This window comes from Ctenopharyngodon idella, chromosome 13 (genome assembly GCF_019924925.1).
Source record: "Ctenopharyngodon idella isolate HZGC_01 chromosome 13, HZGC01, whole genome shotgun sequence".
In the NCBI taxonomy this organism is placed as follows: Eukaryota; Metazoa; Chordata; class Actinopteri; order Cypriniformes; family Xenocyprididae; genus Ctenopharyngodon; species Ctenopharyngodon idella.
The window spans coordinates 24635854-24763838 of NC_067232.1; the positions used below are offsets into that span (position 1 = coordinate 24635854).

Consider the following 127985-nt stretch of genomic DNA (forward strand, 5'->3'; position numbering starts at 1 on the left):
CGTTTAAAAGGCTGGAATGATGTTAGAATAAAGGCCAGTGCTCTGTTTCAGACCCTCTTCATGCTGAAGTATTTTGTATTCAGATGTGCTCTGATTCTCTGAATGGAAGAAATCTCTATTATTATGTCAGCCGTTAACATTCTGAGACAAAATGATGTGGACCTGAGACGTGCCTGAGATTTTCTCTGCTGGACTACACACACGCATGTATGCACACACACACACGCGCACGCACGCACGCACGCACGCACACACACACACACACACAAAAGCACATTTAAATAATAGTATGAAGAAGAGACCTTCTACAAACACAATAACCTAATCAGGATCTATAGCAGGGTTCCTCAGATCTTTCCCTGGAGGGCCAATGCCCTGCAGAGTTTAGCTCAAACCCTGATCAAACTCACCTACCTGTGATTTTCTAGTAATCCTGAAGATCTTGAGTAGCTTGCTTAGGTGTGTTTGATCAGGTATGGAGCTAAACTCTGCAGGACATTGGCCCTCCAGGGCAAGATTCGAGGAACCCTGATCTATAGCTTAATAATACTCATTTATCATCAGAGCCTAAAATTAACTTTTTGCCACATCTACCAATGGCTGTTGACTTAATAATATTTACCAGCCATAAATATTTTTACCAGCCATGAAACATAGATTAATTATAAAGTCACAAATGTTATTCAGTCAAGAGCAATGAGTGATTGTTCTTTGTCTTTTGTTGTCTGATTAACATTAAAAACACAGACAGCAGCACTTTAAGAGCTAATACACAGACCCAATATAGTGTTACACATGCATTTTATTTCTCAGCTGGTTCAGTTAAAGGGTTAGTTCACCCAAAAATGAAATTTGTGTCATTAATTACTCACCCTCATGTTGTTCCACACCCGTAAGACTTTCATCATCTTCTGAACACAAATTAAGATATTTAGATTTTTTTTATCCTCCATTGAAAGCAATGAAATTACCACATTCAAGGTCCAGAAAAGTAGTAAAAACAATGTTTCTACTACTTAAAACTACTCTGGACCTTGAATGATGGTAATGTCGTTGCTTTCAACGGAGGTTTAAAAAAACCTCTCGGATTTCATCAAAAATTTCTTAATTTGTGTTCCGAAGATGAACGAAGGTCTCACGGGTGTAGAACGACATGAGGGTGAGTAATTAATGACAGAAATTTCATTTTTTTTTATGTGAACTAACCCTTTAAGACATAACTGACTATTTTTACAAGGATAATTGCCAAGACGGGCATTTTGGCATAATTTAGTTTGAATTTATCTGTTCAAGCTCAAGAAGACATGAAAGAGAGCTTAATTCAGTATTTGTGGCAATTTCTGGGCGCACGTTTCGGATGTTTGTTCACACGAATTGAGTTCCCTTTCGCGTCTTCTTGAGCTTGTATATTTAAATTGGCAAAGCTTAAACTTTCGTGACGATGCAACACTGCTCCGTCAACTCTCCCGAGTGTTGTTCATGTTTGTTCTCATTCATGTTCTCACAATTTTGCATTGTTAGAATTAATAAAAATGTTACCGGCCAACTGGCGATTGACACCGTTTCATATGCTCACCAACACCGATTTTTACTCGAGTGTTAATTTTAGGCCCTGTCCCTTTACTGTCCATTCCACTTGAGTGTGTGTAGTCCCTTTAATATTTGTAGTGTTATAAAGTTTTGATATATGTTAAAACTGATAAATCCAACAGCCCTTTTCTGCTGATTTAGCAAGGCCACGCTGCTACTAACATATACTGACAACCACTATATTAACACTGGTGGTAAAGAGAAGGCCAGATGATGAATCAAAGTTCATCAAAAGTAGCTTTTCAACAGTCTGTGGTAAATATTACAGTTTTTCACAATTGCTAGAGCCCTTTTCTCAAAACGGAAATCACTTTTTCAAAACTCTTCTTCACATAGTGATCACAACAGCAGTCTATGTGGGCAAAACTGTAGATTATTTATCATTGCTTTGACACAAAATGCATTCAACGACGACATCTTTTAAATGACATGATTTCATTTCTCACTCAGACACAAAAACCACCAAAACTCTCTGTATATACAGGACAATTTGCACATACATAGGCCTACTCTTTTCTGTTAAACTTAAAGGGGACATATCATGAAAATCTGACTTTTTCCATGTTTAAGTGCTATAATTGGGTCCCTGGTGCATCTACCAACCCAGAAAACGTGAAAAAGGACAACCCAGTAACTTTGTTTTGGTAAGCCTTTCTCTGCAAGCATGTGAAAAACACGAGCCGCTCAGATTTCGCTCCCCTTGGAAGGGGATCTTATTATAATATTACAGCCCCTTAATCTGCACGTTTCCACCCACAGTGCTGCCATTTTGTTTGTACCAGTTCTAATGCCTTGGCAAAAGTTTGAGCAAAGCATGCTAACCGTTCTGTCGTTGGCTGCACAGATGAGCACAGAACACTATTTATGCCATGTTGGACTGCTTTAGAGAAGAGGAAGAGTTGTTTTAGTAGTGTTGTTGCCGTCATTTTACGCTGGACTGCTTCACAAACGAGGGTCAATTCAACGCTGGATTTGCACTAAAGATTAACATGACGGCACATGCTAGTCGATGAGTTGAATCAACTCCACAACAACTACATAAATTTATCCACTAACCATTCAGAAACGTCCAGATTCATTCTAAAAGTTGTAACTTCTTCCTGAGTCTCTCCATCAGTGTCGACTCCGGTTTGAACAATGTAAGGCTGAACACTGTTACTGACAATCCTCATTTTGGCTGCGTGAGATTCTCCAGCTTTGTTGTTGTTGAGCAACCGAAGCGCGAGCTGTTAAAGCTCCGCCCTCTTCTGGAAAGGGGGCCGGGAGCAGCAGCTCATTTGCATTTAAAGGGACACACACAAAAACGGTGTGTTTTTGCTCACACCCAAATAGGGGCAAATTTGACAAGCTATAATAAATGATCTGTGGGGTATTTTGAACTGAAACTTCACAGACACCAGAGACTCATATTACATCTTGTGAAAAGGGGCGTATTAGGTCCCCTTTCAGTTCAAAACCAAGCATAATCAAAACTGAATAAGACGGCAATTTGCTTCTCTAAGGGATGTGCCCGAAGCTGAATATTATGGCTGCGTCTCCCAAGCTCGTGAATCAGTATATCGCATACACGAATCCAGGCACTGGTTAGGATCCTGGTTCACTACACATTGGGACAGTTATCAAAATTCGGCAACATGACTTTGTACATTGTTGTAGAACGTTACCGCTGATATTAATCGATCATTTCTTTTTGATATTATTTTTTATTCTGTTAAACACATTGTTCTGTTACATATCCTTATAACATTTCAGCAGAATATTAATTTTAAATGTTAAGTTGTTAACTGATCTGTTCACTACCTTTCTAGCGATGTGTATTTATGCTGACATATAATAAAAAACAACAGCAGGACCGTCCTTTGGGCGGTTCAACCTGTGCGATCACGCTTTGGGGGGGCCCTGCGGCGAACGGACAGAGTCGCCCCCCCCCCCACACCCACCCATATATACTATATATAGTACACACATACTACGTAAACACAGAGAACAAACAGTCAAGTTCTGTCACACACTTTAAGCATCAAAGCCCTGTGCATGTCCCCTCAGTTGCCAGGCAACTCAACCAAATCCTTATTCATGCTTGGCTGGTTTCTCTGTGGAGGAATCCCAACCCCATTCCCCCTTCCGATTTCACCTATTTTTTATCTGCAATCTAGCCACCTTTTATATTTTTTTTCATCTCACACATAAACATGGGCACAGATCGCTAGGATTGCTCCTATGGTAACCTCATATGCATTATACTGTCCCATAGTGTCGTATAGGACACATGATTTTTTTTTTTTATATATTTCTATTTAGCTTTCATTTATTTTATTTCAGTTTCAATTTTAGCATTTTCAACAAACAATGATTAGACACTGACGATTATAGTAAAGTACTGTAAGAGAATATGTGCATGTGCTAAAGAAAATAACAGCTGCAATATATTCCTATTGAATCGCCATTGTCGAACATGAATGTCACCGAGTTATTTGTTCTCTCTGATTGTTAATTTATCACAAGCGACAACAAATCAAATCTTGAAAGGAAAGTGCTGTGACAATGTCAGTCTGTTTGAGAGGAGGGAATTGGGAAACAATGAAATACATTCTCATTAAACAAACAATTACAATTTGCAGCTGCAGCTCTGCCTACATATCAGAGATGTTCAAACATTCTTGACAGGCTCCAGAGGTGAAGTAAATATCATATTAGTTCCCATTATGTGCAAATGTAGAAGAATAAATGATTTAGTTTTGTTCTCGTTGTTTTTTCATTGTTAGCTGAGGGATCCGTTGTAAACATTAGGCAGTGTTTGTGAAGGCTTTAAATGGCTTCAGCCTGTTCCCAGACACAAGCAAACACACACTTCTTCGGATTCTATGCCTCTGTGATCTTTCACATCTGATAAACCCTCACAACATCCTCACAGACGTTGCTTAAGGCAGAACGCTTTGTTAATGCCACCTGACAGGAGGATCGGCATCAGTTCCACCTTAAAAGGGGCCAATAAATGAAATCCAACTTAGTTTTTGAGTCTCCCCCCGGTCAAGTCTGTGTGCGTAATGATTGTACGCACAAGTGGACACATCTGTTCTGACAGATGCTTGCTTGTACCCAAAGATATGCTTTTCCAGAAGGTGCAAAGGAGTGAGGGGAGGTTAATAGAGTACTGTCTTTCCCCGTTTAGCCTCGTGTGGGCATTGATAGCTATATCTCATACAGGCAGATACTGCTTCCATAACCATAAGAGATGAGCTGGGAGCGATGCTGTTATGTTATTAAAGGAAGATCTTAGATAAATGCACACAGGCTGCCGTTTCTCTATTCAACGCTGCTAATCTCAAATTCTGCTGGTTAGTCAAAGCGGAGTCAGCTATACAAAAAGCTCTCAGGCAGAATAGAGAGACGGATGAAAAAGGGAATGAAATGCAGAAAAGACAATGTGGATTGGGGGGGCTAGTGAATTTGACCAGAGATGCAGGCTTTTAAAGGCAGGCAAATAAAAGAAGCAGCTGGAACACAGTGAACTTATCAATGTGTATCGACTAGTGCCACGTCAGCTCAAAATGCCATTCCACTGAGTGAGACTGCAGTTAGGTTTGTGCCAGAGTGGTTATAGGCTGGTTAACTAAAACTAAATCATAAAAGGGATTTTATTACTTGATATAAAATAAGTGTCAAATAAAACAAATATGTGTGTATATATATATATATTTATTTATATTTTATTTATTTTTCTAATAAAAAAATTCGCAAAGACCCGCCCCCTTAATTACGGTTGCTTTGTCGGAGAAGCCATGGCGCTCTCATGCCACACATCATGTTCTCACAGAGTGAAAAAATAGCTACATCGCAGAGCAAAGAGGACAAGAAGACAGAACAGGTTACTTTTAGTATGAAACAAAGTCTCAGCTTTCAAATTTTGTAATTTCTTAAAAAATGTAAACAATAAATACCGTTTTGTGGCTCTTTAATGTGTCGTGACAGATCGCTGTAGCGTCTCAGTACAAGAGGCACGTGAACCGATCATCTCTTCCTACTAGTAATAAACATGAATTAACATTAGAAGGTACTGTATGTTGTTTCAACCGCTGAAAGACATCAATACACACCATTTTTAAGTTAACGTTCCCCGACGTTATTTTATTAGCTCTCCTGTCTGGTTTGTTTGTCGGACAAAATGGCGGAATCAGCGTCATGATTGGTCATATCGCCTGTCAATCAAACTGGTCAACTCCGATGACATTGTCAAATCTCCCTCGACGTGACAAGTGTGTGTGTGTGTGTGTGTGTGTGTGTGTGTGTGTGTGTGTGTGTGGTGCGTTCAAAGATGATCGTGTTCCAGCAAATCAGACAGTTATAGTCCATTGTTAAGAATGAAGGACTTTTCAAGGACTTTCAAATACTTCACACAACCTTTTCCAGTACTTCAAAGCTCAAAAGATTGAATATTATACAATTTAAATGGTATTTTTTAAAAACGTTTTTTGTTCATCTTTCAAAGATTGTCCCCATTTGTAGAACTAAAAGTTTCACGATGTACAGTAGTCAACATTTGAAGTGGATCATAACCTTTCATCAAAGTTGTCTTAAAACCTTCTTCTTAGGACAACTTTTATTAACTTTTTTGATCCACTTCAAATGTTGACTACTATAGTTAAACTAATATTTGGTGAAAAACAAACTTATTTTAAAAATGTAAAAAAAGACATAAAATTACCACTTTAACCATGTAGATCGCAGCAGAGGAGCACTTATTGGCTCATTAGCCATTTCCACTGCTTAATATGTTTTCACACATTTTGCTTTTTAATTTATTTTTTATAGATGATCAAATCACTATTATAACATTAAAAATCTATTTTTGTCACTTTTTGTAATGAAGTATATTTGTAGGAAAGGTCACAAATTATCATGAAAAACATAAACTTCTTCAAATTGTGAATGAAATTTCACAGTGCAAACTCTGAGTGCATTTTAATCAATGAATTTGACTAAATTTCACAATAAATCTTTTATTTAAATCGTGTCTCTGCTTTGTGTTATAATGAGAGGATTTGTGAGCGTTTAAAGCTTAGTAAACTTGCGCCAAACAAACTCATACAGTGTTTTGAGAAAAAATGAGCAGATTCTCACTACTGGCAACTTAAACACCTCTGATTGGTCATTATTTTCAACAGAAATGCCTGTGATTGGTTATAATACTCAATGCTGCAAAAGCACGTTGTAAGAGACACATTTGCAGTGCTGTTAAACTTACGTGACATGATGAATATTTAATTTACTTGCTTTTCTCTTTTATTAAATAATTACAAATTATATGTTACACATAGTAATAAAATAAAAATATATTACTTTGCATTGACCTGACCATGCAGCCAAGGTATGGCAGCCACCATACCCACCTGACGCCCCTGATAGGATCTCAATGATAGTGAAGTAACACTGGTTTGTGGTGTTCGGTTGTGTGTCTTTGTGCATAGCAGAGAGATTTTGTTTTTTGTTTTTACAAAAAAGGACTTTGACATTTGAGTCGCACAGTGCAAAAAGATCACCCACACAAAAGGAGAGTAACTGAGCCACGTTGGCTTTGACAACACTTTATTTCAGTCAACAGGGGAGCTGTGTTTTTGCCCAGGCAGAAAACCGAGAACAGTATGGCAAACTGAAAAGCTGTTAAAAATAAGCCCACAGTAGTTCATTCAAGCGTTTTACACTTGTCAGGATTGTTGATGTTAGTAATGAAAACTCGCAAACTCTTTGACACATGATATATTGAGCGAACAGTACATTTTGATTCCCATTTTCATGGCATCATTAGGCATATATATCATACTGAGAAGCCCATTACAACCTTTATCTGCATTAATCCTGAAGCTACAATAGACATATACTGACAATACCATATGAACAACATCATGTCACTGCTGCAACATTAAGCTAATATGAGTATCAGTGGTCACAATTTGAGTAACATAACAGCAAGACCAACATATTGCTCTCATTTTAACCTAATGACAAGCAAAATTAAAAATTTAAATCAGCCAAAACTATTTGGGAAAAACCCAGCAGCAGTTTCCACTCAATGTGGACCAAAGAAACAGAAATGGCTCAAACGCAGCGCTAATTCCACTTGAAACCGAGCTCACGGATCAAAGAATCCACAACAATACAGAGCGCAGAGGTGCTTCAGACAAAATCAATGAATTATTTAGCTTTAAACCACATGTGGGTGTATGCTGCTTTCATTGATAAATTGCTCACGGCTGAGAATTAGATGCACAGGTGCGTGGTGTGTGTGAAAAGCTAATATGCAATCAAATTTGATGCAAACAAAAAATAATTAAAGTGCCATATTTAATTGACTTGAAATGCTACATCAGTCAATATAAAAGTGCAGTGATCTGTTTCACAGATACTGTAGTGCAGCTCTAACAAAACAACACAGCAATCACTTTCATTTTAAACACTATGTCTTTGATGCACCATATCTTGTGAGCTTAATTCATAATTTAGCCAAAATACTGACACAGACATAAACACTTTGTTTAAATGGAGGTTGATATATTATAAATACAGAATACACGTTAAAAAAAAAAAAAAAAAACACATATGAGGTCTGTATGAAAATGCCAGTAAACACTGCATAAAAAGGCAAGGAAAAACGATCAGTTAAATTCTCAGAAATCACACAATAACATACAAAAATAAAGCTGTGAAAAAAAGGTCCCATTAAAGCATGCTAAGATGCTCTCTTGAAATTGTCCTGGCAGTGGCAAGATTGTAAGCAAACATCAGAAACATCAAAAGTACACTGAAGAATATGTACAAAATTTTGGTTCTTGAATACCACTATTTTTCTAGATTGATGGATAGATATGGTTAGTTTAGGACAGTTTGGACATTTTTTTCCCCAGTCATCTCAATGACAAAAAGTGTCCCAATTTACCTGAATTCACCATATACAGTATATATACATATATATATATATATATATTAGTGCTGTCAATCGATTAAAAAAAATTAACTCGATTAATCACATTTTTTCTGTGATTAATCGCAATTAGAAACACTTACGTTTTTAATATATTTTATAATGTAATAATTTCACAGTTAATCTCCAAATTAAAACAACATAAAGAAACAACATAAAGACAGAATATTTTAAATACTTGTTTAATGGCATATTTTTATCAATGAAGGCCAGTATCACTGATACTAATACTGCTACTGATGTCTCGATGAAATTGATTTTTTTCCCCAATTTAAACATGAATTATAGCCATTCAACATTACAGTGTAATTGAAAGCTATCTTTTTTTTTTACATTTATTCAGCTTCAAAAATATACTTAAAACAATCCTCACATAAACCCTTAATAAATGTCATATTTAGCCTACCCGTGCCCTTCCTACTTGTCCAACAGATAGCAAAAATACAGAAATTGAATAAAGTTACCAAACAGTCTGCACTGCATCATTTATAGCCTAAATTAACTATAGATTAATCATTATTAAAGCTACAAAATTCTTTAGTCAAGAGCAGTGAGTAATTTTATCTGCTATTGTCTCAATTATTTTGGTTGCTGTTGCTGTTGCACATGACGCGGATCCACTTTCTCACAACTTTCGTTTAAGACTTTAACTCATTCAAGGCTGCTCTAATGAGGATACTCGACAAAACGGACTACTCTATTAATTTTGTTCGTTTAAGCGTGACAGAAAACTCGATACTGGTGCGCCGTCCATGCGCATGATACTGCTGCACGTCTTTCCGTGCGTCGTGTGTGAGACAGGACATTCACAGACAGCAGCACGTTCCCTTTTTCTCTTTTGGTGTGCTTAAATGGTTTACAATATTGTAATGTTAGCCAAATTATGTTGGAAAAAACTGATGAATTGTGTTAAATATTTTTAACGCGTTAAACTGGAAAAACTTAATCGCATGCGTTAACGCGCTAACGTTGACAGCACTAATTTTATATATAAATATATATATACTGTGAAAAATAGCTAATGGCTCACTGGGAGGGCACCATGTTCTTAATAACAGGTTCTCTGTTGAGATATGTGGCCCAATAAACCAAGTTAAAGCTGCCAAAAAGCACTGGAAAGATGATGCGGGACATACGGTCAATCTTGCTGACGCTGTTGAAGGTCTTCTTTGCCTCTTTAGCCACCGGTTGAGGTTTACTGGGCTCCGCTGTGGCGCTCTTAGAGACGGTGGGCAGGGCTGAGTCCTTCGCAATGTGGGGCGCGTAGTTTGCCACAGCGACTGCATATGCGTTATTCTTTTTCATAACGGACGTATCCTTTTTCTGAAGTCAGAAGAAATTAGTTAACACATTGCTACATATTTAATCAATGATATCAAGTTAAATGTTATTTTAATTTGAAGTCATTCATGTACAAAAAAGAGACATAATGTCAGACAATGTTCAATCAGGAAAAATAGTGAGAGATTAAAGTCCCCCTGTAGTCAATAATTTTATCCCTTAAAACACAGCTTTGATCACCAAAATGATATAAATGTTTTTTTTTTCCTGTGAAAAAAAATGTATTCATGCCTTAAAATAATGTAACTCGACACCCTTGCTTCATTTAGTATACACTGATCTATGAATATGCTAATTAGCCCCGCCTTCACTCATACAGGCTCAGAGATCCACTCGGTCAACTTTACTGTAGTAAACGCTGCACAATGGCAAGTGGAAACACTGGTTTAATTCAGCCATATATGTTTGAACCAGAAACTGATTCAGAAGAAGAGGAGTGAATTATACAGGGTCATGTATCAGAAAGGTAATGTGTTTTATGTATCGCTCACTACAACGTCAGACACAACAGTAATTAATATGATTAGTGTTTTGCTTGACTACGTTATCAAACAGCTAATAATGTGTTGCTAACGTTACACAAACCATGTTCCCGTTCGCCATCTCAGAGTCAGACAGCTGCCTTCTGAAAATTAGCATCCTTACAAATGCTTTGAACAACTCAGAACGTCATTGGAGAAAGGCATATAGCTCATCATAACATTGTAATGGACATCATATGCATAATTCACCCGCTATATTGCTAAATATAACCGATTTTTCATATCAACAGAAGAATATACCGGGATAACCTGGCTTCTCTTGAGACTCCCTGCTTCAGAGCGGTCATAGTTAATGTAAAGCCCGCCGGCAAGTTGACGTGATTGTTTACAAGGTAGTTTGTGACGTAAGAATTTCAAACCGCATTTCTGAGACTGTCTTTAGATCACTGCAGGTTTAAGGAGAAAATACTCAGCAATGGTGCTGACTTATAAATTTGCACATGGTTTGTCTTAAAGCATATTAAAAACACCATATAGACATTTAAACAACATTAAAAACTTGATTTTCACCACAGGGTGTCTTTAACTGTACTGAATTAACAGTATTGGTTTCCCTCATCTAAATAACACTCCTCTTCACAATGATAATAATCAAAGCCACCTGATGTGCTCTACTCTAAAATCAAAGCGCTCTGTGTCGTCATGGTTACCTTATCATTGACAATGCTCTTGCCATCCCAGGCCCAGCCACGCTTGGTGAAGTAGTTTACAGTGGCAAACTCGATGAGAGCAGAGAAAACAAACGCGTAGCACACAGCTATGAACCAGTCCATGGCTGTGGCGTAGGCCACCTTTGGTAAAGAGTTTCGAGCGCTGATACTCAGAGTGGTCATCGTTAGCACTGTAGTCACACCTGGAACAGAATAACAACACAAAAAAAGCTCAGGGTGTGCCGTATATATAGATACCGCATTAGCACGGCATGCCTCGCAGCAGATAATTACCAGCATTTATGCCGTTCGCTCATTTGTGGAAGAGACAGCACAGATGTACACGTGTAATCACAAGTGCCCTGGGCTAATGAAATTTTATTCATTTCAGCAGTCAGTCATATGCCCTGAGTGGACCTCCTGTCCTCATTTTATATAGATGGTCTTCTGTTTCTTTGTGAGCAATTTTAATTATTTTTTGCAGCCTCCGGGAAGAAAAAAAAAATCAATCTAAATATATTCATCATCATAACAGAAATTATGGAGACAAAATAGGAAACTGCAAAAATTTCCTTCTCTAATTTATCTAGCAAAACTCACTGTAAAGAACTAATTTCTTTCGACTGGGATATTGCAAAAAACAGACATTTGGCACCGATAGCCTCGTGGGCAGCGCAACGTCATATAGCGCGGTTGCGCTTCGGGTGACCCGAGTCACTCCCACTTCGCTTTCTGTCTGCTCACTGTCCTATCATAATTCAAATTATATATTAATATATTTATATATCAAAAAATTAAAAAAAAACACGAACATTTTGTTTTTCTGTGATATACATTGCGATATGAAAAAATCCAATTTTCACCAGATGACTTGAATAGCTCTGTTTAGAAAAATAAACAGGTAATTTCATTAGGGAGTGCGTCTGCAGAGAAAATAAAAATCCCTGAAAAATGACTTTTTACTCTAAAGACTTTCTGAGTGTGAACCATCCTATGGAAGCTTGTTTCTGTCACTAAATAAAAAATAAAAAAGGTAACCATGACTTTTTATCTCACAATTCTGACTTATTTTATAAAAATTGCAAGATATAAACTCGCAATTGCGAGTTATAACGTTAGAATTGCAAAAGTTATATACTAACAATTTTGCAATTCTGACTTTTTTCTCGCAATCGTGAGTTATAAAGTCCAATTCTGAGGAAAAAAAGTCAGGGTTTTTTTCCTCAGAATTGGACTTTATAACTCACGATTGCGAGAAAAAAGTCAGAATTGTGAGAAAAAAGTCAGAATTGCGAGAAAGTCAGAATTGTGAGATATAAAGTCACAAATGTGAGTTATAAAGTCCAATTCTGAGGAAAAAAAACAGACTTTTTTCTCAGAATCGCTAGTTAATATCTCACAATTCTGACTTTATAACTCACAATTGCGAGTTTATATCACGCAATTCTGAGAAAAAAGTCAGAATTGCAAGTTTATATCTCACAATTGCAAGAAAAAAAGTCAGAATTGCGAGAAAGTCAGAATTGTAAAGAGATATAAAGTTGCAATTGTGAGTTATAAAGTCCAATTCTGCGAGATATTAACTCACAATTGTGTGTTATAAAATCAGAATTGCGAGATATAAACAATTCTGAGAAAAAAAGTCATAATTGCGAGTTTATATCACATTTGCAAGAAAAAAGTCAGAAATGCGAGATGTAAATTCGCAATTGCGAGAAAGTCAGAATTGTGAGATAAAAAGTTGCAATTATACTTTATTTTTATTTTTTATTCAGTGGTGGAAACAAGCTTCTATACCATGACGAAACGATTTGGGGGAAAAATTGAAATTTAAAATGTTAAACCATCATGCTTTAATTTTGCCTGGTTTTCAAATCAATAAATGCGCTGTGATTTTCAGAGTGAAGCGCAGCACTAGCAAACACCTGCAATCCAGCTGAGCTATCTGCTATCTGCACTGCACAATACATAATTCAGTTTTGCCATTTATAATTTTTTTATTTCTTAAAATAGATTGCACCTTATTCACAAAACTTAACACAACAAACACTACACTAACTTAAGAGGGATGTTTTTTGGGTTTTTTTAGCGATCATGGCAGCATTGATTAATGAAATGATGATCAAATGATGGAAAAGATGGTAGAACCAGCATTTCATAAAAGCCAATTTAGGTGCCTGGATCACAGTGGTGGAGTGACGCTGTACAGTCCCAGTAAATTGTGTCATATTGTAGTAGTTCGCCGCATCACAATTGAGCACTCAGAAAATCCAAGATGTAGAATTGTGGTTCAGCAATTCATGAGTGTTTACCTAATCTTGATAATTCCTTTAGTGAACTGAGCACTAAAACAACGAAGCGTGTGAATAAATGCCGCTATCAGCATTTTATTCTCAGTGAATTTCCCCCCCTGTGAGTTTGTGTTTAATTTAAACGTGTCTTTTGGATGCTATGGCTTCCTCCCACTGAATGAACAAAAATACACACAACTCCATGGACAAATCTTTCACATACAAAAACACATGGAGACCAATTTTACAGCTATTTGCCTCTGCTTCATCCCTGGAGTTCAGATAGAAATTGAAACTGCTAGAGAGAAAATAAAAAACATTACATACCCGACATCAGCTCTACCCATGACTGCATCAATAATTTAATCAGAACAACAAAATCAGCATGCCAAATTCATCTTATATTGAAAAGACTTACACAGCCAACAAATAAATATGTTGAACATAATAAACTGAATTAAAAACCTTTCCACATTATGTTCTGATTACACACAACACATGCTCACCCACCAAAAACCGTGCGTGCAGGGACGGACTCTCGGTTGAGCCAAAAAGAGACTTGGGATAGGATGACGGTCATTATGCAAGGCAGGTACGTCTGGATCACAAAGTATCCAATCTTCCTCTTCAGATGGAAATGGGCAGTCATCACTGTATATTCACCTACACGGTAGAAGAGAAATATAAGAGACTAGATGGATCCAGATGGTTTTGTGACTGCTTGCGAACATCTTACCAGTACTGGACTTGATGGTTTCTTTTCCAACAGTCTGTCCCATCAGGTCATACTGGTTAAGTCTAGATCCATCTGGAGCTACTTCCACCGATAAGGTGGCATTGCGTGTCCAAACATACGTCACCTCTGTCAGAGTGTAAGCATCTAAACACAGATGAAATATATATTAAAATAAAACCATGAATAAAATAAGGGCCCTATCACACACCCAGCACAATGCGACGCCAGCAGTTATCATTTTCATGTCCAGTGCCCACGTTGTTTAAATAGCAAATGCACTCACGCCCATCTTTTTCGCCCATGGGCGTGCTGGTCTGACAATGAAGTGTGTTCAGGCGCATTGTTGGCGTGTTGCTATTTTGACGACTGCGCCATTGACCAACAAAAACCTGGTCTAAAGTCAATGACGGAGTATTTTTTTTGTTATTTAAAGGGTTCATTAGTAATATGAGCCTATAGGCAGCTGCACAACGCGCGTACACTCTGCTTGTTACACACACAGGGATGCGCAACAGCACACAAACATGCCAAATATTAAAAATAAAAGGATTACAATGTAAAAGATTATTACTGTGTACATAAAGATAAAAATGCCTACATGCCATAATGGATAGTCATTGCATGTATCAGAATTACCTATTTGCATTATTTGACTAATTATTTGACCAATCGTGGCAACACACACATGTATTTAAACTGACTCGTCAGGTTGAGGGTGTCTTTATTCCACCATGTAAACAGCAAATTCGCCATGGTGCAAGCGCACCTGGCTTTTACAGGGAATGGGAGATGAGACTCTGATTGGTTTATTGCACGTTACACTCAAAACACACCCATAACTGATTAAGAGACTAGGTACAACTCTTTTGGACCATGCGACTGGCGCGCCGACCAGTTTTTCCATTGTTAAACTAGTAAATGTGAATTTGGACGCGCCATAAGTGCACCTGTGCCATGTGCTTCAGACCATGTGCTTAGATCGTTAAAATAGGGCTCTGAATGTTTAACATTGTCACTCACAGCTGCCAAATTTCAGCGGGCAGGAATGGAAATCCATTGGAAAGTCCTCGAGATGCATTGGGCATTCGGCTTGCACTGTCAACCTGCACAAATATACGCAGACATTATACAACAGTCACCCCCAAAGTATTGTGTTATGACTAAGGCTGTCAGTTAAATACATTAATTTAGTATATTTAATTATAAAAATGATAAATTGTATGAAATGGATTTTTCCCACCATTAGAGCAATTCAAGCTTGAAATACTGTTAAATTAACACTACTGTTCAAATGTTTGAGGTCAGTAAGATTTTTTTGTTATTATTATTTGAAAGAAATAATACTTTTTTTAGAGCAAGGACATATTAAATTGATCAAAAGTGTCATTAAAGACATTTATAATGTTACAAAAGATTTCTATTTCAAATAAATGCTGTTCTTTTGAAATTTCTGAGGCCCTTCATTTTTGGGTCACGCTTGGTACCTTCGTGGTAAAAAGTGTTTTTTCCAGGAAAATCAGTGTAATATTTTTTATTATTATTATTTAGAATATTGGGGGGATTTTATGATACTATGCAATATTTATACAATTTTTATGAGCTATTTTTTCCATTAAAATTAGTATTTTCTTTTCCATAAATGCAATATTTCAAATTAAAATACAGTGAAGGCCTTTAACATATCCGAATCATGTCCATGATTTTTTTGCGTGTTTACATAGCTAATGAGACAAAATTCACCAAGTGTCTTCCCATTCAGATGAAGCAAAATAATTTAAAAATTCAAAACGTACATTTTTAAACGTACATACAATGTTTGGTCAGAAGAGGCCCAGAGGGTTAGGAATACTCAAAAAATGTGTCACGGTTACCTCAAAAACATTAACATAAACATTAACAACTGATCGGATCATGTGACACTGAAGAATATGGCTGCTGTATATTCTGCTTTGCCATCACAGAAATGAATTACATTTTAAAATATATTTAAAATAAATAAAATAATATTTCTCAATATTACTGATTTATTGTATTTTTGAATAAATATATTCATGGTGAGCATAAGAGACTTCTTTCAAAAACATTTTAAAAATCTTACTGACCTCTATACGGCAGTGTATAGCTGATTTTTTTATCTCAAGATGTGTTTTTAATGATATGCATTTAATGTAATCACTAGTCATTCATATACCGCAATAATCTCTTTCAATTATCTTGATTTGGGGGGCTTTCTTTAGCAAATATTCATTTATGCGATGAATTAAACAGCATATCATGTAATTATTTTGATTCACTGATAACCATGGTACATGTGGTAATCTATGGGCACCTCATGGTGTACAGTAGAGTGCCGTTCTCCATGATGCGCAGCAGTTTATTAGGCATGGTCATGTTGTGAGCCACAGATTTCTTGCCGTTGTGAAAGAAAGTGTCTGGGGTCCAGATTTTACTGGCCATCAGGTTGTTGAGACGCAGGATGTTCATCGGCCCGTGAAACTTTAGCCGCTCGTCTGTCCAGCGCTGACGGAAAAACACATCCACTGTGTATTCCTGAGGACAGAGAGTGACATACCAGAGATCAGGAGCTCAGAGTGCAACAGTGCAAGACATTTTTCACTGCTGATGTGCATCAGGCAATACCTGACACAGAAAATGTGTTTAGATTCAAAGTCTAAATCCACTAGTGAAAATGCTGCTGTTTTGTTTTTTTTCTAATTCAATACTGTTTTATTATAAAATATACTATGAGGATAACAAAGCTGATTAGATTTATTTTTTTTAAATTAAAGGTGCAATATGTAACATTTTCTGTCCGCTAGAGGCCTATTCAAAACAAAGGCGTAGTTTGATGACGCCAAGTTCGAGCGCGGAATCTTGGGACATGTGGTCTTCACCTCAACGGACGGTGCAAAAGAATTGGGATAGGACTCAGGAAGCAATCATGTTCATGGATGCGATTATTAACGTTACTGTAGTATGAAGCAGAGCAGGACTGAGTGTTGTGGGAGCTGAACGAGGCCGCTGGAGCGATTGCACAACACACGCCGCGAGCAGTGGAACTTTTATTATGCCACAGTCGCCAGCGCCACTTCCGCTTTTCCGGTCATGAGTATGAGGTAACACAGCTCTGATTATCATATTAGATACATTTGAGTGTGTTGAAAATTATGTTATAACGTTACTCTGTGCGTTCGCTGTGTTTGAGACACACTGCAGTAAGATAGATCGATTTTAGAATATCATATTAAATGCTGAATGGCTTGTGTTGATAAATGGCATGCAATTCATTTTAAAACGTACTGTATGATGGAGAAAATGCTGTATTACTGTTACTAAAAATGATTATGCGATGTTAACTACTTCACAAAATAGTGTTTTTCTCGGAGGCATGGTAAAGCATGTTACTCGCAAAAAATCAAGAAAATTAGATTTAAACAATAAGACTAAACGTGTTGAGCTATATAACAATAATTAGTTTTCTGTCTATAAATATATCAAAACAGTTACCTTGTCTATGAAAACGTGTATTATATTAAAGCGTCTTTGGTGTTTCCATGGTTTCTACAAAATAAAACCGGAAACCGAGGCAGACTGAGGGTAACGCGGGTATGACGCAATTGACAGGCGACTCCTCACACGTCCTGGAGTCTTGGTTAAAATTGCAATTTTCTCACGATTTACAAATAGTTGGAAACATTTGGGATATTGTAAGTACTCAAGTGAACAAAATATATAACACTGGCCTAGTGGTTTTTGGATATTTTACTGCAAAAATATTACATATTGCACCTTTAATACTTTTATTCATCAAGGGTGCATGTAATTAATCAAAAGTGACAGTAAAGACATTTATAATTTTACAAAAAAATTCAATTTCAAAAGAACTGCTGTTTTTTAAAACTTTCCATTTATCTACAAAAAGTCACATTTCCACAAAAATATTAAGCAGCACAACTGTTTTCAACATTGATAATAATCCGAAATGTTTCTTGAGCACCAAATCAGCATATTAGAATGATTTCTGAAGGATCATGTGACACTGAAGACTGGAGTAATGATGCTGAAAATTCAACTTTGCTATCATAGGAATAAATTGTATTTTAAAGTATGTTAAAATAGAAAACCATTATTTTAAATTGTAATAATATTTCACAATATTACTGTTTTTACTGTATTTTGATCAAATGAATGCAGGCTTGATGAGCATAAAAGACTTCTTTTAAAAACAATAAAAATGTCCTACTTTTGCTTTAATGTCATCTTGCTTATTTCTAGATTTTAAATTTGACTTTCACATTTTCAATGTGGTCTCAGACTTTGAATGCCACTGTAAATCTTTCAAAAACAAAACAAAAAAAGTATAAAAGTAAGACTGAATGAGCTCCCTCAGCAAGTGCCAGTGACTTTTCAGTTCACTCAATATGTTCATTGTCTGTGTGTTTCATCTTCCTCTCTATAGTACTAGAAAGTGGCAAAGTGTCAGAAGAGCTTCACATCACTGCATTATATCCTAATCCCTCAGGCACTATGATGCCATGCACCGACCCCCGGGGTGATGGCGGGCATCCAGTTTCCATGGCAGCACAGAGACAGAAAAACACAATGTTATGTACGTAAAAAGATAATACTTATGCACTCCCACACTCATACAAGAAAGATAACATTGTGTGACAGTCACTGGAGCGCCAGAGCTCCGCAACACTCACAGAACCCATCTGTAAAGCTTCATTTCCTTCTCCTTCTTCCATCTATCCTCTATCAGCTTTCACAAATTCACAATCATACTGGAACATACCTATTATGGGTCCATACTAAGTTAATTCCAGTACCGTTATAAAATCTAAAACCTTCATCTCGTGCAAAGTTTGAGGAAAGCTTGCCTGGTCATTTGATATTCTTGCTAACGTCTTGCAACATTACCCTCTATTATGCAGGAGTCCCACTGAACTCCTCAAGCAAACCGACAATACTTGTCACTTTCCATTCTGTCATATCATAACCACACGGCCTGAAGGGAGTGGGCACAGTTAGACTATTAAAAATACCCTGCTTTTTTGTTCCTCCATAGTATATGTCTATTTTAAGGCATTATAATGTATGGTACTGTGGAACACTAAAACTAAGGTCTAATCATTTGTAAAGACGTTTAGGAAGTTGTCTGTCAGAACGCAAGATTTATGTCACACATACACCGATCAGGCATAACATTATGACCACCTTCATAATATTGTGTTGGTCCCGCTTTTGCTGCCAAAACAGCGAGGTGGAGCCTCCATGGATCGGAGTTGTTTGTTCAGCACATCCCACAGACGCTCGATTGGATTCCTGAACCACTTTTGCTTTGTGGCAGGGCGCATTATCCTGCTGAAAGAGGCCACAGCCACCAGGGAATACCGTTTCCATGAAAGGGTGTACATGGTCTGCAACAATGCTTTGGTAGGTGGTACATGTCAAAGTAACATCCACATGGATGGCAGGACCCAAGGTTTCCCAGCAGAACATTGCCCAAAGCATCACACTGCCTCCGCAGGCTTGCCTTCTTCCCATAGTGCATCCTGGTGCCATGTAAGCCCAGGTAAGCGACGCACACGCACCCGGCCATCCATGTGATGTAAAAGAAAACGTGATTCATCAGACCAGGCCACCTTCTTCTATTGCTCCGTGGTCCAGTTCTGATGCTCACGTACCCACTGTTGGAGCTTTCGGCGGTGGACAGGGGTCAGCATGGGCACCCTGACTGGTCTGCAGCTATGCAGCTCCATACGCAACAAACTGTGATGCACTGTGTATTCTGACACCTTTCTATCAGAACCAGCATTAACTTCTTGAGCAATTTGAGCTACAGTAGCTCGTCTGTTGGATCGGACCACACGGGCCAGCCTTCGCTCCCCACGTGCATCAATGAGCCTTGGCTGCCCATGACCCTGTCGCCGGTTCACCACTGTTCCTTCCTTGGACCACTTTTGATAGATACTGACCACTGCAGACTGGGAACAACCCACAAGAGCTGCAGTTTTGGAGATGCTCTGTCCCAGTCATCTAGCTATCACAATTTGGCCCTTGTCAAACTTGTTGCAGCCTTGGTGAGCATAAGCGATTTCTTTCAAAATCGGTAAAAAATCATACCAACCCCAAACTTTTGAATGGCAGCATATATATATACATCATGCACAACTTTCACATGTGGAAATCTGTGCCATTACATAGAAGAGTTACATTAGGGCTGAACTGTGGGACATGCTTGATATTAAACAGTGTTATTAAAAGCGCATTAAGCCGCGAAAGAAATACTGTTCCCAAAGCGGCTTTCTGTGGGCACGCTCCGAGACGGAGCCAAATGCGCATAAGCAAAGTATACTGTGGGCTTTGGATACACACCTAAACAGTCAAATAGCCGACACAAAAATGTCGAAATGTCGTTTTGGTAAGTATCTTCGTAAACACAGTCACTTTGGCACTTTCAAACACTTTGGCAGTTTGATACTCGCTCCGAACCACTGATTCAAAACAAAAGATTCATAAAGCTTTTCATTAAGCAGTGTTTTGAAATCGCCCATCACTAGATATTGTTGAATAAAGTCTTTTTTTTTGGTGCACAAAAAGTATTTTCATCGCTTCATAACATTAAGATTGAACCACTGAACTCACATGAACTTTTAAATATGTCTTTAGTGGCTTTCTTGAAAGTGTTAATTATCTTGCTGGCAATGCAGGCCTCACTGAGCCCTCAGTTTTTATCTAAAAAATTCCTTAATTTGTGTTCCAAAGTTAATGAAGGTCTTGCGGGTGTGGAACGACATGAGGGTGAGTAATTAATGACAGTATTTGAAATTTCATTTCAAAATTACTCATATCATGAAATAAGACTTTGATCATATCCCCCACCAATAACCGTGTTAATCAGGATTTCAATATTGACCAAAATAATTGTGATTATGTTTTTTGCCATAATCGAGCAGCCCTAAATTACATAGTGCAGGGTTATGTTTAATACAATTTACAAGATAATGAAAATATCTCTAGAATCTGATATTACTCAACAGGATAGTGAATTGCTGTACTACAGTGATGACTGAGGAACTGGGGAGACATGCAATTCAAAAAATGTATTCAGGAAAATCGTGATTTCCCAAGAGCACCCAGAAAAAAAAAAAATAACACGACAGAAATATCTAGTGTGATGATCGTCCTGACATAATATGGTCTTTACGAACAGAGATTTTCCTACTACAGGATAGTGGGAGTATTCAGTGGGGTTTAGAAAACACTCAACTGGACAGTAAAAGGCGATAAATAAAAAATGAATGAACGAAAAATCCTTTTTCTTCCATCTGACCATTTTTTTCCCTCTCTATATTTTAAATATTTGAGAGCAGACAGTGTGAAGTGGGGAAAAGAGGAGTACTGAGAAAAGCTTTTAGCCAGCAGCAGGTACCAAATGCTATGAATAGACAACAGATGGAAAACAAGGGAGAGAGATAGTGGGGTAAGAATGGAGAAAAAGTGAATAAGATAACCAACAGGACAATATCAAATATTTTTGATAAATATGATTTGATTCGCACTATAAACAAATCATCTGATGTGAGAAGAGGAATGTCTTACCATGTCTGTGTCTGATACTGGCCCAAAACTGGTCACATAGATATCAGTCTTCACCTCTGTCACTCGATCTATGTCACACAGCAAAAAGAAAGTCCAAATTACGTTATCAACCAGATATAACTCAATATACCAAAATTTTCATGACTCTCTTTACATGTATCATGCGTTATATTCGGTCACCGTGATTTTGCCAAGTAAGACATGTTCCTGGATCAACATATTTTGTACAACATTCCTGTCTGAAAATTTAGTCCTAACTCTATCCCTACCCCTACCCATAACTTGTCCCTAAAATCAGAGGGAAATGATAGGTGGATAACACTGAAGTAGAAGCACCGAACCCTGGTTGTAAGCCTAAACTTGACATAAACCATAAACGTGTCCCTCAAATCTGATTGGTTGATTGGAATGTTGTTCCAGGATCAACAAAGTTGATTTGGTGAAATCACGTTCACTCTTATATTCAAAGTTCACTGAAACCACACACACTTTGTAGCTTTGTATCAGTGAACAACAATTTCAATTTCAGCCTGCTCCTCATATAAAACTTGTATGGCCTGAGCAGATGAGTCATGTAGATTACTTTTATGATGGTGTTTTTTGAAGTTTGATAAATCGTCATTCACTTTAATGATCAGATATTCTACCTAAGATCTCCTTTGTGTTTCACAGATGAAGGAAAATAATTCAGTGTTCAAATGATATGGAGGTGAAAAAAAGATGTAAAATGTTTCATTTCTGAGCTAACTATTACTTTAAAGGGTTAGTTCACCCAAAAATTTAATTTCTGTCATTAATTATTCACCCTCGTGTCGTTCCAAACCCGTAAGACCTTCCTTCATCTTCGAAACACAAATTAAGATATTTTTGATGAAATCCAAGGGTTTTTTTTTTTTATCCCCCATAGAAAGCAACGAAATGACCATATTCAATGTCCAGAAAGGTATTAAAGACATTGTTAAAATAGTCAACGTGACTACAGTGGTTCAACCTTAATGTTATGAAGCGACGAGAATATTTTTTGTGTGCAAAAGCAAAAATAACGACTTTATTCAACAATTTCTTCTCTACCTTGTCAGCCTCCTACGCTGTTCACATTGTAAACAAAGAGCTTCCGTGTTCACCGTCAGAACGCCGGCTCATTATTGGCTGGCTCCTGCGTCATACATCGTGCTGCTCACATGACCAGCGTCGGCCAATACTGAGTCGGCATTTGGACATAAACATGGAAGCCTGCACTGTGTCTAAAACATGAACAGTGTAAGAGGATAACAGGATAGAGAAGAAATTGTTGAATAAAGTTGTTATTTTTGTTTTTGTGCACAAAAAGTATTCTCGTCGCTTTATAACATTAAGGTTGAACCACTGTAGTCATGTTGACTATTTTAACGACGTCTTTAGTACCTTTCTGGGCCTTGAAAGTGGTAATTACATTGCTTTTTTATGCGAGATTTTTAAAAAACTTCTCAGATTTAATCAAAAATATCTTAATTTGTGTTCTAAAGATGAATGAAGGTCTTACGATTTTGGAATGACATGAGGGTGAGTAATTAGTGACAGAAATTTCATTTTTGGGTGAACTAACCCTTTAACTTATCATTAGTGAAACCATGGCAACACTTCATCCTGGCTCTTAGCTCGACTGCATGTCCACTGACTCCAGTGTGTGCGTATGTGTGTGCTAGTCTCTGTAAATCGCAAAAGGAAACACTCACAAGAAATCTATTTGCCTCATGGTGGGTGTTGCTTGATCCACGGTGTCTTTCATGTTTCCAAGCTCAGAGTATACAAACAATGGCAAGGGTCACATAAATATATATTAACACTGACAGACTACTACACAAACAGGGTTTGTTGACTGTCAAGTAGAGCTGAGATTGCTGGTTTTGTTTTTCTTCTCCTTCAGTCAGTGTTCTCGGGTAATCAACACCTCATTATAATTAGTTTAACAGTGGTAAAATCAGGTCATAAACATTTAATCACTTTAAAGGTAGGGTAGGTCATTTTACGGAGACGCTAGCAATAGCGAGCTAGCTTTGAAAGCATAAGATCCCACCCTCCCCTTCAGCACGTCTCCAAAGCCACGCCTCCTCCAAAACACATGAACGCGCACAGCAGGGAGCAAACAAAAGCGTCACGAGAGATGGCGTTAAACTACCTCGTGTCTCGAAGCACATAACATTACACTAATAATGAATGTAAACAACTTAAAGAGCACTGACCTGTACCACCTGACTGCTGCAGATTAATTTCGACGTTGATAGTTTTGCCATTGAAATGCATAAATTCCAGTCACGAACCGATCCGAGTATAACGTCACAGGTTTCCATCTCTTCCAAACTGGCGTCTGTCTTAAAATGCGCACGATGTCTGCGCGAACAGGGTGCGCGAGGGTATGTTAAACATATGTTGACACGCAGGTAGGACATACCTGCGTGTCTTATCCCTCCGATCGAGGGATATGCTTGGACAAACATTTTATGGTCCTACGCTTTCCACAGACGATATAAGTACATTTATACAACAGTTCGTTCTGGTTCTCGAATCTGATTGGCTGAAAGGTCTTTCCAGCCATGCGATATTCTACCAGTTTCGCCACGGGAACCGTTTCACCATTTGAATCACTCCGCTGTCAGCATTCTCACAGCGAGTGTCATGGCGGACGAGCAAACCCACCATATTTTTATAGATACTACTGTTATTTTGTAATGGAATGTTATTTTAAGATTTTTAGGTCAGAATATAGTTGTTTAGACCTCAGATATGCAATTTATATGTAAACATAACGCCTATTTGAAAATTTGTTAGACACTTTCGGAGATGTGAGCTCCAGGCCGTCAGCGACCGTCCAGAGCTTGTGTACCCGCAGAGAACAGCTTCTTCTCCGCCAGTCCTTAGGGAATTTGTCGCTGGCTCTTATGTAGATATTGTTTAAACATGAGGTATAATTCGTTTTGGGTATATCAAACGGGCAATCTTTGGTCTTATTAATATATTATTTGTTCCAGAGCTAATAGATTTGGCTTAAGGGCTATATTAAATTTCATAACTTTATTTACATTGGAATTAAATTCTGTACTAACTAGAGCACTGCTTTTGTACGTTTGACTGAACTGTTTGCTTGTGTTTATTTCCTATTTTACTACTTATACTGTTATAATGGCTATTGTTGTTAATTTAAATATTATTGTTCAATAAATAATATTTTATATAAATAACATGCCGTTTTTTTTTGGTATTGAGAGAGTCCATTAGTGATTTAGACTTCAGAGAAAGTTACATTAATGCGCCATTAGATGGCGGCAAAGACTGTCTTTATGAGTGAGTCAGTCAGTCACAAAGACTTTTATATTGAAATTGACTGAAACAAGGAAACAAGGACATTGTTTTTACTTTAAACAACATCTTACAAGACGCAACTGACAAATGCATTGACTAGCGCTGTCATGGAAATGTCGTAAATGTTAAAAGGACAAAGATAGATGCAGGTAATACACTCGCTCCGGCGATCTCTCTCTCATAATACCATGATCTACTCTACATATTACAATAAGCTTCAATGAAGCGTCTCAACGTTCCTACACTACTAGTTCTAAAGTGACGTTTTAGAGTTAGTAACGGAGGCTTGGGCTCAACTGTTAAACTTGAGATTTGAATCCATGGCGGAAGGAAGTAGTTCCTCACAAAAGAGGGTTTTTAAAGACAATCCGTTGTTGTTTCTTATTTATTTACACACTCATGCCGTCGAACTGTTGTATAAACGCAATATCACACTCGTAGCCATGCTATATGGTTGTATATCAGCACGCTGCGATTACCTACGGACGAATCACAGCCGTGCACGGCTACGAGTGTGATATTGCTCATATAAATACATTTTATTTGACTGCTATTGGGATGTGAAGAGACTTTCAACCAGCATAACAAAAAAATATTTTCAATGCAAATCACCTACCCTGCCTTTAATGTTTCTTAACACATAATGTTACATTTTACTGAATCCAGCTACTGATCCCCCCCCCCCGTTGTGCTAAATCCATTGGACTGTATAAGTACCACAAGAGTATATAAAATTCCTAAATAGAAAAAAACAAAACAATCACTGTCATTTGCTTATTAGTACATCAAGTGCATATAATTGTAAAAAAACAACAAATAAAACTTTGCACAGGCTTAATGAACAACCTCATTTCTCAGAGTAAAATGACACAGCTCTAATTCCTCAATCATCACACACTTTCTTACCTCCCAGACCAGGTCTCAGCCTGTTGTCGTAGCCATCGAGTAGCCGGTCCAAAATCCGTGTGAAGAGGGTTATGTTGTTTTTAAAGGCATCTGAGCCAGATACATCTGCCTCAGAACTACACAAGATACATTTGGCATCACAAAAGTCTGTTACATAAACGTACTTATACAGAGTTGCACACAGAAAAAGCTTTGCTCTAGTCCAATAAAGTTATGAGAGGATGATGACCATCTGGCAAAAGCACAAACATGGCAGCTGTAGCAAAACACCTGAGACTTCATCTTAGGAAACTTATCTCCGAATAGCCAATCTTCTAACATACCCCCATTCCCTGTAGGTGTGTGCATATTTACATACTAATTTATATAATTAGCTAGCTTCTTCTTTTTTTCCCTTTTTTTTTTAATTATTCATTTTGTGAGCAAGTTTTTATGAAAATACCGGCTTCTCCTAAAAATGTAGAAATTTGGACTGTCATAATTTAGTTGCAAACACTGCCTAGGAATGTTTGAGTTCAGTCTAAGTGAAGGTCAGTCATTAGTAGAATAACTTCAATTACCACAGAAAATTAAATTAAGGTAATATTTAAATCATTAAAATAACTTAATACCTCAGGGTTAGTGTAAGACACTTACAACGCAAGTAAGTAGTGCTAGCATGCAGAAATATTTTGCTCATATTTCTCTTAAAGCACTTTCATTAACTCTTACATTAAAATATTTAAACCACCATTCTTGCAGTCAGACTACTGTACTATGCAGATTTGTACGTTATGCACCTGGTGTGTCAGGTAAAGACAGCAGAAAGCTTTTTCTAGATAATTTTCAGCAGTGAATGTTATGAACATTTAAACATCAGGTAGGCTAGTAGAGAAGTTTATGTTCTTCTTTACATCACCTTTCTTATTGGTTTTCTTGCACAAACATTGTGTGAAAGTTACCAGGTTTACAGGCATTACTGGCGGTATGACAACAAAATTGGATATAACAAAGTTAATAAGTGATTTTATCACACTAATATTATGTTATGTATAACAATAAACGGTGTGTATTTTAATGTTTATTACCGCCATTCTTGTTTACTCGTGACCCTGTAGAGGATAAGTAGTTTGGAGAATGAATGGATGGATGGAGTCTCGTTTACTTTTATTTCAAGCTGCCTTGATGATTTTTGCTTAAAAATATTATCTGTGGTAATCACCATGCTGTCCATTGAGATGAACTTTGATTGAACCAGGAACATTCCTTTAAATGATTATTAATTTATGTATATTTCCCAAATATGTATGTGTATGACTTTTTGGATTAAACTTTCTGTATGACTTTCTTTTTTTCTGTGGAACATAAAAGAAGATATTTTGAGAAATGTCTTGAGAAAGAAATGTTTTTCTCTCCATACAATGGAAGTCAAAACTATTACCAACTGTTACCAACATTTCTTCTATTATGTTCAGCAGAAGAAAGAAATTTTGATAACCAAACGGTTTTGGTCACCATTGACTTCCACTGTATGGACAAAAAAACAGACATTTTCCAAAATATATTCTTTTATGTTCCACAAAGAAAGAAAAACAGGGTTGGAACGACACATGGGTGAGTGAAAAATGACAGAAATTTCATTTTTTGAGTTAACTATCTCGCACAAATTATTTTTTGTCAATTTCAAAACTTTAAGTATATACTGTAGGCTACACGCTTGCGCGCTCCTCTGAGATAAGTCTTTTGTTTTGCTTACCATTCACGCCATAAAACCAGCAGAGACAGGTAGATTAGAAATCCATTCGAACGACCCCATCGCTGATTCATTGTTGAATATTCCCTGCCAAAGAAGTTATTTCAATCTAAAACATCAGTTAAAACGATTTATATAACAAAGAATCAACACAAAACTTCCAGTAACGTTTATTTTAGCGTTGTTTTAGCGTCCAGTAAAGTGGACACGCGCATCTCCAGAGCGCGCACTAATGTCAATGAGCTCGAGCGAGGAGCGAGCCTCTGGGTTTCAAAAGTTTTACATCGTGAAACTGTTGCAAATATAACAGCCAGACTTACAGTGCTTCTACGTTGTAACAGAGATTGATTAAAACAGAAGGAAAATAGCCTATAAAACTAGCACGGTCTCTTTAGCTAAGTTTGGATGGTCAGCATTTCTACAGCTTTAGAAACTGATGGATTATTTACCAAACAAAAGACATACAAAAAATAAAGACAAATTACCTTCGTTTTTACCAGTGCAGCTCCTCTGAGACAAAGAAATAAGAAAAGTACCCCTGAAGCTCGTGCTCCCAGCGGTGTCTCATCCGTAAGATTCACGGAAACTCTCAGGGCGCGCGCAAATGCATACAGACTGGCACTGTGAGAGTGCAGATACGTGGAATACGACTTCTTCTGTCAATATTTACGGAAACATGATCAACAGGAGTCCCTTGGTCACCCAGACACACAATCCTTCTATATATCCTGAGCTGTTCATCTGAGGGCTGGATCTGCTTGTATGAAATCCATATAGGCGTAAGCCCGGAGAGCATCAAGTAGCCAAAAGACGCAAGAGGGGACACCGGGTCCTAGAGCGAGCACAGCTCACACTTCTGCCCACCGGAGAGCGCGTGGACATCATACACATCAATCACATTTATTCTATCAATTGTGTGTTGAATAAATAGTAGGCTACTAATACCCAAATACCCCCCAAAAATAAAATTCTGTTATTTATTCACCCTCATGTCCTTCCAAACCTGTAGGCCCGATGACTTTCTTTCTATTGTGGAACATAAAATAAGATATTTTGAGTGTTTATTTTGTCCCCCCAATGGAAGTCAGTAGTCAGCAAAACTGTTTGGTTACCAACATTCTTCAAAATATCTTATACTCAAACTTCATATTATTAGGTCTACTATATATTTCTTATGTGTACACTACCGTTCAAAAGTTTGTGGTCCGCAAGATTTTGTTTTGTTCTGTTTTTAAAAGAAATCTCTTACAATCACTAAAAGACTGCAAAAAAACCCAAAAACAAAACGAAACAAACAAATTAAAAAACACACACAATATTGTGAAATGTTATTACAACCTAAAATAACTGATTTCTATTTTAACATATTTTAAAATGTAAGTTATGTAAAGCCGAATTTTCAGCATCATTACTCCAGTCTTCACTGTCACATGATCCTTCAGAAATTATTCTAATATGCTGATTTGATGCTCAAGAAACATTTATTATTATTATCAATGTTAAAAAAAGTTGTGCTGCTTCATTTTTTTTTTTTTTTTTGTGCGTGTGTGTGTGTGTGTGTGTGTGAGAAAACAACCAGTGAGATGTGTTATTCAACATATATGCATTTTTGGTTCTGAAAACAATTAAATAATATGTGTATATGACTTATTTTATTTATGTAGAGTTAATCATAATCTGATGTCAGGTGTACCAATCCGAGCACTGTAAAAAGTAATACGCTATTTCTACTCGATAAAATTGGCAACAGATTACAAGCAATATTATTAATTAAATTCAAAATATAAGATTTGAGTTAGAATTAAACTAATAAAGTCAACCATTTAAAATGAGTAACATTTAAACAAAAAATATCAGACGTCAACAAATTATGTGCTGTTACAAAAACCACAAACTTACGGAGCCCTGCACATGACATGCAAGAAAAAAAATTAAATTGTGCGCACGATTTACTAAATCGTGCGCACGATTTACTAAAACATGAGCACGATTTACTATTTTGTTCGAAATAGTAAATCGTGCGCATGTTTTAGTAAATCAAGGGAACGAAATAGTAAATAGTGTGCACGGTTTAGTAAATCGAGGGAATGATTTAGCCTACTATTTTTTTCCTGCATGTCATGTCTGGGGCTCCGTACAAACTGACATAAAAAGCATGAGTCAAACTGCCCAACCTAATGAAACACTTATCACCATAATGGTGACCAGACATTTTCAATAACACATCAACATCTAAGCCTCTGTTAATGCTCAAAAAGAACTGTAGAAGAATGCCAGTCTGGTTAGTAATAAGAGAGATATAGGCCCGGTTTCACAGACTAAGACAGGATTAGGCCTTAGTTCAATTAGGATATTTAAGTAGCTTTTATAAACGTGCCCTAGAAAAAAACATCACTGGTGTGCATCTTGAGACAAAACAATAGAAGTGACATAATTTAAGATATGTCGGTGCAAGTTGCTTTCAGTTAAAACAGCTCAAACATGCATTTTAGTCTAGGACTAGCTTAAGCCTTGTCTGTGAAACCTGGGGTTAATGTCTTTTCAGTTGATTTCATCTAAGGCGGTGGCTGAAGTCAGTTGTAGTTCTTGTGTTTCTCTTTCCTTCAGTGATTCTGCTTGTTATCATCAGGTTTCTTCAATGTTGTCAATAAAAAATAAAGAGTTCTTAATTCATCTTTGACGTCTGTCTGTTATTCAGATATTTTTGTTTGAATTTTACTTAAATTTCACTCATTTTAAATGGTTGATTTTTAAGGAATTAATTTGATTAATTCTAACTCAATTCTTATATGTTGAATTTAATTAATAATATTGCTTGTAATCTGTTGCCACAATTTTATTTAGTAGATATAGTGTATTACTTGTACCAATCCAATATCAAAGCATTCACATGCAATGTAGACAGGTGTACAGGTAGGACCATTTGTTGTGAACATGCAGCCAACTCCTATAAGACAACCATTACAAGTATTAATTTAATATGATATATATGCATATAAAACTTTATTATATAGATGTATTTTTCCAAGTTTGTTTAAACACATGAACAGCTTTATTTAACATTTCTTTGTGTCTGTTGTTGTGGATAATAGTCCAGGAAGATACAATTTCAAGCTTATTTATGCTGACATTTGTTGACATTTTCTGACATATAAGATTTATGGCCAGAGGAGCTCTGCAGGCGGAACGTACAGAAAGCTAAAACATTGACAGGGCACATAAGCAATATGTCAAGACCCGGATAAAACGAATAGGTACGACGACATAGACTAAGCATGTGGACGCACACTCTCTGGCTCACACACATGCATCATGTCGAAGTCTTCATTAATTATAGATAACAAAATACTTTGTTGGAGAAAATCACTGATTACTGAGAAAAATCTATGCGATTTTGTGCTATTGTCCACACAGTGATTAGTCAGTGTCTTCATAAAAATCCAGCTCATGAACAATTATAGTTCTCAAGACTATTGATAGACAGACGGACAGATAGAGAGAGAGAGAGAGAGAGAGAGAGAGAGAGAGAGATGATGATGATGATGATGATAGACAGCTGGACAGACAGAAAAATAGATAGATATTAACTAGAAGAGAGGGCTGTAGCACTGCATGTGCTCTTTAGTTTAACCTCAGGATATTGCAGGGAAGCTGTCTCTGTAATAAAGCACTGTGAGACACCTACTAATTGCTGCAGTAAAATGGCCGTTCAAGAGTAAATCATTTTCTGAAGCCAATGGCCTGTTGTTACATCAAGTGCCTATTCTATCCAAGACAAAATAAAAATGGTTGAAATATACTGCAATATTTATATCATGAATTTTAAATTCTCTAAAGAGAATGAAATTGTTCATATGTGACTTTTACAAAGGCCCATATACACAGAATGATCATTAAAAAAACAAAACAAGTGTTTCATTTTAATTTCACACTCACGGATAAACAGGCAAAAGTATAATAAGCTGCATGTATTTTTTTTTTTCTGTATGTCAGTTTGACACACATAGGATTCAAGATTCAAGCTTTTTCAATGCCATTTTGCAGGTACTACAAGATTACTTCCACGAGTGAACCATATTGATGACTAATGTTTTGAAACCCTAGAAATTATAAGTGATGTTATACTGCCTCCTGCTGTCATGGACAGAAAGTGCTTCTGCGGTAATAGAATTAAAGGGTTAGTTCACCCAAAAATGAAAATTCTGTCATTAATTACTTACCCTCATGTCGTTTCACACCCGTAAGACCTTCGTTCATCCTCAGAACGCATATTAAGATATTTTTGATAAAATCCAATGGCTCAGTGATTCCTCCATTTACAGCAAGTTAATTTACATTCAAACGCCCAGAAAGCTACTAAAGACGTATTTAAAACAGTTCATGTGACTACAGTGGTTCAACCTTAATGTTATGAAGCGACGAGAATACATTTTGTGCGCCAAAAAAACAAAATAACGACTTTATTCAACAATATCTAGTGATGTGCGATTTCAAAACACTGCTTCATGAAGCTTTACGAAGCTTTTGTTTCGAATCAGCGGTTCAGAGCGCGAATCAAACTGCCAAAGTCACGTGATTTCAGTAAACGAGGCTTCGTTACGTCATAAGTGTTTCGAAATTTCAATAGTTCACGTGACTTTGGCAGTTTGATACACGCTCCGAACCACTGATTCGACTCGTAAAGCTTCGAAGATTTGTAGACTCGTAACCCTTTATAACCAGAATCAGAATTCTTTTGTTGCTCTAAAGAAGGATTCTTCAATAGATAAGTCACAAGACATTAATTAATTAAATAGATAAATAAATAAAGGGAAAAAATTTACATTTGTACAAAGTCACATTTTTATACTGAAGATACTTTGAATTGAAATACATACATAGGCTTACATACGTACAAAATCTCTAGAGGTGGTTGAGTGTTTCATGGTACATGGCTACATTGTTTCATGTAAGTAAAAATTAATCCTAGTAATCATATTTATTTTACTTACTGCACAAATATCACTCCCGTGAGTGTGATTTTGGCGCACACTGAGAAACAATCGCTTGGACATTTGATCCTATTTGTGTAGAACGGAAGTGAGTCTCTTATGTGTTAGCAGATGTCGTCAGTGCGGTTTCCATAGCAATACATCACACTCTGTGAGATGCCTTCGCAGGAAGCTGACGCGATGAGTTTGTTATTTCCTTAAAATGAGTCATATTGTTTATGTATGTGTCTGGGTCAGGCTCTGAGTCACCGTGTCAATGGATCTGTCTGATGACTGATTAAATAGATGCGTTAATAAATACAGAGCGATGAAATATGAGTAAAAGAAGGGAACAGGGAATTTTTAGATTGGGGTGTGCGTTTGTCAACCTGTTTTAGGCTATATTTATTTAGGGTTTTTTTTTCTTCCAATGTGTATTTATTTATGTATTTGCATAATATTTATTTATATTGAAAAGTTATCATGCTGCTACTTTGAATATATATATATATACACACACACACACACACACACACACACTGGCCGCTTTATATATATACATATATACACACACAGACTGTTAACGTAAATATCTAATCAAACAATCAAATGGCAGCAACTGCATGTAGACATGATCAAGATGATCTGCTGAAGCTCAAACTGAGCATCAGAATGGGCAAGAAAGGTGATTTAAGTGACTTTGAATGTGTCATGGTTGTTGGTGCCAGACGGGCTGGTCTGAGTATTTCAGAAACTGCTGATCTACTGGGATTTTCACGCACAACCGTCTCTAGGGTTTACAGAGAATGGTCTGAAAAAGAGAAAATATCCAGTGAGCGGCAGTTCTGTGAGCGAAAATGCCTTGTTGAAGCCAGAGGTCAGAGGAGAATGGCCAGACTGGTTGGAACTAATAGAAAGGCAACAATAACTCAAATAACCACTTGTTACAACCGAAGACTGCAGAAGAGCATCTCTCAACACACAACATGTCCAACCTTGAAGCAGATGATATACAGCAGCAGACACACCGGCGCCACTCCTGTCATAGCAAACTGAGGCTACAATTCACACGGGCTCACCAAACTGGGCTAAAGAAGACTGGAAAACGTTGCCTGCTCTGATGAGTCTCGATTTCTGCTGCGACATTCAGATGGGAGGGTCAGAATTTAGCATAGACGACATGAAATCATGGATCCATCCTGTCTTGTATCAGCAGTCCAGGCTGCTGGTGGTGTAATGGTGTGAGGGATATTTTCTTGGCACACTTTGGGCCCTTTGTACCATCTGAGCTTCTATTAAACACCACAGCCTACCTGAGTATTGTTGCTGACCGTGTCCATCCCTTTATGACCACAGTGTACCCTTCTTCTGATGGCTACTTCCAGCAGGATAACTCGCCATGTCGCAAAGCTCCAATCATCTTAAACTGGTTTCTTGAACATGAAAATGAGTTCACTAAGTCTTTGCTATCACTTTTTTTTAATCAATTTTATACATCCGTGCTGAATAAAAGTGTTAATTGCTTTCAAAAAAAGAAAGAAAAAAATTACTGACCCCAAACTTTTGAACGGTAGTTTATATTGTCACAGATTTCTATTTTAAATAAACGCTGTTTTTTAACTTTATTCATCAAAGAATCCTAAAAAAAGTATCACAGGTTATAAAAAATATTAAGCAGCAAAACTGTTTTCAACATTGATAATAACTGAGTATCAAATCAGCATATTAAAATTATTTCTGAAGGATCATGTGACACGGAAGACTGGAGTAATGATGCTGAAAATTCAGCTTTACATCACAGAAATAAATTATATTTTAAAGTATATTAAATAGAAAACCAGAAAGAAGTAAATAGAAAACCATTATTTTAAATTGTAATAATATTTCACAATATTACTGTTTTTTTCTGTATTTTTGATCAAATAAATGCAGGCTTTGTGATATGGTTTAGTAACCAAGCTATGCAGAATCTGTTTTTAATGGAAGACAGGGATCTATATAGCTGTTGAAATGTATGGTTTAAGAAAAGAGTGTAGTTAAAATATTTATTATGATTTGTGGTAACCATTTGAAAGAAAAAAGACGGCACTTTGTCAGGCTTCATGCAGTTATTATTGATATCACCACAAATATTCAAAACATATAGCACAACACACTTGCTAACATTTTTGTACAAAGAGTAAAAAGAGAACTATGCTCAAGACCCAACCAAAAAAGAAAGAAAATCAGTTTGCTGTACGACAAATAAGTTTTATCAGCATCTAAAAGATAGGTATTTCATTTTAAGAATATCTGTCCAAGCATTAGAAAATTACACTAAACTGTCATTCTTTAAATTAAAAAAGAAAAGTTTTGCTGTACCCACAAATGGCTACAGAACGCTACCTAAATGGTAGGCATATCGCACTTCCATCTGGAGAAAAAAAAGGTAATTGAAAATAAAATAAAGCAATAACACAGCAACTTTAGTAATCCATGGGTTCTAAGATCAGTGATCAGATTAACGATCACAGCCCACTAAAAATCAATAAAGAAAAAATTTTAATACCTCATCAGAACCACAGAAACCTTTGAATACTTGAATATTTTCACAACACATCCTGGCTGATCTGCTACAATGACAGTCACTTGTGTTTTTTTTGCTGTGCTCCCTCACGAATTTCAACAGATTCTTGTAACCATGCTCAGCTTTGGATCTCAAGGCCACTAGGTGGAGTCAGTGGCTTTAATGGAGGCTCACAGAGAGCTGGGAGAATTTAAGGGTTCTCCACTGCATCTCTCCAGCCCTTTTAAAAGATCAACATGTTTTATGTCCATGAGTGTGTCCCAGAGGGAGCAGGTGAGTCCATGGATGGGCAGCGCTGGTTACAGGATGGCACAGAAGAACTTCTTCTCCCTGAAGGGGTTCTCGGACGCAGGCACGGGGGACAGCAGAGGATCCTCTTTAGCATGGGCTTCGCAGTATGATGTCAGATCTGCTGCTGCTTTGGAGACCTGATGTTGATGCATATAAACACATACGGTCACCAAACAGTGCTCACTGTATTTTCACTCCTAATGAAGTTTTGGGTGAAATAATATGTTCATATTCTTCTCACCTTTATCCTGTCAATATTGGCCTCCATCTTGAGCTGCTCCACCAGTCTGCGAGCCTGAGCAATGCTAGCAGTGTTGTTGGTGGCCATGAGGCTTCCGGTTCAGGCCTGTTGCTCTGGAACACAGATAGAAGAATACATTCAGTGAATTTGACATATGGATGAAAGATGATAAAAAAAACAGGGAAATTGATACAGAGTGTTTAGTTATGTGTCAGTGTGCATTAACTGTCACTAAACACTGGTCATAAATTAATTATTGACAAATTATTTTATTTTATTGACAGATAAAAAATAAGATGGACCTATAATACCCCATTTACAAGATGCAATATAAGTCTCTGGTGTCCCCAGAATGTGTCTGTGAAGTTTCAGCTCAAAATACCCCACCGATCATTTATTATAGCTTGTCAAATTTGCCCCTATTTGGGTGTGAGCAAAAACACACGGTTTTTGTGTGTGTCCCTTTAAATGCAAATGAGCTGCTGCTCCCGGCCCCCTTTCCAAAAGAAGGCGGAGCTTTAACAGCTCGCGCATCGGTTGCTCAACAACAACAAAGCTGGAGAATCTCACGCAGCCAAAATGAGGATTGTCAGTAACGGTGTTCAGCCTTACATTGTTCAAACCGGAGTCGACACTGATGGAGAGACTCAGGAAGAAGTTACAACTTTTAGAATGAAACTGGACGTTTCTGAATGGTTAGTGGATACATTTATGTAGTTTCTGTGGAGTTGATTCAACTCATCGACTAGCATGTGCCGTCATGATAATCTTTTGTGCAAATCCAGCGTTGAATTGACCCTCGTTTGTGAAGCAGTCCAGCGTAAAATGACGGCAACAACACTCTACTACAACAACTCTACCTCTTCTCTAAAGCAGACCAACATGGCCTCACCCCCTTTGTTGTGTGTTCTCGGGGGCGGGGTTTATGTAAATTTTAGGGTTAGTGATGTCACTAACCCGGGAAGAAGCTCGTTGTAGTCCCTACCAGCTGTTTGTTGTAGTCCTTAAACAGCAAATTCTGTAAAAGAAAATATCTCCCTTTGCATTGAACTTTGAGCATCATAACTTTGCAGATGTTGTTTATGCTCAAACAGCAACATTATACTAACTAAAGATATTTTCCAGATAATATTTTTCACACACATACCATTCAAAAGTTTGGGATCAGTAAGATTTTTTTTTTTAAATGCATTAAATTAATCAAAAGTGACAGTAAAGACATTTTTTTTATGTTACAAAATACGGTTACACTTTATTTTAAGGTTACATTATACTTACTCAAAAAAGTATTGAGTAATATTAATCAACTACACAAACTTACTATAGAGTTACGGTTTGGGTTAAGGATTGGTTTAGGGTTAATTACTTGAAATTATGCATAATTTACTGTTATTACTATAGTAAGTACATGTAGTAACGTGTAACTACATCACTTTAAAATAAAGTGTTTCCCAAAAGATTTATATTTGAAATGTGACTTGAACTTTCTAAAAATCCTAAAAAAGTATCAGTTTCTTTTATATATAAAAGATAGTTATCTATATCTTAAAAATATATTTAAATAGAAAGGATATTTTTAATTGTAATATTTCACAATATCTGTTTTTTACTGTATTTTTGATCAAATAAATGCAAGCTATTTTAAACATAGTGTATTCATATTTATAATAGTTTTTTCACAGTATATTTACTATATTCTTAGAAGGTAGATTATCGTGTTTGGTGGTCAATACCATAATTATTATTATTATTATTATTTTTTTTAGAAATCCTTGCTCTAAAGCAGTGTTTCCTAACTACTGTGCTGTGGAAAATTATCAAATTCCAAAAAATAAATGCTACAAATAAGAATATATCATGGCGCTGTCGGTCCGAAACTCTATATTTCGTCATTGTTTTATAAAATTAATGCTATTGGTCATCCTTACGTTTCTATGTGGGTTTTACAAATATTTAACCAATAAAAAGCATTTAAAAGAGGTTGTGACTAAACCATTGGCTCCTCAAACTGTCAGTCAAACCTCATAACTCCACCCCGCCTCCATTTTGAATGTGCCGGGCCTGCGCACAGTTTGGAGATCTTTGCTTGTTTGCAATGCAAGGAAGGTAAACAAAGAATCGATGTTTGCGTAAGTACAGCGTTTTCTTTACTCAAGAAACACTACGTAAAGCCACAATACCAACTTCGACGATAGTGTTTAATTAAATACGAGGTTTCGACGATATGTAAATTTGTTGTTTTACCATCACCAACAACAAAATACTGTGACCTTATTGTGTTCCTACCTGACTTAAGCTCAAGTTTCACATTAAATGCGTGTACTACTTTTAATATAATATTTAGTTTGTAGTTAAAATATTAGCTTAATATAACAGTGATAGAAGTCAATGGATAGTCCCCACAGCGATAGAAAAAGCAAACGCATGTGTGTGCTTCTTACATATTGATGTAGCTCTGCCATATGGGTATTGATAGCACACTGTGACACACCTGTCATGACTGTGAGCTCAAAGGTCTGTGCTGTATTTGAGTTTTTAATCTCAGTCGGCTCTCCTGCAGTGAGGTTAAACACAAAGGCCTGCTGCTGAGAGCAAACAGCAGGGGGCGCTAGACTATCAGCTGTCACACTGACCTCATTCTAGGTAATGAGCCCAACCCAAACTTCCTATCCATAAACAACACATATTTACTCCTCTATTACCACTACACAAGACACACCTTCCCTTGAGTGTTTATAATGTGAATGTAATTCAATATACAAGGTTTAGTCATTAATGAAGTTGAAAATGAGAGGAAACTCTAACTTGGCCTTAAGGAAACGAGTTCATCATGGCCTATTAACTTTCCACTTGTAAACCAATAATGCTCACAGATGTAGTCAGTATCTTGACATCCAAATGTTTATGGGTAATGTCCTGATTTTTATCACATTATCTACAATTATATTTCCTGATATTATTACATTATGATTCAACAGTTAATGCATCATTTTGTATGCCAATATTATCAGATAAACAAGGCAATAAGTAACTGTAAACACAGTTATGTTTAGTTAAAGACAAAGGGTTCTGCCTTTATTCCGCAAAATAATGAGAGTGAGACTCCAGTAAAAAACAATTTTCTAAGAAGGGCAGCATCTTCATCCTCAGCTCCTGGTAATCCGTTGTAAAGACTGTTTCATTAAACCTAGTGACCATCCCATGCATCTTTGCAATGGACCTCAGTTGCTAGGCAACTGAGATACAGAGCGAACTGACAGCAATAAAATGTTCCACTCCTAAAATCAAGGATGGAGCTCACCAAAGGCAACTTTAGACTGGGGACCCCATACATATGAAGAGTTCAGAGAGGGGACAGCTTCAGCACACTGCCTACCTCTGTAAATCAGGCCTAAAGAGACATTTACAGCCAGACAAGGAACATCAACACAAATCCAGGGTGGAGCCTATGTTTAAAAGCCATTTTAGATTGCAGTCCCTGTTCGTCTACCTTGAGCTCAAAACTTGACCTTATAGGGGGTCAGAGAGAGGAGGGGATTAGAACACAGGAGGCAGAAGGAGAATGTCAGTGATAGGAAAGAGAACAGTGCCAGTAACTTGAAGAGTGTGTAGCCTGCTGATATACATACAGTCTGTGCTGTATGTGATGAACTAGAGGCTCAGAGATGTGCTAGAGACATCTACCGCCAGTTAACCCTTTACTATCAATGTAGTCTAACCCCGAGGGCTTTCAAACGAGTCTGTAGAGGTCCATTAAAAATGTGAGTAAAAAATATATTTATACTACGGGGCTGTTAAATACACAAATCTGATTGGTTGACCAACGTTCTAAGGTGTGCAATTGAAGAGTTCATTTGCAAAAACCGATAAACGCCACTTTTTAAAAAAAAAAAAAAAAATGAACTGACTGCTGTGCGTTATTCTCCACATGTAGCACGTTCTGAAACTTAAAAACGTTTTATCATAAAAAACGGTATTGTCCACTGTCAAAGCATTGCAAGTTTACGTTTTACAGCAGAAACCGTCAAGCTCCCTTGTTGTTTGTGTACAGAAACTGATAAGTCTGTTTTAGCGAATCAGCACGCAGTATTCAAGTCAGGTGACAAGGCTGCTAGTCACTTCAAAAAGACGCGCTAGCTGAGGGGAGTTTTGTCAAAACTGACTAAAAGTGATTGAGGATTTATAATTTTGACTCCTGCAAGTCCTTGTACACCATACACATCTTACATGATGAACCCTTGGTTGTCCTTTTGCGTTTGTGTGTGTGTGTGTGTGCGTGCGCATGTGTGTGTGTCTGCGTTTGTGTGCACGCGTCTGTTTGAGTGTGTTTTAAATGCAATTACCTGGTTTGGTTTAACTCTGAAACATGAAATGTGGAGTTATCTGCTTTTGCCAAATAACGACTGTTGGGGTTATCTGCTTTTACTAAAAAAACAAACTTTTAATATATAAAAAAACATACTTTCAAAGAACTTTAATTTTGTAAGTTACCTGTATTTTTTTGGAGTTATTATTACTTAATCAAAACAACCCAACTGCAGTTTGATTGATATTACTTGGAATGCACAGTTTTTGCAAATGAACTCTTCAATTATTTTCAGGGAAACGCACGGCTAAAGTAGTTCCAGGCAGGTCTTGACCGCATTGCAGTTCCATATCACTTCGCCAAATGATTTCAGTTATCTCAATAGGTCCTACAACCGCAAAAGAACCAAAACCCACAACGACACAGACAAAGCAAATAAATATAGTAAACAATAGGATGAAAATGACAAATTATTGTCATGGTTTTTGCCACAAAATACGTTTTATTGTCTCCTGAAAGCGCTTACTTTTCCTGCTCTCTCTCTCTCTTTCAAACGTACACACATACTGTATAGTACAGACACACACTCACACAGAAACATTTTGTCAGCGCTGCTCTGATGAATTAATCAGTAAAGCAGTTTAGCCACTTAAAAGCTACATGACATTTCTCACCAGCGAGGTAATAACTGTGTGGTTCTTGAGGTAGATAAACTTATAGTTTCGTTATTAGTAGAGACACTGCTGCCGTGAGAGATTAACAGACTTGGGTAGGCTAATTCACATATGCTTATTCTCTCTCTCTCTCTCTCTCTCTCTCTCTCATCTGCGTTAATAACTTTATCAATGGTATTATTCTGCTATTAAGCTAGTTCTGAAATGACGTTTTGGAATTAGCAATGAAGGCTTGGGATGAGATGCGTAAGAAATTAGTCCCACACACAAGAGTGTTTTAAGGACAAAACCTGACAAATGTCTTGAAATACAACATCTGAGCAATGTCTCAGCAATGGTGTGTACACGCATTATACAAATGCGTGTTTTTCTAGTTTACACGGAGACAATAATGGTATCGTTAAATTTTATGGATAAAACTCTCCATAAAATTCTATGTTCTCTATAAAATTCCATAAAAATGAAATGGATTGTTTATTTTCAACTCTAAAAACAAGTTTAGATAATTTACTACAATATAAAAATATGAAAGTACAATAATGTCATGGTTTCATTGTGTTTTGGTTTGGTTTAGTTGTAGTTCCTGTTTCCGTTGTTCTCATTTTCCACCATTAGTTAGTTTCCATGGTTTCTAATTAGTTCACACCTATCCCCGTTCTGTTGATTATCTTCCCTTGTGTATTTATGCTGCCTTCACATGCTCTTTGAATTATCGTAAATACGAGTTTCCTAACGCTCTCTCATGTCAAAACTTGAATGCGATAAGCTGACTTCAGAAGTGGGAGTTATCAAATTTCCTATAGCACATGAAGGCAGCATTAAGCCCTTGGTATTCCTCAGTTCCTTGTTTAGTGGTAATGTTGCGTTTTAGCACTTTGTTTCCCTCTGTGTTTATTAAAAGTCAGCTTAATCATCTTCCTGCCTGCTCTCTTGGATTGCTGCAGCTTAACTGTTACAGTGAAAGGTAATTATCAGAATCAGAAATTTAAATTATATAATTGCATGTCAACTTTTCTTTATAAAAACATGTTTAAATTTTGTTCACACAGTATAAATAGCTGCCTTGCAACTTTAGGAAGAGTCCCTCACAAGGGGTGTCCTTGGAATTGAAAATGTAGTATATTTAGTGGGCCAATCACAAGCTATGCAATAGCCAGTTTTCACTGTAACTTCAGCACTCACTTTGACTTCAAAAAATGCAAATAAGTTGATTTCTATTGATTTGTTCATCAGAAGACAGTTAGGGGTCTATAAAGCGGCATGTATATATTTGAAGGGGTACAGTGGGAGCTCATTTAATTTGTATCCCCAGAGAGTGGGCCATATGTGTGCCATTTACCCAAGCCGCATTTCTACAGGAAGGCCAGCAGGGAAATGGAAGTGCCACTGCAGGGGGCGTTTGAAGAGGCTGTTATAATGTAACACAACAAGAATAATCAAGGTGTAATATCGAGTCTCCCTGGGCTGAAAAGGTTCTTCTTAATGGAACAGTCTAGAAGAAGAATGGCAACAGAGCAAACGTGTGAAAATGGATGCCCTCGGCGCTATGAAATTTGAAAAATGGCGTGAACATTGATAAACCCAATAATGGTTCACCCTCAAACTTTTATCAGCGCAGGTGTTTGAAAGCAAATATCACTCTTTTAAGGTCCGTTCACACCAAAAACCATAACTATAATGATAACTATATTTGCGTCAACACCAACGAACGATAACGGTCTGTTTATTTTAAGCTCACGCGCTGCAGTTTCAAAGTGTGTACAACATGTTTTTGCTGTTCTTGTTGCATTTACACGGCTTTAACCAGCAGATGTCCTCAGCATGCTATGTTTCGAGTGAATAGCTAGTGTAATCGATCTAATCTAACAGTGAATTTAGCTGACGAAGTCAATATAGTGGAATAAAAACAACACCTTTTCTTTTTATTACTGCAACTTCAAAGGAAGCAAGACAATGTTGTTGAAACTAGCTCTGGATACCTGAGGTAATTTTATATTACACTGTTTGCTAGCCTGGCATAATGATCTCATCGTTAATACTTCTCACCATTTATTCCGAGGGTATGACTGATCCATTTTCTTGACAAGTCAAACCCTTGTGGCTTTTTCTGGATCTTAGCAATTAACTTCTCCGCAATATCATCTGCCATTTTAAATGCACAAGCCTTTAAATTAGAATGGATTCTGATTGGCTGTCAGTGTTTTATCATTCAACAGCTGGAAAAAAAATATTGTTATGAAAGTGATCCCAATGATATTGATGTCGTTATACTCTTTTATATTTAGAACGATTTTTAGAACTATATTTTTATTGTTATCTTTATAGTTATCGTCCTTGGTGTGAACGGGCCTCTTCACTAGTAGACTATCACATATCTTTTAGTACTGCTTACAGATGTGTGTTTCACCTATTTCTTTCTGGCTCTCACCTTATTTTTGACTCTTTTCGCCTTCTGCCAGTTTTTGTTTATCTTCAAAAGTGAGTTCACCTCCTGTGGTGTGTCTTCAGCCTCTGTTGAGAAAGGAAGCCATGCAGTTAGAGTCCATATGTTCAATATCTCGGTTGCAGCTCAAGGCCTTTTGCAAGCGTTTGTGTGCATGTGCGAGTGTGTGTGCATGTGCTGGTTGAAGGGTTTAGAATGTCACACCTTTCCCAGACTGTTTGCAGTGAGAAACATTCCAGACCTGACTGAAGTTTATCTTATGTGCCTATACAAAAGCCCAGCTTGCACTATCGAAACAAAAACAACTGAACGACTGACTTAAGCGTGATGATAACACATGCAGTTGATATGACTGATATGATTCTTTTTGTAAAAATATAGCAGGGTTAAGTAGAACTTTTCAGAGTACAGATTGGCCTTCCTGTATTTCCACCCCACCTTCCTTCTTTCTCTTCCTCTGTCTGTCTCTGTCAATGTGATAAATGGGCCAATTACTCTGCTGGAGAAGCTCTGCAGCAGCAGGGAATTCCACTATTGTGAATCACTTCCACACAGAATGTTCCAGCAACATTTAATCTCTCCACGTCTCCTCTGTCTCAGTGGATACAGCACCACCAAAACATTTAAACAACATTAGGGTCCGCCGCAAGTTGGTAAAATGAGTCACTCTATTGCTGCAATACTTTGTTTTTGAACAGAATTAACACACTCGCAAGTTTCACTGAAGGTAACATGACTGTGATAACACAGGAATGAGGAACAAGAGTAGCCTCATAATTTAATATAAAACCCTGGTCACATGTCCACCTACACACAGGACAAAGCTACCAGCTCACTGCTTGTTTCATAGCATACTAAATGGTTTGGCTGTCTAATGTCTCTTGACAACATATATTAAAAGAAATAATAATAATATAAATAAATAATTGTATGGAAATATGAATGCATGATGTTGGTCTTTAATGACTAATGGTGGTTAAATGACAAATGGACAAAAAAAAACCTGCTTTAACTTATTCAACTCATGCATCATTTTTATCCATAACCCTGCTAAAAAAAGTTGGGATGTAACAGAAATAGCGGTGGTTCTTCTGTATTTTGATGTTCATCTGAGTAAAACGGATTATCGAAAAGGAAAAAAATGTAGGGCGGGGACATGATTCAAATCTTTGGTTGTTAACTGGATGGAGGCAGATCTGAATGTGATCTTGCAGTCAAATGTGAGAAAGGGGCGGGGTTTAATCGGGCTAAGGCCTAGAGCATGCCAAACCAACAGGTGGTGATATAACCCTAACTGTAAAGCCATGTTGGCCAATCGGAAGCCTGGAAAAAAGGTTATTACCCGTTCCAGTTCTGACGTTACAAGCCAAAATCTCCGGTTTCACTGTCTACACAACACTGAAATCGGATTTTCTAAAAATCTTCACCCTGGCAGGAGTTTTCAAAAATGTTCATGTTCATGTGGATGAATGGCCAAACTGCATAGAAAAAGCTGCGGTTTTGAAAATACCCGTGTTCGTGTGGACAGGGCCTAAATGATTGGAAAAGTCTGGCATATGTCACCAGAGATCAGGTTTCACCTGTAAATGGGTCATTGATGAATAAGGTTTTTAAAGGGTAAAAAAACGTAATGGAGATACAATTAATTTTGAAGTTTTATTATGTGTTAACAATGAGATTATGAGGTTTTTATGATCAATTAACACTGCTTTTGTCATGTTTTACAAAATGGACGAAATTTGTCACCAAAAAAGTAATTCAGTTTAACCAAAATGTAGGTTTTACCGAATGACACTTTTGGTTATACCAAATGACGATATATTCAAACAATGCTAACACGCTGATATCTAGCTAGCTAGCTAGTTAAATATTTTATATTTAGTACAAGTTTTTAAAATATTACAACATTTTCCATGTTTTATAGTGGTTGTACCGAATGACCTGATGTTTCGGGACATGCGTATGAGCAAGTGAAAGCATTAACTTTTCACATAAATAAGAGAGTTAGTTACTTTGCTTCATGACCATGTGGTCCTTTGCAGTTGTCTGAATGATGTCACATCCTGTCACATGATACTGACCGCATGACTTGATCCAAAATGGTCCCTTTACATTAGTTACACCGAATGACATCAATGAAATTCATTTTTCCGGACATTTTTTCTCAGAACAAAGCAATGACTTCTACACATAATTTTAATAACATTTTGCACTATGTTAATATATGATGTTATATCATGCCAGAATAAAAAATATATACATTTATTACATTTTAAGATATTTTAATCACAAATGAAGTGGCTGTATTGGCCTTTGGACAGTTAAACTGAATGACCTTTTGACATTTCAAAATCTTTAAAATACCTTTATATGTAGCAAAATATAATTAAAACCTTTTGGATTTAATAAAAGAGATCTAGTTGTACTACCTTACATACTTTGGATGTCATATCTTTGTTTTTTTTTATTATTATTAAGGCCTTTTATACAAAAAAAAATGACTCGCCACGTCACTGACCCAAATGGAGTTAGACTTTTTTTTTTTTTTTTAATTATTAGGTCAACAAGATCAATGAATCAGTGAATTTTTATTTCATGTCAACTTTAAATCAACTTAAGATGGTTTATTTAAACCATCTGTTGGCTGGTTTTAGAGGGGTTAGGCTCAGCTTAGAACATAAGCTGGCCATCAAAACAACAACAACAAAAAACACTCTAGACCAGATTAAAACCAGCTTGGCCAGGCGGAGAGAGCATCTTAAACCAATAAAAAACACCTTAAACCGTATAATACCAATAAACCATCTTAGGCTCATTTAAGAAGTTTTCAAATGTTTGCAACTGTGACACAGGGCTTGTCCAACTCCATCACCAACATCATAGTCAATGTGAATGTGTTCACAATCAATTTTACTTCCATAATGTGGAACACATTTCCCTGTGAAACAGGATATTCAACAAGCACAAATGTAGAACAGGCCTTGATTTTGTTCATCGTGAATTGACTGAATAGTGAGTAGTCAGCTTACATACATACATACTTGAATGAATGCAAGTTTTTTTTTTTTTTTTTTTAACACCTAAGTAGCTATTTATCTATTATTATCTATTCTGGCCTAAATATAAAGTTATTTTGATGAAAGATTATGAACACAAACTATTTTTTCTGAAGACTGAGAATGTACATTGATAAAGTAAACAGGGTCAATTTTACCTCTAACATTACATCAAAATTAGATAAAAATGAGCTTTCTCTCTGCAGAAACGTGTGTGTAAGATTGGAAAAAAGGAACTTTGGTGACATTTCATTGCTCTTGCATGCTTCAATTATCTAACAGCATGTTCAGTTTTCTCTGAAATAGATGACCGTGAATCTGGCAACGTTTTATTACGTTGGTTATTGTATGTATTGTGTTAAATGAGTGGCACTAAAAGGTTAAAGCTATCGATAGTAATAACAAAAGCAAACATGAGATAAAAATACATTTGCTGAAGCAACAGTCTTGCCTCTACAAGTCTTTGAGCTCTTTCATGTGACTCGTTCATGTGTACCCGAGCGCTTCACATCGCAATTGCAATGCTGTACCAGGTGAGCTACTGAGCAAATTTACTATGTCAGAAAAGCCATACATTTGGAGCTGGTCATGTGATGCAAACATCAAAATGTATTTGTTTATAAATCATGTGTGGTAAAGGTAAATTGTGCAAGAAACCGTGCAAAAACAACTCTTTATTCATTGTTAATCTGCTCCTGTAATCACCATTTGTGTGAAAAGTAATAAAAAGTGTTAATGTTTTACTGCCACTAGTGTTCATTTCAGCTGGAAACTGCAGTGAATTGTCTGAATAGGTATGTTTTTGGAGTTTTGCAAAAAAGAAGTTAGAGGCACATTTTTTCCAATGAACCGAGGTTGTAACATTCTCGCCAGCAGACACTAGCCAGTTTAATAATTTATCCACTGAGCCCCAGATGGTAAAGCGAGAGAAAGAGAAAGAGAAAGACAGATTTATAATCTTTTTCTGGTTTCACTCCAGGGGTCCCCAAGTAGGCACTGACCCCAACACCAGGGGCCTCGTTTACAAAACGTGCGTACGCACAGATTTAAACTTACATGTGCATAAGCTAAAATCCACGCCAATGTTCATATTTATAAAAATCAAGTGTAGCGTTAGTTCTGGCAGGTCATGTTAGTCAAGCTCATATCAGCTGACTCTCAGCTGATCCACGTCTACCTATAGGAATATGACGCCTATCACAGCATCCCTATATAAGGTCCATTCAGTATTATCAGCAGCTTTATCACGTTTCTCAGGAGATAATTACCCTCCTCCATCCCCAGCTCCTCCTGTCGTCCAGGACTTGGCCTTCTGATATTCCTCTTCGAACTACTTTTTCTAAAATTATGTTGTACATTAAATTATTGAACATTAAATGTATCTGCAATACATTTATGTTGGTTCTGTTCTGTTATCGCTGTTCCCTGCTCTTATCCATGCTAGGCTTCCCAGGTGAAAAATAATGTACTTAAAGTGCTCTATTTTCACGCACTAATTTTGTACTTGATATACTAAAAATTCTCCTTTAGTACTTCTTAAGATAATCTTATGAACATCTAAGTGTACTCAACTGTGCTATTTGAGACACTATGAATATGAACCAAAATGTGTTTTTTACATACTATCTGTGTATTAAAAAATGTATTTAGTTACCACTTGTAGTACACTTGAACCTGTGTATGAAAAGAAAGTGTATGACACTTAAGCCGGGTGCACACTGTGCGATTTATAATAGTCCTTTACGATTGTTGGTTGTCAGACTGTACGAACATGATCCTCATGTCACACTGTGGGATCTCAGCTGTCCTATATGTCAGACTGTATGACGGTCAAGACGCGTTAATAATGGAAGTGCGCTTGAAAACTTGTCCAGAGTTTTACATCATCAACCCACACACATTCGGTGACAGTGAGCTGCATTACACGCAGGACTGAAATGGTGGCTAACAAAGAAATCTCTAGCGTTAATTTTGATCACGGCTTATCTTGAAAAACGAAGACAATTTGATGTTTGTCGTAGGAGAAGTCACACTGCAGGACTGTGCGCCAAATCTTCTGACACTGCCAGAATTTCGTCTGAGGTAAAAGTTGATCGCAACGGTCATTAATCGGCTGTCTGTGAACATGTCAAACTAGCGATCAAAGACTAGATGTTCTTAAGGTTATCTTAAGAAGTACTAAAGAAGAATTTTTAGTAAATTAAGTACAAAATTAGTGTGTGAAAATAGAGCATTATGGAAGTGTACTTTTTTTTTCACCTTGGGTTGCCATATGGAGTTATTGCCCAGAACAGAAGCATACCACCAGTCCAAACTGTGTGCTAATCGTCAGTCATCTTTGGCGACGTTGGTCCTGACAAATGGTCTTTGACGTGGAAAAAAGTACTCTCTTTGGCAGAGAGTCAGAGTACTGCAGGTATTTGGAAATCTAAGCAAGTCTTGCTGTTCGCCATTCTCAAGTAAAGGATTTGGATGTTGACTGTTGCTCTTTTATATGTTAATGACATTAATTAGGTGGCGTTTACAAAGCGGAGATCTTTAGCTGTGCATAATTTCAAGATAATTTGTGATTTATAAATTTCACATCTGCAAGAGAGGTGTACGCACGTTTTTTTGCACCACACATAGGCCTATGCACGTTTGAGAAATGATTGAAAGATAAAATGTAGGACAGTTTCAGTTTCTAAGCAACATTTATAAATGAGGCCCCAGATCTCAAGACTCAAACCATGCCTGTCACTCTGTTTCTTTGACGCCTAACGTCTGCCACACACATCCTGTAGACCGAGTCAAAAACCTCCCATGTACATTTGACAGAAGCTACCACACTTCAGTTTTAAATATGAAATGTCTGTGACTCTGTCTGAATTATACGTATTGCTCTATGGTTTGTTTCCTGTGGTGCCCGGGTGCCTTATCAGACAGTAAAAAACAGTCTGTTCTCATGTCAGATTCAGTCTTATAAACATAAGACTTGTAGCCTCCCCTCACGTGTTATGAGTTAGGAAAGCTAGGCAATTCTCCATGAACTTAATGAATATTAAAAAAAAAGTCTTCTGACTTTCTTTCATCATGAGTTCATAAAACACTAAATCTAAACTGATTTAAATACAGGATGAGATCATTCAGGATTATCAAGACTTGTGGTTTTTAATGAAACAGGAGCTTGTGTGCGTGTACAGTGGGTTAACATGACTTCCTGCAGAATCTGCCACTTAGCCAAGAGCAACACCCAAGGTTCCCGGAGAGTTAACAATATTCCAAACATCCGGGGCTGCATTCTCTACTTTCAACCAAGTCATGTTTATATACTGAAATGTACTCACATACTCAGTTCTTAGTGTCTCCTTATCAATAAACACAAGGCTTTTCCCTCACTCTGCCACTTTAATCACTGATTCAGAGTTTTCAATTTTCACTGAAGATATAAAAATGTAATGTATTATACATAACTTTATGCTCCAAACACTTATAGTTTTATAAACACTTTTAAGTCATAAAAATTAGGTATTTATAAAGTAAACTATTTACATTTTCATTATAAAGTATATATTTGTATTATAGTTTTGTGTTTATATTTTATTTATTATATATATGTGTATGTGTTTATATATATATATATATATATAAAATATTTGTATTATATTTTGTCAGGTTTTTGTACCAAAAGTAGCACATACAGGCACACACACTCATATAAAAACATGACATGACATCAAACAACTTTCAGATGTAATGTGAAATAAGGTGGAGAGAAGATGCCTGGTGTGAATATTAGTCAGAGTGGATGAGTCTACAAACAGAGCATGAAGTCATTTTCTCCTTCATGGGAATACTCTCTCTCTCTCTCTCTCTCTCTCTCTCTCCACACATTCACTCACTGTCTCTCTTGGAATTGAGTAAAAGGATGAAAGAGTCTAGGCTATGTTCTCAGGCAAGAGTGGAAAAATAATAAATGGAAGAAATTTAGTTTTAACAAAGACCTTTGTCTCTCCAGCTGTTCATACTTACACAGACACGCACACACACATTGGTATATGTGCTTTACGGGGACTCTCCATAGACGTAATGGTTTTTATACTGTACAAGCTGTATATTCTCTCCCACTACACTAACCCTAGCCCTAAACCTACCCATCACAGGAAACTGCATTTCTTCATTTTTAATAAAACTTTGTTTAGTATGTTTTTAAGCCATTTTAATTATGATGACTCAGGAAATGTCCTCATAAACCATGTCATTATACATTATACAAATTTGTGTCCTCATAAATCATACAGACAAGCACACACACACACACACACACACACACACACACACACAGATGTTGGGTTTCATGTTTTATGGGGACATTCCATAGACATAATGATTTTTATACTGTACTAACTGTATATTCTATCCCCTAACCCTAAACCTACCCATCATAGAAAACTTTCTGCATTTTTACATTTTCAAAAAACATCACTTAGTATGATTTATAAGCTGTTTTCCTCATGCGGACTAAAAATGTCCACATAAGGACAAGGATTTCAGAGGATCCCCCCTTTCTCTTTGAACAAAAATACTCCACTATCCATAGTAATGTATTTATTCCTCACAAAATTACACAAACATACACACTTTACTAGAGCATATTATAAACAGGCTCAAAAATAAGGCCACTCTGGGCCTGTGTTTTAAACATATCACTAAACTACTGTACATTTGTTGGTCATGTACATGTGTTTTTATGTCTTCCAAATATAAACCCTTTTAATATATTTAATTTTATTTTAAAAAAATTATGTTAGCATTTTGTCCAGAGATATGTTTTACATTTTCTATGTAAAACGAAGAGATTATATCACATATTTTTAACATATTTTTTTTGAGTACAATGCATTTTAAAAAATCTTTAAAGGAATATATAATATAGTAAACTGTTAATTTTGATATTTTGGAATGAATTTTGGGTTTGTATTTTGATTGATTTGACTTTATTGTTGTTGATTTAATGTATTTTTGTATTTTTACTTGTCCACAGGAAGAGTAGCCACTGTCTAGGTAGTGGCTAATTGGGATCCAAATAAACAAACAAATGTTTATTCTCTCCCCAACCAACCCAGAACAGACTGCTTTAGAAGAAATTAAAACTAAAAAAAGTAAAGAAAAAATATTATTACACTCTCTCTTAATACACAGACCAATTATTTACATATCTATGCACCAATATATCCAACTAATAAATACACTGATATTATATATATGTAAATAATTGGTTTTGTGTGATGTATGAACATTGTTTACTGTAAATTCTCGTTATGTCCGTGGTGACTAATATATATTGACTATATTATAGTATGTATAATATGACTTTTTATAGTCTGCAAATGATTATATTTGGCATCATGATTACAATAAATGTTTGTGTATGAATGCCAAGCTTTCTTGGATATTATAGTTGTAAAATTTTCAACAATTATTCCAAAATATAAAGCTAATAATTTTTTTTTTTTTTGTAAAGAAAACTGTTCTATGAATATATATTCCACTCAACAGTGTACACACACCTGACTATTATCTTATTAAGTACTGGATATCTTATGATAAAGGTTCAACATTACATAAGATGTGTTTGTGACATCCAGATTGCCTAATTAAAAAAAAACAAAGGCCTACCAAAGCAGGAAGCAGCAAGTATGACACATAAATTCAAGATGTACCTCATCCACTCTGTGCCATCTAACAAAGTACTATTAATGCATTCAGATTACAAACACTAATTTCTGTGATTCTAAGCTCTAATAAGAATCACTCTAAGCCGTGCACACTGTTTAATGTATGTGAGTGCTAACCAGAGCTCAGCCTGCCATACAGTTGAGCGGAACCTTCCGCAAGAACGAGCACTGTTCTAGAGTCATCATCAGAATTCTCTGGGGACTCCTGGGGGATTCCTCTCAAATATTCAACCCCCTTTCTCCTTCTGCCATTTCTCCATCACTCTCTTTTCTCTCTCCAGCATCTTCTCCCTCCCCTCCCCCATGCTCTCCTCCACTTTCATCCCCCTATCTCCGGCAGCATTTACCCCAAACAGATGCTCCTCATACATACACCTGACCAAAAAAGGCATTTCTGCTCTACATTACAGTGAGTAAAATTACGAAACCCTGATGCGTAGTGACAAACACATCCTCTTGTAAATCATACTCATCCCCAGAGCAATTTAAGACTGATTTAGACTGACACACATGCAACGGCTGTGGACAAGCCTTGCGTCCATGCAAGACTAGTCAGACAGAACAAACACACCCATCCACACAGTGGAAAAAACACTACAAATCTTACAATAATCTAGTGTAGGAGTACACAAAAAAAAAAACACACATACATGATAAAGAGTCATTTTTTCTAAATGATTTCATTTAGACAGCTTGCCCCACTGACACATCTTCACGCCTGTCTATCTGAACACAAACCTCAACGTATATGATATATTTTTAATGGAAATTAACCCATGAAAAGATTTTCTACTCACCTCCTCAGTGTGTGTGTACAATCTTCAATAACACAAGAGCAGTATGTAACAGTAGCACACATACACTCCTTGTTCTGACACTCTGGCACCCACACACACACACACACACGCCACCCCAGCTGACAGCCTTCCTCTCGCTCCGCCCATCAACTAGTGGAATCGTTCAGGAAGCCAGCTGAAAGCCACTTCCTCTCACTCCCGAACACTCACAAAGACATTGTTTAAAAAGAAAAACAAGATTATTTACCTTCTGCCTCTCCAGTCAGACCATTTCGCTGGCTTTCAGTGCTGTGATTCTAGTGTGTTGATGCTGATGTGCAGTAGTGTGTTATTTCTGCTCTCTGCTCTTTGGCTCCTGTGCATTGCATGTGCAGCTCAGCACAGAGGTTCTTGCACCGAGCTGACAAGGAGCACAGATAAATATCCACAACTGCCCCTCCCCCCAAAGCATGTGTATGTGTGTCTAAAAGAAAGAGAGCGAGAAACCCTCCCTTTCAGAGTCATTGTGCACACACACACACACACAGCCTGAGCTCCTGTAATCAAAAGCTTAATCTTCAGTCTCATGATATTAGAGCAAGAGAAGATTAAAAAAGGAATTGCAACTGGCAACTTTTCAATAAACACACACAGTTACAGTGGAGGTTGAGGTGACAATGTGTTACAGTGTTACAGATGTGTGTGTGTGTAACTGTTGCTATTCTATATTTGGAAAGTAAAATCTGGTGTGTCTCTTGAGACCACAGAGTCTAGGCTTGTCACTTTGGGATCCCCATATGTGTACTGCAAGCATGGTCACCAGCATATGTTGTGTTTTGGATGCTGGTCTTTGGCAGTGGGATGCTGCTGTGCTGTTGTTTCCACCAGGCCTCCTAACTAGCTTGACTTTAGTGTTCAGCCGAAATCCAGCTGGTTAAACATACTATTCACTAGTGAACATCTCGGTTTTGCTTGTCGTCCAGCTAGAATAGCATCAAATCAGTATTTTCTGGGATAAACCAGCATGGTGCACTCTAAAAAATGCTGGGTTAAAAACAAGCCAAGTTGGGTTGAAAATGGACAAACCCAATGGTTGGGTTAAATGTTTGCCCAACCTGCTAGGTAGTTTTATTTAACTCAACTATTGTTTAAAAATTGTATTGCTTGCTTAAAATAAACCCAAAGTATGTTGGAAATTAATATTTATTAATATGTTTAATAAATGAACATTTATTAATAAGTTTAATGAATAGTAATTAAACAATAAACATTTATTAAATTGCTTGTTAATAAATGTTCACCTTTTGATTATTATTGTTGCCTCTAGTAATTCTGTGTCTGATTTTCAATTTCCAACCTATTTTGGGTTCATTTTAAGCCAGCCGTATAGTGATTTTTAATCAATAGTTGGGTTAAATAAAACTGCCCAGAAGTTTGTGCAAACATTTAACCCAACGGCTGGGTTAAAACAACTCCATTTCTCGATTTTCAACCCAACTTGGGTTGTTTTTAAACCAGCATTTTTTAGAGTGTGGTCTGAGCTGGTCTTTTCTATGGGAGCCCGTTTTCGCAATTATAAAACAAAATAGTAATTGCAACTTTATACATCACTGTCACGCCTGCTAGCTAGAGTACCTATGATAGCCACCAGAGGGCACTCCTTTCAGCTACTTTATCTCACCATGAACTACTCCCATAACCCATTGCTTGGACTAATCATGTTCTAATTACTTCCACCTGTGTCTCATTATCTTGTTAACTCTGCCTATATAAGTGTATTCAAGCTTTCATTGCAAAGTCTTGTATGTTGTTACACTGTATTCCTGGTTTTTGGATTCTCTGCTTTACCCTTTTGCCTTTGTTTTCAGCCTGGTTGCCCATTTGGATTGTTTGCCTGTGTGTTTGATGTTTTGCCTGGTATATGGATTACGATTCTGGATTGTCCCAATAAAGCTGCATTTGGATCTTCAACCCAAGTCTCGGAGCAGTTCGTAACATAAGTCATAATGTGACTGTTTATCATATTGTGAACTTATTTGTCATAATTGTAAGTGTATATATATTGCAGTGTGTCTATATCTCAATGTTTTGGAATCAAAATATTTTAATATTATTTTTAGGGATGCACAATATATTAGCCACCATATCGGTATCGGCCAATATGTTCATTTTTAATGTTATCGTTATCGACCCGATAAGAAAATTTGCCCGATATAAAGCCAATAAATAATGAATTATTATTTCCTTCAGCTGAGACACTTCAGATGCACACTGTCCGCCATTATGGGTTTGAATTGCTTGAAATATTATAGAAACCACTTCAAAAAGGAAACTATAGTTAAGTGCAATGTACACAAGTCTGTCACATAATATTATAATGAGAACATTATAACTGTGTGATTGGGACATGGCTTTTAATGGTGAGACATTTGTTTTTGTAATCAGGCTCTCAAAAATTCTATAAAAATTTTGATTTAGATTTATCGGCCAATATATCAGTTATCAGGTTTCAAATATAAAGAATTATCGGTTATCAGTATTCACCAAAATTTTCACATTGGTGCATCCCTAATTATTTTTAACGTTAATATATTTTAAAATGTAATTTATTCCTGTGATGGCAAAGCTGAATTTTCAGCATCATTACTCCAGTCTTCAGTGTCACATGATCCTTCCGAAATCATTCTAATATGCGTATTTGCTGCTCAATACATTTTTCTTATAATTATCAATGTTGAAAACTGTTGTGCTGCTTAATGGTGATACATGTATATTTTGATTCATGCTTTAATTAAAATAAAAACAAAGGGATGAATTCTCAGTAGATAGATCAGTATAATAATTTAAAAACAAATGAAGTAAAAGTGGAGTGATTTGGGATCAGTCATTGTGAGAGGGGTAGAGCGTTTGTTGGGCTGAACAGCTTTAGAGGAATCTAATGGAATTAATTTATCAGTGATCTGATTACAGAGGTTCATTATGCGAACTAATGGAATCATCTCACGGAGTTAACCCTTCGGATTACTCACTAAAACATAATTACATTAATATTACCATCCATCAACATCACCACAAAAAGGCTGCGTTCAGTGAAATAGCAAATTATTATTTAGAGTTTAATGCAATTGAGACTGAGCGAGAACATGCCTATGTGAATGTGTGCGTGCATGATTTCAATTCTAATTTGAGGCCATCTGGTGTCTCCAGTAGCTGCTTGCCTGCCCCACTGCCCCATGGGATTACCATGAGGATGTCAGTGAAGCCACTATCACCCTGATCTCAACACAAGCTCTCTGCACAAAGATATTAATCAATCATTTATACCGATGTTTTGTTTGTGCACTCAACAAAGACTGAATTTGACATGAACGCTTGTTCTAACGTTTCTAGTGGACAAATAGAAATAACTTCCGCTCATTTTGCTTTGCATTCAGGTCAGTGATTGGCTGGCTTCATGAACTGAACTAAAATGACAAACTTTTACACTGGAGTTCAATATCATACTTTAAACACATGGAATAAAAGATACACAGTACGATTTTTAATGTTTTTGAAAGAAGTCTCTTCTGCTGACCAAAGCTGCATTTATTTGATCAAAAATACATTAAAAACAGTAATACTGTGAAATATTCATGCAATTTAAAATAAATGCTTACAATGTAATTTATTCCTGTGATCAAAGCTGAATTTTCAGCATCACTACTCCAGTCTTCAGTGTCACATGATCCTTCAGAAATCATTCTAACATTCTGATTTGCTGCTCAAGAAACATTTCTGATTATTATCAATGTTGAAAACAGTTGTGCTGCTTAATATTTTGGTGGAAATGGTGATACTTTTTTTCAGGATTATTTGATAAACAGAACGTTCAAAAGAACAGCATTATTTGAAACAAATCTTTTGTAACATTATAAATGTCTTTACTAGGGACGTACCGATAACCGATGATTCTTTATATTTGAAAGCCGATAAATCTAAATCAAAATTTTTATACAATTTTTGAGAGCCTGATTACAAAACCAAAAGTCTCACCATTAAAAGCCATGCCCAAAGCACACAATTATAATGTTCTCATTATAATATTATGTAGCCTATATAACAGACTTGCTCTGTACATTGTACTTAACTGTATTTTCCTTTTTGAAGTTATTTCAATCATATTTCAAGCAATTTCAAAACCATAATGGTGGACAGTGCGCATCTGAAGTGTCTCAGGAATAATCCATTATTTATCGGCTTTAATATATCGGCCAAATTTTCTTATCGGGCCGATAACGATAACATTAAAAATGAACATATATCGGCCGATACCGATATGGTGGCCGATATATTGTGCATCCCTAGTCTTTACTGTCACTTTTGATCAATTTTTAATGCATCCTTGCTACATAAAAGTATTATTTTCTTTAAAAAAAATCTTAGACCCCAAACTTTTGAATGGTAGTTTACGTTTCAAGTTCATTTTTCACTTATACATCTTTATAGTAGTAAAATTTGCTTTCTGCAAACCGCCAGATTGTGCACTTAGTCTGTTAATATAACATATAGTGTAAATCTAAAATATAGTTTTTAAGAAAAAAAAAAATTGTGAGTAATTTACCGTAACTAAACAGAGAGGACATAAGAGTGACATTGCGAAATATTCTAAGGTGCAAAGGTGCTAAGTTGAAATGTCATATGATTGAACTAGTACAGAAGTGCAAAAGTGTCACACTGCAGTTAACAGATGACACAGCATGATTCAACCAAAAACAAAAGTACAATATGAATCTGAAAAACAAGGTATTAAACAGTTCTGTTTATTGAGGAAGCTGCATCGTCTGCTGCCTGCATGTCTATCCCCAGACTCAGACCGGAAGAAAGAAGAATAACAAGAGATGGCATAGAGAGATAAAGAAAACGATGGCTGGGAGGGAATGAGAGAGAGAGAGAGAAGGAACGGAAGGAGGGAGTGTGACGAAGAGGCTGATGAAATGGATTTCCCCTCCTGTTGCCATGGCAACAGTGGTAGTGGATGAATGATTTTCAGTACAGTCAGGTAGCTGCGAGGAACAGGCTGAAGAGAACAGGACAGCACAGCTGTAAAAAGGGGTGGAGCAGCATTTTCTCGCTCCTGAAAATGTTCCTTATAATTGCTCTCATCCACCCACAGTGGGACAGGCAGCTGTACTATGAGAGACTGTATAGTTGCAGGTGAAAGATGCTGAGAGCTTCTTTTTTTAAAGCCAACCACAAACACTGCTTACGCAAACAAAACCCTCAAGATGATGCAGTGATCTCTTGAATACTCATACAGACCTTCTCTTATAACTATTTCTTAGTATCGGTGCCTCCCCGTAAATTTCTGAGGAACAAAATTCACGACACACCAAACGTGTAAGAAAGATCACATACTGCACATTTTGCTAGTTAACCACATATCTCTTTTGGAATAGAAGAGACAAATAAGACTACAAATAAATAAGGGAATTTGGCAAGTCATTTTATGCCTGTTGCATTATATATTTGCAGTATTAATAACAGTCATCAGTTATGCGTGTAAAACTTAATGGCGCTATCAGTTTCTTCTTTATTTAAACCGTTTTACACATATTAATTTATGATATTTTACTTATTCATCTCAGAAGCCTCATAAAAGCTGTTTTATTTTAACATGGAGTGGGTTGCTTCAATGGGGCCGCCTTACTGAGATCACATGACCAACACAAAAATACTTAGTGCAGCTTTAGAAATGAAAAAAACTAAAGGTTAATAAAAGGCTTAAGGTTGCGTCATACTATAACACCAACTGTAATGTGGGTTAAACCCACAGAGCTTTGATCGCGAGTCTCTGAGAAGTATCTTCACTAACATAAGTGTTAACTGATAGTGCTTGACTATTTTGGACTCGTTGACTTACAATCCCCCGGCTTCACAGGCAAGGCTTAAGCTAGTCCTAGACTAAAATGCATGTTTGAGCTGTTTTAACTGAAAGCAACTTGCACTGACATTTCTTAAATTATGTCAGAGCCATTGTTTTGTCTCAAGATTCACACCAGTGATGTTTTTTTCTAAGGCACGTTTATAAAAGCTACTTAAATGTCCTAATTGAACTAAGGCCTGATCCTGGCTTAATCTCAGACCTGTCTGTGAAACCGGGCCACCGTGTTTTACAAATCACACATTAGTTTAAGTTTAAACTGTACACAACAAAGAGCATAAAAACAGGGGGTGACAAGGACAAAATACATTTCATAGTTCACTAAAGGGGAATGAAAACAGTGGACAACAAAGCCAAAACTAAAATTTAATGGCACCATCTAGTGGCTAACAGCATAAAGTGTGAAGCCCACAGAAGTTTTACAAGAAATGGACAGGAAACGCTAATTTAAATAGAAAGAGAGTGTTTGACCATCATTCTATTTTGAGAAACAGGAATATATGAAACAATTTATGGTAACAAGCATGTGCCATTGTAACAGACGTGGGCCGGTAAGAACTGTGCGTGTAAACCTCACTCCCCTGACCTCAAGATGTGCTCTAGAGACTGTGGTCTTTAGCCTCCTTGATAGAGTGCCCGACTCCATGCCAGCGGACCCGGGTTCGAATCCCACTTAGAGCAGGCGATTCGAACAGGAGGTGTTACATTGGTGCCGTGACCCGGATCTGAAGATTGCTTCAGGATCTACGTCAGTTGGATTGCCGAGGGGCGCTGCATTGAGGTTCACTGTTTTGTTAGTAAAGAACTGTGAGAATACAAAGGGACATTTGGGTCTTCTTATACACAACGCAGATGATGGTAACAGCGGTCAGCAACGGACCGGTTACACCATGTTACCAAAGCTACACAAGTGTTGTATAGCATATATTATATAGCCAGGGCTGGGTAGGTTACTTTTAAAATGTATTTCACTACAGATTACAAAATACATGCTATAATTTGTAACGTAATTTGTTAGATTACCCACGTTTTGTAACGTAATCTAAATACTTTAGAATACTTTGGAATACTAATAAGTCTGAAAGTCTGTATTGCGAGAAAAGAAGTGAGAATTGTGACTTATTCAGGAAAGTACTAGATAAAAATAACATGCAATTTTTATGATCCCTCTTATTTTGTTAAAATTATTTAAAAATTTTTTGCATATTCTGCAAGGGGTATGAAACTGAGCAGAAATGTAGCTTAGGATGGTTTTTATTTCTATTCTTTTTTTTTTTTTTAATCACCAATTGCTGTTCTAAAATACTTTTCGGATGTAACTTTAATTTGATTACCACCCATTTAACCCTTAAATGCATGACTGTTTCGCCAATCATTCTTACATATTCGGGTCTTTATCGACCCGGATCTATATCTAACACGGAAGGATTTCTACCTGTCGCAATAATATAAAACTCCTCTGATATTAGAGTAGCAATTACAGAAGAATAAAATAAATCATATTTTGTTACCTTTTGGAGCTTGAAAGGGCTCATTTTGAGCAGATGTTTTATGCCATCATCACTGTCCTCGTCAGAGCTCATTTCACAGTACATTCAGCAAATAAGCTAGTTTTATGTTTGAGGTCGCAAATATGAGCCCATTCGCGATCTCAAACATATTCTCAGAACTATATAATTTTCAACATCTTCAAAATCAATATTTCGATCGCTAACAGCTTCACCAGATCCATCCAGTGACAGTCATATTTGATTGCGTTTAGTACTTGCTCTGCAGTAAATCACTGAGCCATTTCATGTTTTTCTTATTATTTCGTTTTCTGTCTGAATGAGTCGTCACTTCAGCATTATGTATCAGACATTGCCACCTTGTGGAATAAAGGTGAATTGCACTTATTCTGTCATCTAAGATACGATTATTGTTGTGCAGAAAAAATATACGTACACTTATACACACCTCGGGTCGTTAGCGACCCTATACAATTTTTACAAAAAATGAATTCAAAAATAGGCATTCTTTTATAATTTTATGATTTTTTTTTCTTGTTATATTCTTTATAATGAATTGATTGAGGAATACCAAGAAGGTTGAAGTCTAACTTTAAAAAATGAATGAGGTGGAAGGTAGTGAATGACGTCCCGGGTCACTAAAGACCCGAGGTATGCATTTAAGGGTTAAAATGTAACTGTAATGAAATACAGTTACTCAAATTTTGTATTTTAAATAAGTAACTAAGTTACATGTATTTCGTTACTCCCTAACCCTGTATTTATATATATATATATATATATATATATATATATATACAGAGCTGGGTAGTAACGGATTACATGTAATCTGTATTACGTAATCAGATTCCAAAAATCAAGTACTTGTAATTAGAGTAAACTACTTTTTAAAATACTCGTAATCAGACTACAGTTACTTTTTTATGGATTACATATTATTTACACAATGACAGTAAGTTGTTCACAATTCATTGATTCTCCTAATTTTTCATTTTTTTAATGTTTATATTTTTTTTCATTATAAACCTGCCGCTTATATACGTTAGTGATTCTTCGAGTTTTTCTGGCGGTGAGGAGGAAATATAGATGAAATACAGATGAATATATATGAAATATATATAAGAAATAATAATAATATAATAATAATAATATATGAAATATAGATGAAATATTTGATGTAGCAGTGATATTGCTGTGAATTTCATGTTTTTCAATACTTGTTTTTGTAATGTTGCTGTTTTCTAACTTTACTTAATTTTAAGTAAATATGTTTTAAAATCATAAGATGTGATTTTGCTTTATTCAGTGTTACTATCAGCAAACACTAACAGGTACATTAGTGTTAGTATTTTGCAGTATTAACTGTCCATACATTGCACTTTAAAAAGGATCTGTTGAGGCTCTTGCTGGTGAATAGAATATATTTTTTGAAATATATATTTTTTCTTTGTATCTGTCAAAATAGTACAAGATTATCCTACAATATATGTGACATCAAATAAGGGTTAGCACAAAAGTAATCCAAAAGTAGTCAGATTACGTTACCAAAAAATGTGTAATCTAAGAGATTATATTACTGATTACAAATTGTGTCATGTAATTTGTAATCAGTAACTGATTACAATTCATAAGTAATCTACCCAGCTCTGTATATATATAAATATAACCCAACTGCTTCACAAAATGATTCAGTTCGAAGAGCTCACAAGAACGAACACGGAGGACATCTGCTGGTAAAGGTGTGTCACTGCAAAGAGAGGACTTTTGACTTACTATTGAAAATCATTGACTGTTTTTTTGCAGCATATTTAGCTGACCAACTTCCTTAAAAAGCAACAAAATCTATAATCTATCTATAAAAATATTTTAACCCATAATTTAGTTGTTTTAAAGAGGTTTTGCCTTCAAAAGAAAATCTATGTATGCTTCAATATTTTATAGTGTTTGTGAAATGTCAAAGTATGCTGAATCTTTATAAATGTTGCAAAGATGTCAATGTGTTTTATATGTCTCTTTAGCCCGCAAAAACTGGCAATAACAAATCTGGGCTATTGTAAAACTGACTAGCGCTGACTAGCAAAGTTCCCATATTTTCCTAATATAGTGAATTCAAAACACACTTCTCAGTTTTCATTATACTGAACAAACGTTTATATAATAAAGCATAACATTATACAATATAAGACAATAAATATCAAACAAGAAAGAAAAAAGTTGCTACTTACCCCATAACTAAAGAGATGGGTTTCTGAGGTAACTGACGTTCGATGACGCATAACGGGGGCGGGACTAAACCCGTTCAGTTGCCGGGAACGCAAATAGCACGTGGCTTGTAACCGGCTGCTGCGCCTGCAGTTGATTCACGTTTTCCCACAGATGAATTGTAAGATGGCGGCGCGGTGGGGTACAGGCGAGGAGATGTTAAAAGCCTGTAATACTCAAATGTTTTCATCGGTGAATCTTGACGAGGTAAGAACTGCATATGTTTATACTTTTATAGTGTTGTGCCAGAATGAAACTGATGACATTTATCACTGTGTCAAATATTCGAGGTAAATACGCGATGATGTGCAGGACTTTGTGACACGTGGATGGTGAGATAGCTTGTGCAATTCTGCTCGCCACATGTGAACAATAAATAGATTTATCACTCTCCGAGTGTTGCTAGATTTCTTGTGTATTTATACTTAACTCGCTTGTCAAGGGATGAATGTACAAGTTTAGTCCTGCTAGCTGATGTTGCCATGCTTTTGCACTCATAAGAACTTAGTTTATCACACTAGACAAGTGGTTAAACAACGCATGATCATTTATTTTTTTAATTTAGGGCAGTTTTGCATTTCGTAAACTATAAACGCATTGTTTTAGGGTTTTAATATGGTGATCGATAATCTGTAATCAGGAATTGTTAGCTGTTTGAAGGTGTCAGGTCTAAAAGAGAAGTCCAATTTAATGTATATTATGTATTTTTATTTTATTTATTAGTAACTTCTCAATACGTATACTCCATTGTTTATCAAATATGGCTTTCTTGTTGTTTGTTACAATTTTTTTTAAGTGACTCACACCCACGTGGTTGAATCATGTTAAGAAAGAAACTAACGTTAACTGTGTTTATGCATGGTCCTACATTTTACTTAAACATTTAACATTGAAACTGCAATATTATTTTACTACACTAGGTTTGATAAAGTTAAAATGCCATTGATTGGTAATTCAGCAGATGTCATCTTTCCCAGGAACAGCTACTGATATATAAACTGTGATTTTTAAATCACTTTTACTCTGAGTGCTTGCATTCATCACCTGTTAATTTCGTATTTTGCATTGTCATGACTGCGAATTACAAAGTTAGCCCCATGTCGTTCAATGCGGTTTGACTAGCTGTCCAGCACGTGGTGCAGGTATGAGTGGGTCAGTCATGTCGGGCCATGAGTATTTACTAACTGCACCCTTTAATTCAGCCCGTTTATGTTGTAAAACGAGAAAGATTTATTATCATTAAACTGGCCTAAAGATGTAATATTGATCTCTTTTAAGAAAATAAGAGTGGTCATGCAGAACTTGTGTTAGCAAGGCGTGTTTTGAACTGTGCCGGTGTTGGGTTTGCCCAGTAATGCACTGCGGCAGGATGACGTGAGGTGCGCAACACGTGGTTGTAGCTACAAATGAAGGCATTTATAAATGGAACATGCTTACATTTTTAGTACATTTTAGTCCGTCTCGTATTCTCATTTGCTCCTTTTTAAATAGATTACCCTTTTAGTTTTAGTGTTTTGCTTTAAATTCATGAGCAGTATTAAAATAACGTTTGTATTATTAACAATATTTCACTTGAAGCCATGTGAATGAATGATTCTGTGAGCTGTATTAAGACCAAAGCTGACCATAACATCAGCTGCTGTAGAACAGGCCAGCAATTACAAACCTCAAAGACAGGGCACATTGTTTGCTGTTGTTAAATATAGAAGCATGAATTTGTTTACAGACTCGGCTAATGCATTTTTCACCTTGCACTGATTTCTGGTTTTAGAAGCATATTTAATTCTGAAAGTATTGATCTAAAAATATGATGATATTAATACTTGGCCCTAATAATTTTGTGTAACATCAACCAGACATTTGCCCAGTAAATGAATGGAAATATCTGCATGAAGTCTTGCATTTCAGTTTAAATGGAGTGATCTGGTTTGCTGATGGATCAAAACATTAAGGTCTCCATGAAATAAAAATGGACGTTTGTTTTTTAATGGAATATTGCAGGCAGAGATCCTTCAGGGAAGCTTCACTGGTAGCTGTCTGGAGTATCCTGGCCTTAACAATGGAGATGCTCTGGAGGTTTTACATGGCTGCTTGGATCCCTCTATTCTGTCCATTTTTGAGGACAGTCCTACTGGAGAAGTAAATAATGCCTATATAAAACTGTTCATTGCATGATTTGCTCTCAACACAAGGATTTGTTTGTTAAATTTCATTTGTTTTCATGTCACTCAGCAATGCTTCCTGTTTTTTTTTTTTAGGTTAAATGTAATCTTGATGAGGAAAGCGAAGCAACGCTGCTCACAGCTCTCACTGAAATACTTGACAATGTTGATGATGAGAACTTGTCCCCTTTTGACACTCTGCCGGATTCAGACCTGTTCTCAGGGCAGAAGGGTCAGGAACACTCTCCGGTGAGTCCTCCCCAGCTGGTTTTCACCAGTCTAAGCATGTCAGGAATGCACAAGAAAGTTTATTTTTGTTTTTTGAACAGCTTGATGCGTTTTGAACAGCAAATACTAATTTTTCTTTATCCACTCTAGCTGAGAAAGTTGCTTACACGGTCTCCTCCAGAGTCATTGATTCATGCAAGACAATTTCCTGGAAAGGTATTTTAAGTTCTGAATATTTCTCTCTCATCCTTAATCATTCATTAGATTTTATGATAGCACTTTATTTTACAGTCCTGTTTCGCTTGTACGTACATACATGTGTAATGGGTAATAACTAGGTACTAAACCTAATCTTAACCCATGTAGTTACTAATATTTTTCAGTACTTTCTTGATAAGTACATTAAAAGTGCATGTACTGTAAAATAAAGTGCAACCAATTTTTTTGATTTTGATGGCAGCACAACAGGTTTTAACTTGGGCTGCATGATTTAGGGGGAACATTTTTTCAATGCTTAACTTTATGGTTATATTATAATGTGATACATATTATGTTTTTGTTTTAGAGTCTCCCACGAATGCAGAGAGCATCTCAGCAGAACAGTGAGGGAGAAGAGGAGGAAGATAGGGATGCTAGTTTTTCAACAATAGCCAATATTGATTTGTCGTCACTGGAGGAATTTGATTGGTGCCTTCCTGTGTCCTTGGAGCAGGATGGAGAGAGCATGCCTGTCACACTCAGCGATTTAGTAAAACACATGCACCCTTACTGTATGACATTATGTGTGGAAGGAGAAGAGGGGCAAGAGCATCTCCTGCCTGAGAGGGGCCTTGTGCTGGAAGTGGTTGATCAAGGAGAGCATGGAGAGCCCATCCTGGCAATCCCAGATCTCGACCTTCCTTTTGCTCACACAGACTCTGCAGAAGGAGAGCAAAGAGTCCCGGAGAAAAGCATAAACAAGCCGGAACCAAACCCTGAGGATAGTGCTGAAAAATTCCCACCGCCTTCTGAAGTATCTCTCGTGGAAGAGGAGAAAAAGGTTGTCAAAAAGAAACGTAAACCTGTTAAAGCAGATCTGGTTGAACAGAGAGTTTTGAGAAGCTCAAGAGTTAAAAAGGAGCCCCAGAAGAAACGGCAGGAAGAACAACAAAAGAAAAAGGTGACTTTTTCACCTGCTCTCTTATCGGCAAAGCCTGAGAGACCTAAAATTGAGTTGGTGACCCCTGAGCCACGGGTTGAGAAGGAGCACATCACAACCCTTCAAGCTGAAGCAAAAATCGCTGACTCGCAGCCAGAGAACAAGCCTCTTGAAAAGTCTGTAGAGGAAGAACCACCTTCAAAACAGGAGCCTGTTAGCGAGCAGGCTGCTGTTTGTCAGCGTAATGAAACTAAGCCCAAACCTCTCAGTTTACAGCAGTACCGTCTCCTCCGCCAGCAGAAGAAACCAGACCCGGTGGACAAAACGGAGGATTACAGCACTAAATGGCCCAAGTTGCCTGAAGCGCCCAAGGAGCTTCCCCCAATACCCTGCCTGCCAGACCCAAACCCCAGAGACCCACGTAAACCCTTCCATACTCCTGTTAAAAAAGACCTTGCACCTGAAATCATGCCCGCATGGCACCCGAGAGGCCCCGCTGCTCCCCCAACACCTGAAGCATTGCTCATCCCTCCGGCTTCACTGATGGGTTCCTCTAAGAAACCTGCAACTTCTAAAGCATCAACCCCTCCACCTTCAGGCACATCATCTGAAAGTTTACCCCATTCGGTCCACTCATCACCCAAGAAACTACCTGCTCCCATCAGCGTGCCAAAAAACACTATTCATACCGAGACCTCTACCACGATCAGACATGTGGCTGAGGTGCCTCCTGAAAGGATGGCTTCACCACCAGTGTCCACTACATCTGGAGACTCTCACAGTCTCAATGCACCCAGTAAGAAGGAATGTTTACATAACCCCAGTGCTGCTCATGTGTGTGAAAGTGTGCCGTCTAAAGTTCCCTCAAGGCCTCAGATGATCACTACACCGGTTCAGAGCTCAAACTCTAGCCCTCTTAAACCTAGTGCTGCTGTGCCTGCAAAGAGAGAGCCTGAGCAGGTTGTGTTGGCCCCTGTGTCTGATCAAGCCAAAAACACCCTGCCAACTAATTCTAAAAAGCTGACCTCACGGTTACAGCCTCACGTTCCAGCAATAGCTGCTCAGCCGTTTTTCTCAGCTCAAGTTCAGGCCAGAGTTGTTGAACTGGCAGAGCAGATGAGGATGGCTTCTTCTGAGATCCCCAAACCGAAGAACACCACAGTTGAGCTGATTGAGTCATTCACAAATGAAATTGGTGAGCATTTTTCCTTATGTAGTTAATCATTTCTGTGGATTGGATTATAATGAACATTTTTCTTCCAGGTATTGAAGCTGCTGATCTTACAAGCCTCCTGGAGCAGTTTGAGGAGTCTCAGTGTAAGTGATATTACGTCTGAGCTTTTTTTCTTACTTTGGAAGTATTTGTTTACCAATAAGGGTTGTTAAAATCATGCTTTAAGTCAAGCTGACTATTTGAAGGACGTTAATGCTGAGCACACCAGAGCTTTCTTTGGAAACGAGTGCCCTCTTAGTGAACACATACACCCATACTGCCATCTTTAGAATGCAGACCATTAGTTTGTAAGCAACTAGGCCATGCTTGCATTTGGGGCTTGAAGGAAGTTTGCATTACTGGGATGAAGGAATTTGTGTCCATGTTGCCAGGTCAAGCACAGATTTCAAGTACAGAGTTCACAATTTAACGTGACCCAGTGGGTTAGATAAGACTGTTGTCACAAAACCATGTTCATCTTATCGTAATGTATTAATGGCGTTCGGGTCAAATGAGGTAAAACAGCCTAAAGGTTTGTTTCCTTTTCCAAGTGTAATTCTGTGTTTAACCTAAATGGTGTAGTTGTTGTAAAGTGATAAAACATTACCCAGTCAAATAGAACCATATCATTACAAAAGTTATGCAGATGGAATATATTTTTGGTCTAGAAAATGGCTGCATTTCAGTCTAGCTTCAAAAAAAGAAAAGGGCGTGGTATTCCTTAAGGTGCGGTCACATGTACCATTGCTTGGCAATTTCACAGGCAAAATCCAGTCTTTACAATAGGAATCTGTGAGATTGGGATTTTTGTTTGAGGTCAACAAAATTTGATGCAAATTTTGCTCATTTTCAAGTTGGTGAGTTCGCTGTGCTGACCAACAGAAAGCTCTTGCTTGAAAGTGACTTCTGTATGAGCTCTGCTTTATTCAAAACTACGTTATTAAAGGATTAGTTCACTTCAGAATTTAAAATTTCCTGATAATTTACTCACACCCATGTCATCCAAGATGTTTGCCTTTCATTCTTCAGTCGAAAAGAAATGAAGGTTTTTGAGGAAAACATTCCAGGATTTTTCTCCATAAAGTGGACTTTAATAGGGTACAACGGGTTGGACCTTCAACCCGTTGGTAACTGTTGAAGTCCACTATATGGAGAAAAATCCTTAATTTCTTTTCAGCTGAAGAAAGACAAACATCTTGGATGACATTGGGGTGAAAAAATATCAGGAAATTTTAATCCTTTAACAATAGACCATAAACCTTTTTGCCTACGAAAATTTGCTGAAATTACGCTAACGTGACCACACCTAAGGGGAGGGTGTGTTACTTTAAGAGAGGGTGTGGCTTTAATGAAAACAGCTGCTATGTGCTCATGTTCATTGAACTGCTGGAATTCTGCCCCGTTAACAAAACCATTTTAAAACCAGTTGGCTGTCTTTGTCTGAGGACATACAGGGGCTGAATACTGACCGTATACCCATTAAACAAGCATTTATCTTTAGTCTGCTGTTTCTCAGCTGTCGAGTGGGGAAGTGTGGTGCATTTTTGAAGAGTATCACAATACATGCTGTTGTTGTGGCCGTGTTCTGCTAAATGCTGAACAATCTGATTGTTGCAGTTATTTTAAGGGTCTGTCCCACCTTCACCTCCTGTATTTGGTCATTCACAATCCTCCTTTTTTCTTTCCAGCAAAAGAAGAGCCAAGGGTACCGGAGGTCTGTGGTAGAGCAGCCGCTGTAGGAAACTCCAGGTGAGTATCATGAGGTGGAGTGATGGAGTTACCCTACAGCCCTTGTGCTGCTCTCACACCAAACTCAATGTTTGTGTGTATGTGGCCATAAGCCACATTTCACCAAGACCTACCGAAACAAATGAAGTCTTCATCATGACTTCGGAATGTGAAGGTGGACATTAGAGACGAGCATAAGCGTAGCTTGTGTTAGTCTGAGTGATGTTTAAACAACATCAGAAATTCAAAGCTTTTGATGTTGTTGCTACTGCAAATTGTATTTATTTATTTTCTTTTCTTAATTCAGTTATGAGCAGCAGGTGGAAGTTAAGGCCCTGGAGAAAACCCGCAGTCATGACCTGGGAAGCACTGCAGGTAAAAAATAATTAGTTAATTTAGTGTGCAATACATTTTATGTACATTATTCGAAAGTTTGGGTTTGGTAAGATTTTTAAAAGTCTCTTATGCTCAACAAAGCTGCATTTATTTATTCAAAATGCAGTAAAAACTGTAATATTGTGAAATATAATTACTTTTTTTTTTTTTTTTTTTTTTTTTTTTTTTTTTTTTTTTTTTAAGATTCTTTGAATCGAATGTTTAAAACAGCATTTATTTGAAATGGAAATATTTTTTAACATTTATAAATGTCTTTACTGTCACTTTTTTCCATTGATGCTTCCATTGAATGCGTCCTTGTTGAATAAGTGTTAATTTCTTTAAAAAAAAATAATAAAATCTTTTTAATGGTAGTGTACATGTTATAGCCTGTTCATTTAAATGGTGCATTATTTGATCTCTTTTGTTATATAATGCAAACACATTCCTATAGTATATGCAAATAATAAAGTAATAAAAGTATAAAATGAATAAAATTCTTCCCATAGGCCTCACACCACCTGCCACACCCCCACACCAGATGTGGAAACCTATTGCACCGGTTTCACTACTGGGGAAAGCCAAGAAGTCAGAGGTCCTTAAGCCAACTCCTAACAAGGCCATTCAGATAGAAGCAAGACCACTACCTTCAAATAAGCTGCGCAGCAAGCCTCAGACCCCTACTACCACTGGACAGACTCAGCCTTTCTCCCTTGACCACGACTACTGCCTCCCTCCAAAAGAACCCAATCAAAATGAAGTTGGCAATCGGTGGAATGTCAAACAACAGCCTAGCATTGTTATCAAGACTGTTGAGCTGTCCTCCATTAAGCCTGTGCAGAACAGCGTCTCCAAGGCTTCATCAGCCCCTTCACTTACAGAAGAAACCCAGAGGAATCTCAGCTTTAGTCAAGCTTCTGCAGATACGAGGTGCACGTTAAACAGCTCTGCCTTGGTGACTCCAGATGCTTCTCCAAACAGGCCTGACTCTGAAAGCTCTTTACTGGATGAAGCTAAGTGCAACCAGGAAAAATCCCTGGACTACACTGAGTGTTCCTCCAGACAGTACCAGCAGGACCGAGGTCGCACAAAACGAAGATACAGAGCCCGATCCTCAAGTAGCTCAGAATCCAGCTCCGAGTTCTCCTCCAGATCACGTTCACCACCTAGGAAAAGGTCAGCTTTGACATTTGTCTCTGGTTATACACATGCATAATAATTAGAAAGTAATGTTAAAAGCGCAGGTTTTTTTATTTACATTTACAGATGCAGGTCTCGTCACTCGAGCAGCAGATCCAGTTCATCATCTCGGTCTTGTTCCCGATCCAGCTCCAGGTCGTTTTCCCCACCTCGTCGGCGTCGATACTCCTATTCAAGCTCACGCTCTGGATCTTGGAGTCACAGCCGCTCTAGATCCAGGTCCCGCTCTTCTGATTCTCATGGACATCGGAGTTGGAAAAGTCATAGAAGGTGAGAACTGGCTAGCTAATGCAGTGCTACCGTGCAGGCATAGAAAGATGACAGCACAGTACTGTTCTGATCTATTTTTTGTGCATTTATAATATATATTGCAATATTCCATTTAAAAAAAAAAAAAAAAAAAAAAAAAAAGAAGAATTAACTATTTTTGTAGGGGTGTAGCGGTACACAAAACTGATGGTTTGGTACATACCTCGGTTTTGAAGTCACAGTTCGGTACAGCAGGGAGAGAAAACTAAACATAAAATTGCTTCTTTTTTTTAAACAGTGGTTTACTGAACATTGTCTCTGTCTTAAAATTAATTTATAATTTAGTTTAAGGATAAAAAAAGTTCTCTAATGCTGTAAACTATATAGGGAGCCCTTACTTGCACATTACTATAATATTAAAGGTTAAGAACAGAGCACAAACTATTAGACTAAATTCATTTGCTATTTATTTTTAGATATAATAATCAACACTCAAATGACAAATTGTATGCAAAAAAGGCAGTTTAACTCCTAAATCTAATAATAAAATTGTTTGTACTCCATGTCGTTGTTGAAATATTTACACATTTACACAGTGTGCTGTCATTTTCATGACAGATTTATTTAAACATACATTCAGTAATCAAGACATCACTAACAGGTTAAGTAAAATAAAATGAATATACGCTAATATAGTGCATATATTTAGCGAAAGAGTTCATTTCTCTAGCAAACTAACAAGCTGTGGACACTGAATGACTTACCTGAGGTAAATGTAATGCTATGTGACAGTGTTTACAAGCTGTTTTTTACTGTTGAAACATGGATTGAGAAATTACATGAGATTGTACTGTATCTTTCAACATACCTTCAGATGTTCATTCATGTTTATTCTGTAACTAGTATTAAAGAGAAAGAGATGATCGCGTTCACTCTGCGCTTGAACTGAGATGTCTATACAGTGATCTGTCCCGCCACATTAAAGAGTTTCAAAACTGCATTCTTTTTTTTTTTTTAATTTTGTGATAAAATGGACAGAATTTGGATGAAACTTTGTTTCTCATCGAAAGTAACAAAACATGGAGCTTATTGAGATGAATGGTGATTGGTGATTGGTTAGGCTACAACACTGGACATACCGAAAATTCGTGGGACGAATATGTGTACTGTTACACCCCTAATTACTAATTAATCAAATGTCAAGGAAGAAAAATTAGTTTTGTGACAAGGTAAAGTGAGGTCAACCTCAACAATGGGCCAGGGTTGGACCGGGACAGCAGGGGGCGCTCTGTAAGCCATGAGAGTACGTTGGGTGGTGTATTATGGTTTTTCGGTTCGGTTGGAATATTTGTACACTCCTACTATTTTGATTTCATAGTGTCTGTTATTTCAAGTAAAGAATTTTTTTTTTTTTTTTTTTTTTTTTTTTATGGTTTTAGTTTTAGTATAAGTTAACGATAATAACCCTGATATGTTTTGACTTCATTGACAGCCCTAATCAGAAGTCAGCTTACCGTCACTCACAAAATTGTGAGGATACAAAGATGCGCAAAGAGAAAGCCATTGTGAGTATTTCAATCAAGGAAGACATCTTATTTTTTCCTAGAGGCACCTTGGTGATTGCTTTCTCACTTATCAAATGAAATGGGTTTTTTTTTTTTTTTTTTTAGGAGGAGCGGAGAGTTGTTTATGTTGGGAGAATTCGTGGAAGCATGACTCGTAAGGAGCTGAAAGAACGCTTCTCATTCTTCGGAAAGATTGAGGAGTGCACTGTGCACTTTAGAGAAAATGGGTATGGTTTCTCTAAACTGTATTTATTTGATGTATTGTTTACCATTAACAAGAGGATTGCTAACACTCCTGTTATTTCAGAGATAACTATGGCTTTGTTACATACTACAACACAAAGGATGCATTTAATGCTATTGAGAACGGAAGCAAGCTGAGGGAGCAGAATGAGCTTCCATTTGACCTGTGCTTTGGAGGCAGGAGGCAGTTTTGCAAAACCAGTTATGCTGATCTTGGTGAGCTTGGCATCATTAGCTGTTCTCCTTCCATTTAAAGTAGTGATGCACCAGAATTAATTTATTGCCGAAATCAAAATCAAAGCTTTCATTTAATTGAAGCTGTAAATAAAGATTGGGTAATTGTGTAACTAAACTTGCTATGCTGTTCAGAGTGTTCAGTTTTTTTTACTTTTTTTGGCTGAAATTTTGGTACATCACTAATTTACCATGTTTGAAAACATTCCCATTAAAGCCTCCAGATGTGACAGTTTCTTTTTGATCGCTTTCAGATTCAAACCGGGAGTACGATCCAAAGCCTACAAAGGGCAAATTTGATGCACTAGACTTTGACACTTTACTCAAGCAGGCTCAGAGGAACCTGAAAAGGTAACGGTTAGTCAAGCCACCGATGAGAAGACCTATTACCTCGGAGCGAAATGCTGCCCCACACTTCCAGTGTTGCCTCTCAATTACTGTTTTTGGTTTTTTGTCTTGTTTTTTCTATTTGTGTTTTTGTTTCTGCGAGTTTACACCTTCTATTGAAGTGAAGATTTGTAAGAAAAATCAAAAGTGCAAAAAATATCATGAAATATAATAAAAATGTGGAATGAAAAAAAAAATAATAATTTTTAAAAAAATTAAATTTATTTAAATGTTTATTCTGACTGACTGTTGGATACATTTTAAAATGAATTGAATGGAAACATTATGTTGGGGAAATAGGTTTATAATGCTAAAGTTATTTCAACCTAAATAAACCTAAGATAAATGTGTCTTTTGTTTCTTTTCTTTATTGTTAGGACCTTTGCAATAGATAAACAAAACATTTGTGTTAATATGTTGTCCAAATAAGCAACATATTGATTTGAAATAAGTGGTGTTTTGGGTGTTGTCATGATTTTACAGAAAATAGAAAGCAGGGTTTCTGACTTTACTCAAATTAAGGCCTTTAAAAAGTTTTAAATCAAGAGCAGAAGTCTTAAATACATAAAGTCATGGCATTAAAATAAAACATAGCAAAAAATGAATGTCTTCCTCAGTATTTTTGTCCCGTTTTCTATCTAAACATCTTTAAATCAAGATACATTTACTTGAGATACAAAAGAAAAATTAACGAGTTTATTCTTAAAACGAGAACAAATATAAGTTATGAAAACATCCTTTTGAATTAAGTTGATTTTAGTTGTAATCATAATTTCATTTTGATCAGTTTCACAGAAAACAAGACTTCATATTTTTTTTTCATTTTGCACTTCAAGTAAATGTATCTTGATTTAGAAATCTTTTTTGTAAAATGAATTAAAAAGTAAGTGGATATCTGATGGAAGTTGTATTTTCAAACTAGTGATGCTAACACAATTGTGTTTCTTCATAGACATTTACTGATGTATTGTGTTCCCTTCGATTAATCCTTACATTTTCCTTACTCGGTCTTAAAAAGTTTTAAATTTACCTTTACCTGCAGAAACCCAGTGAAGTTAAAAGAAAAAATGTGGCCGTTATAGGGGTCCGACTTGGAGCCGCCAACGCCTTATGTGAAGGATTAGTCAATAAAAGTGAAATGTGTGGTTTTTACAACAACTACTGTAAAATTGACATCAGTTTACATGCGTCTCGTATAACAGTTTGTGGACGTTTAGTTAGATGATTTATTTATGTCTTCTAAATTATGAACACCGTGTTGAACGTGACCCTATGGTTGAAACCAGCGCTAAAACAATGGACCGAACCATTGACGACATACAGAGGGGTGACATTTCCTACGCGATATGCCAATGGCCGCTGAATGTGACTATTAAATATACCCCACCTAAATTAATTTATCTTAAAATATATCATTGTAATTTCAGCACTTTAATTTCTTTGCTTTTTTTTTTAACATAAACAAAAAGTATTCATAGCCAGACTTTAAGTGTGCCCACGTCTGCGCAGAGACTGTAGACATAAGAGATGTTCAACTTAACAAACGTCCGGTTTTACTTAAATCCACCGATTTTATTAATATAGGCTAGTCGTGTTCTATTCTTTTTATATAATTATTATGCAGACAACAATAACCTTATACATTACAATAGTTAATAAACAAGGAAAAGCACAAGATACAAAATAAAACTTTATTACAACTTCAAAAATGGGTCTTGACATTTTTATTCAATTCACTGTCAATGTCAGTAACTCAACAAATTTCGTTTTCACTAGTAAATCTACATGTATACCTATATAAGGTATCCAAAATGATTATAATGTTAATTAAATTGAATGACTGACATAAAAAAAATCTCATTCAGGCTGGACGAGAGCTCATAATATTCTCGCTGTCCCTTTAAGAGCCTCGCTAGAGATTTGTTTTCAGACTCACACAAACCGTCCTTTACTGGTTCAAACCAGTTTTCTGAGAGTGCGCAGTGAGTGTAAACAGGAAGAAGAGTGCAGCATTAAACAGTGTCGATGAACGTTACGATACATTGACATGCTCTATTTGAAGTCGCGATGCATGTGTACAGTAAGAAACTCAGGTTAAATATCGTTAATTTATGTCTAACACACACGACGTCGCGCGAGTCAACAAAAGCTCTTAGAGAAAATATCGGGTAATGCTAACTAGCGGTTCTGACAAACACATCGTTTAGAGACGAATCCCGTTCACTTGCTAGAGAGTAAGTCCAGATATAGTCCAGAAAGCTTTCATCATTGTACGTGAATGACTGTCGTGTTTGTCAACGAAAAGATCTGCAGGTAGTTCATGCAGAGAATCTGTGTAACGTTACGACTGAATTCCGCTCCCTGCCGGTGACTCAAATGGCCTACTAACCCAGTAACGGGTGACGGGTTAGTTTTCCTGCGGAAGAAAAATTTTGGCTGACGATTAGTTCGATACTTCCAACAGCTGTAATTTAGTACAATTCAAAATGGTTCAGAAAGACAAAATAATAGAGTCGTCACAGCCAGAGAATGAAGCAAATCCAGTGCCAACCGAAGCTGTTGCAGATACGCAGTGTCCGGTTGACGAGCCCAGTATCGGGGTTGAGCGAACAGGCCGAAGGAAATTCATTACCGGTGTTGTAGAGGGTGAGCAAATTTTGACAAATCCAACATAATGTGGTCAAACATCACGTATATTAAGCAGTTTAAATGGGTTATGTTGGTTACGTACACTGTTTAATTAGAAAAATTGTTATATGTGTTCTATAGTTATATATTCTTTAGGTATGCACAGATTGCATCTGTGTGTGGAATGTGTTTCGTTTGTCAAAACCGTTTGTTGCACTTATATTGTTCACCACAGGTTTCTATGGACGGCCATGGACTATGGAACAAAGGAAAGAGCTTTTCAGGAGGTATTGTGCAAGCATGCAAATAGCTTGTCCCTTTCTTATTAACATTCTCTAGTGTAGTTGTATCTGATTATTTTTATATTTTAGTACATATATTTTGTATATCTTGTCTATTGTGTATAGACGCAGGGCTGGGTAGGTTACTTTTAAAATGTATTTCACTACAGATTACAAAATACATGCATTAAAAAGTAATTTGCAACATATTTCGTTAGATTACCCAAGTTTTGTAACTTAATCTAAATACTTTAGGATACTTTGGAATACTAATATGTAGGTAACACAAAAAAAAGGTAATTGCAAGTTTTTATCTCACAAATCTGATTTTTTTATCAGAATTGCGTGATATAAAGTTGCAATTTTCCAGAAAAAAGGTCAGAATTGCGAGAAAAGATGTCACAATTGTGAGATATAAACTTGTAATTGCGAGAGTCAATTTTTTTATCATGCAATTCTGACTTTATAACTTGCAATTGTGAGTTTACATCTCCCAATTCTGACTTTATAAAACGCAATTGTGAGTTTAAATCTCGCAATTATGAGAAAAAAGTCAGAATTCAATTTAAAATGTAACTGTAATGAAATACAGTTACTCAAATTTTGTATTTGAGTATTTTGTATTTGAAATTTGTATTTGAAGTTGCATATATTTCATTACTCCCCAAACCTGTACATACATTATTTGTCTAGTTGTGTGTAGAGTTGTCAAATGTACCGACTTCGGTACAGTCGGTACTGAAATTTTAAAAATGTGACGCTTTGAGCGCTGTTTCGTAAACACCTCTGATTGGCCATTGTGTTGACGCGCTCATCGGGTATGTCTGTGATTGGCTACAATGATCAACGCATGGGAGTATTTGAAACCACACGGAAGTTTTTGAATTTGAAAGCGGGAGCGTTTGAAAGCAGGCGTCTGAAAGCAGGCGTCTATCGCCCGCGATAGACGCCTGCTTTCAAACGCTCCCGTGTGTATCTGTGTAAGCGCTTGGTTAAGAGCTTCATTCATGACTATTTACAACGTTTTTACAGCGTTGATCATTGAAGCCAATCACAGACATATCCGATGAGCTGTGAACACAATGGCCAATCAGAGGTGTTTACAAATCCGCTCAACAGCGCTCAAAACGTCACATTTTTAAAATTTCAGTACCCACAAGGTACTGAAGTCGGTACTTTTGACAGCTCTAGTAGTGTGTGTATTAGGGCTGCACGATACATCGCGATTAAACAGCACATGATTTGGCGAAGGCTGTGATTATTTTATGCGCAGCTTGTCAGAGCTGTACGGCTGTGTGATCAGTAGTAAATGCTTATCCATCTGAAAGCCAGAGGGCGCTCTTGCGCAGAAACTCCAAATATCCCCTGCCGCAGAAGTAGATAACACGCGTCATATCGCTGTAGCTGAACAAACAGGAGATTGAAATGCTTTGATTGATTAAACATGACTAATAAACACAAGACTGCCTTATTCTGTGTAAGAAGCCACATCATCTCACAGAAGGATGCTCAACTGTCGTTATGAAGTGAATTTGGAGCAAAAACGTCATTAAATGTTGTCTTTTTTTGGACAAGATGATAATAAATGATTCTCATGTCTGTAAATATGTTTGACGCATGTTGCTTTTTCAAATGTACATTATAAGCGACTCAAACTCGCAGTGCTTTCAGATGGATTAGCATTTGGAGCCATACTTCATTGACAAGCTGCGCATAAAAAAATGTATCGCAGCCTTTCCGATTTCATAATCACACTAAGTATTGCGTGTAAGTGATAAACGCATTTAAGTTCAATGTTATTTTTCGTATTGTGTGATAAATCGTGCAGCCCTAGTGTGTATTATATTATTTGTCTCTCTTGTTCTGATTCTGGTATTGACACTGTTAGACAAGTCTAAACAGCTCAAATGAAAATCATAACTTATATTTATTGTGTTTCAGGCAGCAGAAATGGGGTTTGAACACCTATCTGTATGCCCCCAAAGATGACTACAAACACAGAATGTTTTGGAGGGAAATGTACTCTGTTGAGGAAGCAGGTGATATATCAGATGTCCTTTGAAATGGTAACATTTGTTATGCTTTATATTATTTGAAATGTATGAGTGTAATTTTCTGTCTTGTTCTTTTAAAGAGCAACTCACAACTTTAATAAGTGCTGCTAAAGAGCATGGGATTGAGTTCATTTATGCCATTTCCCCTGGCCTGGACATTACATTCTCAAATCAGAAGGAAGTGTCAACACTTAAAAGGAAGTTAGACCAGGTAAGAATGAACCTAATCAGAAGCTTATACAGCTCTGATGTCAGTGTTTTTGTGACCTACATTGTATATCCTCAATTTTGGTCTGTCTTTTGTGTAGGTCTCTCATTTTGGGTGCAAGTCCTTTGCCTTACTGTTTGATGACATTGATCATAACATGTGTCCAGCTGACAAGGAGGTATTCAGCTCTTTTGCACATGCCCAAGTGTCTATCACCAATGAGATCTTCCAGTATTTGGGAGAACCTGATATATTTTTATTTTGCCCAACAGGTAAGATGATTATTATTATTTACTAACCATGCTGTTTTGTGTGATTCTCTCAAATGTATAATTTCTATATTATGCCTCGTCATAATTATTTAATGTCTCCTTGTCCTCAGAGTATTGTGGAACATTTTGTTATCCAAATGTGTCACAATCGCCTTACCTACGCACAATAGGTGAAAAGCTGCTTCCTGGTATTGAGGTGCTGTGGACAGGTAAGTTGTATTTTCATTGAGGGGACTGGAATAATAGTTTGAAGATCTCTTTTGGATATTAAAAATGCCTTTTTTGTGTTTGACAGGTCCAAAGGTAGTTTCTAAAGACATAACTGTTGAATCTATTGAAGAAGTCACGAAGATACTGAGGAGAGCTCCTGTCATCTGGGACAATATTCATGCTAATGACTATGATCAGAAGAGACTTTTCTTGGGGCCTTATAAAGGAAGGTCCACAGAGCTCATTCCTCGGCTAAAGGGAGTCCTCACCAACCCCAACTGTGAATTTGAGTCCAATTTTGTGGCCATTCACACGTTAGCCACGTGGTATAAGTCTAACATGAATGGAGTGAGAAAAGATGTTGTCATGAGTAAGTATGTCTTTATGGAAACATTGTTTTTTATAATATGTTATAAAAATGCGCAGGGTGTTTTCTTAGTCACCATGATTCTTATTTTTTATAGAATATTGCAGTGTTTATTATAAATGATTATTCATCCATGGACATCATCATCATCATCATCATTATTATTTATTTATTTATTTATTTGAATAAATACTCACAGGAGATTACAACAGTTAGCAAACAATGATCCAGTCACTTCCCTATGGACAACATTCCACCCAATTTGTTTTTGTTTTGTTTAAAAAGCTGTTTCATTCTGATATACATTACAATAGGGAAGAAAAGACAATCACAGTTTCTGTTTATTGCCAACTTTTAAATCAGCTAGAATTCAAACACAGTTAGATAATTCATAAGTAAAAATTGTAATTTATTTTTGACATTCTACAAAAAAAGTGTTTTTACTAGGTGCATATTTTTAGTTTCTCCCATATCGATAAGGGGCTGTAATTCATCAACTTTATATCACATTTGTGTATTTAAAGGGATAGTTTTTTTATTTACTCACCCTCAAGCCATCCTAGGTGGATATGACTTTCTTCTTTCAGGCGAACACAATCAGAGTTATATTAAAACATATCCTGATTCTTCCAAGCTTTATAATGGTAGGGGATGGTTCTCCTGATTTTGAAGTCCAAAAAAGTGTGTGTGTGCATCCATCCATCATAAAAGATATCAACACGGCTTCATTGGGTTAATAAATCGCTTTGCTTCAGAAGGCCTTTATTAACCCCCTGGAGTCGTTTGGATATTTTTTATGATGGATGGATGCATTTTTTGGACTTTCACCGTTTCACTTTCGCCAATCACTACCATTGTTAAGCTTGGAAGAGTCAGGATATTTTTTAATATAACTCTAATTGTGTTTGTCTGAAAGAAGATAGTCATATACACCTAGGATGGTTTGAGTGTAAATCATGGGATAGATTTCATTTTTGGGCGAACTGTCCCTTAATCTTGTCCGATCGTAGCTTCATTGCTTCTCATTTCTGTGTTTAGCGGACAGTGAAGACAGCACTGTGTCCATCCAGATAAAGCTGGAAAACGAAGGCAGTGATGAGGAGCTAGAAACAGACATCCTCTATAGCCCACAGATCGCGCTCAAGCTGGCTCTCACTGAATGGCTAAGCGAGTTTGGAGTGCCTCATCAGTACAACAGTAATTATGTCTTCTTTGTGTGATATTTTTTAACTTGATCTTAGTTGTTTTTAAGTTTGGTATCCTTTATCTTAACCTTTCTCCTCTTTGTTGCAGGTCGGCAGGTACCTCACAGTGGAACCAAAAGCACTTCTGTGGATGTTCCTGCGCTCACTTCTCCCAGCCTGGGCACTTCCACTACAGTGACTACAGTCTTCCAACAGCCCATCATGAGTCCAGCTGTGCCACTTAGCGATGAACTGCACGTGCTCGGCAAAGAAGAAGAGGTGGAGGTGGAGAAGAAGGAGTCCGATGAAGAACCCATGGAGATGGTTGTGGAGAAACACGACGAGGTGGAGGACAATAAAAATGTCAACCAGATCCTCACAGAGATTGTCAAGGCTAAGATGACAGAAGATCTCAAACCCATGGACACAGACAAAGAGAGCCTGACAGAGTCTAAGTCCCCAGAGATGTCCATTCAAGAGGACTCAGGCAGCGATATTGCACCGATGCAGACTGATGATCAACTCAATAAGGAGGTGTTTGTTCCAGGTCCCAATGAGAAACCACTGTTCGTTGCTGAGGCACTTACCCTGGAGGATTTGACCCTGCTGGCTGAACTCTTCTACCTGCCATACGAACATGGCCCAAAAGCAGTACAGATGCTAAAAGAGTTTAACTGGTTGAGAGCCAATAGCAATTATGTCAGTGTTAACTCCAAAGCAAAGGATCCAGAGAAGGTGGGACATGTTGTATTTAAAAACAAGGCTTTAATAGAAATAAATCAGTCTGGTCAATATGTAGTGCTTTTGCACAACTTGGTGTCAAACTGAACAAAAAACTCTACTTTCATGGTCATGGGATTGTAAGGGAATTTTAAAATTGCGTTTTTCTAGGCCTGAAAATGTCAAGAAGAACCATAAATTCCTATAATTAATGCACTTTTTTTGATTGCTGCTCCACACTAAAATATTTAACAGACTAAACATTGCTCTTGAGTAGAGTAAAACACAATCAGTTATATTAAAAATATACTGACTCTTCCAAGCTTTATAATGATAGTGAATGGCGCTCCTGATTTTGAAGTCTAAACAAGTGCATGCATCCATCATAAAAGATGCACACTGCTCCAGGGGGTTAATAAAGGCCTTCTGAAGCAAAGTGATGGGTTTTTTGTAAGAAAAATATCCATATTTATAACTTTATAAACTATAAAACACACTAAAATATTTAACAGACTAAACGTTGCTCTTGTGTAGAGTAAAACAACTGATTTGTGAGCTAATTGTTCTTTTGAGTGTTGAGTCAAATCTGCAAATGAACTGGATCACAAATTAATCTGAGTGATTTATTTGCAAACTTGAGTGAACTTGAATGATTTTTAATGGAAAAGTAAGGAAACAATTGTAGGTCAAAATGTATGGGAACTCTTTTTCTCTGTCATGGCCTTGTTTTGTCCATGTTGAATTCAAAAGGAAGTAAAAATGTTTGTTCAGTAGACTTTAATCAGACAAAATGGTGGCAATGCAGTAATTACTTGCACCACATGGTGGTGCCTTTATGATAAGAACAAAATACTCACTTTGTAGGTAATTACACTTTTTAAGCAGTTGCTGCAGGGCTGCATTGAAGCAGTAGACCTTTGATAGTGTGATAATAACAAGGTGGTTTGCATATGTTTCACATAGGTGACTGAATGGCAATCTAGAGCGGAAAACTTTGAGGAGATGTGCTGCTCCGTCATCCAGATGTTCACCAGACTCTCCAACTCTGCCAACAGGACCATTCTTTATGACCTGTATCCCTATATCTGGGATATAAAGAGTATCATCTCAATGGTGAAATCATTTGTTCAGTGGTTAGGTAGGTATGGCCACATATCTCTTTGCTGCCCCTCAATGTTTTTTAACCATGCTGAGCCCATGAAATGCTTAAGTCATTCAGTAGAATCCCAAACAATGAGCATTAAATCCAATAGTCACATAAAAGAATTCACATCTACACTTTAAGCATTGCACCATTTTATAGTGACATCATTAAGATTTCAGGTGCTCAAAATGCATTCCTTAACAGATGGCAGTGCATATTTTTAGACTTAAGTAAATTAATTAACACTTTCTACTCTATCATAAGACATCAGTTCTCACTCACAGTTTCCACATGAAATTTCTTGGGCGAAGTCTGCCATTTATGGGAATTAAGTCTAGTGTACAATCGCTTTTCCTTACTTATTTTCACTTTGTGTAAATACTGTTTTCCTTTACTGACTGGATGCTGTCCTCATTGCTAGTCAGTGCCTCTTCTTCAGGCCACTCTTAATTTGGTAGAATGAATTGGACGGCTGTGGTCACAGTTGCCAGGGTGGGTCCTGCTGCTTGCTGTGCATTCAGTATCATTGTGCGTTAACTTGGCAACATCTGTTGCAATCTCTTTCGATCAAGGGTGTGATCGTGAAGGAAAATAGGCCCCTTACGCCCTAGCGCGCCGCGCATGCGAACTTGAAAAGCAAGGCGGCTGTGTAAGGCTATTCTGGTGCACCATGAGCAATTACTTTATATATGATTATTTCTTTTACCATATCTGCTGTAGGGGTGCAACGGTTCAAATGACTCACGGTTCGGTTTTTATCACGGTTCTAGTGTCACGGTTTTGGTATATGCTATGTTCAGTGGGAGAAAGGACTACAGTCAAATAAACGTAAAGAAAAAAGAATAAATAATCAAACTACAAGCAACAGCACAAATAAATACAGTTGAGCAAAGATGCAAATAAAATAAACAGTGCTTTTCAGGTATCTAACAGTTTTCAGGTACAGAAATTGAATAGCTAATCAAATGTAAAACAACATTGCATATAATCTTCACTGTATAAATTAAATAAATATTAATCATTATTAATTATTAAGTTACAAAAGCTATTCACTTAAGAGCAGTGAGTGGTTTCCTTGTCTTTTGTTGTTTGATTAACATTAAAAACATACAGACAGCAGAATTATTAGGCTGCTGTCACTTTAAGACATAATCCAGTACACTGATATTGAACACATGCGTTCTTTCTCGACATAACCTACTATGTTTGCTAGGATACTCGCCAAGACGGGCTTGTTGACAATGTTTGTGTGAATTTTTCCATTCAAGCGCTAGACTTGAAAGAGAACTCAACATTTGTGCGCTGTACACGCACTTCCGTGTGCGCGCTTCGGATGAGTGCACAAATCTTCTCACAGTGCGTGCGGGTTCTCTTTCACGCCTTGCACTTAAATGTTTAAATTGGTAAAGCTTAAATCAGTTTTGTTTAAACACAGATAGCAACGTGTGCCGTTCAGGCCTCACCTGCGTAAATGACTGCTCGTATAGAGCACTCGCATTGAACAAAGTTTAGGGGAGGCCAGAATGCATATCCATCGACAGAAACATACATTAGCCTAAATCTTTTATAAATCTCTTTTATAGATGCATACCGAACCGTGTGTGGAGAACGGTACAGTTGAATTTTTTTACCGAGAACCGTTACACCCCTAATCTGCTGATTATGTGCATTACAGGAAGATACTCCACAAACAACCTCAGCGTATGCTTTACTCTAACTGAACTGGTCTGGTCAGAAAACACTTGTGATACTATATTCCAGTGAACTGTACACAGTTCTCATGATCCTAAATTCATTTGTGCAGTCAGGGTCTCTCATGAGCGAAACGCTCGGGTCATTAGCCAGCCCTTGATTTACGATGATTTTATTGAGAGACCCGTCACTTACTGAGAATGCCCATGTTTGTTATCCATATAGCTGCTGGGCATCGCTACAGTGCAGTTAGAGTAATGGATTCTGTTCTAAATGAGGTTTTTGTTGGAAGTTGGTTGAGTAATTATAGCACCAGCATGGCCTGGGTTACCTTGGTAACCACATTTTATTCACAGGTTTCTGTCCAGCTTTATAACAAAGCAACACAGCAGGCAGCAACCAAAACTGGCATGCCACACCTAAGTTGTTAGCTGATGGAGGGGAAACTCAAGTGTATAGTATGCTGCACTAATGAGTGTGTTCTATAGAACTGGAATCAAACTTTTGATTTGTTTTCTTAGAAAACCCCATTAAGGCTTCTCTTTATGTGAGAACATGCCCTTTGAACAAATGTGATGTTGATTTACCTGTGCCCTTAATGTAAATTTATTAGGTTTATGTGCGGCCTGTGTTTGCACGGGCAGTCCAAATCCCAGTGCATTTCCAGCCAGCCTAAAAGCAGTGCGGATAGCATTCAGTCAGCGGCTCACTGCTGTTGTGCTGAGATCACTTACTAATGAGCTCTTGTATTGTCTTTTCCCTTCGTTATGTACAGATGGAAGAATCCTCAGCACAAGTTTCTACTGCTATTGGATGGAGAGTGCCCGATGTATGCACAGTGCTGCGATTATCATTTTCTTTTCCGGGTTTTATAGATATATTTTCTTTTTCGTTATGTGCCCAAATGATTTTAATTTCTTTCAATGTCTCAGGAAAGGAAAGGTTTTTGAATGAAGTCACATTTGCGCAGCGATAGCTCAAGTTTTAGGTGTTAACCCCCCAATTCTTTTCTCTGGCAGCTCTAACATGGTTTTTGTTTCTATCAGTAGGCCCAATTGAAATGGCTCAGACCAGCTTAACCACACCGTCTTAGGGGAAAATTGATACTCTTGCCTGATCTAAACACCTCTATAATGAGAATAATAAGAATATTCAGTTAACAAAAGTATAATTTTCTGGATAAATAAAATAAAAAAAAAAAACAGTAAATGAAGTGATAAAATTCCCCTCAGATGGTGTGTGTGCAGTGTGTCCTGCCATTTCACCACAGGATGTGTTAGTATGATCAAATTGATTGAAAACGGGGGAACTTTGTCTCCTGGATCTGCGCTGCATTTGTCTTGTTACATGACACTGAGTCCTCATCCCCTCACATTGGTACTGCTTTTTAGAAACGAATGGGTTTCAAATTGCTACATAAAGCTTGTGTCTGCTTAATGGCGATTTAAAAAGTGCCCGATTTTATCGTAGTTATCAGGAGCAAATAGGCATAGTGACTGGAAAGATTCAGTTGTTGCAGACTCTTGAATTGGTGGTTCTTTTGTGACTTGCCCAAGTAAAACAAAAAACTTTCAATGGATGAAAGAAAGCGGCCAAAGTGGTGGCTGATGAACAATGCTCGATAGTCATGTGACAAGGCAGATAGGTCTAAATGTGACTTCAGATGAAGGTTAGAATTCAGAGGGCTTAAACAGCTGAAGCTTATTTAGTACCAGCGAGCGAACTGATGACGTATAACCAACAAAATCCCCAAACAGGCTGTTGTAGGAAAAGCGCTACAGCTAGTAATTCTTGAATGTCTCGAAACAGACAGAAACGTTGAGCTGAAGAGCTAGTATCATTCTTTATCCTAGACTGAACCTCACTTATACCTCCTTGAGGATCATGTGAAAAACAAATTGTTTCAGTAATGTTCCCAAATCTGACACTGCAGTCAGTGTAAGCCCTCTGTCATCGTAAGCTTAAGCTGCTTGAGCCCTAGGGAGAAGATATCCACGCTTTTCACTGTTGTTAATCTTGAGGCGTTTTCCAATACGAATGTAGTATTTACATTTATTTTCAATTGAGTTATTTGGAAATAAGACACCTCTACCCTATACCCCTTCCCCCTCATTATGCCAGAAAGCCCCTCATATAATGTTTTCCGCTTGGATCTGATCTCAACAGGGTGTCGTAGTCAGTCGTCAGCACAGTTCTTAAGTGGCGACCAAGAGCCCTGGGCCTTTAGGGGCGGTCTAGCAGGAGAGTTCCAGGTATCCAATATTGAATTACCAGCAAAATGTTACACGAAGATATATTTTCGTTTGTTTTAGATGTTGGTGTGGTTGCAAAACGCTACGGGTTGGTCTGTTTAAGGTGAGCTGTCAGCAGCTGCATTGAAAAACAAAGGGGGGCTTTTTTTTGAAGTGTCAACTGAAACGGTCAAACGGCGACCTGTCAGGTCCGGTGTTTGGGGTGATGGTGTTTTCTAACCCAGCCTAAATTTGGATTTCTTTCAGCAACTGCCCAAATGAGATGCTGCTTTTCCCCTTGCGCTCGCGACAGCGCAGCATGGCTAGGTTTTATTTTATGACATCTTGTTTCTTTGCAGGAAACAGCGCAAAAATTATTTCCACATTCTGTCTGCGCTTGCGTCCACAACACTGCGCTCGCGTGTGCGACTGCGAGTCTGCCTACTCAAAGCTCCATGAACAAAGCATTACTAATCCATAACCTCAACATCCTAATAATCTTAAAATAATTCAGTAATCTTGAATGGTCTGTCATGGAAAATATGTCATGTTTTAAGTTGAAAATTTTTGGTCATGGAGTTTTGCTCTGCGCTCTAGCATCATTCCTTTTCTCTACAGGAAGTTCTCGCGCAGCGAAAAAGAGCGGGAAAGGAGCATCTCCTTTAGCCAGTTAAGCCTTTCTCAGACCAAGCCTGCGCACTTTTGTTTCATTTTGGTTTCTCTCAGAAAAAAAAGGTGGAAAATGATTGTCAATGGTACGTATCTTAATATGATGTTTACATGCTCTTGCTGGAAACTGACCAACCAGAGAAGCCAGTTTACTTGTGAAGGCATTTATTTCCATGCCGGTATTAGGCGCATTCTTGCTCAGCTCCTGTGTGAGGTTGGTTCAGCTTGAGCAGGTAAACTCGTGCTGAAGTTTCAGTAGCAGTGCAGTCACATGGAAAAGTACTAAACTATTATATACTTTTGCTTTGGTCTCCGCAGAGACTGTTGCCAATTGATGGGGCAAATGATCTTTTCTACCAGCCACCACCATCAATGCCTACTTCCAAAATCTATTCCATAAGGCCATACTTTCCCAAAGACGAGGTAGGTTTTGGCCTTTATTTTGTACTTAAATTTTGGTGTAGAATTTTACAAAATACTAGTCACCAGGGTAGGGTTGAACCATCTTTTCATAAGGTCTTAAATTGAAACGTAAAGTACACTAGTAAAGTACTAACTAGTTTGTAACTTACTGTACTTAATTTGGTTGCACCATCTTAAAGCAGAACGTAGCTAGTAGTTTGTAAACTCTCCATAGAGTAATCGCATAGTTGCATAATATGCCATTTGCCTTCAGTGATCCAATAACAGCTTTCAAATTTGTGAGCAGAAGGTATTAAATTTAGTTTTATCTTGATATGGTTGATTTATTTTGTCTCACGTAACTAATAGTAAATGTATGTTTCCACTGATACTTAATCATGAAATAGTACAATAGGCGTTTTTATGTGTAAACAGCATTCAGAAACTGTATTTGAAATTAAAGGGTTCACCCAAAAATGAAATTTCTGTCATTAAGTACTCTCTCATGTAGTTCCACATCCGTAAGGCCTTCGTTTATCTTCGGAACACAAATTAAGATATTCTTGATGAAATCCAAGAGGTTTTTTTTTATCCCCAATAGAAAGCAACGCAATTACTGCCATTCAAGGTCCAGGAAAGTACTAAAGACATCGTTTAAATTGTCAATGTGACTACAGTGGTTCAACCTTAATGTTATGAAGCAACGAAAATACTTTTTGTGCGCAAAAACAAAACAAAAATAACGACTTCATGCAACAAATTCTTCTCTACCCTGTCAGACTCGTACGCAGTTGACATAATGAATGCAATTCAGCGCTTCCATGTTTACAGCTGAACGCCGGCTCAGTATTGGCCGATGCTGTTCACGAGCGCAGCACGACGCATGCGTGTTTATGTAAACATTGTGTGTATTTGACAGTTTAGGTGCAATTAGACATGAAAGATAGCTTAGTTCAGTACTCACTCGCTGTTTGACAGGCTTTTAGTGTGTGCGCGCTTGGGGTGTATGCGCTCAGAAAAGCGTATATCGGATATAAAATGTTAACCGGGAAGGCTTAAACGCATGCAAATAATAAACTTTAGTGATTGTGAATAACTGCAATGTCCCATGAGAGTAAGCCTACGTCTGCATTAACATTGATTGAAATTTTTTTGAATGAGGCATTTATATAGCGCTTTCATATGTACTACTGTACACCCAAAGCGCTTTACAATCATATCAGGGGTCTCTCCTCATCCACCACCAGTGTGCAGCATCCACTTGGATGATGCGATGGCAGCCACAGTACAACGACACCAATGCGCTCACCACACACCAGCTGTAGGTGGAGAGGAGAGTGAGTGATAAACATTGACAGTATCGTAGTATCGATACTACGATATATCTTCAAAAGCAGATCACGGAGGCATCGTTTAATTCACAATCAAAAACCGTGACATCGCACAACCCTAGGAAAAATGTTAGCTTATTGATGTAATTCAATTAATCTGCTGTTTTATTCCAACCGTTACACCTGGTCGCAGACTTATGTAGTTTATATGTTGTTACTTTTCAACTAAGTTTTATGGCACAACACAAAATTATTTAGAAATGCTTAATTTGTTACTTAGTGAAGTTGCGATGAAAAGAGGTACTGAGTTGTAACTTGCGCACAGCTGGTGCAGCCGACCCAAGGAATATCAATTTTGTGCTTTATGTTGAGGGCATGGCTTGTCTACGGCAAGCTGTCTGTAGTATGAAAACTCTGTAGATGATCTCTGTCTAAATAAAACGTTGCTGTTGGCTGCTTGAATTCCCAGCTGAGGTGTCCCAGTTTATTCGTGCTTTTAGGTTTTATTTGCAGCACATCTGAAGCATTCTGCTGAAACAGCAGTCTGGTCCACCTGTTAGTCTTTAGTAGGTTCACATTTTGTGGAAGGAGAGCTGTCAGATGCCTTCTCACACTGCATCTTTCTCACTTTCTGCCCTCAGTCTGCCATCTATAAGATCTGCAAGGAGATGTTCACTGAGAGCTGTGATGGCATTTCTTTCCCAGATGAGTCACCGGACCTTATTGGAGACAGGTGAAGTTTGAGCTTCCACTTTGTTTAGTCACTTTAATGTGTTATGCATGCTTTATTAATAACGTGAACTTTGTACCATCATCTTCATCATTGCAGGTTAGTGGGAGGTTTTCTGACGCTCAGCCCAGACTATGGCTTTGTGCTTGAGGATGAAGAAGGTATCTGCGGCTATGCTCTGGGCACTGTGGATGTCAAACCTTTTGTGAAGAAATGCCAGATGAGTTGGATTCCGTTCATGCAGGAGAAATACAACAAGCCAGACACGGAGAAGGACCTGTCAGAGGCCGAGGTTTGCATGTCATGTCATTTCTTTTACATCAAATTCATCCTTTAAAAGCCTGGCATATGAAATAATAGTGCAAAAAAAATATATATATATATTTTTAAATGGAACTGTTTTTTGAACCTTCAGACAAAATGTAAAAAAAAGTTTGCATGTGCTTTTTTGTTATTGAGTATCTGGCTCATGAAGTATGATATTGTAAAGAATATGCAGCTCATACTCAAAAGAGAAAAAAAAAGTTTTATTCAGAGGCCCAAAAGGAGAAAAAAAAAAATTACATAGCCAGAAAGAAAGATCAAATTCTGATAGCTTGTAAAGGCCCTGATATACTTCAAATGAAATCGAAGAACGAACTGATGTGACGTCATTTCGAACAAAATCAGGCCAAAACGAGGTTCGTTTTGGGAGTTCAAAGTTGTTTGTCAAAGCGAACTCTCAGGAAAAGTTTGCTCTAGCCAGGGTTGCCAGGTTTTCACAACAAAACCCGTCCAATTACTACTCAAAACTAGCGTTCCGGGGGGGTCCTCCAGTAAAATACGCTTTTTGGCGGGATTCCCCTGGTAAAATTTGCATTTCGGGGGGCTAAATATCATGTTATTTGGGGTCACTTCAACCCGCGGCAACAGTGTTAAAGATTGGCAACACTGGCTTCAGCTGCAAAACACCTTCGTACTACCATTGGTCCATGACGATAACGTAATAGGAGGCTCTGCTTGCTTTCACGCGAAACTCTTCTCTGACTCATTCCGTCTGTTTGAGTCCGTCGAGGTAAGATTTCCGCAGGTGAAAACATGAACTTAAACTTCATGGTAGAAAATGAAGTTGTGCTTCTGATGAAATGAGGCACTGTTGCTACTGTAAAGCTGCTTGCTTTTAAGTAATCCATTTAAATAAAATGCCATATAAATAAATGTGACGTGACTTTACTGGAGCGCTAATTTGCAGAGCTTGTGCTAACATACCCATGTTGTTATGATCAGATGCTTTTCTTATTCTTTCTATAAAAAAATGCTTGCCGTTTTCTCTTTTTTTTTATTTTTTTATTTTTTATTTTTTGTTACTGAGAGGAAAGCGCACAGCACATATTTACATATCCATCTAAATGCTGCTCTCAGCAGTGTGGGCGGCGCCAGATGTTCGACAACAGTATCGCTGCTCACGTATTTCGAACTTCGTTTTACCCCTAATATTTACCCTCTAGTATGTCGGGGCCTTAATGTAAATCGGTGATATTTTATAACTGTATAGCAGACTACTTGGATAAAATGCATAGAAATATCAGTTGTCACTCTATATCGCCCAGTAATACATCATAGTAAGATGACATTTAAATGCTTTAAGCTCTGTTTTCATTGTGGTGGGCAAAACAAATGATGCAATATAATATGTAAAACATATTCTTAGAAATTTGCATATCAAATATGATACAGTAGGCTTTATGAGGTAAAAAGGTTTAGAACATGTTTATGGCAACTTCAGTCTTTTTTCCCTATAGAAAATGATGCTAAGTTTCCATGAGGAGGAGGAGGTTTTGCCAGAATCGTTCCTCAGTAACTTCCCATCACTCATTAAAGTGGACATTCACGCAAAGGTTACTGACCCCAGTGTAGCTAAAAGCATGATGGGATGTCTCCTCTCATCGCTGAAAGCTAATGGTAGGTAGAGTTATGTTGTGTGTCATGAACAGTGTCCGTTATACATGATGCTATTATTCATTGCTATAGTAATAAAATTATTACACAGTAATTAGTCAGTAATTACTTAAGTAATTGTACAGTAAAGCTGCTTTTTATCTCTGTGTGGTCTTCCCCCTCTCACCACATTTTACTTTAACTTTAATCAGCAGAACAATGTTTATATTTCATAAATTTCAGATGCTGTCATTAAAGGATTAGTTGACTTCAGAATTAAAATTTCCTGATAATTTACTCACCCCCATGTCATCCAAGATGTTTGTCTTTCTTTCTTCAGTTGAAAAGAAATTAAGGTTTTTGAGGAAAACATTCCAGGATTTTTCTCCATATAGTGGACTTAAACAGGGACCAATGGATTGAGTCCAAATGTCAGTTTCAGTGCAGCTTCAAAGGGCTCTACATGATCCCAGACGAGGAATAAGGGTCTTATCTAGAGAAACGATCTGTCATTTTCTAAAAAAAAAAATTATACTTTTTAACCACAAATGCTCTTCTTGCACTGCTCTGCGATGCGCCACGCATTATGTAATCATGTTAGAAAGGTCACGCATGACGGTAGTACCGCAGTAGGGTGAAAAACTCCATCTCATTTTCTCCTCCAACTTCAAAATTGTCCAACATTGTTGTTTGACCTTTCTTTTTTTAAAGGGCGTTTGATTTAGACGTTCGCTTTGTAAACACTTGCTCGGTACTTTTGCCTACGTCACGCGTGCAATTTGGACCTTCAACCCGTTGGTTACCGTTGAAGTCCACTATATGGAGAAAAATCCTGGGAAAGTTTTCCTCAAAAACCTGAATTTCTTTTCGACTGAAGAAAGAAAGACATAAACATCTTGAATGACATGGGGGTGAGTAAATGATCAGGAAATTTTAATTCTGAAGTGAACTAATCCTTTAAAGAGGGACGATCTTTGCTGTTAGAGGACATGAAAAGCTGCAGTGATTTTATTGAATGCTTTGTTTGATAAACACATCTTTTCCTCCTCGTTCATCAGGCTCACATGGTGCTTTCTGTGAGGTCCGGCAGATGGACAAAAGGATGTTGGACTTTTATAGCAAACTGGGCTGCTTTGAAGTGGCCAAAATGGAGGGATTCCCAAAAGACGTTATTATAATGGGGAGGAGTCTGTGAATCTGAGCCGCCTAGAAGAAAAATCGCACAGAAAGAGCCTCCTAGAAAGTGCACAAAGCTTTGGCCCACATTTTAAGGCCCCAACTCGCTACCTGTTCATGTAAATATCACATGTTTTGTAATAGCAACCCTGTAACGGTAGCTTAATTCACATCATTATGCCGAATGCACTTCTAGAATTTTAGGTGCTGTTCATTCACTTTGCCAGTGTGTGGTGGATGATCAAGAGTTTGAACGTGAGTGTGCACATATGGAAATGGAAGAAGAAGTGAGTCTGTAAGAGTGATTCAGGACGCATGACTTACTTTCACTTTTTTCCGGTAGACAGATTGCTTGAGTTGGCCAAGTGCCATTGAACCTACTAAATCTCTTAGATGAGGCCGAGTTGCAGTTTGTGTTCAGCATATGTGCATGTTTAAGTTAATGTCTAGATTCTCCAGACAAAAAACTTGCCATGACTTGATAAGAGATCTTCACTTTACGGTTTTTAATAGTTAATTTCAGTGCTTTACAGTGTTCAAAGCAATAATCCAGAAGGACTTCTTAAAAGTCAGGGTTTGTGTTATTGCTTTTCAGGACATTGTAATAAATTCTGCAGTTTTCCAGGTTCAAACCGTGTCGGTGAGCTCATATGGAGAATGCAGCAGGCTAAAGCGATCCTTTGAGGTTTGGGATGCTTTAGAAAAGGACTGAACTGAACTTTGAGCGGGCAGAAGTAAATACAGTTAAACCATAATGTTCATTGTCTTTCAGAACTGCATGGGATACGTTTGTGTAAGCCTTTAGCATGTGTATCTTTTAACGATACATGTTTCATTTTGTACAAAAATGCCTTTTGGCTCTTGCCCTTCTCTAATATATTTGAGGGTAATGAAAAAATACTTTCCTACACTTCTGCCTTTGTTTAAAGTGGTGAATTACACATTTCTGAGACATAACAGGGTTACATTATAATTCTGTGTTTACAAAAAAAGTACAATTTGTAGCTTAAACCTCAAGACCAATGCCCTGCACAAGAACAGAAGGTAAATTAAAACTAATGAAAAAAAAAAAAAAAGTTAAGGTACATTAATGAATTATCTTTAACACACTTGAGATGCTTTTTCTGTTGCCTGAGGAGAATGATAACAGCCATTGCCTGTTCTTAATGCCTCTTTGTTAACATGTTTAAAAGCCCCGGTTAAATTTGTGTTTCTCTGAAATCCACTGTAAAGATGCAAGCCAATGTAACGATTGTTTCCCTGAATGTATGTACAACATAAACTGTTTATTCTGTCTCTATTCCCCTTTTTTTTTAACCAAAAGTACAGACAGATTTTTTTTTTTTTCTTTGTATTTGTTGTGCTGTATCCTGAAAAACTAGATTGAGCACAAAAGTCTCACAGATTCCCATATGTAATGTTTAAAATAATGCCTGTGTAAAAGAAAAACGTAAATACTGTGCATGTGATGGGCAGTTTTTCACTTTTTTCTTCACCCCATTTAAAGGAATTTGTACCAAAAAAAAAAAAAAAAAAATGCTATTCTTTATCTCCATGGCTTGTTGCTTGGATCATTTTATTTTGGTTGATAACACAATGTAAAGGGCTTTTTTTTTTTTTTTTTTTTTTTTTTTTTTTTTTTTTTAAAGGACATATACAATGCATACATTTAAAAAGATGAAGACCTTTCTGTATTTTGATGTATTATGATAATGTATATGTAATATAGTTGTAATTTCTGTAAGGGTTGTATGTAATTAAGATGGTTATTAAAATGTTAAATAGAAAAATCTGTGGTCAGTGAGTGAAACGAAAAATGCTTTTTAGACGCACAATTGCCACCCCTGGTGAACACTCTTATTTCTGTCTAACAAATCTTACCAAAGTCTTCAGGATAACTTAGAAAAGACTTTGGTAAGATTTGTTTGTGTTTCAGGTGTGTTTGATCAGCACTGCAGGACAGTGGGCCTCCAGGAGCAGGGTTCTACCATAAAATGAGCTGTGTGAAACTCTGCAAGAAAATATCTAGTCAAAAATCCAAAGCTGTAGTCAACAAAATGTAATATCAGTTTTACATGTGAATATCCTCCTGGGACCCAGAAAAAAGTTTTTTGAATTTAATATTTTGTTTTACATCATTACATTGTTTAGAGCATAAGAAAAAAATGGAAAAATAACATTTTTGAAAAAATTATATTTTATTCATATTTTATGCTATGTCCTCTGTAGTGGACAGCAGGACTAAGTTGTTTAAAAAATAAAATGACAATAAATTACATGTATAATTATTCACCAATCAATTTTTAGGTTTCAGGATTTTTTTTTTTAAACTAAATTTTGTTTAAAGATGATTCTCAACTATGTTATGAAAGGTAGTACGAAATGAATCGATATACCATTTTATAGTAGTCAGCATTTGAAGTGGATCAAAACCTTTCATCAAAGTTGCCCTAAAACCTCCTTCTTAGGACAACTTTGATGAACTTTTTTGATCCACTTCAAATGTTGACAACTGTAGTTGGGTAAAATGGCCATACATGGATATTCCCATTCAATACAATGCATGTATACACTGTATCTAATTTGCATATTAATGTGTTCTTGGAGCAACATGCAATGAAAAAGAAGTGTAATAATGGGAGTAAAAATTGGCAACATTTTCATAATAATATCTAATAATTATTAGGAATAATGATATATAATTTATTTCGATATTGTGTCTCCCAAAATGATTCAAGTCCTGGTGTCCTCTACAGAGGTCATGTATGAAATCAAATGCATTTTGTAACAGTTATATTTTGATTAGAAACCCTGTAACATTTTCCTGAGATGTTGATTTATAACAACTTAAAAAATATATCCAATTTAAATGATAATTACAAAATATTATCATATTTCCATAAGAGTGCTAAATTTGATCACTAAATGAATGTCAGTCATTTTTAAAGACAAAGGAGAAGTTGTTGTCATGGAAAAACTTCCAAACATTTGGTATCTCTGCAAAGCTCTGAATGTGCTCTTTACAGGACAGCCAGACTTAAAGGGTTAGTTCACCCAAAAATGAAAATTCTGTCATTAATTACTCACCCTCATGCCGCTCCACACGCGTAAGACCTTCATTTCAAAATACCGATTTCAAAACACTGCTTCAGGAACGCTGATTCATAACCCTCCGAAGCTTCATGAAGCAGTGTTTTGAAATCGGTATTTTGAAATGAAGGTCTTACGGGTGTGGAACGGCATGAGGGTGAGTAATTAATGACAGCATTTTCATTTTTGGGTGAACTAACCCTTTAAAACTGTGACATGTATGATGTCAGAGAAATTCACTAAAATATAATGTCCACTACAGAGTCAATACCTGGGTCCCAGGAGGATATTAAGATTTTTTTTTTTTAACTCAAAATACGTAGATTGAGAAGGGGGACTGTGTAGAGGAGGCCCAGAGGCCTGAAGGGCCTATAAGGGTCTTCCCTAAGTGCCCCAGTCCTGGAACGAGATTTCTACTGGCCCTCCCACAACCCTCCCCTCACTCATCACCTCATAATGCGATGACCAGTACAGGGGGCCCAGTTTACCTTGAAACACCATTCATTGTCAATACTGTGGATAATCCTTTTTTTATACCCTAAATAGGCAACGTGAACTGGGAGTTACAACTCATAAAATTCAAACTACATCAAATATTTCAAAAAATTCCTTTGGATATGTTTTACTTAAGTCCAGATGATTTAAAAAGTGACATGAAATGATTTTTTGCTGATCATTTTCCAGTCTTGCCTGTTTAAGGGGTAAACTAAATTGGATTTTATAGCATTTTAGTATACACTAATTTCTTTAGCACTATAATTAGTAGAGTAATTATAACTATTAGTTAGTAACTAGTAACTATTAATTAGTAACTATAATTAGTAATGTTTTTGAAAGAAGTCTCTTGTGCCCATGAAGCCTGCATTTATTTGATCAAAAATATGGGGAAAAAACGGTAATATTGTGAAATGTTATTACAAATTAAAATAATGTTTTTCTATTTTAATATACTTTAAAATATCATTTATTTCTGTGATGCAAAGTTACAATTTATTAAAATTTGAATCTGAATTTTCAGCATTACTCCAGTCTTCAGTGTCACATGATCCTTCAGAAATCATTAATATGCTGATTTATTATCAATTGTTGTGCTGCTCAATATTTTTTTGGAACCTGTGATACTTTTTTTCAGGATTCACTGATGAATAAAAAGTTAAAAAAGAACAGCATTTATTCAAAATAGAAATATTTTCTAACAACGTATGTCTTTACTATCACTTTTTATCAATTTAACACATCCTTGCTGAATAAAAGTATTAATTTCTTTAAAAATGGTTTTGACCCCAAACTATTTTTAACTTCTTATTCATCAAAGAATCTTTTCCAAAAAAAAAAAAAAAAAAAATATTAAGCAGCACAACTGTTTCCAACACTGATTAAATGATTTCTGAAGGATCATGTGACACTGAAGACTGGAGTAATGATGCTGAAAATTCAGCTTTAAATCACAGAAATTATATTTTAAAGTATATTAAAATAGAAAAATTGTATGATTTTTTTCTGTATTTTTGATTAACGCAGCCTTAGTGAGCATGAGACTTCTTTCGAAAACGGTAATCTTAATTATTCCAAACTTTTGATCTGTAATGTATATATATTTTATTGTTACAATTTCTTTCGCATATTGTAACAATTAAAGACTAGAGCTTTTAGGTCAATCCTGATGGCGTCATAAATCCTGCGACGTTTTCCGCGTACTCGTCACATGTGTTTTGGAAACGCGACTCGCACTGTGGATATTGTAGCCTCTATTGAAGTGATATTAGTAACGTTTGAACAGTTATGTCGTTTTTGGAGGACGAAACATCAGACAGTGGGGTGGACTCACGCTCGCGACTGGAAAGCTATGTGTTCAGTAAGATCAACAGTGACGCGCTGCACGCTTTGTAGATTTGCTAACACACGTGGGACAACTGCAATTGTCAGAGTTTTCTTTAATAATTGTGGCCAGTGATGTTTAACGTTCATCCAAAAGAAATGGATTACTGTACATCAAGATGCTCGTTTTCAGTAATTACATTCATTTCTGCATGTAAATTAAACATACTTATTTAATTATGTGGTTTTGAATTTCCCTAGGCTGTGAGTTGTCTTCTGAAGTTCCATTTTACACATTTCAAGCAGATGAAGATGAAGATGTGGAACATTTTCTGGAGCTCAGGACGGTTCGTAGAATATTTTATTAAAGGAAGAGTTCGCCATGTTGTTCCAAACTTGTATGAGTCTCCCTTCGTTTTCATTGCGCTTTTTTATACAGTGCTAGTAAATGGTGACTGACGTGTTCTACAGAAAAAGGAAACTCCTGTGTGTTTGGAATATAATGATGGTGATTAATGCATGTTATAGATACTATTGTGAACAATTCGTCTGTGCGTGTTTCTCTTTAAAAAAAAAAAAAAAATTGACCTTCTAATCAATGTTTAAAGTCACCATGAAATCAAACTTGACAGTTCTCTCTTTTTTTTCCCCATAAAGTATTGCTTATTGTTTATTATAAATGATTCATCAATGCACTATATATATATATATATATATAATTTAATCTTTAATTAAAATAACTTCCCTTCTCTCTTGCAATGGGGTGGGACAACCTGTCACTCACAGATCACAGCAATAGCAAACCACAACTATCCAATCAATATCGATGGACAAAATTAAAGTTCCCTTGAAATCAAAATTTAAAGGGGACCTATAATGCCCCATTTTACAAGATGTAAAATAAGTCTCTGATGTCCCCAGAGTGTGTATGTGAAGTTTTAGCTCAAAATACCCCATAGATAATTTTTTTTATAGCATGTTAAAATTGCCACTTTTTTTGGGTTGAGCAAAAACGTGCGGTTTCAGTGTGTTGCCTTTAAATGCAAATGAGCTGCTGCGCTCGGCCTAAGAGGGTGGAGCTTCAAGAGCTCGTTCTCCGGTGCCGGGAGTCAGTCAGGACGCGCTATAATGTCAGAAACTGCGAATATATGCTGCATGGAGATAGAACAGGTATAGTTTAGTTCAATTACGTTTATAACTTATTGTCTGCATAAAGTGTCTTCTTCCACTATATTAGTACAAGCCTGTTTACCGATGAGTTTTATAACGTTTATTGTACTTCACACAAAATTTGAAGCGTCTGTTTTCATTCTAGAAAATCACTGTAAGACCTTAATAAAACACAGTGCATGTGTGCATTAAAATATTATCCATAAACTCTCTCTCTCCCTTGCATTATCATCAACATACACAGCGAAGTACACAGAAACACTCGATACAACTAACGGTAAACAAATATAAAAAGACCTTATGCCGTTTTGGGTGGTGCTTAATAAACTGGTAAACTTTATATCTGTAAATCAACTCCGATGAACTGTAATAAAGTGCTCTCATCTTCATTACTGCCGTATCCAGAATCACTCTGGAGACCGTAAGCTGGATCACGAACAGTATTGATCTATCCTTGAGTAACAACTTTTTAGCACAACCTCTGTTTTGTATTGTCCCTTTGTATTGACATTCCTTCACAAAGTAGTCCGGTGTGAAATGATTTGCGCAGGCATAAACGAATTTCGGTAGAGTTGAGGGAGCATTTTCTTCGAAAACAAAATTAATCCACCTCATCTTCAGCAGCTCAGATTTAGGGAGTAAATGGAGAGAGCTATGTGGATTAATCCATCCAGCTACAGAACACCTAAAACATTTGGGAGATGTTCTCGTCAGTGCAGCAATGGCGGACTGTACAACTCGCTGTGAACTCGCTCAGAGCGGTTCTATGTTAAAACAGCAGTGTCTGTCAACATTTGTGGGCGGGGCCTGTGGCTAATGTGACGTCACATTGCCAGGGGTCTGGAAACGGCTTGTTCTGAGACACTGCTTATGATTTATGGGGATTAAAAAAAGGAGTGGTTGGATTTTCACCATTATAGGGTGGTTGTGTACACACACTGCCAACACACATTTATGTCCAAACACCAGGCAAAAGTGAATTTTGCATAATAGGTCCCCTTTAAGTTTTTTAGCTTTAAGTATGAATATGTTAGCCTTATGAATAAGCTGGTGTGTTCCAAAACAATGACAACATTCATATTTAGAGGATAAAAGCATTCAAAATTTATAGTCTCTCACTTCCGCCATTGTGAATCAGTGATTTTGATGACATCACGCTGCACTTCAGCTTCTCATCAGATTTTCTGTCCAATCAAATGCTCTCTAGAATCTAAAGCGTCCCGCCCCTCTACATTTTAAATAGAAACAAAATACTATTGGCTATTTTAAAAAGGGGGCGGAGCTGTTTGATATGTCCCGCCCTACCTTCTTGTTTCAGAGGAAATTACATCAACACATTGAATAATGCACTTTCAAAGCAAGCAGCTTTCTGTTGGTCACCATGGTGAACCTGTTGTGAAATCCGTGTAGGGAAAACTTTTGACCTCGTGCGAAATTCCCGATTGTGTGGATTCCTATTGAAATAGCTGGATTTCGCTCGTGAAAGTTTGCCAAACAACATTAAATGTGTCCACCCCTTTAGTCCGCATAAACCCCACCCCTTCAAGCTCACTTGCAAGCTCAACTTTTGGAGTGCAATGCCCACATCTCAAAATCCAGTCAACAGGCGATGCATAGAACCAAGTTTCTGCCTGACATTTTTTCTTTTACGATAATGCATTATACTCTGATGTATGTCATAATACAAACAAAATGATCTGTCACTGCTTTCATTTCATTGTGACTTTAAGATGTGTAAAGAGCGTAATGACCTGCACTTTTAAACACTACTTACCTTTCTCTCAAACCATTAGATTTGTCTGGGTGACGGTGCCAAAGAGGAGAATAACCTTGTGGAAGTGACCGCTATGAATCACCAAGGAAAGAAAATATCGGTGCCCGTAGCTAATCTTAACATTTCCTGCCTGCCTATGGTAATGTGTTTCTGAGTTACATTTTTTTATCAAACTGTTGTATACTCTAGGTTTTCAAACACGTTGCAAGTTTTTTAATAAGTTTTTTCACATCTGTTTCTACTCAGGTAAGCCTTGGGGAGTTTGAGTTGATGGCTCCTGTCACACTGCGCCTGAAATCTGGATCTGGACCAGTGACTGTCAGTGGGCTACATTTAGTTGGTGAGGAATGAAACGCACAGTTTCAAGTCTCTATATCACAAAAACGCATTTAAAGCTAAAAAAAACACTTTTTTTTTCATTTGTTTTGAAACTGAATGATGCTAATTAGTTCTCCTCTTTCAGCCACAGAGAATGAAGAGTCTGAAATATCAGATGAAGATGATGATGATGATGTTAGTGAGGAGGAAATGCCCTCAGTCAAACCAGCCAAGAAAAAGCAGAAGGTTTAAATCTCACAGAAGCTGAATTTGAGATGTTTACATCAGACCTTTATACGTTTTATACAATATTAGATTTCATGTTCTTTTATGAGACATGACGGAGGGTGGCGAAGAATTTAATGGAATTTTGTATTGTCAGATTGTACTGTTGCAAATGTTAAATAGAAAGGTTGAAGCCTCAATACAGCCAGCTCTGTGAACTTTTACTTCATGTTAAAAATGTTTATATTAGTTAATACTGTTACTTATGTGTACGTAAGTAACCGCCAACAACAAACTTCAGGTTCAGTCTCAGTTGGGAGACCCAGGAATTCACAGTCCTGTCACCATTGTGCCCTTAAATGAGGCACTTCACCCCAGGATTATTCCAGATGTACTACCCCTATAACACTGTACCATTACAGTGAAAATCCTGTCAATCTGAATCTGCCGTTAGGGAAAGCACCAGCATTGTTCTCTACAGAATTTTTTCTTATCATGCATTGATTTGTTTGAACTTTTGTTATCTTTTTTTTTTTTTTTTTGGGCAATCAGGGTTTTTAAATCTTAGTCCCTTTTTGAAGGACTGATAGTGAAGTTTTGCATGGTGCATTTGATATTGAGATCAGTCAGAAAGGACTTGCCGTGATTGCCGGTTTTGTATTTTTATGGATTTATTTACAGAATCTGTAAATAAAGTTAGTTGGTTTAATAAAATCAGTGTGAATGGTACTCTTATTTTAAAAGCTCACTTTCCAACTGTATTGGCAAATTCATCGGGGTGAACCTGGTTTTGCAGAGTATACATATATACAGTAGTCAGCATTTATTATTATGCAATTTATTTACATACAGTGCCACTTGAAAGTTTGTGAACCCCTTGCAGAATCTGTGAAAATGTGAACAATTTTAACAAAATAAAAGAGATCATACAAAATGCATGTTATTTTTTATTTAGTACTGTCCTGATTAAGATATTTTACATAAAAGATGTTTACATATAATTCACAAGACAAAAAAATAGCTGAATTTATTAAAATGACCCCATTCAAAAGTTTGTGAACCATTGATTCTTAATACTGTGTGGTTACCTGGATGATCTACGACTGTTTTTTTTGTTTTTTGATGGTTGTTCATGAGTCCCTTGTTTGCTCTGATCAGTTAAACTGAGCTCTGTTCTTCAGAAAAATCCTCCAGGTCCTGCGGAGTCTTTAGATTTCCAGCATCTTTTGCATATTTGAACCCTTTCCAGCAGTGACTGTATGGTTTTGAGATCCATTTTTTCACACTGAGGACAATTAAGGGACTCAAACACAACTATTAAAAAAGGTTCAAACGTTCACTGATGCTCCAGAAGGAAACACGATGTGTTGAGAGTCGGGGGGTGAAAACTTTTGAACAGGATGAAGATGTCCAAATTTTTCTTATTTTGTTTAAATATCAATTTTCTTCATTTAGTACTGCCCTTCAGAAGCAACAGAAGATACCTACATGTTTCCCGGAGACAAATTAAGTACAATTTACCTTGATCTTCAAATTCAAAAAGTTTTCACCCCCCGGCTCTTAATGCATCGTGTTTCCTTCTGGAGCATCAGTGAATGTTTGAACCTTTTTTAATAGTTGTGTTTGAGTCCCTCAACTGTCCTCAGTGTGAAAAGACAGATCTCAAAATCATTCAGTCACTGCTGGAAAGGGTTCAAATATGCAAAAAATGCTTGAAATCTGAAGAATCTGCAGGACCTGGAGGATTTTTCTGAAGAACAGAGCTCAGTTTAACTGCTCAGGACAAACAAGGGACTCATGAAGAACCATCACAAAACAAAAAAACAGTCGTAGATCATCCAGGTAACCACACACAGTGTTAAGAATCAATGGTTCACAAACTTTTGAATGGGGTCATTTTAATAAATTCAGCTATTTTTTTTTTTGTCTTGTGAATTATATGTAAACATCTTTTATGTAAAATATCTTACTCAGGACAGTACTAAATAAAAAATAACATGCATTTTGTATTATCTCTTTTATTTTGTTAAAATTTTTCACATTTTCACAGATTCGGCAAGGGGTTCACAAACTTTCAAGTGGCACTGTATACAGTATCTCACAAAAGTGAGTACACCCCTCACATTTAAGCAACCATTTTATTATATGTTCTCAAGGGACGATACTATAGAAATGAAAATTGGATATACTTTAGAGTAGTCAATGTGCAGCTTGTATAGCAGTACAGATTTACTGTTCTCTAAAAATAACTCAACATACAGAAATTATTGTCAAAATAACTGGCAACAAAAGTGAGAACATCCTAAGTGAACATGTCAAAACTGTGTCCAAAGTGTCAATATTTTGTGTGAGCACCACTGTTATCTAGCACTGCCTCCTGGGCATGGAATTCACCAGAGCTGCACAGGTTGTCGCTGGGATCCTCTTCCACTCCTCCATAATGACATTACGGAGCTGCTGGATGAGCTGGCATCATGTTCTGCTTCAGAATGTCACAGTACATGTTGGAATCCATGTTTCCCTCAATGAAGCAGAGCTCCCCAGTACCAGCAGCAATCATGCAGCCCCAGACCATGATGCTGTCACCACCATGCTTGACTGTAGGCAAGACACAATTTTCTTGGTACTCCTCACCAGGGCATCGTCACACATGCTGGACACCATCTGAGTCAAACAAGTTTATCTTGGTCTCATCAGACCACAGGACAGGCCATGCAAACCAACTTGTTGCAGTGTGCAGCGTATGGTCTGAGCACTGACAAGCTGACCTTCCGCTTCTGCAACCTCTAAAGCAGTGAATCTCAACTTTTTTTGAGTAATGGACCCGAGTCATATTTGGAACCATCCTCAAGGACCGCAGAATAAAATTGGCTCATTGGTATCATTAATGTCTTTGTGACGACCAAATGCAATTAAGTATAATTTAATACTATGTTAGTTGACTTGTCCTATATTTAGTCATATCAGTTATATTATACATATATTATCTTCTTTTATGGGAACATGTCAAATGTCAAAATATACAAAAATTCATATTCAGATATTTTATAAGGACCCCCTGGCATTATGTCAAGGACCACTAGGGGTCCATGGACCCCTGGATGAGAAACACTGCTCTAAAGCAATGCTGGCAGCACTCATATCTGTGTCTGTTTTTTGAAGCCAGCTTCTGCACCTGACGCACAGCACGAGGACTCAACTTCTTTGATCGACCCTTGCAAAGCCTGTTCCGAGTGGAACCTGTCTTGAAAAACCTCTGTATGACCCTGGCCACTGTAATGTAACTCAGTTTCAATGTGTTACCGATCTTCTTATAGCCTAGGCCATCTTTGTGGAGAGCAACAATTCTCATTCTCAAATCCTCAGAGGGTTCTTTGCCATGAGGTGCCATGTTGAACATCCAGTGGTCCGTATGAGAGATTTGTACTCAAAGCACCAAATTTTAACTGCTCTAATACAAGATACACAAATTTGAATGGTCCTATCAAGCAGACAAAAACATGAACATGAATAGGACATGTGGCTTTGCATGGTTAAACGACGTACAGCTGTTATCACTTAGGGTGTACTCACTTTTGTTGACAGTTATTCAGACAATAATGGCTGTATGTTAAGTTATTTTCAGAGGTCAGTAAATCTGTACTGCTATACAAGCTGCACATTGACTACTCTAAAATATATACAAGTTTCATTTCTATAGTATTGTCCCTTGAGAAGATATACTACAATGGTTGCTGAAATGTGAGGGGTGTACTCACTTTTGTGAGATGCTGTATATATATATATATATATAATCTAAAGTTTTATCATGATGATATGTATTCTCAATAATTTCAGTGTAATTATATTTAACGTTTGATAATCATAAGGAAACAGCCAACTTGAACACAATAAAACCACAAATGTACACATTCAGACAAGAGTCTTATACTGTATAATGAAGTTAGATTTTAACCTAAAGGTTACATATTAACAGATCTATTAGATCAATCTAACATCGATTTATTATTTTTAGTACTTTACCTTTTACATTTTAATAAATTGGTTTGATTCATAATTCTACCATTTAAATGTGTTTTATTTTAAAGTTTGCTGAAAAGCCTATAGACTTTAATGCAGGTTCTACTGTGACAACATACCCCATATACCAGGGGTGTCCAATCCTGCTCCTGCTCCTGCTCCTGGAGGGCCACTGTCCAGCAGAGTTTAGCTCCAACCCCAATTAAACACACCTAAACCAGCTAATCAAGGTTTTTAGGCATTCAGGAAACTTTCAGGCAGGTTTGTTGTGGTAAGTTGGAGCTAAACTCTGCAGGACAGTGGCCCTCCAAGACCGAGTTTGGACACCTCTGCCATATACAGGTGCTGGTCATATAATTAGAATATCATCAAAAAGTTCATTTTTTTATTATAAATTATTTTTAAAAATGAAACTTTCATATATTCTAGATTCCCTACATGTAAAGTAAAACATTTCAAAAGGTTTTTTTTTAAATTTTGATGATTAGAGCGTACAGCTCATGAAAGTCCAAAATCCAGTATTTCAAAATATTAGAATATTTCCTAAAATCAATCAAAAAATGGATTTGCAAAACAGAAAAGTTAAAGTTCTTTAAAGTATGTTCTTTTGTGCACTCAATACTTGATCGGCAGGACATATTACAGCAAATGACTTGCTCCTAGCACAAATTACTGCATCAGTGAAGTGTGGCATGGAAGTGATCAGCCTGTGGCACTGCTGAGGCACTATTGAGCCTTCAGATCATCTGTATATTGTTGGATCGACTGTTTCTCATCTTTCTCTTGAAAATATCCCATAGATTCAGGTCAGGCATATTGGCTGGCCAATAAAGCACAGTAATATCATGGTCAGCAAACCACTTGGAAGTGGTTTTTGCACTGTGGGCAGGTGCTAAAGTTCTGCTGGAAAAGGAAATCAGCATCTCCATAAAGCTTGTCAGCAGATGGAAGCATAAAGTGCTTCAAAATCTCCTGGAAGATGGCTGCATTGACTTTGCACTTGATAAAACACAATGGACCAACACCAGCAGACGTCACGCCCCCCCCCAAATCATTATTGACTTCAGAAACTTCACACTAGACTTCAAGCAGCTTGGATTCTGTGCCTCTCCAGTCTTCCTTCAGACTCTGGGACCATGATTTCAACATGAAATGCAAAATTTACTTTTATCTGAAAAGAGGACTTTCGACCACTGTTCACTGTCCAGTTCTTTTTCTCCTTAGCCCAGGTAAGATGCTTCTGACGTTGTCTCTGGTTCAGAAGTGGCTTGGTAGTCCTTTTCCTGAAGATGTCTGAGTGTGGTGACTCTTGATGCGCTGACTCCGGCTTCATTCTACTCATTGTGAAGCTCTCCCAAGTGTTTGAATCGGCTTTACTTGACAGTATTCTCAAGCTTGCGGTCATCCCTGTTGCTTGTGCACCTTTGCCTACCCAATTTCTTCCTTCCAGTCAACTTTGCATTTAATATGCTTTGATACATCACTCTGTAAACAGCCATCCCATTCAGTAATGACCTTCTGTGACCTTACTCTCTTTGTGGAGGGTGTCAATGATTGTCTCCTGGACCATTGCCAAGTCAGCAGTCTTCCCCATTAGTGTGGTTTCAAAAAACAAAAGATACCCGGATTTTATACTGTAGGGATGGTCATTTAATGAAACTCAAATGTAAATATTCTAATATTTTGAGATACTGGATTTTGGACTTTCATTAGCTGTACGCTCTAATCAACAAATTTACAAAAAAAAACTTTTGAAATGTTTTACTTTACATGTAGGGAATCTAGAATATATGAAAGTTTCATTTTTTAAAATAATTTACAATAAAAAAATGAACTTTTTCACGATATTCTAATTATATGACCAGCACCTGTACTATAGTGTGACAAAATGTGTGAAAAGTATATTTTTCCTGGGTGGAAATGTCCAGTAGCTAGGTTTAACGAATGTGCTGATACAGAAATTGGCTCTGAAAGCTACTCAGAAAAATGTGACAACTGCGGTCCCTTTAAAATGACGCCAAAGGCGGGTGACGTCACTTAACTCCCCCTAGTAACCCTCGTCGGCGTCTCGGAAGGAAGATGGTGAGAAGTTATCTGCCTCTAGTCCTGTCTTCGTGTATTTTGTAATTAACTGAGATCTTAGATACTTTAGAAATGCGCATAATTTATTCAGCATTTGCAGCGTAAAATCTTGATTATCAGCTGCAGTCGCGTGTTTTCTGTAAGAGTGAAGCCTGATGGATCAGCGGCGCTAAGTCGCAGTTATTTGCTTTCTTCTGTCTCGTTAACGTTACTTATTTCCCGAATAATTAAGCAGTACAGATTTAACCCATTCAAGAAATGATTAACTATTGTTTTGTAGCCACTAATGATAAAGGGGATAGTTGAACAAAAGGTGGCATCATTCAATCACCTTTATTTTCATTGCATTTTTTTTATATATATACGAGTGAATGGTGACTGATTCATTCTCTCTTTGTTTTATTTTGTATTTAACATAATCAACTGAATAAAATTAAATTCTACAAATATCTTATACATTTGACTTTTCCATACTCGGTTAGATAAGGTTCTTAGCTGAGAGAAGTAGTTTTTTTTTCTCTCACAAATGTCCACACAGTGTCATTGCTGTCTTGTTTAAAATCTGGTTATTGAGCATATTACGTTTATTCCAGGGTTTGTTGTCAATCCTTAGAAAACTAAAGAGTGCCCCAGACCAGGAGATACGCATTCTGCTCCTCGGATTAGACAATGGTGGAAAGACGACACTTCTCAAACAGCTAGCCTCTGAGGATATTAGTCACATCACCCCAACACAGGTAACACACACAAAAAGTGCTAGTAATCTTCCTTTTGCAAGAAATACGAATTGCCTTCTAAAAAGTTACAGTTTCTTCCGTTGTTTCATAGAATAAGCGTTTTTTGCTTTTAAGTTTCTCTTGTTTTACCACAGTACAACCGTGTCCAGTTAAGTTTTAATTCTTCTGTCTTTGCCAGGGCTTTAACATTAAGAGCGTGCAGTCTCAGGGCTTCAAACTGAACGTCTGGGACATTGGAGGCCAGAGGAAGATTAGGCCATACTGGAGAAACTACTTTGAAAATACTGACATGCTTGTGAGTGTTTCTTAGGAGATATGTGTTTATTAGTTATGCTTAGCCATCATTCATTCTCATGTATCACTACAATTCAAATATTCTAAAGAAGTCGCTAATCCTCACCAAAATGTAAAAAGAAAAACCTGTAAAAACACTAATGTTGTGAAATATTCTAGAAATATTTTTAGTTTGCTATTTGAATACATTTTAAAATGTTATTTTTTCATGTGATGGCAAAGCTTGATTTTCATCAGCCAGTTATCAATTATTATTATTATCAATGTTGAATACAGTTGTGATGCTTAATATTTTTTGAAAACTGTCTTTTTTCAGAATTCTTTGAAAAACAGCATTTATTATCACTTTTGATCAATTTAAAGCATTAAAAGCATTAATTTCCTTTCTTTTGAACAGTAGTGTGTGTGTGTGTGTGTATATATATAATATGTATAACATGAACACAGTATATATATACACCGATCAGGCATAACATTATGACCACTGACAGGTGAAGTGAATAACACTCTTAATAATCTCTTTATCACGGCACTTGTTAGTGGGTGGGATATATTAGGCAGCAAGTGAACATTTTGTCCTCAAAGTTGATGTTAGAAGCAGGAAAAATGGGCAAGCGTAAGGATTTGAGCGAGTTTGACAAGGGCTAAATTGTGATGGCTAGATGACTGGGTCAGAGCATCTCCAAAACTGCAGCTCTTGTGGGTTGTTCCCGGTCTGCAGTGGTCAGTATCTATCAAAAGTGGTCCAAGGAAGGAACAGTGGTGAACCGGCGACAGGGTCATGGGCGGCCAAGGCTCATTGATGCACGTGAGGAGCGAAGGCTGGCCCGTGTGGTCCGATCCAACAGACGAGCTACTGTAGCTCAAATTGCTCAAGAAGTTAATGCTGGTTCTGATAGAAAGGTGTCAGAATACACAGTGCATCACAGTTTGTTGCGTATGGGGCTGCATAGCCGCAGACCAGTCAGGGTGCCCATGCTGACCCCTGTCCACCGCCGAAAGAGACAACAGTGGAAACGTGAGCATCAGAACTGGACCACGGAGCAATGGAAGAAGGTGGCCTGGTCTGATGAATCATGTTTTCTTTTACATCACGTGGATGGCCGGGTGCGTGTGCGCCTCTTACCTGGGGAACACATGGCACCAGGATGCACTATGGGAAGAAGGCAAGCCGACGGAGGCAGTGTGATGCTTTGGGCAATGTTCTGCTGGGAAACCTTGGGTCCTGCCATCCATGTGGATGTTACTGACACGTACCACCTACCAAAGCATTGTTGCAGACCATGTACACCCTTTCATGGAAACGGTATTCCCTGGTGGCTGTGGCCTCTTTCAGCAGGATAATGCGCCCTGCCACAAAGCAAAAACGGTTCAGGAATGGTTTGAGGAGCACAACAACGAGTTTGAGGTGTTGACTTGGCCTCCAAATTCCCCAGATCTCAATCCAATCGAGCATCTGTGGGATGTGCTGAAGTCCGATCCATGGAGGCTCCACCTCACAACTTACAGGACTTAAAGGATCTGCTGCTAACATCTTGGTGCAGATACCACAGCACACCTTCAGGGGTCTAGTGGAGTCCATGCCTCGACGGGTCAGGGCTGTTTTGGTAGCAAAAGGGGGACCAACACAATATTAGGAAGGTGGTCATAATGTTATGCCTGATCGGTGTATATATAATATTTCTTAAGTATGTGATATTACCCATATTTGTTTATGTGATGATTTTGATGTTATGTTTTTGCATTTTAGATTTATGTCATAGACAGTGCAGACAGGAAGAGATTTGAGGAAACGGGACAGGTATAAAAAGATCTCTCTTTATAGCAAATCTGTTCATTATTACTTGTATTGTTTGTGTGTGCATATGAGAGATTATGAACCTTCCAAGGCCTCTGCAGGATATTTTTTAAGTTTCTAAGTCTAGCTACATTTTCCTGCTTAATACAGTTCACTGCAGCATTGATATTTCATAGTGACTGGGAGTGAAACTCCAAAAGAAATGTGTTAGCATATACTTTCTTGATATGCATTTGTTCAAGCAAAGGTATTTGAATGATCTATTGAATTACTATTTGATTTGTTTATGTGGTGTGCAGGAGTTGGCTGAGCTGCTGGATGAGGAGAAACTTAGTGGCGTACCCGTTTTAATCTTTGCCAATAAGCAAGACCTGCTGACCGCTGCTCCAGCATCTGAGATCGCAGAGGGACTGAACCTGCACACCATTCGGGACCGTATTTGGCAAATTCAGTCCTGCTCTGCACTTACAGGAGAGGGAGTCCAGGTGAGTCATTGCTTTAACATTAGTCTTCTTTTATTAAATTCTTACATGCAGTTATTTAGACCTTCCCATCGATGATTGGTTTTCAGCTAAAGTGCTTCTTTCTTTCAGGATGGCATGAACTGGGTCTGCAAGAACATTACTGCAAAGAAGAAGTAGTGAGCCTAGTACTTTTTGTAAAGGGAATGTGAAAAGCAAACTTTGTGAACTGTGTGGATTTTCTACCAGCTCGTCCAGGTTAAAGGGATATGAGGAGGCTCTTCTAACCCCTGACCCCTCTGAACCATTCCTCAGCCATCAACTCTACTCTGTAAACACTGTGCAATAGCATGAAATTCTGATTTATAATGTACAATCAACCACTGAAGTAAGTGTAATAAGTGTTTTTGCATTATTATTATTAATTAGAATGTTATGTCTGTTGGATCTTGGAATCTCTTTCAATATCTTGCATTTCCATGATTTATTCCTTTTTAGATGTTTTATACTTTGCTAGACTTTTTTTTTTTTAAAAAACATTGCATGAAACATTTCTTGCATAGCCTGTTTTATTTAACTGACTGTGGGATGAGCATCAGGTTAAATCACAATGCATACCTGTGTATAACAACCAGCAGGGTTGCTACACAGGTGCCCTTGTAACATGTTTAGTAAGCCTAAGAACCTGGCTGTAGCAGTGGAGAGTTTCTTCTATTTACGATGACATGATATTGAGAGAATAATATTCTTATCCACATGATGCCTTCTGTAAAAGTCAGAAGTCTGAAGCACCAGACCAGCATGTCACATGTAACAGATGCTCTTGTCACAAACAGGAAAAAACAGAGTACATTAGAAGTTATGACAAGAAATATTTAAGAAATGTCTACAAAATGAAAATTAAATGACATTTCTCATTTCTCTTGGTTTCAACACTTCAGCTTCAATTATAGCCTATGTGAATATTTTGTGTATGTCTGTATAAACTTTAGCCAGTGCACATTTAATGGTGAAAGTCATTATTTTTACACCTTACAACCAGAAATTAATCTACACATAGACTAAAATTATTTTCTATGGAAGCTTGTTTCTGCCAGTGAATAAAAAATAAATGAGGCAATTGCGACTTTTTTTTCTCACAATTCTTTTTTTTTTCAGAATTACGAGATAAACTAGCAAGTGCGAGTTATAAAGTCAGAATTTGTGATCTAAAGTCGCAATTGTGAGTTATAAAGTCAAAACTGCAAGATATAAACTCAAAATTGCGAATTATAAAGTCAGAATTGCGAGTTATAAAGTCAATTGCAAATTATAAAGTCAGAATTGCGAGATATAAACTCAAAATTGCGAATTATAAAGTCAGAATTGCGAGATTTACCCCCAGTTTCACAGACAAGGCTTAAGATAGTCCTAGACTAAAATGCATGTTTGAGCTTTTTTAACTGAAAGAAACTTCAAGTGACATCTTAAAATATGTCATTGTTTTGTCTCTTGATACACACCAGTAATGTTTTTTCTAGGGCACGTCTATAAAAGTTACTTAAATGCCCTAATTGAACTAAGGCCTAATCCTAGCTTAGTCTAAGCCCTGTCTGTGAAACCGGGCCATAAACTCAAAATTGTGAATTATAAAGTCAGAATTGCGAGATATAGTCACAATTTTGTGTTATAAAATCAGAATTGCAAGATATAAACTCGCAGTTCAGAGAAAAAAAAGTCAGTCTTGTTTCCCCCTCAGAATTAGACTTTATAACTTGCAATTGTGATTTATATATCACAATACTGAGAAAAGATGTCAGAATTGCAAGATATAAACTCACAATTCAACTCGCAATTGCGAATTTATATGTCACAATTGTGAGAAAAAAGTCAGAATTGTTAAAAAAAAAAGTTTAAATAAAAGTTGCAATTATCTTTTAAATTGTTTTATTCCGTACTTCACTGGAAACCGAAACAAACTCATTGCCGCTAAACGTTTTCTTGCGTATTCTTGCACCCGGGAACAATATGACAACAATATATCAATACCATTATGACTAAAAGTTTGCTAAGAAGTATTTCCTAATAAAGCAAGGCTGTATTTGACTCTGGTAAATGTATTCATAGCAGACTGGTGGGAGTGCCCTTGGACGGCAACATGCCCAGTGCATTATGGGTGAAGTTTTCCCACCTATTTGGCAAAAGGGAAGAGAACTGCCTTTTTTTTCTCTAGTCTGGTTGCACCGATTTAAAAACTTTTTTCTTCTTTCCACTGTATAAGCAGCCAAGTTTTATTGTGAAAGCCCATTTTCCCAGTGAAGTAGGCGCTTACCCCTTTAAGTTGTGTGACAGAAGCTGTACATTCCCATTTAACGTTCATAAATCAAAACTAAATCAGCACACTTAAATCAATCCTACTTAAAAGAATATTTAGTTTAGTAGAGCAGAGAATCTGAATGTAAGAGCGGATGCAGCCATTTGTAACTTGAATGTGTGAGGCTTCTCTTGAATGGCTTCCAGTTATTTTACCCGTACAAAAACAGTCCGTTATGCTGCTTGATATTGCAAACTAGTTTTTTTTGCTGTCATTTTATTCTAATGTTATTATCATAATCATAAACATTACTTTGTAATGCAAATAGTTTTACCGTGTACTGCACGTTGTTATTCTATTAGTTATTTTACTATACGACATCTATCTATCTATCTATCTATCTATCTATCTATGGAGAAAGGCAGATGTGGGCAGGTGGTAGTATCACCCTGACCTTGTGTTCCACTGGGGCTCTCCTCCCCCTCAGAGGGCAGGGCTAATGTCACACCTCCATCAAACCCTATGTTGCCATGGCAACTGCTCCAACTGCTTTGTGGTCATGTCAGAACTGTTAAATGTGTAGAGACCTGCTGCTTCATAAATGCATAAAGGCATTGCATGCTTTTCTCCGGAGCTGCCAGTGCACTTACAAATAACTCGTAGCTATTGATGCCTTATTGTTGGTAACTGGAATTCTTAAGCTTACTTGGAAATCCAATGCCTGATTGACAGACAAAGCACTCAGAGATGTTGTGGGTTCACAAAAGAACTCATTCCTCAGAGTATACATTCACTCAACTCCTTGCTTTGCCCAGTCTTCAGTCCAAGCACTCAGCAAACACTGCACTCTTAAAACATAGAGACACAGGGTGGGTTTTAATGCACCGGGAATGTCAGCACCTTCATTTGCAAATCAGTGAGCAACAGACATTTGCTGTTCTTGAGTTTGTCCACTGAATGACACCGAACGGGAACTCTCCACAGAGGCCACCTGGGCTGTGAAGGACATGGTGATGAGGTGTGTCAAGCTGCCGGTGAGGCCGACCTGAACAGGGAATCACAAACAGTGAGGAGAATTCTGTCATCATCATCAAACCTGCATGATTTTTCTCCTGTAACACAATAGAAGAATGTTTGAACTGTTTTTGTCCATATACAGTGAAACTTAGTGGGGTCCAAAACAACACAGGACTTCACTGACTTTCCTTTTTAGGACAAAATGGCATGGTTTCACAGACAGGGCTTAGATTAAATCAGGATTAGACCTTAGTCTACCTTAGAAAAACACAATACTGGTGTGCATCTTGAGACAAAACAGTGGCACCGAGATATTTTAAGATAAGTCAAAGCAAGTTGCTTTCAGTTATAACAGCTCAAACATGCATTTTAGTCTAGGACTATAGGCTTAAGCCTTGTAAAACCAGGGTAATGAGGTTTAAAATACAAATAAAGGGGTGGTTGATTATGATTTCACTTTTTTAACTTTAGTTAGTGTGTAATGTTGCTGTTTGAGCATAAACAACATCTGAAAAGTTACGACGCTCAAAGTTCAATGCAAAGGTAGATATTTTCTTTTACTGAAATCGCTTTTTAAGGACTACAACAAAAGGCTGGTAGGGACTACAACGAGCTTCTTCCCGGGTTAGTGACATTACAAACTCCGAAATTTACATAAACCCTGCCCTCGAGAACATGCAGCAAAGGGGGTGAGGCCATGTTGGGCTGCTTTAGAGAAGAGTTGTTGTAGTAGAGTGTTGTTACTATGTCGTCATTTTACGCCGGACTGCTTCACAAACGAGGGTCAATTCAACGCTGGATTTGCACAAAAGATTAACATGACGCCACATGCTAGTCGATGAGTTGAATCAACTCCATAGAAACTACATAAATGTATCCACTAACCATTCAGAAACGTCCAGATTCATTCTAAAAGTTGTAACTTCTTCCTGAGTCTCTCCATCAGTGTCGACTCCGGTTTGAACAATGTAAGGCTGAACACCGTTACTGACAATCCTCATTTTGGGCGCGTGAGATTCTCCAGCTTTGTTGTTGTTGAGCAACCGAAGCGCGAGCTGTTAAAGCTCCGCCTCTTCTGGAAAGCAGCATTCAAAGGGACACACACAAATGGTGTGTTTTTGCTCACACCCAAATAAAGGCAAATTTGACAAGCTATAATAAATGATCTGTGGGGTATTTTGAGCTGAAACTTCACAGACACATTCTGGAGACACCAGAGACTTATATTACATCTTCTAAAAGGGGCGTTATAGGTCCCCTTTAATACTCATCGATTTAACTGCACTGACACTATTGGTTGAGAACAAAATCTGAAGTGAATTGAGCTGGATAACTTTGCAACATCAACACTATTACTGGACTGAATTGAATCAACATTCAACTGACTTTAAATAAATAATGACTCTCGTGCCTTCTGTTGAACTAATAGCTGAACTGAACTTGTTTCATAATTGATGAACTTTGCAACATTGAGTTATTGAACTGAACTGATACAACACTGAACGAAACTGAGTTTGTGTCATAATTTATTTCATAATTCGTATTAATGTGAATCTGCTTTGAATCAATCTGTCATTTTTTAAAAAATATCTTTTGTGTTCAAAAGAAGAAAGATTTACAGGTTTAGAATGACATAATTAACAGACTTTTTTGAGCAAACGTTTTTTAAATTCATCATGAAATCAAAACTGATAAATCTATTTTTTTATGGAATGTTGTTTATTATTAATAATTTATCTGTTGCACATCTTTAGTTTTTATTTAAATTCATGTGCCCTCAATCCTATCAAAAACATGAATTTACCCTCCCCCTGGCAGCTACATCTCTCCAATCAAAGGTGCTTCTCATTTCTAATTTGTGCATCTTTGTTTCCTTTCCTAGCTTCCTTTCCTCCCATTTTAGCTCCACCTCTTAGGATGTGAGGGAAGGATACACCTGTGTATTCTCGCTCATGACTCCTCAGGGAGCTTCCTCACTTCTCGTTCCTTGCAATTAGAGGCTGTGTCCCAATTCAGAGACTGCATCCTTCAAAGGACTTGGACTTCAAAGGCCACACCTCGAAGGCCGCGAAGGTTGGACTGAGTGTTGTTAAATGGGACAGTCTAGCCTGTTCTGTTCTTGTCGCCTAGCAACTGTGACATCCGCTGTTGATGAGTGGCAGTAACGCTTGTACTGGACTTTTTTAAAAAGTTTATATTAAACTGTCTGAAAACAAAACAGGGTTCACAAACTGTTTAAATATGTTTAACATGGTCCATTTCTGCATATAATAAAGCGGATATACTATATATAATTGCATCTTAGTGAGATATAAGTCAACATTTGAACTGATTTACAGGTTTTTTTATTTTATTTTTACATTTGTATATCATTCGATATTTGAGTAAGTTCAAACCCAGTGCTTACTTTTAAAAGTGTATTTCGACAATTTCTCTCAAAAAAATCCTGTCGTCACCAGAGCACAAAGAATTCTGGGGTAGGCAAGGCCACGAAGAGTCTATTTGTTGAATCCTGTATTTTTACCATCCATGGTAAAAATTGCATTCCTGGGGGTATAATCCGTGTTTTTGGCGAGGTTCCCCTGGTAAAATTCGCATTCCAGGGGCTAAATATCATGTTATTTGGGGTCGCTTCAACCCGTGGACATAAAATAGCCGGCATGCACTGCTTCACTTCAGCCGCCGATCGGTCTGTGCAGAGCTGCATGAAGTCGAACAAGCCTAAAATGATTGAGAGATGGCCAATCAAATCAAAGTAAATGGGTTTACTGTTCACAGAAGCAGAGCGTGAATTCCAGTGCGAAGTGTCAGTTTAAAGTTGAAAGATTTGCAAAGACCCGCCTCCCTTAGTTACTGTTGCTACAGAATGTCCGACAAGCCATGCAGCTCTCACGCAGTGAAAAACACATCGCGGAGCAAAGAGGACACTGCGTCGACACAAATAATATGAAACAAAGTTTCAAATTTTGTAATTTTTAAAGAAATCTAAACAATAAATACCGTTTTGTGGCTCTTTAATGTGTCGTGACAGATTGCATAGCGCCTCAGTTCAAGCGGCTCGTGAACCGATCATGTCTTCCTACTAGTTAATTTATAGTATCAAATAAACATGAATGAACATCAGAAGGAATGTTGTTTTAACCGTGGAAAGACATCAGTAGGCTACACAATTTTTCAAGTTCAAGTCCACCGACATTAATCTACTATCTCCTCTGACTGCTTTGTCAGACATAATGGCGGATTCGGCATTATGATTGGTTAGATCGTCTGTCAATCAAACTCCCGGCAAAGGGTCCGTTTACGACATAAAAGTAGCCTACATGTTTGCATAATTTAATGCAACCATTATTTGCAAAGAGTTCAAAAATGATTATTTCCCAACTAGAATTTGACTTAAAATTTCCTTCATTGTTCTGTTTCTTTAGAGAGTATGCTTTATAAGTTGCTTCTTTTCACTTGATCAGTTGAGTCTTTTCACAGCCATTCACAAATCCTCTCCAGTGGCCTGATGGGATAGTAAAGTTTCCATCGTATGCACACTCGCCGGAAGAAGTAGGTCAGTCAAGTGCTTTTTGACTACTCTTTTATGAGTACTGTGAATTCGAACACACTTCTTTTATCATATACTGTTTTTCACCTACTATAGTAGGGAAGTATGCGATTTAGGATGCAGCCTATCACAATATCCGTTTCTTGCCGACTTTACGTCTCTTAAAAAAGAAATATCCTGTGTTCAGGTGAAAAATATCATCATTTTGTGTTTAATGCTTAATATTTAGAAATAATGAATCGTACGGAAAGTATGCAATGATGTTGCGATTACTAACTTTTGCGTTTTTGATGACATTTCCCATTTCCTTTTCAGCATGTGTTGTCTTTTCTAGTAATCCTCCTGGCTTGATGATTCATAACCACGTAAGTGGTCTGATTTTTACAGTAAAAGTTGGTTAAATAGACATTTCAAAATGAACATTGCAACACATAGATGGCTGTAATTGTACGAGAAGAGAGAGCTGTGCCTCAACTTCCAGTTTAACCATGTCTAATGAGACGATGACATCTTTCATTTACAGAACACAATCACATTAACTGTTTCAATTTGAAGGGCTTAATATTTCCTATGTGTCATCATTTTTCCATATGGAGAGCTCAAGAGCAAGTTTACTCATGTCTGTTTGTGTAAGAGAGAGAGTAAGGAATGGAGATATAGTGTGTTTGTGAGTGTCAACTCATCACTGTATCACCTCATTGGTGTGTATTTGCCTGTTCACTGGGGTGTGGTCTGATCCACTTGACAGCTGTGTGTTACCATGGCAACCGTGTGTGTGTGTGAGTGCACATGCCTCAATGTAGAGGCCTCGCTGAAGGTGTGTTTTACTGCTGTTGCTCCACCGGGAGCCTGTCAGCTGTTGTGCAGCTGCCGTTGCATTAGCAGGCCTGAAGCCCTGTGCGTTTATCCATCTTCCCTATGACACATCACACTTCTAATGCCAAAGCCTAATCAAAGACATCCACACACAGTGCGGGGCTTGTCAGGCCAGCAAATGCTACAGAGATCTTCTGGTTTCATATTCCTGTAATGAGTAACTGGAGACGAGAGGGAAATCTGCTGCACTGGCTGCCCTCTTTGTTACCTGAGTATCTCCAAATTATTAACACTGGAGCCTGGGAATTCAGCCTTCAAACAGACGCACAGTGTTTCCTGTAAGCCTTACTGCTACGCCTAGTTCAATGTTATATTTAACCAGGATTTTTAAATCCTCGGTATTAATAATATACACAGATATGAATATCAGCTTCTTAAAGGAACAGTTCGGCCCTAAAAAAGTAAAAAAGAAGTCAGCATTTACTCACCCTCATGTCATTCCAAACCAGTATGGTGTTTCTTGGAGCACAAATGATGTCAGAAGGATCATGTGACATGCAAATCTTAGTGTATGAGAAATAGATCATTTAAGAGCTGCAGCAAAGAGGAAGATTATCCATGAATAATGGCAATTTTAAACTGTTTCTCACACAAAACTATCATATGATGTATCGTATCATTTGTCATCTAATGTGTAAATTATTTTTGTTTCATTTTGGATGTTTTTTGGTTAGTTTGACGGCCTGGTCTCACAGACAGGGCTTAGATTAAGCCAGGATCAGGCCTTAGTTAAATTTAAGTAGCTTTTTAAAATGTGCCTTAGAAAAAAACATTACAGATGTGCATCTTGAGACAAAACAATGGCACTGACATATTTTAAGATATGTGAGTGCAAGTTGTTTTCAGTTAAAACAGCTCAAACATGCATTTTAGTCTGGGACTAGGCTTAAAGAGGACCTATTAAGATGTACTATAAAGGAGCTTTCGCACTGAATAGTTCTAGGAACTCAGTTATAGGAACTAGCCACTAGGATAGTTCCCTGGGAACTAATTTCTAATTTCCCCCAGGCCATGTATCTGGTTGCATTCGCACCGGGAATAGGAACTCTGAAGAGCCCGACAGCAGCGTCTTTAAGTGCGGCATTTACAAACGCTAAAAACCGGTGGATGGAGGACGCCGTGATCTGAGCTGTATTTTTTTTGTTTGTGTCGTGGGTTTCGATATATGTAAAGTCATAATCTACGCAACTGAAAGAGCAAAAAGTGAGGCTAAGAGACGAAATCTCCTATAACAATTTTCAGTATTGCCGAGATGGAGAAAAGAACACTGCAGACAACAGGTAAATGACGTTATCGCTGTTTTTCATGTTCGTGAAGTAAATATCTTTACACAGCCGGGTGCCAGTGTTTGACATGCGTTTGACCAATCAGCGTTCACTTACATCACTGATAGTTCCTATAGTGCTGGTTTTAGATCTTACTCCGAAGTAGCAGCTAATTTAGTTCACCCAAAAGGAGTTCCTAGAACTAAAAGCGTTTCTAGTTCCTGCGATGCGAACACGGCAAAATCCGGGTACTTCAGCCAATAGTTCTAGGAACTATGAAAAGGTTCCTCCGGTGCGAAAGCCCCATAAGTCTCTGGTGTCCCCAGAATGTGTCTGTGAAGTTTCAGCTCAAAACACCCCACAGATAATTGATTATACCATGTTGTAAATACCCATTTTTGAGTGCTAGCAAAAACATGCTGTTTTCGTGTCTTTAAATGCAAATGAGCTGCTGCTCCCCTACCCCTTTCCAGGATATTGTGCTTCCTTCATTTACAGCTCCCCATACTAACATGACATCTGCTTGGTTTTGATTATCATCTATATCGCGATTGCGACATTGCAGTTTTTCTTCATCATGAAAGTTTATCTACATGCGTTTTAAAGCTATATCTGTTTTAACTTCTAATTTATCATGTTCTGAGCGCACACATCTGAAGCACATGCACAGAAAGCTAGCTGTCAGAGGGCATGTCTTGTGAGTATTAAACTAACTTCTCTGTCACGTTTTATTGTGATTAAAAAGTTAGTTCACCCAAAAATTAAAAATCTGTCATTAATTACTCACCCTTATGTTGTTCCACACGTGTAAAATTTGTGTTCATCTTCGGAACACAAATTAAGATATTTTTGATAAAATCCGATGGCTCAGTGAGGCCTCCATTGCCAGCAAGACAATTAACACTTTCAATGCCCAGAAAGCTACTTAAGACATATTTAAAAGAGTTCATGTGACTACAGTGGATCAACCTTAATGTTATGAAGCCACGAGAATACTTTTTGTGCACCAAAAAAACGAAATAACGACTTTATGACAATATCTAGTGATGGGCGATTTCAAAACACTGCTTCATGAAGCTTCGAAACTTTACGAATCTTTTGTTTCGAATCAGTGGTTCAGAGCGTGTATCAAACTGCCAAAGTCACGGCCCCCCAGTGGTAAACCACTGAAATTTCAAAACAATTATCACATAACGAAGCCTCGTTTACTGAAATCACGTGACTTTGGCGCTCCGAACCACTGATTCAAAACAAAAGATTCATAAAGTTTCGAAGCTTCATGAAGCAATGCTTTGAAATTGCCCATCACTAGATATTGTCATAAAGTCGTTATTTTGTTTTTTTTGGCGCACTAAAAGTATTCTCGTCGCTTCTTAACATTAAGGTTGAACCACTGTAGTCACATGAACTGTTTTAAATACGTCTTTAGTAGTTTTCTGGGCATGGAAAGTGTTAATTATCTTGCTGTCAATGGAGGCCTCACTGAGCCATCGGATTTTATAAAAAATATCTAAATTTGTGTTTCGAAGATGAACGAAGGTCTTACGGGTGTAGAACGACATGAGGGTGAGTAATTAATGACAGAATTTTCATTTTTGGGTGAACTAACTCTTTAAACTGCCAAATACACATAAAGTTCACATAAACACAGTCGGTTATGTCTGTGAACGTAAACAGCAGGCACAGAAATCGGGATGTGTATATTAGATCTGTGGTGCATTCCCTTCAAAAATAAAACTAATCCACTGTGTCTTCAGCAACTCAGATGTCGGGAGTAAATGAAGACTGTTATGTTCACTCTCACATTCAACAACAATTCCTTATGGGACATTCTTGTCGCTACAGCTGCTCCGGCATCGAGACAATGGCGGACAGTGTACAACTAGCTCAGGGCGGGGTCTATGCTGATACGTCAACAGTCATGGGTGGGGCCTGTACAATGTGACGTCACTTTGAACAGAATCTGCGAACGGCTTGTTCTGAGACACTGCTTTTGATTTATGGGGATTAAAAAAAAAAAAAAAGGATTGGGTGGATTTTCACCATTATAGGGTGGTTGTGTACACACACTGCCAACACACATTTATGTTCAAACACCATATAAAAGTGAATTTTGCATAATAGGTTGGTCCCCTTTAAGCTTTGTCTGTGAAACCGGCCATAAGTGTATGGAAAAGCTCGTTGTGAATATCAGTGTTACCAAGTCAACGGTTTTCCCGCAGAATTGGGCTACTTTTAAGTTGTTGCAGCGAGTTGATCTCTGAAGTACCCAGAGGCCCCTGCAGCTCTCCTGCCTCTGTTACTCCAGGACTGGCCTCACAGGCCCTAAGAGGGATTTTGGATTATCCGTCCTGGCTTTAGGGATTGGAGCTGCAATGTGCTGGATAGCAGAAATCTTAATTCTGCATGGTAAATAGATTATTGAGCATGTGAGGCACTGACAGACATTCCAATTTAGATGTTGCCTCCTCTCTTCCCTATCGGCTCCTCTTTTAGTGTTTCCTTTTTCTGAAAATCATTACAAAAATGTATCCCTTCCCCCTCTGTGTCTTTCCTTCTCACTCTATGGTATCAGAGTAAAGAAATGTGAGAATGAGAAGCAAGAGAAACAAAAGCCCTACATACATCTGGTATTAACATCTGTCTCAGATTTACAGCTGAAGTGGTCAGCACTAATACAGGTGTAAACTACAACGTCTTGTGATCCGAGTACTCGAAATACATTTGATGGTACGCATGTGAGCGTATTACATTTGTAGGGTAAACTCCGTCTTGATGCATCCAGTATGGCAGCAAAGGACCACCTACTCACCTTTTGTTTTATGGAAAATAACCATCTGATCAAAAAAAGCACATACAGTTTGGCAGCACTGAGAAGTCAGCAGCTTCGGCGTGCTCTGTTTTAGGCAGTAGGTTTCTAGGAATTTGTTCTGTTTTGTTTTCGAGAAAGTGCTTTGTCATTTCTGTTGTTCTCCTCTTAGAACTCTCATGGCCTGTTCACACACCAAGGCCCTGATTACAGCTGGTATTAAAATGCGTTTTGGTCGATCAGATCACAAGTGGACGACGCTAAATACAGGTGTAAATGGGGTGTACAACGTTTTGAGCATGTCCACTTTCAACCACTTCTAGAGGTAGTTGAAAATGTATTTGACCACCAGATTGCTTTCGTAGTGTAAACGCTCATGTGGTCGAATGCGTTCGAACAGCATGGTCTTGCGGCTGTCAGAACAGAAACTCCTGCTCTCCGTGTTTTTCCGTTGTCTCCGGTTTGCCAGGTCTGAACAACAAAACTAGCCCAAAAATAACCCAATGCGATTTTATCCATCGGTCTGGCTGGTGATTTGGGGGTGTTGGAGTGCCGAAATCGTACGTACGGGGGTGGAAATCAAGCCGTGGAAAACATTTTTACCCACGGCAACAACTTAAAAGTAGCCCAATTCCGTGAGAAAACCACAGACTTGGCAACAGTGACTCCAGGCGCGTTCATATGTAAATTGCACAAGCTTATTCCCTGACAGCAACATAGTGTTGGCCCAGATCCGGCCCACATCTGGTCCAGGTGTAATCCACATGTACCAAATGTGGGCCGGATCTGGGCCACACTATGTTGCTGTCTGGGTTTTGTCCATTAGATTGAAAGAGCTGGGAAAAAAAAAACATACATTTACCCACCCACAGACCCTCCCTTCGAAGAAATCAGAAGTGGTTGAAAGTGAACAAAAGAGACGGATTAAAATACCAGGTGTAAACGGGTATGTGTCTTCCTCGTCCACTTGTGATCCAATCAACCAAAACGCATCTTAATACCAGGTTTAAACAGGGCCCAAGATGAATGTTTGCTGCCTAATTTTGGTGCAATGAATGGCTGTTAGCATGCCTGTAACACTGTGCCTGTGTTTCTTTTCCGTCACACTGTGAAGAAAACTGTTATATAAAATTACAACTTGGTGGTGCTTGCGAACAGACTTGTGTTCAACTTCATGCGGCACTGAAATTTTGGGCCTGTCCAAATACCCACACTTGCGGTCTTTGCACTTGACCACTTGTCTACTTACATGACGTATTTCCTGTATTTGGCCCAAGTGTTCAAGTGGGCATGAAGACCGCAAGTGTGGGTATCCAAAGTGGTCGAAAGTGGACAAGCTCAAAACGTTTTACACCCCGTTTACACCTTCTTCCACTTGTAATCCAATCGACCAAAACTTAATACCAGGTGTAAACGGCCGTACATACAGGTTCTGTATTAAAGTATTGTATGAAAAGTGTTTGTTGCTACATGAAAACATCTTAAATGTCTGTGTATCTGACAAATATATTTCAGCTAATCTACTTAATCTGTGATAAAGTATGCAAACACAGTGGAAGCATCACTACAGACAGCAGAAAGTGTCCAACTTCACGTCTCCATTTTCAACTCCTCCCCTGCCGGCAAATCTTGTCAATCGGTTAAATCCAGCCACATCTAAAGTCAAACAAACCAACTATTTTGCTAAGCAACATTGAATCACACCATATGACCAAAAGCGTGAATCAAATGGTTGACAAATGTGTCTGAATTTATGCATTAAAGGGTTAGTTCACCCAAAAATGAAAATAATGTCATTTATTACTCACCCTCATGTCGTTCCACACCCGTAAGACCTTTATTCATCTTCGGAACGCAAATTAAGATATTTTTGTTGAAATCCGACGGCTCAGTGAGGCCTGCATAGGGAGCAATGACATTTCCTCTCTCAAGATCCATTAATGTACTAAAAACATATTTAAATCAGTTCATGTGAGTACAGTGGTTCAATATTAATGTTATAAAGTGAAGAGAATATTTTTGATGCGCCAAAAAACAAAATAACGACTTATATAGTGATGGCCGATTTCAAAACACTGCTTCAGGAAGCTTCAGAGCGTTATGAATCAGCGTGTCGAATCAGCGGTTCAGAGCGCCAAAGACACGTGATTTCAGCAGTCTGGCGGTTTGACACGCGATTTGAATCATGATTCGACACAAAAGATTTATAACGCTCCGAAGCTTAATGAAGCAGTGTTTTGAAATCGGCCATCACTATATAAGTCGTTATTTTGTTTTTTTGGCGCATATTCTCGTCGCTTTATAATATTAATATTGAACCACTGTACTCACATGAACTGATTTAAATATGTTTTTAGTACATTAATGGATCTTGAGAGAGGAAATGTCATTGCTGGCTATGGAGGCTTCACTGAGCCATCAGATTTCCACAAAAATATCTTAATTTGCGTTCAGAAGATTAACGAAGGTCTTACGGGTGTGGAACGGCATGAGGGTGAGTAAGAAATGACATTATTTTCATTTTTGGGTGAACTAACCCTTTAACAGAAAACGTTCATTGAAATTAAAATGTTTGAATCAGAACAGCCTAATTGCAAGAATCCAGAATTAAACGGAATATTCATGCTGAACATTTGTGTTCATGTGAACAGGCCTTCAGTCTGCAAAAAACATGTCTGCTCTCTAATCTGCAAGTTCTCAAACTACATTAAACATGGAGCAATACAAATCTGAAAGCCATCATTGTGGGACATCGTTCCCCCCCAATAACTGTGCAGGTTTTAATAATTGATGGCAAAGGAAGAGTAAGCAAATGTGACTGTTGAAGAAAAACAAGAGGCTTTAGACTACAGCTGGTCTGTGCTGGGCTCAAAGGGTACAGAAGACCTTGAAGCCATTGTACAAACATGTCCACACCCTCAAATTTTTACACACCAACTCTCAATCCCCATGTTTGGGGATGCTTTTTATATTCCTTTTCACTTCAGGCCTCACATACATCTCGTATGTGATCACATGTATAGAGGAGCAGAGCAGCCTCTGTTGTGTCTTGCAATCGATCCTTCCGGCAGGCTACAGTACTCCCACGGGCTGCAATGAGCCAGCATGAGCAGCCAGCGTGATTAACATCATGGGACGGCAGAGCTCAGAAAAACAAACCCATTGTGGAGCTCTCGCGAGCATATGGCGTGTCCACCCACAGCATGCAGGAGGAAAAAAGAGGGTAGAGTCTAGTCAGATTTCTAATTGGTCACAAAATGTTGACTGCGCAGGTCTGAGAGCGCTGTAAGGGTGAATGTATGGGGTTTGTGGGAGGAAAGGGGCTGGAACGTTACACTTTATAAATAAATGATGAGCTGTTCTTCAAGCCTGATTACTTCCCCCATCCCCTTTCTAACCCAGCCCGCCCTGCGCCCCCATCCCACCATGCTTTAATGGAAAAATGTGACTGATGCCCCCATTGACCCATGAGGAAGAGCTGGAAAGTCTGGCATCAGTCCTTAGGCTGCTATATTTAAATGATTTAAAAGTGGTCTTGGCTTTTTTTTTTTTTTCCTTTTCCTTCAGAAGCCACATATTTTGCTCAAGTTTTCGCTTCAGACTTGCCCATAATGCTTGTAAACAAATGATTAAACTTCCTCACAAATGATTAACTTCACTTCAAACATAACCTCCAAACCTGTTTTGATAATCAACAACAAGGTCTAGGGGCAAATGATCCAAGCCAAAGACAAACAGGGCCATGCTTAATTTGTGGGATTTTTGTTGGATCTGCCAACAGCAGAGATTTCAACCCGAAAACATGTTTTAGAGCTTGGCATAACTAGAAAAATGTATATTCGTAAAATATATAAAAATATACATGGTGTTATAAAATATTGTTAATTTACATGCCTTTTCCAGGTCTAGAAATCACATTTTTCAGATTAGGCTACCTCATATATCCAGGTTTTTCCCAAGACAGTGGTTCTTCAAAGAAAAATATCTTGATTTTTAGTTGTTTTAACTTATTTTAATACTTTTGTCTTATTTTAAAGGTGACCTATTATGCAAGATTCACTTTCAATGGTGTTTGAACACAGATGTGTCCACAGTGTGTGTAAACAACCAGCCTATAATGGTAAAACTCCACCCACTCCTTTTTTAAAATTCCCTTTAAATCATAAACAGTCTCTCCAAACAAGTGGCTCTTATGTAAGATAAGGAGAAGCCCCGCCCATAACTGGTGACAGAATCTGCCCTATTAGCTTAGCTCCTCCCCTGAGTGAGCTGTACATGGTCCGCCATGTTTATCTCCTCGCCAGAGCATTTAACAGCAGCATTCAAGTAAAAAATTTATTCTTATTAAAGCTACTAAAGTTATTTAATCAAGAGCAGTGAGTGATTTTCTGTTTTTGTTTTGTTTGGTTCATATTAACAGCATATACAGCAGTAGGTACTGTACATTACGATGCTATCACTTTAATACACAGATCTAATATACACATGTAATTTCTTTCCCTGCTGTTTCCGTTCACAGACATACCTGACTGTGTTTGTGAACTTTGTGTGTTTTTGACATAACCTTGTGTGTATTTGACAGTTTAAAGGGATAATTCACCCAAAAATGAAAATGTGATGTTTATCTGCTTACCCCCAGGGCATTCAAGATGTAGGTGACTTTGTTTCTTCAGTAGAACACAAATGATGATTTTTGTTGAGTTGAGTTGTTGAGGTCTGCAGCGATCATTTTTCCCCTGATTATTTTACATACTCAGGAGAGGATCACGTACGACTTAAACCACCAGCTGTGCCTATGGTTTTTCCACATCCAACTGAGGTATGTGAACAAGATATTTGTATGTGTCCTTTTTATTTGTAAAGCTGCCCTTATGAAAAGTAACAAAATAAAATGAAGTTTTGATGTAATAAAACCATGTTTTTTAGTGGTTTACTTCCATTTGTGTAACAACTGTTGTACTACAGGCATGTTTAAACTACGCCAGAGCGCGTACACACCTCACGCACCGGATGCAGCGCGTGCGCTCAAGGCAGTTGGACATAGTGGTGTATTACAGGTAAAAAAAAATGATATAAATACTGTTCAGTTTCTCACACAAACCGATCGTTTCGTTTCTTAGGACATCAATGTGTCATCACGAGCCGCAGGGTTTAATTTGGATTTGTCTGTGCATGTTTTTTTTTACTCTCATAGATTTTATTACCATTGACATGCATTATACAACTGACAGACCGCAACGGTTGGAGTTAAAAATCATCATTTGTGTTCTACTGAAGAAATAAAGTCACCTACATCTTGGATGCCCTGGGGGTAAGCAGATAAACATCAAATTTTAATTTTTGGGTGAACTATCCCTTTAAAGTACAATAACCCTGTTGAAAAAAAACAGCATATGCTGGTTAGGTATGTTTTGAAGCATGGCAGCTGGTTGAGCTGTTTCTGCTGGTTTAAGCTGGTTCTTAACTGGTCATGAGCTGGTTTAAGCTGGTCAAGTGCTGGTCCTAAGCAGCTAGCTCCAGCTCAGGGCCAGCTTACACCGGCTCATGACCAGCTAAGGACTAGCATAAACGAGCTGCCATGCTTCAAAACACATCTAACCAGCATATGCTGTTTTTTTTTTTTTCAAACGGAAGACACAAATGAGAAATCAGTTTAATACTCACAGGATGCGCCGTCTGACAGCCAGCTTTCTGTGCCCGTGCTTCGGATGTGTGGGCTCAGAAAACCATATATCAAAAGTTTAAACCATTTAAATGCATGCAAATAATTAACTTTCATGATGATGAAGAACTGCAATGTCACGTGAGCGTGGCCGCGATAGAGATGATAATCAAAACCAAACAGACGTTTCGTTAGTTTTTGGCACGAGTTATACAGGCTCCGCCCTCTTCTGTAAAGCGGGGTGGGGAGCAGCAGCTCATTTGCATTTAAAGACACATGCACGAAAACAGCATATTTTTCCTTCCACTTAAATTTGGGAATTTACAACATGGTATAATAAGTGATCT

General features: G+C 37.4%; 6 protein-coding genes across 17 annotated transcripts; 4 read left to right on the forward strand and 2 right to left on the reverse strand.

Annotated features, from left to right (window-relative positions):
- Nucleotides 1–7146: 7146 nt before the first annotated feature.
- gabra2a (gamma-aminobutyric acid type A receptor subunit alpha2a) lies at nucleotides 7147–28563 on the reverse strand. Of its 7 annotated transcripts, none has more exons than XM_051916584.1 (10): nucleotides 28197–28563; nucleotides 27715–27798; nucleotides 25980–26095; nucleotides 21735–21802; nucleotides 16459–16679; nucleotides 15150–15232; nucleotides 14130–14273; nucleotides 13904–14056; nucleotides 11103–11305; nucleotides 7147–9892 (listed from the first exon to the last, which is right to left on the reverse strand). In XM_051916584.1, exons 2-10 carry the CDS (start codon nucleotides 27783–27785, stop codon nucleotides 9596–9598), a joined length of 1356 nt encoding a protein of 451 aa, XP_051772544.1. In that variant the 5' UTR covers nucleotides 27786–27798; nucleotides 28197–28563; the 3' UTR covers nucleotides 7147–9595. The 7 variants fall into 7 exon arrangements, with proteins under 7 accessions (XP_051772544.1, XP_051772545.1, XP_051772548.1 ...); XM_051916585.1 differs by lacking the exon at nucleotides 27715–27798 and adding an exon at nucleotides 23450–23511 and having other exon boundaries at nucleotides 28197–28560; XM_051916588.1 differs by lacking the exon at nucleotides 28197–28563 and adding an exon at nucleotides 23450–23511 and having other exon boundaries at nucleotides 27715–27734.
- Nucleotides 28564–34770: 6207 nt separating this feature from the next.
- gng2 (guanine nucleotide binding protein (G protein), gamma 2) lies at nucleotides 34771–62471 on the reverse strand. Of its 5 annotated transcripts, none has more exons than XM_051916593.1 (4): nucleotides 62405–62471; nucleotides 43188–43270; nucleotides 35780–35892; nucleotides 34771–35675 (listed from the first exon to the last, which is right to left on the reverse strand). In XM_051916593.1, the coding sequence occupies exons 3-4, from the start codon at nucleotides 35864–35866 to the stop codon at nucleotides 35547–35549; spliced, it is 216 nt and encodes a 71-aa protein (XP_051772553.1). In that variant the 5' UTR covers nucleotides 35867–35892; nucleotides 43188–43270; nucleotides 62405–62471; the 3' UTR covers nucleotides 34771–35546. The 5 variants fall into 5 exon arrangements, with proteins under 5 accessions (XP_051772553.1, XP_051772552.1, XP_051772551.1 ...); XM_051916592.1 differs by lacking the exon at nucleotides 62405–62471 and adding an exon at nucleotides 53020–53199; XM_051916591.1 differs by lacking the exon at nucleotides 62405–62471 and adding an exon at nucleotides 52773–52938.
- Nucleotides 62472–62475: 4 nt separating this feature from the next.
- On the forward strand, nucleotides 62476–73513 carry pprc1 (PPARG related coactivator 1). The gene is made up of 14 exons (XM_051916583.1): nucleotides 62476–62648; nucleotides 64443–64580; nucleotides 64700–64852; nucleotides 64982–65047; nucleotides 65397–67164; nucleotides 67233–67286; nucleotides 68871–68931; nucleotides 69218–69285; nucleotides 69795–70461; nucleotides 70552–70755; nucleotides 72227–72299; nucleotides 72405–72526; nucleotides 72607–72758; nucleotides 73031–73513. The coding sequence occupies exons 1-14, from the start codon at nucleotides 62556–62558 to the stop codon at nucleotides 73129–73131; spliced, it is 3720 nt and encodes a 1239-aa protein (XP_051772543.1). The 5' UTR covers nucleotides 62476–62555; the 3' UTR covers nucleotides 73132–73513.
- Nucleotides 73514–75118: 1605 nt separating this feature from the next.
- Nucleotides 75119–93934, forward strand: oga (O-GlcNAcase). 2 transcript variants are annotated; one of them, XM_051916311.1, is made up of 17 exons: nucleotides 75119–75809; nucleotides 76027–76078; nucleotides 78014–78111; nucleotides 78207–78337; nucleotides 78435–78606; nucleotides 78717–78815; nucleotides 78902–79186; nucleotides 80222–80380; nucleotides 80477–81102; nucleotides 82051–82225; nucleotides 84699–84752; nucleotides 86090–86175; nucleotides 87142–87246; nucleotides 89198–89289; nucleotides 89386–89578; nucleotides 91068–91227; nucleotides 92262–93934. In XM_051916311.1, exons 1-17 carry the CDS (start codon nucleotides 75650–75652, stop codon nucleotides 92396–92398), a joined length of 2784 nt encoding a protein of 927 aa, XP_051772271.1. In that variant the 5' UTR covers nucleotides 75119–75649; the 3' UTR covers nucleotides 92399–93934. The 2 variants fall into 2 exon arrangements, with proteins under 2 accessions (XP_051772271.1, XP_051772272.1); XM_051916312.1 differs by lacking the exon at nucleotides 84699–84752.
- Nucleotides 93935–97133: 3199 nt separating this feature from the next.
- npm3 (nucleophosmin/nucleoplasmin, 3) lies at nucleotides 97134–101708 on the forward strand. The gene is made up of 5 exons (XM_051918001.1): nucleotides 97134–97324; nucleotides 97549–97634; nucleotides 100251–100370; nucleotides 100478–100571; nucleotides 100695–101708. Exons 1-5 carry the CDS (start codon nucleotides 97252–97254, stop codon nucleotides 100799–100801), a joined length of 480 nt encoding a protein of 159 aa, XP_051773961.1. The 5' UTR covers nucleotides 97134–97251; the 3' UTR covers nucleotides 100802–101708.
- A 5003-nt stretch (nucleotides 101709–106711) lies between these two features.
- arl3a (ADP ribosylation factor like GTPase 3a) lies at nucleotides 106712–111286 on the forward strand. The gene is made up of 6 exons (XM_051918008.1): nucleotides 106712–106876; nucleotides 107470–107613; nucleotides 107792–107908; nucleotides 109658–109708; nucleotides 110005–110190; nucleotides 110299–111286. Exons 1-6 carry the CDS (start codon nucleotides 106874–106876, stop codon nucleotides 110344–110346), a joined length of 549 nt encoding a protein of 182 aa, XP_051773968.1. The 5' UTR covers nucleotides 106712–106873; the 3' UTR covers nucleotides 110347–111286.
- Nucleotides 111287–127985: the final 16699 nt, after the last annotated feature.

Bases quoted from the DNA above. Each gene is read 5' to 3' on its own strand.
- arl3a (XM_051918008.1), top strand. The intron at 107,614-107,791 runs GTAACACACACA...TGTCTTTGCCAG, and splicing joins GTCACATCACCCCAACACAG to GGCTTTAACATTAAGAGCGT. The intron at 110,191-110,298 runs GTGAGTCATTGC...TCTTTCTTTCAG, and splicing joins TTACAGGAGAGGGAGTCCAG to GATGGCATGAACTGGGTCTG.
- pprc1 (XM_051916583.1), top strand. From the start codon at position 62,556: ATGAATTGTAAGATGGCGGCGCGGTGGGGTACAGGCGAGGAGATGTTA. The intron at 67,287-68,870 runs GTAAGTGATATT...TTTTCTTTCCAG, and splicing joins GCAGTTTGAGGAGTCTCAGT to CAAAAGAAGAGCCAAGGGTA. The intron at 68,932-69,217 runs GTGAGTATCATG...TTCTTAATTCAG, and splicing joins GCCGCTGTAGGAAACTCCAG to TTATGAGCAGCAGGTGGAAG.
- oga (XM_051916311.1), top strand. From the start codon at position 75,650: ATGGTTCAGAAAGACAAAATAATAGAGTCGTCACAGCCAGAGAATGAA. The intron at 81,103-82,050 runs GTGGGACATGTT...TGTTTCACATAG, and splicing joins AAGCAAAGGATCCAGAGAAG to GTGACTGAATGGCAATCTAG. The intron at 89,579-91,067 runs GTTTGCATGTCA...TTTTCCCTATAG, and splicing joins AGGACCTGTCAGAGGCCGAG to AAAATGATGCTAAGTTTCCA.
- gabra2a (XM_051916584.1), bottom strand. From the start codon at position 27,785: ATGAATCAGCGATGGGGTCGTTCGAATGGATTTCTAATCTACCTGTCT. The intron at 21,803-25,979 runs GTAAGAAAGTGT...TGTGTGACATAG, and splicing joins GCTGAGACCTGGTCTGGGAG to ATCGAGTGACAGAGGTGAAG. The intron at 9,893-11,102 runs GTAACCATGACG...TTCTGACTTCAG, and splicing joins AGAGCATTGTCAATGATAAG to AAAAAGGATACGTCCGTTAT.
- gng2 (XM_051916593.1), bottom strand. From the start codon at position 35,866: ATGGCCACCAACAACACTGCTAGCATTGCTCAGGCTCGCAGACTGGTG. The intron at 35,676-35,779 runs GTGAGAAGAATA...CATCAACATCAG, and splicing joins CCAATATTGACAGGATAAAG to GTCTCCAAAGCAGCAGCAGA.
- npm3 (XM_051918001.1), top strand. From the start codon at position 97,252: ATGTCGTTTTTGGAGGACGAAACATCAGACAGTGGGGTGGACTCACGC. The intron at 97,635-100,250 runs GTTCGTAGAATA...TCAAACCATTAG, and splicing joins ATTTTCTGGAGCTCAGGACG to ATTTGTCTGGGTGACGGTGC. The intron at 100,371-100,477 runs GTAATGTGTTTC...GTTTCTACTCAG, and splicing joins ACATTTCCTGCCTGCCTATG to GTAAGCCTTGGGGAGTTTGA.